This window comes from Ischnura elegans, chromosome 1 (assembly GCF_921293095.1).
Source record: "Ischnura elegans chromosome 1, ioIscEleg1.1, whole genome shotgun sequence".
Lineage (NCBI taxonomy): Eukaryota > Metazoa > Arthropoda > Insecta > Odonata > Coenagrionidae > Ischnura > Ischnura elegans.
This window is the reverse complement of record NC_060246.1, coordinates 21,837,091-21,981,269: the sequence shown is the minus strand read 5'-3', so window position 1 is coordinate 21,981,269 and position 144,179 is coordinate 21,837,091. Positions and strand designations below refer to the sequence as shown.

General features: G+C 38.7%; 5 protein-coding genes across 7 annotated transcripts; 3 read left to right on the top strand and 2 right to left on the bottom strand.

The window, feature by feature from the left end:
* Positions 1-4,555: 4,555 nt before the first annotated feature.
* On the top strand, positions 4,556-21,286 carry LOC124174013. The gene is made up of 3 exons (XM_046553163.1): positions 4,556-4,655; positions 14,200-14,282; positions 21,005-21,286. The coding sequence occupies exons 1-3, from the start codon at positions 4,590-4,592 to the stop codon at positions 21,120-21,122; spliced, it is 267 nt and encodes an 88-aa protein (XP_046409119.1). The 5' UTR covers positions 4,556-4,589; the 3' UTR covers positions 21,123-21,286.
* A 33,588-nt stretch (positions 21,287-54,874) lies between these two features.
* Positions 54,875-92,980, bottom strand: LOC124156870 (TAF5-like RNA polymerase II p300/CBP-associated factor-associated factor 65 kDa subunit 5L). The gene is made up of 14 exons (XM_046531363.1): positions 92,731-92,980; positions 85,178-85,389; positions 84,949-85,106; positions 84,516-84,869; positions 75,158-75,248; positions 74,872-75,036; positions 73,538-73,791; positions 70,726-70,944; positions 70,092-70,265; positions 68,790-68,937; positions 66,368-66,575; positions 56,654-56,767; positions 55,888-56,083; positions 54,875-55,164 (listed from the first exon to the last, which is right to left on the bottom strand). Exons 2-14 carry the CDS (start codon positions 85,250-85,252, stop codon positions 55,023-55,025), a joined length of 2,298 nt encoding a protein of 765 aa, XP_046387319.1. The 5' UTR covers positions 85,253-85,389; positions 92,731-92,980; the 3' UTR covers positions 54,875-55,022.
* Positions 64,267-65,956, top strand: LOC124156880 (jerky protein homolog-like). Its single transcript, XM_046531372.1, has 2 exons — positions 64,267-65,488; positions 65,848-65,956. The coding sequence occupies exon 1, from the start codon at positions 64,312-64,314 to the stop codon at positions 65,467-65,469; it is 1,158 nt and encodes a 385-aa protein (XP_046387328.1). The 5' UTR covers positions 64,267-64,311; the 3' UTR covers positions 65,470-65,488; positions 65,848-65,956.
* Positions 92,981-93,433: 453 nt separating the features above from the next.
* LOC124156892 (transmembrane protein 121B-like) lies at positions 93,434-96,222 on the top strand. 2 transcript variants are annotated; one of them, XM_046531382.1, is made up of 2 exons: positions 93,434-93,531; positions 93,950-96,222. In XM_046531382.1, exons 1-2 carry the CDS (start codon positions 93,505-93,507, stop codon positions 95,066-95,068), a joined length of 1,146 nt encoding a protein of 381 aa, XP_046387338.1. In that variant the 5' UTR covers positions 93,434-93,504; the 3' UTR covers positions 95,069-96,222. The 2 variants fall into 2 exon arrangements, with proteins under 2 accessions (XP_046387338.1, XP_046387344.1); XM_046531388.1 differs by lacking the exon at positions 93,434-93,531 and adding an exon at positions 93,538-93,753.
* Positions 96,223-98,107: 1,885 nt separating this feature from the next.
* Positions 98,108-133,749, bottom strand: LOC124156852 (transcription factor cwo). 2 transcript variants are annotated; one of them, XM_046531346.1, is made up of 7 exons: positions 133,606-133,749; positions 122,161-122,239; positions 113,309-113,588; positions 111,064-111,288; positions 107,502-107,585; positions 102,659-102,769; positions 98,108-99,174 (listed from the first exon to the last, which is right to left on the bottom strand). In XM_046531346.1, exons 1-7 carry the CDS (start codon positions 133,656-133,658, stop codon positions 98,642-98,644), a joined length of 1,365 nt encoding a protein of 454 aa, XP_046387302.1. In that variant the 5' UTR covers positions 133,659-133,749; the 3' UTR covers positions 98,108-98,641. The 2 variants fall into 2 exon arrangements, with proteins under 2 accessions (XP_046387302.1, XP_046387309.1); XM_046531353.1 differs by lacking the exon at positions 107,502-107,585.
* Between the last annotated feature and the right edge of the window lie 10,430 nt (positions 133,750-144,179).

Genomic DNA, 144,179 nt, shown 5'->3' with positions numbered 1-144,179 from the left:
GACGGGCGCTTTTACCCTGGGGTGGTTTCCACCACTATCTCGGGGGTGGACATTTTTAATTATATTTTGACCGCAGGAATAGATAGAAAAAAAATTCTAAGAATAAAATGTTCTATCCATTTTTTGCGTCAAATTAATATTTTTCGAGTTATTCGCGATTTGAAGTAACAGTTTTTTGACGAAAAAATCAACGATTTTAATCGGTTGTAGGCAAATAACTTGAAAAGTATTAATTTTATTAGGAAATTGTCAGTTACAAAACTGTAGCTTGTAAAAAATTAAATAAAAATCTTATTTTATATTTCCTGTATGACCAATTCGGACCGAGCTACAACTTGTTGATGGTTACCTTTTGTTTGTCATACGCTACATTTGAAAGATTCAATACCACATAGCGGGAAAATGTATTTTTCCAGGAAAACTTATGCAATCTGTTTAAAAGTATTTGAAAAAACTTTCTTAAAATGAGAAAAAAAATTTTATCATGAAATTTGAGCGGGTTATGATTAAAAATAAAATCAGTCCCTACTTTTTTCTACGAAAAAAAAACAGTGAAAACAACTCTTTATTACCACACTAGTCAAAATTGATCAATGCCCTTCAGAATTTCTCTTTATTTAAGTATTGTTAATTGATCCTAGAAGTTTGTTTAATTTACAATTAAAATTTGAAAAAATTAGAGGTAAAAGTGAAAAGCCATTTTATACAATTTCGTTAAAAATGGTCTTTTTTTCAAAATAACTAAAAAAACTGGAGATATGAAAAAAATACAAGGGTATTAAATTTTAGCTTCTTCATTTTCAAATATTTTGAAGTGTTTTAATTTTCTGTAGAATAAATATTTGGTGAGATATTGATAATTAAAACCTCTATTTACAACGGAGATCCACCTTATTTAAACCCTTAAATCCCTCCCCTTTCAAAATTAAGGACTCGAAAAAAATTTAATTCACATGACCTCGTAATCAGTAAAAACCCTGCAAAATACTATTTAAATGAACTTTCTGTCAGCAAAAATAAAGGAGCTATGTTTGAAATACCAATCAAATGTTATTTTCGAAAAATTCGAAATCCACAATTCAGAGCATAACATTCCTCATAACCATTATTTACTTTGTGTGCTGTACGTTCGAAGCTAACGGTACACTCAAAGGGATGGTGAAAAGTGCCCCTAGAGCTTTTGAAAAATAAAAAATATTCACCTAAAGTGCATCAAAAATTATGTGTTTCCCCAAAGTTTCAGACCTCAACAATGGAAATTAACCCCAAAAAAAATTTAAACACGATTTTTAGTTTTTTAACCATATCTCCAGTTTTTACATTTGCCAAATCGTCTTTTTGGTTTTAAAATGTATATAATAGTACGTTATACCATCACGATTTTTTTCAAAAATTTTTGAGAAAAAACTACAATTTTACATAAGTTTGAAAATTTCAAAATTAAATTTAAAATTTTATGAAGCAATAGACACGCCGAAAAAAATATATGTTGTTACCCCTGCATTAAAGATATAATCCTAATTTTTTTCAGATTTTTAAAATTGGTGGAACACAGTCAATAACTGCTTTGCGCCATTAGCATCTAAGTATTCCAGGAGGATATTTGATTTTTTAAATGCGACAACACATTAAGAGGTCGACTTGAGGATCCTCTTTTGTAATAATCGTGATCACGTCACTCGCGGCCTACGGTTCCCGTCTCACGTTCGTCTTGATTGTGTCCCAGACGGCATCGATTCCCTTAACGAGTTAATTCTCCCTTAACGAGTAAATAAACTAAATTGTCAATGACGCCACCAACTCATGTAAGGCGGGCGGAAAATTTGGCGTTTTTTTAAATTACGTTAGAGCAGCTGAACAGAGGAAGATTTTCATTCCACTGTAAACTTTCCATCTATTAAATCATTTAAAAGCATTTCAATTTGGATAATATCGATAGCATATCATCGAGTATGATGAAGAGGGACTCTTGAATTCTTCTGGAGATAAAAGATGCTGGTAAAAGGAAGTCAAAAACTGTGAAAGCGGAATTTTATAAACATTAAGAAATCCAATGGGGAGCATGCACAATTTTTTTATAGTACTGGAATAAGAAGGTCTCTACCTCAAATGTGCTCGCCGAAAATTTCGCGTATGAATAATGCTTTTCAGCTGAGTTATGAGTCTTTAAAAATTGATCTCCATCGGCTGCTTGAAAACACGACGTCATCGGAGCGTGACGTCACGGCACGGAATCCACTGATGACAGACTGTAGAAGTGGATAGAAAATCGATCTACTAGGGCTCAAATGCAAATTTGGCGAAAATAATTGCTGTTGTAACGACAAAATGCAGACTGTGAATATTTTGGGTTGCCAAGGCGTTGTTGAAATAAATAAAGGGGATTGTTTGGGGAGATTTGGTAAGAAAAAAAATCAGCCGCCAAAAGGAAATCGAGCTAAAGTTAACTGAGGTGTTTTGCTTTCTTAAATCCCTCTTATTTCAATTTGCCCTTTTAGGAACTACTACAAAGCTCGACGAAGATTTTTACTTCGATATCTTGCATTCAAGGCTCTACCACTCAACTCTCTTTAGCGAAGTGAATGGTGTACCGTGCAATGGCGTCAGAGGCGTTTCAGGTCACGTGACTTCAAGCGATATTCGAGCATTTTTAATTAGCAATTATTGACGTTTGCGGAGTACTAGGAGAGTTTTGTCTTATATATTTGGACTCGTGAGAAACTTTTCTATTCAATGAGACTAACTAGCATGATGAACAAATTTCATGCATGTTCCCCATTAAGAAACCGAGGACCACACGAGTTCAGCGGTAAAAAAATCTATTTTAATTGCCTCAAGAAGATACTCATCTAAATTTCATTTCAGCCAATTAGCAGTTTTACCAAATCCTGTCAAAAACCTCCTGTAGGTATTTTTAAATGCAATTTGAATGATGATACTACACTCGAGTAAGCAATTCTTAGATAGCTCAATTCATTCCCTGATTTCAACATCTAAGTCAAATTTTCACTTAATGTGCGTTAAACGTGTGCCGACAAGGAAACAAATTAATTGCTTTATTGAGCAAATAATAGTGAATAATAAATAATAGTAAAATATCATAAGCGAATAATATACAGCAGTACTCTTTCCTAAGTAAGCGTAGTAAATTCATATCCACCGAATGGGTTGTATACCTGAATTGAGCTTCAGTGGAACTCAAGCATCAACTAGTTATTTTAGAAGTTGCCGTTTTGAATTTGAAATTTTAATGGTTAATTTTAAAAAGTGATTCATTACGATCGAAGTGCAGTGCATTAGTTCTCTTATGTTAAACTATATTTGACGAGGGAGATGTCCTTTTATAATATGCTCCAGCGAATAGAACGGGAATTAGCTAATATTCATGAAATTTCGAAAAAAAATATTCGACCTCATACGCAATACCTCAGAAGATACCCTTTATTTACTTTTAACCCTTGGAATACCTGCAGTTGTATCAATTTCAACATATACAAAGTTATAGTCTGAGGTTTCAGGCGAGATGGAGTGGAAACGTGACATAATGAAAATGAAAAAGCAGGAGCAATTTCCACAATTTTACATTTATTAATACGACCGGTTTCGCTTTTCAGCATCATCAGGTACAAAGATATCAAGTGCGCTGTGCTTAAACCCCCTAGCCTACCACCCCCTCCTACCTTCCTATTTAAGCACAGCGCACTTGATATTTTTGTACCTGATGATGTTGAAAAGCGAAACCGGTCGTATTAATAAATGTAAAATTGTGGAAATTGCTCTTGCTTTTTCATTTTCATATACAAAGTTGCATACGGGTACTATTTATCACGTCGTTAATCAAAATTTGAATGGCGCCCAGCTCTACGCGCTCTAGACTGATAAGTCTAATTTAGTAGCGAGGCATTATATGAGGCATTAAATGCGCGAAAATAATAAATCCCATGTTGTATGGCATTTGATCTCCGTATATATCAAAGTTTGTGGTTAGGCGCGGTTGCTTAGTTGATGGAAGCTATGTTAATGCCTGGAATTGAAGGAAGATCCGAGGGTGCTACCCTGAAAATTTTAGAAAAATAATGTAACTTCCAGAAATAACCGAGAATATTTGAATGTTGAGATTGAAAATGGTGTAAAAACTAAGCGTTTTCGTGCATAATTTTGGCACAAGGCTGAGACAATTTTTTCTCGTCGTACCTAGTCGCAGTTTTTTTTATGGTTCCAGCAAGTAGCTTCTTTATTACTTTCACTGACTCCTCCAGTTCATTCACCTGCCTCCCTCAATTGCGTGCCGCACTTGCTTTGTTTGATGAGCGCTTTCTGTCGCGAGGAGTGGCTGAACAATGTAGGTCCTTCCAGAAAAACGATCTAAGCTCTATGAATGTGGTGAACCCTTATATCTATCTTCCTCCCTCCCTGGAGGTTAGTGGGTCAAGAAGAGGGAAAGTTGGGAGAAACCAGAGACCACGTGACCGCCCCCTCTTAACTTTCCCTCACCCCCCCTCCTCCTACGAACCCTTCGCCCTCCGCCCTCCCGCCGCCCTCAGACTCTCTCCGACCGCTGTCGTAGACTGCAGTGCCCGTCCAACGACATGGCGTCGCTGCCCTCCGCCTCGCCCTTGGCCAGACTCCGATACCCATCTATCCTGCTGCTCTTGGTGAGTGCGAGTCCCGTTCCTTGCGCTGAGCAAGCCCTCTTTCTTCCGCATTTGCTGTCCGCTTCGACTAGGCCATCCCGAAGAAAACGGCGCCAGTATTACGTATTACTTGTATTTTGAGAGTATTCCTACAGGGACTCCGGTTTACTATACAGCAATATTCCTTCCGTATTCATTGGTATTACTCCAGTAATTCCCATATTCCTATCTATTCATTGGCATTCCACCGACAGGGTTATCGGTATTTCTACTGTTATCGTTGTTATTCCAGCGACAGTACTTATTGGTGTTCCAGCGATAATAATTATCGTACTCCTGGTGTATTCATTCAGTTATTATTCTGCAAATAAAAAATTCATCATGCTGTAAATTGAAATTTTCAGAACAAGCCAAAAAAAGAATGACTTATCGATTGCAACCATGAAAGAAAAATTTGAATTTAATGATGAATATAACGTGTCATGCGAGTGCCTGGATTCTAAGCTCAGGAGTGGACTACTTTAGCAATCGGACAGCTGCGGAACATTAGTAGTTTGGTAATTGGGAAGGCACACTCATAAATACTGTTGCATAAATACAGCCCCTTTCAGCAATTGTTATACGAATACGTTCTAGGACTCTTTCCTTCTGTCATCCGTTCGTCCACTTCAGTTCGGCTTGGGTCCCCGTGTTTATCACTTCAAAAACAGACTAGTTCATTCTGAAGGTATCTCGCGAGTTTTACCTCCTTTGATCCCTAAAGCTCATTGCTAAGCAACCGAATTTATACAAAAATTCCAACCTTGTGGCAATTAACTGACGACTGCCTGCGTTACCGACAGAAATCGCAGTGCATAGACCGTGGAGACCAAAATTCCCTCAATGTGTCTAATGTCTACACCCGGATTCCTAGCTTCAGCCGCTGTATTCACTCACGAATCCTTTTTTTTCCTCCGGCATTCTGAACTAACTCTCCTCATCCTATTCCGATCCTCCTCTGCCAGTCATCCGTCATAGCTTAAATGCTTACTGTTGGCTTCTTTCCCAAATGACCATCCAGGAGAAAAAGTTGTATTCGGGGCTCCTTTAGATGATAAGAATTATTATTGCACACGCTAGGGATGCAGCAATGATGCATCCTGGACTCTTGATTCATAAACCCGTTTTTTTACGAGTTTTTCTGGTGACGTGAAGCCTTCATAGCGTCTTTATTTATTGTGAAATTTAGCGTTTTCGAAGGCTCTTTGATTTTGATGGAGCTACAACACGGGGCCTGCCTTTAGAATGAATATTGTGTGAATTTCTCCATATTTCCGGTGCAACCGCGTCGGTTTGTTGGTGATGACAACAGTTTCATCATCATCATCATCATCATCATCATCTTCGACCTGAAGACGCTGGCAGCAGTGCCAGCGAAACTGTTGTCATCACCAACAAACCGACGCGGTTGCACCGGAAATATGGAGAAATTGGAACCTGAACACCGCGGAAATCTACGTAGAATATTGTGTGAGTTGTAAATTGGAAAGGATATTCCGGTGATATCCATGATAATAAAATAAAATGGTAAACTTCCACGCAATTTTATTTACAAAGTACCGACACGGCTTCGACACGTATTGATAATGACACTACGTGTCGAAACTGGGTCGGTACTTTGTAAATAAAATCGTGTGGAAGTTTACCATTTTATTTTATTATCATGGATATAAAACATTTCCACCAGATATCGCCGGACACTGAATTATGTTTCGGTGATAGTTTAGGGTGGTACAATGTTTCTAATAGGCTAATAAAATATCATGCAATGCTAAGTTTGTTTGCTTCTCAGAGATCAAGTTTGGTGCAAACTAATGAATGTAGAGAATCTTAATTCCCGCTTTGGAAGGAAGAGGTATTGACAGCCCATTGGAGGTGCTGAATCGTAACGTCATAATCCAAACGGTATTTCGCTCCGAGATCGGGCGAGTACGGGGCCGCACGTAGGATGCCAGTCATCGGGACATCGAACGGGAATTGGCCGATGGGCATTCCTGGTTAGTCTGCTCATCACCAGTCGTGGCCCCTGGTCGTTGAACGACAGAATTATTTTACGGAGCTTTTAACTTATGTGCTTCTGAATCGACGACTGAGATACTGCTTTTAATCGGTTAATGGTTTCTTTATATTTCAATATACTTAAATGCGAGAGGCCATTGATGTCATCGATATTAGTATTAGTATAACCATTACCTTGAATATGCATGATTTATAAATATGCGTTGCAAACGATATTCATATTAATTTCATGAATTGAATAGCATTTTATTGTTTGCAATTGGGAAAATTTTAGATATGATACGTAGTGACTCCTATTTTAGCTTGACGATTTCTCCTTGAAAGACGAGTTACTTCCTAACAGGAAATGGGTTATTATTGTGGGACGAAAACGCAACTAGCTTAAATAAGAAACAGTTCCCACTATCGAATGAACGATTATGATCATTCGACTCGATGGCGTCAACTTTCTTATGATTATTTTCTCATGTTTGACTTGTGAAATGGTCAAACTAAATTATTCAAGCAACGACTGACTCTTTGTGTGCGATTTCACTTTCAACAAAATCATCCTTTTAACCATCAAATAAGTTTTTCTTTAGTTAATTTGTGAACTGAATAAAAATTATGTGAATAATAAGTTTATTGCTAATTCATAAAGTGATTTTTTAATTGTAATTCAGTCTTTTATCAACTGAGGAAAAAAGGAGGGAGTATTTATGATTCTCTTCTTCCTGGATGAAGAAATTCATACCATTGCAGTATCTGAGAAATTAATCTTCGTCAGTCATAGTTCTACTCACTATTATTGAGTTTTTCCCATCTCCAAAACCAAGAGCAGGTATGTCAACCAGAATTTTCTTGAGAATATTTTTTCAGCCGTGACGAGGTGGTTTCCCCTCACTCTGAAATTTCTCTCTTTCTTTCGAAAGGTGCGCTCATTGTTGCGGAATCGGATTTATTTTCAAATGCTTTCAGCTCGCGCCGTTGGGAATCCCCTGGCGCGGCGATCGCGACGGGTGCGTGACGGGGGGCACGGCGAGCTTCGTGTGATAGACGTGACGTCGCGCTCGTCTTTTGCACTCCCTGCTGCGGGTTTAATTATAAAATAGGAGATCGTCTCTCAAACATTTAATTAGGGGACGAAAGTCACTATGAAAAAAATGACAACTGCCATGTCGTGACAGGATCCGTTGGGACCATGTTATGACCCCAGGCGCTGTCTCCTAGAGATTGAAGAAACAAATATTTCTACCTTGCGGTGTGCAATATTGTTGAAAACTGGAAGATTACGTCGAACTCTGGATGATTTAAAGTGTTAACTGTTTATTTTAGAATGGCTTTTCCCCCAATATTTATTATTTAAACCGCAACAATATAATGGAATAAGTGTCCTCGGGCATTCACTGCGTTGGAGACTTCAACGCCCGACATGATGCGTAACAACTCCGCGCCCTTCGCATTTGGGAGTGAACTCAAGCAATTATACGAGGTGTGCACAGAAGATAGCGGGAATTAAATTTTCAATTCTCTCTCGTGAGTTTTGAGAGTCCGATTATCAAATGTATAAATAAATGAATGCTTTTTTTAAAAAAACTACAATTCCTGTTATTTTTTGAAATGCCTTGTAAACGAGGGCAACTTTCATGAGGTTGGAAAGGCGAAATCTCTGGTAATGTGATCCCCGTTGGTTTTGATCGGATGATTCCGAAGATAGCGTTTGTTTAAATGTGTTTTTCATTCGGAAATTAGAATGTTGAAGTGTGCACGTCTATAGGCTCACCGCACACAAATTGTGCAGTGGATTCTGGGCGTCACGCTCGACTGTAATATGGAGCTCACACTTCGAAGTGCTGATGCTGTATCTTTTAATTGGAAATAGTTGAGAATATGTATGTATCTTACAAACGAGAATAGACCCCTGGTGCCTCCTGATTTCATATAATTAATTTAATCTCTCCTTCAGAGTTTGAGGGCCCCTAAACTTAACATAATGTAAATTTATGTCTAGAGGATTTTAGTGGTGTGTGTTAGCACAGAAAACACTTATGCATTTAGCACTCTCCAGCTTCTCCTTGTCAGGCATATCCTGTTTGCCTGTAAGCAAAGACTGGCTGATAGTCTCTGCTACGGATGACCATGCAAGGCACTAGATCTCTCTCCCTTTCTCTAAAAAAGTTCTTTACTATCTACAGCCTGGTGTGGGCCTTGGTAACCTCTACAATTGAGTCTTAACATTGTGTCCTCCTTTTATCTTCCTCCCTCTCTCTCGAGACTACCATTTCCTTCAAAGTCTTCTTGTACATCCTGTAGAAATTTCTTTTGTAGTCATCCTGGCGTATTCCTTATTGCTATTTATAATTTACTTTGGAGTGCATTTCGATTCCTCTATTTTCTAAATGGCTCAAACATACCAGCCGTAGTGCCATGGAGAATCAAACTATGCCCTTCTCTTCAGGAATATCATTAATATCTATGCTCATGCTAATACTCCATCTCACTCCTTCTTTAATTAGACCTTAGATACTACCTACTATGCTGATTTAAAATTTCTTGAGGGATTTTTCATCATGTTTTGGAGAACCCCTCGTCGGAGCTCCACAAATTACTGATGGTATTGTCATGGTTCCCAAACTATGTAGGTAAATGTCATTTTTGCTCTGAATGCAGTTTATAATGATTTAATGATAGATACTGTTGTATAGCAGGCTATCCATCGATAAGTTAACATTAGAAATTCGTTTTTGTCATGGTTACCAAGCAATGTGATGACAATTTTTGCACTTATTGGAGTTTACAGTGACTCAATGGTAGATATTGTTGTGTCGCACATTATCCATCGATGAGTTAGCAGTAGAAATTTGTTTGATTTATGAAGTGATAGGTGGCTTGGCTACGATGCTCTCCTTTCTCCATCCGCCGAACTTGCCTCGTAGGCGTCTTCCGCTTTCCTCAACTGCTGCCCCGCCCTCCCCTTCCGCCTTGGCGTCCGGGCGCTGTTGCCGCTTGGATCTCTTACGACCAACAGCTGATTGCTGCGGGGGGGGGGGGTGGCTTTAAGAGGGGGATGGGGTGTTAAAGGTGCGTGCATAAGGTTTGGGCGGGCGCATCGCGGTGACGTCACTTCGTTCTTGCGTCATTTCCTTCGCGTCATCTCACACGCCTCCCCAATATCGGAGTCACCCTTGTTTGTCGAGTGGCTTTCGCGAGAGTAAGACTGGGGGGGTGGGCGTGAAGCCCTCTTGAAAGTTGAGTTCATATTGTAGCGGTACGGACCGGAGCCGGCCCGACGCATCATATAAAACATCGCGGCTGGGGGGGGTTACGTCTGCGCGCACACTCACATTTTTAGCATTTTTTTCACGGAGTTCTATCCTGAATTTATGTAAAGGGTTTATTTTGTTTTTTCCATTGTAGTATATTTTTTTTATGGATGTGACATGGTGTGAGAGTGGATTTCCGGGAGAGGCGACGCAGTGGTTCTCTCCCGGAATACGTTTGAAAACCCGCCTTACGGCCGGGGAAAAAAGAGGGCGTTGAGGTGCACCAGAGGTGATTGTGGGTAGTGCAGAGTTTATAAAAGAGGGAGACGAGAAGGATAGCTCTCTCTCTCTTACGGTGTGACACAAAGATAAGTCATAGTGGCGTGCGGTGACAAGCAGCAGCAGCTAAGCTACGGCACGTGGTGGAGGCCGATACGCGGACAGCTCTTCAGGGGTGGCGAGAACATCGGATAAAGGAAGTAAGCTTGGAAATTACCAAAGCCCAAATAGATCCTTTGGTGTCCAGATGATTCCCCCCTTTGAAAGTCCCAAGTGTGCTCCCCACAATAAGGCCCTAGTGAATTTACTGTTGGCTGGTTTTAGTCACGGCCCTGCAAGACTTAAGTGCGGCACGTGGTGAAGTTTGAGCATACTTTCTGAATGTTAGTGTCACTTGGCGGATCATTGAGCCCGAGTTCAAAACGGGTGGCCATTTGAACAGTAACGCCCAATTTATAATTGCTTTGCATGGAAAGTTCTTTTTGTAAGTTTGATGTCACTATTTTTTACGTTGCTTATTCGCTAAAGAGCGTGAGTACATTTTGTTGTTGGAAACATCAATGTTTTATAATCATTGAGAAAGTGCTATTGTAATTTGGGAAGGAGAAGCCGAAGGTGAATATTTCATGTTGGAGGTGACGCCGATGGATTTTGGAACGGGGATTTATTGTGTGTGTTGGGAATGCTTTAGTGTCAGTGTAAATTTTGGAACCTATAGTAGTTCAATTATTAAAATCAATTGTAAAAGGGAAGTCATTGAAGTTATTTGTTTTGCTATTGCCACGATTTCCTTAGATCCTGTTGTAAGTGAGTGTGCGTGCAGGCACGAACAATTGGGGAACTTGATTTTAAGCCCGGATACGGTAAGTCTCCGTAGGGGCAATTTTCTATTTTGGGGGAGTGGAGAGTTAACAATCACATGTACGGGGAGATATCGAACGGGAGGCGAGCGGGCGGCTCTCGCGGTTTGAACCGTTACAATATTTAAGACCGGTTCATAGAAAAAAAATTAACAGAAAATAAAATTACGCTCTTAACCAAAAGTTAGCTCCATGGCTCAACAAAGTTTTTTAACCCTTAACCAGTGACGTGCAATTCTTGTTACAATACCAGTGACGTGCGGTCTGGGAGACCGCAATAAAACAAAAATTCGTAAAACGTTGCAAAGTCATCGTTATTGCGTAGTTTACGGTTTCTTTGACTTCTCAACTATTATAAAATTTATATTTAATATTATGCATTCCAAATACGAACCAACTTTTCGGTAAAAATTGTTATTTGAAACAGGATAAAAAAACTGACATCAAAAACACTTGAGTTATCATTTTTACTATGGTAATTTTTTAAATTAACTACTTAATTATCCACGCTATGCAACTAAAAATGCTTCCTTACAAATTATTTATTATTGTTATTCTACTGGAAAAATTACTAGGAATTGTTTTTAACAACTTTTTGATTCATTTCCACCAGCATTACGTGTATTGGATTTCCAATTTAGAGACGTGAGGTCTCACAGACCGCTATTAAAATTCAGTTGAAATTTTTCATAAATATTAATAATAAGAACGTTGAATTTTAAGAGTGCTATGTTACATACATACATGTCTTATTATACAAAATTATGACTCTCCCGAGGATTGTAGATATTTTGAAATAGCAATTTTGAAAATATTCATAATTTTAGAAACGCAGGGGTCTCTCAGACCGCACGTCACCGGTTAAGGGTTAAAAGAAACATGTACCAGACGCCATATCTAATTTACATCTACATAATACCCTGCGAGCCACGTCTAGAGTGTTTAGCCTGGGGGTGACCAATAACCACAATGAAAGGGGATCCCCAAATGCACACCACATGTGCATAAAATAATTACGCATAATAAAAAAATAACTGCATATTTACACAAAGGCAAAACTAGCCAACGGTTAGTGAATCCTATGATAAATCCATGCAAAGTTAGAACAATGGAAAAATGAAAACATGCAATGAGCCGTCCAAGCGAGTGATGCCAATAATCTAATTAATCTAGACATCGTTTTTATCCCTGATTGCACGAGGAAATGATGAAATTTTAAATCCTTCTGTTTTGCAGTCAATTTCCTTTATTTTCTTCGGTGAACGAAGGATATTTCTTTCGTCAAATGAGAAAAAAATCTCCGAAAAATTCTTCTGAAGAAGTGCCACTAAACTGCTGCAGACGCTTATTCGAAATTGAGTCAAGCCATTTCTTAGCTACCTCGGAGTTTTTTTCGGAGTTTACTTTTCCATTACATGTTATACCTGGGCATTTCTATGAAAATGCCAATTATTTCTCTCAAATTAAAATTTAAACTGGAAATATTCTGTCTTGATAAAGGAATAGGTAAATGGTTGAATTTTATGAAATCAATATTTGAAACACTATTCAGATACTTATTAAAAATTTTCAGATTATACTTCGATTCACAGAGTTATGAAGATGTTTGAAATCATTACACTTAGGAAGTTGACCTGGCAGTAATTCCGTCACATTTTGGCCATAATTATTATTTTTTTTCTCCTCTTCTTTTGTTTTTTTTTAATTTCTATTTTGGGCATATTTAGAAGGTATTTCGATAATTAATTTAGTTTCTGTATATGAGCATCACTTTCATGAATGTTTTTTGAGCATGCGCAGTTAGAAGTTTTGCATTTTTTGTATTTTACAATTTTATCGATGTATCCCATCTCATAATTTCCTCTAAAGGTAATTCCGTCACGAATAGAATTGCCCAACTATGTTATTTTTCATCTCAAGATGTCTTCTTCCATGATCAACGGTTTGGTTTAACAAAAATTGGCTTTTGTCGTATGAAAAAATCGAGCTACTAACCACGGCCCTGCGCGTTCCTAAAATTTCATGCGCTAATTTCACCAGGTTTTGGGATATTGTTTTCTTCGAGCGCTGCCATTCACTTATGGGTACTTGAGTCTCGTGCTAAGTGCTCCCTGAGGATTATTTATTGCTATGTTTCGATATATCGACCTTTATTATAGATTTCTATGCATGTGACCAAGATGGTAATGACAAAACATAAGATCGGTTAATTTTGGTTAATTAACTCCGATTGGCCAATTCCGACGATAGCGTTAGTTGATATATCATTCTTTTGTTTTGTACATTTTATACCCATCGAACTTTATGCTCGCGATGAATGAGATGTATTAGATTTCCATAAAATACATTTTTACCCCTTCACTGCCAACTTTTTCCACGTCATCCTATTTATCACGCATTTCAGTCATGCCTTGGAGTCTCCAAACTATGAAATGTGGTGCTGGATTAAGCTTGCCTTGCCCTTAGTTTAAATTGACGATGGTGAAGGAGGGTTTTTCAATTTTCATTATGTTTGTTAATTTCGGATATTTCGAGTAACTCAATTTCCCGTTACGATTACCTTACAGGTACTTTTCCTTTTGAAAAAATGCAACAATTACTTGTAATCTGCTCATTGATTTCTGAAACTAGTCATTACTTTCCCATTTTGACTGTATCAACTGGCGAATGCCAAGAAGTTTGTGTGAACTGACATATTCCTAAGCACGTAACTCTGCCAAAGTACCAACCAAATGCAATGTGTTTAACTTGCACCTCTATTTTAAAGAAACATTCTGTAAATCCTCCTGCATGAATGTCTTGGACAGTTTTAAAAATGTTTTACGAAAAGTAACTCTAACTATACTTGCAACTGTAAATAGTTCTATTACGCTCTATCATTCAAATTGTAACTGTTACTTGTAACCGATTGCGAATTTTGAGAAGAAGTTTTTACTGAGCCCAGTTTATTTTATTTGGTACCTTAGGAGCCCATCTCTGATTAACGATCACGATGAATGAATCTTTCATTCTTCGTATTGAAGAGATGCCTCTCTCTTAAGGCAAAGCATTTCTGTTGCATGAAAATCATAGCACCAGCGTGATATCCACTGATTTCACGATCTCTCTCTCACTCTCTCCCAACAGTTGGTGATGTTCATGGTTCTGGTCGTCACATACGGCCAAGGCACTTTGACGCCCAAGGCTCCAAACTTCCAGTACTTTGAGAGGTGAGCGGGAATCTTTGAGACTACCACCCGCCATACTCCAATTGCAGACACCCGTGCGGGCAACAGCCAATGGTGGCTCTAGAATCCTCTTCAGTGCCCATGAAACATTTGGATGGTGTATACAATAACTCGCACAAAATCCCAAAGGGGAGCTTTGATTTCAAGTTTTTTATCAGGACTTAAACTCTTTGGTGATGCAAGGGTGGTACAAATGTTTTTTTTTTTTAAGTCGCATTGTGGATGAATTTTTGGTGTAATTTAATTAAGATACGAACCACAAAAGAAAAACAGCGTATTCGTACAGTAAATGAACTGAACTGCTGAACTGCTTTTGAACTGCTTTTGAAAATTTATCGAAATTTAACTACTTTACAGAGGTGGAACACGGGAATTTCCGGTTTCTACGGCAGACATAGCGGTTATCAGTTACACAAAAAAACTTTTTGTGATAAATATTAACGTTCCCAAGGGTTTAATGAAATTTTTATTGGTTTAACATAATTTATGGAAACCTTTACCCTACCTCAACTCACTATTCCTATGCTCGAGAAAAATTAGATCATAAAAGCATAAGCAATTACCGTATATACTCATATTTAGTTTTATTGAGACTGGATAAATTACATACATACGTTATTATTCGAGGCTATTATTTCTGTTACATTTATAAAAAGTTCTGTCCCACCCAAAACTTTGAAAGTTTCCGAGCCTGTATAATATGCAATGCATTATTGAACCACTGAATATACAAAAAAATCAGGCAATGATACTTTTGAAAAATTGTACTAAATATATCCAACCAACTCCTGTATAACTTTCAGTTACATATTATTTTGCCCTTAGCGAGATCTTGAAGGATCGATATGGTAAGCATAGAGGAATGATTATTGGTTAAATAAATATTTACGTTTGATTTTAAATTTTTAAAAATATAAATTTTAACAAATATTTTATTTAGAATGTGTTTTGATGTACATAAATGATTAATTGATACATGAGTGATTTCTATTCAATTTTTGAGCTGTGTTATCATTGTTATATTTTAATACTGAAAATGACTATGAATTGCATTACCTCCAGGCTTGTATTCGGTATTCGAATGTGTAGTTTAATTTATTAACATACTAGCTGACCCGGCGAACTTCGTATCGCCTAACAATCAATGAACTTACAGTTAACTTACACCATTTATAAATCAAGAGCGGCTGTATCGCTTTTTAATCATGTTTAATTTATTATAATAAAATAAGGATACAAATTCAATAAAACTACGTAAATGAGTACCAAAATTGCTTGTCAGAAAGACATTTTCTTTATTGAATCTACATAGGGTGGATCGGAGCACGTATACGTGGATTTTTTTCAACAAATTTTCTTACGTTTTAGCTTAAGAAATTTTGAGCATTGTGGTTTAATAAAGCAGTTCATGAAATAAAAATTATACACATTCAGTTGTTGGCTATTTGCGTTATTAGCTGTAAAAAAATGTTTTTAGGTCCAAGTCTGTTGCATACACTTGGCCCATTCAGGGGGCAGGTTGACACGACCCCAGACCGACGCTTGACTGATGCTCAAAATCGTGCAAGAAAAGCCCCTATGAAGTAGCATTCGTATCAAATGACTTTCGGCGCGCCAGTTTTAGTATCTCTGTTTGGAAAAAATGCACTGCGTAAACGTACTGCATGCGTAAACGTACCACGGTGAGCCCTACACATTCGGGTTTAATGTCTTGCGTCAAGCACCTTCTGAGAAACAACAGTTTTTGTTTTGTTATCAGGCGCAAGATGAAGCGGATGAAGCTAAATAAATATAGCGAAGCAAAGCAGTGACGCAGCGAGGGGAGGTTATGGGGGATAAACCTCCCCCAAGAGCTTAGAGAATTTTTTTATGAAAGATTTTGTTATTAATATTAGGGGGACGGATGACTAACAAACAAAACATATTTAACTATTCACACAGCCACAAAACCCACTATTTTGAACCATTTATCTTAAAAAATGTCTGGGGGAAGTGCCCCCACACTTCCCGCTTACCTTAGCGAGTTTTCTATACCCTACAGACCCGTGGTATTAGCTGCGCCCAAAACCCCCTATCCTAGCTACGCTCTTGAAGCGAAGGAAGAAATACAGAGGATGGTTTATCGACTCGTGAACATAGCACGCTAAATTGACCATGAGAAAATCATGGGTTTTCATTAGCACATGAGCACAAACAACACAAAAACTGAAAGAATGACCATGCGATTTTTTAATCGTTATCACGAATGCAACACGAATTGTAAATTGAATACGTTTAAGCTCAAAAGGGCATATGAGTTGAGATCATGGAATCTACGGAATGAGGACTTCCTAAACTTTGAATTTTCCTTTGAGTAAAGTTGCGTGAATCACATTCATCACCAATTTTTTTAATGATCAAACACGTTCCGTTGGATAGAAAGAAACTACATTTTTCTGTAAATCGTGCCTTGGTAAGCCAGGTACGTCCAAGGACTTAAAATATTCAGATAGATAGTTGGTGATTTCGTCTTCATTTGTTACGCATTTAAAAGATTCGAATCCATGCAGAGTACGAACTATTTGAATTTACCTCGTTTTAGTCATCCACATCTTCGTTCTTGCTCGCTAAATCAACCATCTTTGATTCTTTTGGTGATCAATCATATGCTGGAACTCTTTGTTGATGAGCTCACTGAAACTAATTTGCAATCATTCCAAGGAAATGAGTTAAAACTACTCGATTCCTCGACAGGAACACGGACATTACCGTTTGTCAACAATTGCTTGGAGATTTGTTTACAAACATGGTAGTGAAGTGTCAACTCGAGCTGGGCCACGGCTGGGCTTACAATCAGCTCGAATTAAATTTAAAAAATGTAATTTCAATTTAATTAATATTTTGAATATATTTAGTAATTAAAATGTTATATTGTTACTAAATTCAGTTATTAAAGTGGTAAAAACAAAACAAATTATTTAATTTGTAGTTTTGACCGACTTATCAATTGTTGTGTTACTATAACTCCTAAAAGCATGTCCATAGGAAAGAGATGATTTTTTTTGTGAAATTATCCTTTTTTTAATGGCCTATATGTTAACCCCGCCTGAGACGAATCCAAAGAACCAAATCTCATTGAAATCGGTGCAGCCGTTCTAGAGTTATAAGTGTTCTAACTAACACGATTTTCGACTTTCTTTTATATATATAGAAGAAGATTAAACCAACTGCTATATTTGCGCCTTAAGAAATGATAAATTATAAATAATTACTTATGTATTATTTCCGCATAGTAGATAAGTTGATTGAACTCTTCTCTAGTCAGAGTTTAACTGGGCTTGAAGACGCCCTCGATTAAACGAAGTTTTTTTGTGGATATGCATTATTGAGAAAGAGGCGGTGATTGTTTTCTGTGTTAACCTGGATCCGCCCAATGTAACAAAAATGTCACACCCAGTATCGCTCCACTGTAATGGCTCTTGCATCGTTCGGGCACGGTATATTGTTGTATTTTATACCTTATAAGGAAGAGGAAGCTAAGTGCTTCAATTCAAGGTAAGAATTGTCAAGTGAGAGTGAAGACCTATCCTTTAAGTACCCCTGGTACTTAGGTGCCTTCCCTAGACACTAAAAATGGACGTTCGCTTTGTGTAAATATTTAATTTTTTCATTAACTGTATGCGCTACAGTGACAATTTTTGGTATGTATCAACATAATGATACAAAATTATTAATAATACATTATTATGTTTGGTATTGCTTTCCATTACTGTAATATACTCTGATAAATGTTACTGTGACATAAATGTCACATTGGGCGGATCCCTATGCAAATCTTCAAAGTCTCGAATTTTATGCTATAGTTAGAATTTATTGCATTTTCAACGTTTTTTCCTTCGTATTCCCACCAAAAGATTTATTATTTATCAATTTATCGATAAATTTGCATTTATTAACTTTTATTCCGGTATTAATTACTTTTGAATTAAAATTTTTAATATTAGGGATATCGATAGCTCAGAGATATTACACTGTGTGAAGCCAAATAGCTTCCGGAAAACGAAGACTTTGACGCATTATAATCAATATACCTTGAGCCACCAGAAGCAGCAATTGTCACTGATGAGGACATTGCAGATGACCAGGCTGGTGGACTTATGGAAAATTTAACGGGAAGACAACTTCGGGCAAGAGTGTAGCTTGTTTTGCAGCTTGATAATGATAATACTAATGAATTTCAAGAGAAGTCCGGAAGAATTTCGGTACCAGTTACACGTAAGGAAAAGGATTCGAAGTCAACGAAGCGTACATCACTTCTCCAACAGAAAAAAGCATAAATAGAAGCAGCCAATTGGCGACGGGAGGATCTTTTTGTAAGATATAGGTTATTCCCGAAACCTATATATAAATAGATCTTCCTGAATTGAGGGAAAAATCATGTGTAGACATTTTTGAAATGGTTTTTTTTTTTGGATGACATTTTTTTCTCACAGCAGAATAAGATAACTATACTAAGTTTATTGTTTTTTCATCTCCTAGTATCAGTATAGAGGAGATGAAAATTTTCATAGGAATTTTACTGTTGTGGGGTTGTAACAAGGTTCCATCCAAGCGATGCTCCTGGGAAGATTCTGGGGATGTTTACAACTCAATGCTTGCCGTAGCCAAGCAAAGGAATAGGTTCCTTGTGATAAGTTAATACCTTCACTGTTCAGACAATACGATGCCCGGCATAATAGACAAATTGTGGGAGCTTCGCCGTAGATCACTAAATTGAAAGAACGTTTCAGGGGGATTTTTCCCACTGAGAAAACTCTTTTGGCAGGAGTATGATTGCGGATTTTGGTATCCATCCTTACATACAATTCATTCGGCGGAAGACAATCAGTTTTGGTGGTGGTGGTGGAATATTTTTCCTTGGCTTTTGGATGTAGCTGTTCACAATCTGTTCACAAGCGAAATCTGGTCCTTGCATGTCACAATTAGAGATCAGGCGTGTTACAGTGCAAACATAAATGACCATACATCGATGCGAAGCCAAGTATAGCCGCCGTACTACTTCATTTTCAACAGAGGCAGACAGTGAAATATGTTACGATGCTAATGATCAATTAGTCTCAGTTTAACTATAACAAAAGATTGCGTCGCCGTGCTGGAGAACATTGCGCTTCCGTCAAATGCACAGCATGCGATGCATGTAATATGAACAAATATTGCTTTACTACTTACCACTCAAAATGGTACGTATACGCCGGCATTGAACTCTAAACCAATCTTTAGTTTATATGAAACAAATTGATTCAAATTTCAATCAATTTTATACTGTATTACACTCTTATGTGTTGTGAGAATATTTTTCAAACATGTATATTTATTCTATGTATTTTCCAAAATTGAGAAATGCATTTTCAACTGTTTTACTTATTAGCCATGTAAAAATATCATTTAAATGTACCTTCAACAAATCCATTGATTGTGTCAATTCAAGGTTCTGTAATTTCATAACACCGAAAACTTTACATAAATTTAAAATAATTTTTCTTGAGGTGTATTTGACAAGTTTATAATATAAACATTATAAATATAAATATACCCCACATTTGTGAAATAACATTGAAAAAAATCAAAAAAATTTGTACATCTTAAAAAATCACAATTTACATCGAAAAATTTATGAATCGCGGGCAATGGAACTCTGAAAATTATTGCTAAATTTTTAAACAATTTACTTTAAATTTAAACAAAAGCTTGAAAATAGTGTACGTAAATAATAACATGTGTTACTAGTGTTTTTTATCATTTAAATGGACAGTGCAGCTCAAATGCGAAAAATATTTGCTTTTTCTGGGGAAATATTACCTTGCACCAAAAGACAACAGATCCGCCCAATGTGACATTTATGTCACAGCCTGTATCTCGGAAACTACATAACCGATCAACATAATATTTTCAGAATGTAGTAAAAATGAGACCCTTACCATTCCCCTAGAATATGAATTATAAATCTCAAAAAAAATATTTTGGGCGGATCCAGGTTAAATATCCATTGATATCTATTAATTTAATATGCGTTTCAAAATTGATCATCTAGATCGATTCACAAGCGAAGATAAATGTAAATTAATTTAAGGAAATTGCTGCCATTCTGTTGATGCGCTGCCAGGAGTTATTAGAAAAAAACTTGCATGGCATAACTATTGTGATAAGAACTGAATCCTTGGCAGCTTTTCCATTAGGTTTTAAAAACTAATTCAGTAGACAATTATAGCTTGAGCTAATAAGTTATTTTGTAATAAGGCACCTTAAATTTTTTTTGTCTTTTTCATTTAATTTTTTTCTAATGGTTCATTTTTGAAGAAAGTTTATTAGACTCCAATGTTTACAGCTTTTGTTAACATTAGAACTTATTTTTATATTCATTTAAGATATATTTAACCGACTTTATTCATAATAATGAAGGCGTAGGCTTCTTAAACATTTACTATAATCTCAAAAATAGTTCTATAAGAGTTTAAGGTTCATGGTTTGAATTGGTTAATTAGGCTTGAAAGTCCATTTTGGACAAAAATTAGGAATGTATAAGTGAAATTAATAATTGAAGTAGAGTGATTGAGTAGTATGGATCTTTGGAAAGAAAGAGCCCGAGAGTACGATTGCTTCATTCTACCGGCTGATTTTAATCATCGGTTGAGAGAGTTATGCTGATTGAACCTTTCCCTCCACAGGCCCAAATATCGATACCCATACTACGATGAGAACGGAAAGGGGAAGCTGCTGTACGGCTACGGTGGCGCCGAGCTCTACCAGTACCGCTCGTACACGCCGCTCGAAGGCATCCACTGACCGTGACCACGTGACCTCTTCATCGCATTCACTCTCCAAGCTCGGGCGTCTAACGAGCATTCATCAAAACATCCAAGATCGATCATTTGATCAAATTTGTATTCTAATCATTAATTTGTATCAATTTTATGCTTGTTGTTATGAATAAACATTTTTATTAATTATCAGAGTCTGCAGCCTAGATATTCTGCCCTACGAGTACCAATTAGAGTATTTTTATCGAGTTCATGACGTAATAAAAAATAGAAGACTTGTAATTCATGAGGTTGTAAGAGCCATTTTGTTCCTTTTCAGTTACTTAGTAAGTATCTTCACCTCTTTATTTTCCAAAGCTTTACTCTGGACTTAGTCCCATCGTATTTATTTTATTCTTGATCTCTTGTTTTAATTTTTATAAATATTAATATTGAGTTTCAGGTCCTTTTACATAAAAAAAACTGGTGCCGATGTTTCGGAAATATATTTTCCATTATTATGGCTTATTATATGAAAAGATGAGAGGTACAATAAATAACAAAGATCTTTAAGTATTAAATATTAATTTTACAGTATTAATAAAAATATCCAATGATGATTATCATTTTTTTAAATATTTTTCACAATCAGCTTAAGGCTGGATGGCGATACTTGGTGGAACTTGGTGATGGGAAACATAATGAAAGATACACTGTTGTATGTTCCACAGAAGTTTACTTAACCGACCAAGGTTTCGACATTACACTAGGTATGTCATTTTCAGAGGCTCAATTTTTGCACAATTTTAGTGTTGACGGAAAGCAAAGGAGTTCACCGATGAAGTGCGAATTCAAGAAAGGCAAGGGTTAATTGCAACCATATTGGCCCATAGGCTGTTCGTAGATAAGAGAATGGATGAATCAAACATGTTTAATTGCGTTTGGGCACTTAGATAAGGCTTTTGATGGCGTGGATATGAATGCAATGCTCGTAATCCTGAAAGACAATGGAGTGTTTTATAATGACCGAAGAATTACTCACAATTTATGGTAAAACTAAGTATCTCTGATTAAATCTGAATACAACTGCGAAGAAGCAAGAATGAGGAAAGGAGTGAGACAAAGGTGTGCTCTGACACCAGTAATTTTCAATATGTCCATCGGGAAAGCTACCAACGAAATGAAAGAGAAAGCGCTAGGAGAGAAAATCCACGATCAAAAAATTAGCATGCTGCGATTAGCGCAGTCATGGCAGAGACAGAGAGAGACCTGAAGAAAGTTTTTTTAGCTATGGGAAACATAACGACTAGATATAATGTGAAAAAGAATGCAAATAAAACAGTCTGTCTGTCCATTTGTTTGTTATCAGAAGCGAAGACCAAATTGAAATTAGGAAACCATAAACTTGAGGAGGTGAAGCAGTTCTGCCACTTGGGATGCCGAGTGGCCAAAGATGAACGAAGCAAGGCAAATAGTAGAATATCCCGAGCCAAAAGGGCATTCCTCAAAAAGAGGAGTCTAATTACGGCTGAAAATATTAGCGTTGAAGTTAGGAAGCAATTTATTAAGACTTGCGATTGGAGCATGATTTTTTGGAAGTGACGAAGACCGCAACGGAAAAATCAAGGTTGGAAGCTTTCTGAATGTGGTGTTGTAGAAGAATGATGAAGATAGAATAAATAAATCGTGTGAGAAATGCGCAGGTTCAAAGAAAAGTAGGAGAGAAAAGAAGTTTTTTAAGACCTTTGGTAGAAGACGGAAAAAATTAAATCTGCTAGGTAGGGCACGGATGAAGTAGATGGTGCAAGTGATTAAGGATTTAATGCAGAAGTACTTATGTGAGTGTTAAAAGATAAGTGGATAAAAGGATTTGTGAACGGCTGCGTCAAACCAATCTTAGGCTTGAATACTATTGACGACATCTTTTTGGGCCCTGAGGTATTGCAAACTACTTATTAAATTACATACTACCCAGCTGAGTACGTTTGTATTTAATCCTTAGGGGTATTTAAAAAATGGTTCCTTACATACAAGGGATTTATTTTAAACAAACTTTTAAGTATATTTTGAATGCAAATCATGGAGTATGAAAATTTTGAATTTAGTCTTACTTTAGAATCATATCTATTTTATTCATATTTATTATAAATAAGACGGAAGGTTTCAAACTTCAATGGTGTTCCAAAGTTCATTATAGAATGAACGCGTATATGACCTGATAGGGCCAAAAAAAACCGTAGTTTCGTGAAGCATTTAAACAGCCATCGAATAAGAATCGGATAAATAACCTTGCGGGGTGAGATAGATCCTGTTGATGACGTGTTTAACCAAAATACCCAAACATGAGAAGGAGCATGAATTTAATGGGCGTTATTATAACCTACTATTTATCATTCTCCCCGGGAAACAACAACCAGGTTCAAAGAATACGTCATGGGCTTGATAAAACAACCTAAATTCAGGTTCATTAATTGCCACTTAGTCTCACTTCCAGGTCTCATGGGCTTGATAAAACAACCTAAATTCAGGTTCATTAATTGCCACTTAGTCTCACTTCCAGGTCTCAAGTCAATAATCAAGAGGTTTGTCTCACAGGAAGGAAACTCTTCATATTTGCATTTTATCCTGATGGATAGTTAAAAGAGAGACCTCCCTTCAAATTGATTTCAGCGGGAAAAATGTTACGTAACGTTGTCCTAAAGAGAAAAATATTTTCATTGCATACCTACGTGTACTTAGTATTATTATAATATATATATCGGCGGTATCTCTGATGGTATTTGGGTCACGCCATTGCCCCCGAGTAAATCGAACCCGATGGTGCGGTGACGCAACACTTAAAGGAGATCTGCTTCGTCGCAAGGGGAAAAGGCTGAGTAGTTGGCATTTTCCCATTGTACGGATTCCCACATTACGTGAACCCATTGATTTCTAAACAATGCGCAGCCAGGGTCGGCGGAATATATGAAGGATAGGTACAAATGAAATCCTTGTTACGTAGCATGAATGTACAATGGTCAATCGATGGGCAACCTGCCATTTTAAAGTGATTTTTCTTTCTTGAATTTAACTAAAGTTTGTACCCGTAGCCACATAAAAATAATTTAAAGACGCTCCTGCAAGTAAATCATTGAAAAAAATTGATGATGATGAGAAGCGAATGGTTCAACTCATTTGCGTTTTAGCTTCTATGCTCACCACAGACACGCAACTGATAATTTTTTCAAATCCCGAATGACTCCCTTTAACATTTGGTGCAATGTTTCTGTAAAGTTGAGATTTTTCACGAGTGAAGGGCTTTTTCATAACATGAAGAACATTCTCCATATTGGAAAGCTTACACGATGAGATATATTTTTTGGTGCAAGAATTTTCAGGCTTTTATTCTACATACTTTAAACCCATTTCTACTTCTCACTACGATGCTTAATTTAATGAAATACTCTCTTGATATTCCGTCGGAGTTCTCTTGAAATTCCTTCGGGAATATCTCCGACCGGGCAGTCACGATTTTTTGTGAGTTGCTGCCCAGATGTAATGCTGCAATTCGCTGTGCCACTTCATGTAATGTGACAGGGGCTCCATGTTTCAAGATAAGGAGGGTAGGAACCAAGTGAAGAGTCCAGGGACTTGTGGCTACAGAGGCTCCCTGAAATAGATTCGTAAGAGATTTGTTTAATACTCAGCGTGGGAATTTTCATACAAGTTTTGTTCAAGTTTTAGCTTTTTCTTCCCTCCCAAAATTTTGGGGAAGAAAGGCTTATGAGATGACCATTCAACCTGGTATTTACTATCTCTAACCATGAACGTAATCGAGCATAACAATTGTCTCACCTATTGCGACGGTCCTTTGTTCCTGCCTAGATGGTCGTGGCAATAATTGTAGTAAAAAGGTGGCCGTGTAAAATAACATAGAGGACTTCGTTGTTAGAGAATGTTCATGAGGTAACTGATCCTCTCTATGAGATTGTGGTGGTGTAAGTCCCCTTCGTTTGACTGAGAAAGAGTGAAATATTATCTTGGTAGTTGCGGTGGAGGTAGAAATGCACGCTCTTTGAATATCAACTTTTTAATCGTCAATTTTAGGAGTATTTTTTCAAATAATTTCAAATAATCACTCAGTACTCATTGGCTATTGAAAATCACTATTTTTACTTTCCTCTCAACAGTTGTATCAATCTTTTCCGGCTTTTACGCTGCGTGGTGATCCTTTACGGCGCGGAGTTTCGTTCCTCCCGCCAGCAACGTCGTCAATGGACTGAATGAGACGTGTACGTTCTTATCTAATCGAACCGTTGGATTACTGACTATTGCCGTAATCAGTTTTAAAAATAAATAAAATCGCATTTTAAATAATCCAATGTAACAACGGAAAATGCTGTAATGATTGGTTGTCACGCCCATATTTTGGGTATCTTTTCATACACTGCTTAAGTGATAACCACCATTTCAAATTTATTTGGATATTTCGACAGCCTCTCTAATATGTCGGTGATAATAAACAGATGTACTTGCAATGACTTTGGACTCATCCAGGAGGATATTATGCCATGCTCCCGCAATGATTGGAAGTAGCTGAAGTCGGCCATTTTCTTTATTTTAGCCGTCTTTTATTCTTTTTCTGCTTGGTTTAATCTTCCGTTTGGTTTGTCCAATATTACTGGACCCGGTGACCCGGTTAATGTCGCTCTCGTGGGGATTACCGATGGTCAGTCCTGCTAATGAGGGTTCACCCTCGACTCCGAGCCTAATCCGACCCTTTCCCGAGGACCCGAGCTCGCGAGGGACGGACCCAAAACAATGGGAGGGCCACCACCCATATGGGCCGCATGTAGTACACTTTGCATTTTAAAATTCTTTTAGTGCTATCAACAATTTATTGGCTTTATCGTCTCCTTGTTCACACCAGAAATACGGGCGTTATTTGATCGTATTTCTACGATGATTTTTAAGAATTTTGTCCAATCTGCGATAAAAGTCCCCACGCGAACATGATATCACATATATATCACAACAATATATACGGCAGATGGAGGGAAGCGTTTGATTGATTTATGAGATGGAAGGAAGCCTTATTGTGCCAAACCGGGGCTCAATGTCAGATTTTTCAAAGACGCGAGCAATCAGGTGTGATTTTTCCGGATACATGAGGAAGAACCGCAAAAGCGCATGACTTTACATTGTCCTTCAGAGCCTTGACTTTTCGTAAGGCTCTCCTCACGAATGAGGTAGCATAATCATTTCCTATTAAAATTGAAAATACATCATCAGTTTCTTTTTCCATGCTATCTTAATCGGATACAGCAAAGGCTTTATATTTACAGGCCTTGATTTTGCAGGATCTCTGACGATTTAATGCGTTGCGTACAGAATGTATGAGCAATTAAGAGCAACCTTTCAGAACATCATATCAGAATCGATTGTATTTACAGGTCCAACAGAAACTATAAAATAAGAGAGATATTTTGCTCAACGGAAAAATGTACAAATTAGTTTTTCTCTCGAAAATAAATAACTTTAATGACTGCAATTATCCAAGTTGGAAATGTTCGTAAGAGGACCTCTTAAAAACGCTAACATAATTTTTTTAGTGTTCTCCTACATGTAAACGGCTGGTATCCTAGCTACTCCTCCCACACGCCAATCGCGGCAGCTTTTTAGATAGTATGTAGATGTAGATTAATATATTCATATGAAACAAGGAAGCAGGGCAAGTTCTTTTGTTCATTTCAGGGTCTTCCATATCGTGCCAAAATTTTAACTTTTACTACTTGGAAAGAGCCAAAGTCATGTAGCTGAAATTCCAACACGATTCTTTCATTAAAATGTGTTTCAAAGACAACCTTTTCCGCTTAAAACTTCAAACATTAACAAAATAAGTGTTAATAATTATCGTATACAACTTCAATATGTGCCAGAAATTTTTGAAGCCCCTTAATTTGCGATTAGCAGGACATTCATGGAAAGTCGGCTGTCCTGAAATGATGAATTACAATGAAACCAGGAGTATTTTTGTTTGGTCTCCTAATTACTGGCGTTTTTTCGCCAGTGCTCATTCCTCTTTCGGGATCTTATCTACCGATTCGATCGATAGATTTTTCTTCCTCATAGGAAAATCTACTAGAATTGGTAGAAGAAAAATTGCGTATTCTTGGTTTCGCTAGGTAGGGCCTCCTTCGCTTCTATAGCGCTGGGGTGTTTTATCCCTATTCCCCTCCCTTCCATTCCTATCCTTTTCCCGTAGGCGTCGGCGGGCTACGATCGCGACGGCGCACAGTGGTCCCAAATCAAAAAAAGCTGGCCAAAATTAATTACGCCGTTGTTATTATGTATATATTTGACCTAAAGGTCTATTCTTATTGTTTTTGACCCGCTTATTCTGAATTTATCACTATTTTTTATGTATTTGCAATAATTTTATTGCTATTTCACATTTTGTTTAAACAATTAATTTTTTTAACATTGGAATTTGAGATTATACTGGTGATAGTAAATTAAAATTATACATATCATAAAACTGAATTAGATATTTAAAACATACATAAATGCTTATAAAATGACTGCATTGTTTATTTTTGGACAAATTTTGAACAACTTATTTTGAATGAACCAAGAGAACATTTTCTACTTTCTCATATGTTTGATCGTATTTGATACGAAAAATAAGTTAATATTAATTGGAAATTTATATTATAAGTATATTATTAATATTATTGAACTGCATTAATTGTTTAAAAATTATAATATCTAATTCTAATTAAGTAGACAATTTTATAGTTCCTTGTAACGTGCCAATGGATTTGGAAGCAATTTTAAACGGGGTTCCGTATTTCACAAGTTTCAACGGAGGCATTATTACAATCATTGAAATGTTATAAACAATATTTCATAACTCCTATAACTCAAGTTAAACGCCATATTTATTGATACGCTTGCAATAAGCTCTTTACGAAGTGAGGCATCAATTTAACGAGCACATGATTTGGTACGAAAAATTAAATGAGATTTTCCATTAATTTGGGCTTTTTTAATTATCAAAAAAATAAGTTAACATTTCTCCTTATCTTTCTCAGTCATTGTTACGAAAAAAATTTAAATACATTCATGATCACTATCCGACAAATCCTCATCACAGTCGTCATCCACTCAATTCTTCCAGGATTAATAAACTCTTCTGGTAAACCTCGACTGGTAATTGAAGTAATTTCCTTCTTTGAGCCTTAGAAATACTTGATATCATTACATCTGAAGTTAGGAGTAATCTTTTAAACAGGTCTTCATTCGTTGCTATCCAGGAGAATTTCCTTGCATGGTGCTCCCTGAATCTTCTTATGTCCTTATTCCTCGCCTCCATTGCCTCCTCGGACAAGTGGACAATAGGAAGGGCAGCTTCTTTAGATGTCCGTCTTATTGAGGAGCAAGTACTGATGTTTCGTGAAATTGCCAGAAACGATCATGGAAAGGGCTTCTTCGTGGGAGATTTTACTTTGCCTCACATCCTTGGCTCTCCAATTTGATAACACTCGCCGCGCTCTTGAGAGAGTGGTTGTTGTCACCTCATTTATCTATTATTTTCGCCACGAACTCATCACCTTTGCTTCGATAACTCATGGATGCTCTACTGGCGATGTGCTAGCTCTGAGATCCTCCGTTTTCCTTCTCTAGGCCCTTTCACTGGACTTCTCAAATTGTTTAAATAAAGGCGGAGGAAATTTCAACTTCTCATTTAGGCAGTCAGCGAACTTTCTTCTAAAAATCCTGTCATTTCTTTTTCTTTCCTTCCACCGGCGAAGATAATTTGAGAGAAAAAACACTTCTCCGCAATTTTTTTAGGATAACTTTTGAATTAACGTCCTCATCTAACTATAACTTGTTGCTCCAGCAATCCAATAAGTATTGGTTTTTAAACGATACGGACCCTTTTCCACTTTCAAGAAATTTTTCATGCATCTCAAGGCGCGTGAAAATTTTCAGAGTTATCGAACTAAAACACTATGGGCACTCTTCTTCAACCCCACAAGTCTTCTTTAAAAAGTTCGAGGATACTCGACTTTATCAAGACTCGATCTTCACGCTTGAGGAAACTAACTTTCACGTCTTTCGTTTGGCAAAATCTGAGTAAAACTGAGTTTTAGCGAGAAAATTTCGGGCAAGCGATGTCTAGAAGTAATTTGTGGGTTCCACAGTGTGAGGTTCTCGATGCTATTATCTCCATTTTCGAGGAAATATCACATTTGAAAGGTGAAAAGGCTTACTCCGCTCATCCCCGGTGGCCAAAGTGCAATTCATAACAAGTGTACAGAGAGCGGTGGTTGTGTTTTCCCGATGGGCGCAATCAATAGCCTAGGCCTTTTCGGCCGTCGTTTGCCCTGCATGTGGTTGAGGAGGCCGCTAAGGAGGCGACAAAGGGACAATGTGCCGCGTGAGGGCGAAAACTAACCCGTCTAACGGAAGGAAAGGGTGGAGTAGCATTTGAGGGATTCTTTTTTGTTTTGAATGCATTCATGTTTGACTTACTATACTATAAGCACATCTGCGAACTTTCGTTCCATAAATATATCCTTCCGCTCGAGTCCTTAAGCAATTTTTATGAGAGCATGGGCACGCGTAAGTAAAAGGTAAGGTCAAATGGAAACTATTAATGATAAAACGTTCTACGTATGACAAGAGATGTTTATTCAAAGGTTAAATATTTTTTGTAGAAATAAAATATCCAACAATGTTGAATAACACCCATAAATACTGGATTTCCTCGAGCCCTACCACGCGCCAGCCAGGCCGCCGCCCGCGTCAGCGCATTGCATCATTACAGTTAAATCAATGCTGAGGTCGGAGTAGCAACTAGTAGCAAAAATTTTCTTCACTACTGCGTTGCATATACTTTTCCCTTTGTATTGGTGCAAAAGACACCGTGCATTCACGTGCCTTTCTAAACGATATTGTACATTTTATTTGAAAATTCGGGTAAAAAACACTAAAAGTTACAAAATATATATAAAATAGTAAACATAGTAAAATCCGAATAAAATTTATGTCTCACTATGTAATAATGTTTATATTTGTAGTTAAAAATGTTTTTGGCCAAATATATCGCGTAAAGGTTGTCCTGCATGACGCTGAACTTCCTCAAAATCGACCGATTTCACGCAACTGTGATTTTTACGGTGAATGCTCCATGTTTGACGGATCACTGCAGCCGCTCTGATGAACAAAAATACTAACTTAGTAGTGTATTTTGTAGACCATATCCTGTAGAATCCGAAAATAAGGTTCAAAAATTCCTTGAAAATTTTCGAAAAAACGACTTTTGGCCAGCTTTTTTCGATTTGGGACCACTGTGCGGCGCCTCTATCCTTTTTCCTTCCCATCCAGCCCCTCCCCAGGTGTCCGGGCGTATAAGCCTCGGGCTTGGTTCCTGGCCCCGGTGCGTTGTACCCTTAAGAGGGTTCGCCTTGAACCCTCAGAATTCTTGCTCTTTCGGGAATGGTTGTCGCGAGTGAAAATAAAGTTTTGCAGTGGCGCATGAAACCTTGAAAATCTGACTCTCGTTCAATTTCTCTTTTTTTATTGAAGCTGAGGAGTCTCTTTGTACGGCTTCCGTACACTCGTTCACTCTCATCACCTCTTTCTTGGGTCATTAAATGCACCATTATGTCGTAATGGTTGACGTTTTCAAGGGGAAATTGATCATCTAACAAATCACCGCATATGACGAACTTTTTCACTCGCATTCGTCCTTTTTAGCCTCTTCTTCGACACCATTTCCCCACGGATAGCCTATTTTTACTCAAGAAAATACTTGGGACGAAATCTTCAGGTCACTCGCAATACAAATGTCTTTGAATGTCATATCAGGTTTCTCATGGGACTGCGAAGTTTACGTAACAAACGAGAGTCTAACTGGAATCTGGATGCCAAGCTTGCCGGCTAGCTGCTTATTGGAGACTAAGCAGGCAAAAAACAAGTTATGCAGGTATGTATATTAATTATACGATTGAAATCGGTTAATATAAAAAAAATTATTTATTGAATTTCTTGTGTACAAAAAAAATTACCTAGGATTTTCAACAAAACACGGATTTGTGTTCTTCTTGAGAAAAACAGTTTACCACTATCAGTGATGAAAACGGTCAAACATATTATGTGTTATTTTTTGTATTTAAAAAATATATATATTAACATTAGGCAGTATGGATCTACTAATCGAAACTTAAACTAAAACTCTTTTGCAGTCGCAGCGAAACGATGCAAAAGCTATTCAATGAGTTGAAAACATTCTCATACATTGGACCAAGGATCACCTTGATAATGTTACTCTGCAACGAAACCATGGTCGGTCTCAATAAATTACTATGTGGAAATAGCAAAGTTGTTGATCCTTCTATTCCTGCCACCTTTAATTACTTGACAATTTTAATAATGGCATTGAAATCATTCGAGTATGAGAATATATTCAACGCATTGCATAGCAAATTTATTGATGCTTCTATTCCTGCGATTATGGATTTCCACCAAGTTACGCCCGCTACTATTAATTAATTAAAGGTGTTTAAAAAAACGAAAAAAAAATCCGACCTTCAGTCCCTCCGACCTCTGAAGTAATCTGTGCTCTCAGCCTTTCGTGAAAGACAAGTTGAAATTCCTCCCGACGGAAAGAATGATGCAAAAGAGGAAGTGGAGCGTCGCATCTAGAAATAACAAACAGAATAAATCCCGTCATTACGGCATCACCGTTGCATGCGCAACTCCGCAGGCAGGAAATCCCCTCGAGTAAATATATTATCTTAGAAGGGTGCATCACCGCCTCACGTAGGCACATGCATCGGCACACTGTGAGATCTGCGTCAATATGCAGAGTCTCCCCCGCATCCGCTCCTGAAGGTGCCGCGAACTCGGAGAAGGCGCACTCGCCGAAATTAGCACTTGCTCACACATTATGCCGTCGAGCGCATTTAAATTTTTTTCTTGTGATAGAAAAGGTAAAAAATGCAGAAAATGGGGAAGTTCTAAAGAATTCAGTGGAAAACTTATTATTAGAAGCCATGAAAAATGGACTGATTAGTAAACGGAGATAAAACACGGAAGATGAAAATATCTTAGTATTGGTGAATTAAGCACTACCAGCAAAAGTGATGGACTATAGCATTAGTTTTAAAAAACGAATTAAATTTAACAAAATTTAAATATTTAATTGTAATAATAGTCATTAGTAACAGAGAAGAAAATTATATTCTGAATAGAATTAAAACGGCGTAGGGATGCCACTGGGGCTTAAACAAGCAGCTGGTCATCAAATCACTCAGAGAGAAAACCAAAATCAGGATCAACTGCACAACAACTTTAAGTACTCTACGGCTGAGAAATTTGGTCAGTAGCAAAGTCTTCAGAAAAAAAGCTCATAATCTTTGGAAACATAGTATGTACTAAAAAATATTTGGATCTATTTTTGAATCAGGAGTTTGGAGAGTCAGAAAAAATACAGCATTGAGAGAGATTTTTAGTAAACCGGTTATAATTTCAACCATAAAAATCAAAACGTTTAAGATAGTTGGGCCACGTCAAGAAAAATGGCAACTTAGGTATGACAAAAAGGGTTTTTAACCATTTCTAACCCAGAGCTGTTTCTGGGATGAATGAATTTCAAAACTTCTCATTTTAAAAAATGTGAAAATTTTCTACTCAATCATAATTATTGTGGTAACTACCTAATTCACCATTAAACTATGAAGCACCAAATAAAATAAATCTTTCCTGGATAGAGCTGAAAATGAATACAGTTTTGATGCTGATTAGAAGCAACATTGGGTTATACTTGGTTAATGGCAGACCCAATGGTGGAAGACCTCTAGGAAGACCAAGATTGAGTTTTAGAGACCAAGTACATTGGAAGACTTGGAGCATAAATAAAAATGACATGAGAATAGATAGGTGGGCCGTTGCCGAGGTCAAAAACCATGTTGGGTTTACATGACCACAGAAGTAAGTAAGTAAAAAAAGTAAGCAAACACAGTTACGGCATCTCAGCTTGAGGTTCTCTATCACTTGCGCTCACCATCGCAGGAAGGGGTGAGGGGGTATCTAGGGATGAAGCCCTTGGAGGGCGACGCGGGTGGATCCACGGGAGGCCCCGCAAATGCCCTCTGCTTTGGGGGGCAGGAGGGGGCTTCCGACCCTCTCTCCACCGCGCTCTTCCTCTCCTCAGCGCAGGTATAAGTATGGGTGCCGCATACCGCATCCCTCAAGTCGTCCTCTCCATTGTCACCGAGCCACGACTACGTCAACCCACCTCTCTCTCGCAAACCTCCACCAACTTCTCAAATTTGCACCCGAGCGCCTGCATTGACGCGAGCCGAAAAGGAAAACCCCCACGGTATTTGAAACAGTGCGGCCTGCACCGATGATTTCGAGAAACACGAGAGGAAGTTGACTCGTCCGCCGGAAAGGGAAGACAGTGCTCCGTTTGGTTGAGTCAGCGGGAGACGCGTGTTCAGAAGCCATGACGCTGATCCTCCGTCGACTGGAGCAGTGGTCCTTCGGTCCGGACGGGCCGCGCTGGCGGAGGCCGCAGCGAGCCTCCTACACCCGCCTGCACTCCAGCCTCATCTCCAAGGGCCGGGAGACGATGGGCGGGCGAGGCCTGGTCCGCGACGACCCCACGCCGCAGGACTGGGCCTCCTCGCTGGAGAGGACGGCCGCCGCCGAAGAGGCCCCGCGCAGAGCCCCAGGCCAGTCACAAACCCCCGCCGACGGACAGCTAGCGAGCTGAGCGAGTCGAATTCACTCACATTCGCTAGTTCTGTCTGCTCCGATGTCAACAATTTGTCGCTCGATAGGGAGTTTAAAACGAGCCCAGGGAAGAAGGACTTTTTTTTAAAGGGTTACACGATCAGAGTTGCACACTTATGAGCGTGTGATTACTGTCGTCTTCTAGAAGATCGAAAAGAAAGGAAATGGATATTGGCTGAAATAGCCATTCCGTTTTGAAGCAAATTGTTATTGTTGATTTTTTGTACTTCTATGTGATAATATTTTTACATCACATTGGAAATTATCTACTCCTGTTGAGGCCTTAGTGTTTTGATAGGTCATAGGTGACTAGGGGAGTGAACGATTTTTTGTCTTCGCTGTTTTTTCGGCATCTCGCATTGTTTGGGTGCCAGCAATGTTCCTAAGCCAGTCATTTACGGCATTTTTGGGATGATTTTTCGCTTGCATATTGACGCTATGATACATAACTGTGTGCACAAATATTTTTATAGCACACACTCATTGGTTGCTTCTCTCGTTGAGCAGTCTTCCATGTTTTCTAAATACATTTTTTTCACCTCGGAGAGATACATTTCATGCAATAATGAAACCCGTTTCTTGACGGCATAGAGTTTTTTTTTTGCCCCTTCGAGCCCGAAAAAAGAGACAGTATGTTTCTTCCAAATTGGCCTAGGAGAGGGGTAAACAGAGCTGTTAACATCGTAGCGTACTCAAGAGACCTCATATTTCTCAAGAAAATTTCTCTTGGCATCATAATTGAACGCAAATTAAAACAGGGTTTAAATCACGCCCGATATTCAGGACTTGTATGATTAAATAATTTTAAAACTGTAAAACGAAATACATTCTCTGAAAAAGCACACGAATAAACCTCTCTTATTACAGCGATGACACATTTATCGAAGGAAAGTTTTACCAGGTCAGAATAAAAGCTATTTCACAACCTTCATTAAAAATTCAATAAGTGAAGGTTATTTGGAAACCAAGGAAATTTGTTATTATTGTTATAAATTGCATGCACTACTGCTATCATTTTAATAATTATGAATTGCAATGTAACCAGTAGTTATGCAGGCTTTCCTCTGCGGTAATAACCTCAATTTTCATAATTTTAAAGCCGCGTCATACTATCAAATTCATGATTCACTCAGATTTGATATAAAGTGATTTTAATCCATTCAGACTTTGCTATAAAAATGAGATTTCAGTAATAATTTTCTCTCATGCTGATAGATATAAAGAGATAATTAATTTTAACTGAAAAGAAATCTAAGAAAATTAGGTTGTTTAATCCTCAAGTTTGCTAAATTGGCAAAAATTAAAAATTTTGAAATGCATATAATTATTAAGTCAAAGAAAAGCCCAGAGTTAATCCAGGGAGAGCTGTGAAAATTGTTGATAAAATAATCTTTAGAATATTCTTCATTTTGCCACTGTTTAACAAAATTGCCGAAAGCACGCATAACATCCCTCTAAATAGTTTGAAATTATCCAGCCCGTTTGGCTAAAGGCTCTTATTTAATGCTCAGGGAGCAGCCATAAAAAATTCATCCCAGAATTCTGCCAAGTAAATGCAGCGAAATAAAACTTTCACGCAAATAGAACTCGCCTATTTCCCCATATAGGCAGTATGAAATAAAGTAAAGAAACCTGAAGTGGATACTTAAAGATCAGAACGAAATCACAGGATAAAACGGTAAATTTTCATCAAAGTCTCTTCTCGAAGTACTTGCTGACCTTTCATTTTGTCTGACTCCTCATATGAACACGAATTCACATATCATATTCGCAGTTATCACCCAATTAACTGCATTGAACATGTTTCGATTTTATTTGCATATAAAACTGCAGTCGGATACCCATTAGGGAGAGGCGGCGGCTCCATACTTTAGCGGGATGTTTTGTGGGCGTCACCTCTTGAGGGCTCCCCCATATGCTTTGCCCCAACACTGCTCCCCCGACTAAGATTACATTGCCCGGGGTCCCCAGGTCACGTGACGAGGGACGACCAGAGATCCTACGTAAAGATTGAGGCCCTGCTGGGTCGGGACGAGACGGTCATTCACAGCTGCCTGAGGAGGGCTTGCGGCAGCGACGCCGTGCAGCGCAGCACCGTCTACTACTGGGTGTCCGTGTTCCGCGAAGGAACGACGGCTCCCGCCAGCCAGACAGCCACCAACGGCAGGGAAGGCTCGACCACCACCTACGGCAGGCGAGGCTCGACCAACGCCTACGGCAGGCAAGGCTCGACCACCACCTACAGCCTCCGCATGTGAGGGTCGCCATCGGCGGGGAACGTGACGTCGATGCGCAAGACATTGATTGGTTCGCTGCAATGATGTCTCCAATCATGGCTTTCCATTAATACCTCCACCATGAAGACGTGCTTCTCGAAATCCAGGAAATTAAATGACATATCGCGGTTCCTTCCCTCGCTCTGCCCTGCGGAACACGACGCCGACATTAGTATCTACCGTTTGACACGGAAAAGCATGCACTCAGTCTGAGTGGAACCCAAACCACGTTCCCCGTCGCCAATCCAGGTCCCATTCCACTGTGATTTTTGTTTATTCTGCGGCTGCGATTGGAGAGACTGTCCTCACGTGGATACCGGGAGAGGGGCGTGGAGCAGGAGAGAAGAGGCACGGCCCGCTGGAAAGGCTGAACGACCGCAAGAACATTCCGCCACAAATCCAAGTACGTTCTGAGTCACCTCATACCAAACATTCATCCTCCCTAGCTTCTACCGCGCATAATAACTCAAGGGCAACCGCTACCCCTTGAGAACCACATTCAGTGAAGCCTTCGTCAAAAAAATTAGAGGCCCCGAAGAGCATGGAGAATAGAAAAAAATATGAGCGGATGATTTTGGTGGAAATCATGGTGAAAAACTCCAAATATTCTCTCTACCCGCTCTTAACTGTTGCTCAACCTAATTTCTTTATAAAATTATCTTATGTAACTTACGGCTATGCATGCGATTATTATTAACCTCAGTATAGTGGAGACAATAGGGCTTCATCAAATAATTCATAGTTCTCTTAGTACCACTCTAATCATACTAACAATAAGATTTTTAAAAATGAAAGTCACTTCTCGTAGTTTGACAGCATGGCAGACGATCGTCTTGTCAGATGATGATTTATTTTGATTTCAAATTGATTGTGCTGTAAAATACATTAATACGATTTAGATTCTCAATAGCACATAAAATTTCGATATCCTTGCCCTACACTAAAGCTATCCCAGCAGTTGGACTGAAGCTTTGCATAAATTATAATATTTTTAATTAAATTTTACACTCGCGCAATGCGAACTCCTTTTAGAATGTAGGAATACGTATTTGGAGAACGTGGCACGTGCTAATGCAAGTGGGATTTTGTCATATTCTCTTCTATTCACTCATCTATTGGATTTATAAAGGTAAATAGAACATAAGGCGTGAATTTTCTCTCCGTTGGCCACTTCGGCATGACCATCGAAATGAAATTTTATAGAGCACACAAGTACGAAGAAAGTTTTTCGTAGGTAGTCCTCAAATCACAAATTGCCGCTGGCTGAGCTTAAAAAAGGCGTTAATTGCAGTGATTGTCTTTTCCTTTTGTGGAAAATTTACCAGCATACATGTAACGTGCTAAATTAGATACTGATCAAATCTAAGAGTTCGTGGAATAATTTATGCGGCGGGTGTTTAGAGGCCGTAATGTGTAAAAGGTAGCGGTGAGGAGATGACGTGAATATTGAAGAATACAGCAAATTCACATCGCTGTATTACGTGGGTAAGTCGGCTGTTCAGCGATTATCTGTTACGTGAAATCTCTTGCGAGACCTTACTCTTCAGAAATCCTTATAAGTGATGTTCATTCAAGGCTTACGTCTAGGTCGTTTCTCAAAATGTTTTTTGATGAGTCAGGCCAAAGCCTAGTCGAGTAAAATGACGATAAATTATCTCTGTTTCTACCTGGAAATTTCGAATTTATTTTAGCTAAGTGAGACATTGAAATATTTCCATTTGCCAATATTCCCCTGGAAATATTGCGATGAATTCTTCGCCGGAATATTGTCAGCAAATCCAACCACTATGTTAGTTTTATTGGGATATTATTTTTTGACCAATGAGTAGATTCTCCGCAAAAATAAAGCTGCCGAATATTTTTCGAATGTAAGGGAATATGAGACGCTTATTAAATTGTTAACCCTTCCTAACCCAGAGCTGCTTCTGGGAGAAATCAAATTTCGATATTTCTCATTTTGAAAACTTGAAAATTTTGCACTCAATCACAATTATCGTGGCAGCTAAATATGTCATCATTAAAATTGATACCACAAAATAATACGTAGTTTAGTTATTTCCTAAATAGAGCTGAAAATTTTAACATTTTTTATGTAGCTTAGAAGCAAAATTGATTTATGATGGGTAAACCTCGACGATTTTTTAAGAGTCTTCTTTTATGATTTTTTTTTTAATTTTTTAGGTTCAGATCCTAATTATGACGCTAATATGGAGTTCCACGAATTAATTGCGTCTGTATAGCTCGGAATTTTCCCAATCAGTGATATTTTTACGTTGCGGTAAGTTAATATACTTATGAAATTAACAAATCCCCTGTCGTCATGGAATTTTCCTTTAACGGCAGCGCTACATGCTTCGTATAAGACAAAATGAAAGAAAACAAATTTCTCTCTTCACTCAACTAGGAGAATTGAAATTGAACAGGGTTTCCAGGTGGTGCTTTTTTCCTAGAACGCCTTGCTTTGAAACTATTTTCTCGGAAAAGGCTGTTTCTTATAACGCCGGAGAAGTTATGGCAATGAATTGTTTTAAAAATTAGCCATAGGGATGGAGAAGCTACTTCTTCACTCTCTGATAGGGATGGAGAAGCAGGTATCAGGCCGCGGAAAAACTGATATGATGTTAACGGGGTCAGTAATAAATGTGATAAACTCACCGTTAGTTGCAGGTCAGTCGACAAGATGAGCGGAACATTAACCTTGGACACTTTATTTATAGTTAATATTTCAATGATCAATAGCTACGTGAGGGTAACCTTACTCTTTTCTCGATACTAAAAGGATAAGATGCCTCCTGAGACCAGTCAGTACGCTAGCATAATAAATTGGTGATGAACAAACAGGAAATATATACTCATAATTAATTACGCAGTGATAATATCTTTATGAACAATTTTTTAATGTAAACAATAAATAAAACGAGTTATTAATAAAACTTTCAGATAGATGTAGATATAAGAGACACAAAATAAAGTTAATTAAAAACTTAAATAAATCATTTTTATTGATTATAAAAATTAATTACAATTAATTATACTATCAATAATCGATTGAAGATAATTTTTCTTTAAACTAGCACGCTAAAGACTTGTTTATTTAAATTATAATTCTTAACTAATAATGAAAGGAATTATGTACAAAATAAAGTGTGTTCATGAATATGTGAAGTCCCTCAGAATTAAATTAAATTCTGAGTCCTCACTTATGATATATAATTCTAAATAGCATTGCCCAAAGTCACTACGTGCCAATCTTGCTAATGCGTGTTGCATAAAAATTTCAAAAAATCATAAAATATAAATAAATAAATATTGCCCACTTTATTCACATATCTTAAATGTTGACTGTTGTCGTTATATTTTAGCAGGTTTTGGAAATTTTTAAATGTGAATTTTTTTAGAAATCGGTTCTTCTGTTCATGCAAAAATTTCATTTTTCATAATGCAAAGTGATGTTGAATAAACAATCAATAACATTGCAGGTATTTAAAAATACATTAGCTATTCCTATGAGTAAATGCTTCACAGCAACCTTATATCTGTACTTCTAGCACTTTTCATGCCTGAAAAAATATTATCAAACTTGAACCATTTTGTGGTTTTTCGCAATTTTGAAATATATATTCACATCGTTAAAATTTTTGAAATTTTCTTGCTAATTAATAAAAATAATAAGATATCCCAATGCAGCATTCTAGTTTCATTATTTTCCAATTAATAGACATTTAAAAATTGACTATTTTCCCTCGCTCGCCAGATTGGCTATTTTTTTAAATGGCTGAAACTACATGAATTTTTTTTTAAATTAAGAGGTCAATTTTTAAATCATTCCTATAGGTCTTCAACATTTTTTTAATCAATACCACTGATGAACCCGCACCTTATGCATAAATTTGAATGGAATGAACCTATGTATACCTAAGAATAACATGTTTGAATAAACGGAAGGACAAATAATGATAGGAAACTTGCCAACTAATACTAAAACAGGATTTATTCGTAAGAAAGTAAGGACTGGAATTTCACAAATGATATATCGTCGACTATTTATTATGAAAGGATTTCATGTGTTATTTATTGACTAAAATTTGTGCTTGAGAGGTCATTCTTCTCTTATTCGGAAGAACCGGAAAATGTTCCGCGTTGAACTTTCGCGTCTTGATGCCCGCGGAAATGCAGGGATTCGCCTAAGAGTGTTTGTCTGTGATGAGAAAGGCCACCTCAAGGCGAACGGCCAACCCTTGGCCTCGCGGAGGTTACTGTTTTGAGTTACGCAAGGGGGTGTTATCGCGGTAAACATTAGCTTCCGTAATGCAATACTCCCCCGCCGGTCCAAAACGTTTGGCAGAAACACAAGTCCTTCCCTCCCTCTATTTACTTCTTTTTACGTTGAAATGGCTTCTCCCCTCCCACCATCGTAATAATCCATGCGGGGGGAGGGCGGCGGCCTTCTTTCTCCTCGCCCCCTTCGCCCCCTCCCAACCCCACCTCATCAAACCGCACAACTGTTCTTTCATAACTCTTCTCGTAACGCCGCTCACCTCAACAAGAACGAACTTCGGCTCTGCCCTACATTTCATGGACGTTCCACCACAAAAATGTAAAATTGGCATTTGCACGTATAATACAAAACATTCCCTTTTCATAAACTGAACACCCGCTCAGTTTCTCATAATGAATAGGGTAGTTTCCTTCATCAAAGAAAACGAAAGGCATTGATTTCGATTCGTTACCCACCATTAGTGTATTCATAATATACAAATTATTTGGTTTTAGAAATACCGGTTAAGACGAATGGCAATGGTCCATTTTTATCCTCACTTGAAAAAGGCCAGATTGGCGCCCACGCGATGCCACTCCACGTGACGTCACAGGGACCTAGTTTCTATACGAGTAGATAGGAGTTATACATCGTCTGAGATTACTAATGCATGCATGAGGCGCAGAGCTCAGGGAAACATGACTTAATAATCACTTATTAAAACTGGCTAAGGTCGGAAAGTTTTCTTCGTTTGATAAGGTATTAATAATCCTTATTTAATCCGACCGCTACCAGCTAGCAGGGTACTCAGCTACCCGCTAGCAGCCTGCGTCGTATCAGCGCTCAAGCCTCGCCTCAAGGTCACCTCACAGGGCGGCAGCGGGAACCAGAAATACGTCACACGGAGAGATTTCCCGGCATTCATACTTAGCTGTCGCGTTTTCGCGCGCTTGAAAATTTTCACTTTTCTTTAATCGCGAAAAATAGATATAGTCATTTAAAAATCTAAAAGCGTGAAATACGTACTTCAGGAGTAATAATCTTTCGATTTAGGAAATAAAAAAATTAATAGGAAACCACCCTATAGTGGTTTAGATTTAGGAGTCGATGTAAAGAACATCGATTTTTGGTTGCTGCGCATGTGACCGAGATTAAATCACAAAAGATACTTCGATCCCCAATGGGCGTAGTCGATTGAATCAAACGGCCGCCTTTGTATATATTTTGTTCATTTCCGTTGGATATTTTACATTCATTAGGTATAAGATACAGTTTCCGACGCAATTCTGTGCAGTGGCGGATACAGAAAAAACTCAAGGGGGGGGCGCAACATATCTTGAGTTGTCTTTACTTTTATCGTAATAAAACATGATCAAGTCATAGGCAAAGTATATGAAAATTTTATTTAAAGTGATTATAAACATGTAAATGACAATGCCATCTTATGATATAAAAAAGCTACAATTGTGGTTTTGCAATGTTCGGCAATACAGGCGGACCCGCAAGGGGGGGGCGCGCGCCCCCTGCGCCCCCCATCTGTATCCGCCACTGAATTCTGTGGATATTGTTAGTATTTAATTACATTGAAATCACTTAGTCTTATTTCCACACTCTTTTATTTCGACTGACCTTGGTTTCACAGAATGAGTGGCGTCACCACTTGAGTCTTTCATTTATTTCATATACGTTGCCAAGATAAAAAATATAGATGGATGACTTCCAGTATTTAGAGTGAAAATGTTTCGATCTCTCTAACCTGACTCTGGTGGTAATTGAATATTTGGTAAAAATGATTGAGAAATTATTATGCTTTACCGCGAGACCACAATGTTCTGATGTCAAATTGATTAAAACATCAATTACTTTCCTTTGTGGCGAAAATAAGCTACTTTTATATGTTAAAATTTATTAGTGAATGCTCTACAAGGCGACTGTATTAAGGGTATTGTTATTTCATTGGTAAAATTACGAATACTCCATTTTGGTCCGCGAGACCGTAGTCACCACTTATGACGAAGTTGTTCACGTCACTACTGTAGGGCTAAGGTAAAGGGGAAGGAGGAAAAGTATAAGGGTTTCATAATCAGTATTTCAGTATTCATTAGCTTTTTTCATTGACCACCTCTTTCAAGTCCTATTAGTTATCTTGAATTTCGCGTTTTCATTGTTGACCTCAGTTTTTTGTTATTGTGCAGGTATTTTGTGAGCGCCCTTGTACGTAGCCACTTCGAGGCTTGGATGGAATTCACGCCAGACTAAGTCATAGTCATGAAAATATCACATATTGTAGGCAAAGGGTCATTTCATGTCACTTTTCAATCCATATTTTCAGGAAACTTCGTTTAGAAACCGAGGATTTCTATTGATCCCAATAGCGAAGCGTGTATTTGAACAGAAAGTATATCGATTGCAAATGGAATTTTATCATCGATTTCTTTTATCCAGCTTTGTTGTATCCTTTCTAAAGCCATGGTCAAGAAATATATTTGTTTTACTTTAAAGCAGTGCCAACGTTACGGTTAATTCATTCATTTTCATCAGGGCTTAAACCTTCGTTTTTTTAAGCCAAACAAATTTAATGACTGAGAATAATATAAATTTCCGCTGAAGTGAAAAAATAAGAATGCTTTATCCTGGAGTAAAATATAATTTTCTGGCCAAAACATGGTGTTAACTGGATTATTATTATTGTCGTATGCCAACAATAATACAAGTATAATGTAGCATGAAAATCTCGGTGAAAATGAGATATAAGCACGTAGCTTTGCGAGGTTGCCAATATAAAATATGTTGTGGAATGAATGCTTAGTTTGAAGTAAAAATTTTAGAACTCATACTTTAGCGAGATAATGGTCCCATAATTCATCTGTAAGGCAGCAATGAGAAAGATAGATGCGGTCGGGAACATTTAAAAATAGTTTTGCAGAAGTAACTGGGTGTCAATAAGTCGTATTTTATTTTTAGGGCAGGTAGTAGTGAGGAGAAGAAATTTTAGATTTATGAGAAAATTGGAGATATATGGGCTGATTCATTGAATTGTTCTTTCTTTTTAACACTCGGCTTCGAAAAAAATTTTTGAAAGCTTCCCTTTTTCAGTTATTTTTATTTTTTTAGAAAGCTCAATTTTCATTTAAGCATATATATATCAAGTATAAGCATAGCCATGTTTTGATTGTTTCCCCTTGCTCTGTATTTTCCTGTAGACTCATTTTTTCAAAACATTGCGAGGAATCCTCTTCTCCAGAACACTCGACTCGAAAAGAGCCATCTCGACTCCTTTTCGGTTAATTTCTATGTATTTTTATTACGGATCTCATTACAATGTGATTTGTCGTTTCATAGGGAAGATACTCTAGGGTTTCTAAGTGCTCCCGCTTCTTGTTTTGGTTTCAATAATGTGTTTCGTTCATATGTTTCATTTTTTTCCATGAGATTGTTGAGTATTGTATCTATCTCATTTCTAAGACATATCACTATTGAGCTATTTGTGTTTATCAAATGTTTCCGCATTCAATTCACTATTTTAATACACTGTGCCCACCCGATTGTGACCTCTCTTCTCAATTCACATTTAAAATTTTTTTTTCGTAGGATTCACGGATTTCCATGGAAATGAGGAAATCATCCAATTAATGACTGAATTATTGAGTAAAATGGGAGAATATAGACAGGTGGAGGAACGAGGGAAAGGCGTGTGGACAGCGAAGGTTCTGTTCACTAAGCCTGAATCACACGATCATTTTTACGGATATTTCCAGTGGCCATTTCAGCTATTCTTTTCAATGGCAGGGAAAATTATTGCTTAAGCCATCATTTTCTATATTACGCTGTCATTCGAGACATCCTTGATGTTTAAAACGTTCGTAATCTCAAAGAGTTTAAGTAAAAAGCTCAATGGCGTCGCCACTGTGTGAATTTGTCTCGTTCGCTTATTGGCTGCTGTTGCATCACACTTAACGTGTTCAGTGATGGAGTATGCGACGATAACAAGAGATGGAAATATGGAAGAATGGGATCATGATCCCTATAATTACTGGCATTCGTGAAAACAATGACGCCCGAGAGTCATCAAACGAGCTGTCGTTGACCCGATACCTGAATTTGTACTTGACAAATTATCATGTGAATCGGCTTTATTCGGGATCATGAGCCACGCTGGAGAAGCGGAGGATTCTGTTAGGGTCGAGTGAAAGTTTCAAGGAATGAATGCATCATTAACCCCGGACACGCTTTTTAATGGTGAAAAAGAGAGAGGAACGGGGTGGAGCATCGGTTGAACGTTTATTTTTTTTATTAAAACATTGAGTACAGGGGTATTTTAGTTCCTTTTAACCTTTTGTTTCCGCAGTTTTTCAAACATTCGTTAACCTTTCATCAGAAAAAATGCCATAACTGTGTGTGTGTGCCAAAACATTTGCCAATTAGTTTAGTTGAAACGTGGTTAAAAAGCTTATATTTAAAATAGCTTTACCTAATAAAATATTACGACACGTCCATTCTTAATAACTAACGAGCAAAAACTGAAAACGTACTACAAGATACTTATGTAAACTTTAAAACTGTTTAAGTTGAAGCGCCTATATGACGAGAATCTTCATCATTCATCCGCAACACTTGGATTAAAAATGACGAGAATTCTCACCATCGGCACTCTACGTGTTAATTTATTTCCTGCTTCCCAGTAAACAGCAAATAACAGCCTTTTATTATGGGGGTTCCTACACTAACAATGCACAACACAAACACGCATGCCCTTGATAGGGATCACCTACCAAGGCGAGACTCGAACCCACGACCTACGGTTTGGCTGGTGAGGACTTAGGTCTAACGATCAACAGACAAATAATTACTCCTTTGAATTCAATCGGAAAAATAAATGCAATTGGCCGACCTCGGTGGTAGTGGGGTGAAGTTCTCGCCTGTCAAAACTGAAGGTCGCATTTTCGAGTCCCGCCTGGGTGTGTGGTCACTATCCTGGGAATGGGTGCTTGTTTTCTTTAGGGTTGGAACGCCCGCTTTAAAAGGGGGATCCAACTCATTGTGCTGTGTACGGGGAATCTGAAAATAAATAAACGTTCATCCGTGCTCGCCTCCCCGTATTTTTTCCTCTACAATTTATCTTTTTGAAGAAAAGCATGACATACAAAAATGAGAGTGAAAACTTATGTTTTTACGATACCTCCTATGACTAGCTAGGGTTTCGTATTTTGGATGAATCTAGATAGAAACAAGACTTCTCTTGTCCAATTAATACATTGATAATGTCAGTGGTCTGCGAGGATTTAGAGTCTCCAAAGACTTAGGAATGCAATTTTGTTGGTTTGGAAAACTGAGCAAGAAATCTAAAAGATGTTAAAAGAATGATGTGAAATGAAGTACACAGCTCATTGTAGTAAGAAAAAATGTAAGATTTTTATGGCAGAAAAGGGGGGTAATTATTATGGATCACGCGGTGAATATTAATATCTATCATATTAAACGCTATACAGTAATGAGTCAATATCGACTTCATCGAAAGCGGTTGAGATGAAGGGATCCACGATTTGATTTTTGCTACGCTACTTTTGCGAGATATTGCAATTCTACTACATCTTCATAATACCCTGCAAGTCGCCTAAAAATGCGTGTGGCAGGGGGTGTTAGGACACCAGCCGTCTACATATAAAAAGCAAATACTCAAAAAAATTACAACTAGCATTTATTGAAGTCCTTTATGGTTTGGGGGAAAAACAAATTCCCATATCTATCCGTTCGGTAAAATATCTTTCTTAATTTATCGCTTCTGTCGGACCTCGAAACATAGTGGGGCTCCAAGTTGATGTTCTCCGAGTCGGTAGTGAACATGTCAATACTCTATTGTTCAAGCAATATACGCCTAGCGCTCAGCCTTCGACTCTCTAGCCGCCTGTCTATACGCCAGCAGCAGTTTTTGACGAACCGCGCATTTTTCATTCGTATTTTATTCAGTTCGCGGATTAAATCTTTCTGCACCATATCCCACTAGCTCGCTGCATATAGATGCGGCCGGACGAGTGCGAAATAGCACCTTTCTTTTACTTTCTCATCCGAAACTCTTCCCACAATACGCTTGACGATTCCTAACTTCTTCAGGGCTAAGCCGCAAATATTTCTTATGTAGCCTACATTTCATTGCTTATATTTTTTCCCCACGAGAGGTCGAAGTTGCCGTATTTCCCAGGTACTTCACTTCGTCTGTTACCTTTACGTTAATACCATCCACAGCATAAACATGGTTATAGCTGGACGAACTCCGCAAAATATATACCACCATGCATTTTCTCAGATTAACTTCGAACTCAGATTAACTCTTGGCTCTATAAATGAACGTTGTTTATATCCGATGATAGAATTTCAAAGTCAGAATGATCACTAATTTTACGATAGATGACAGCACCTTCAGCAAATAAACGTATTTACTGCTGATTCGGGAGCAGAGGTCATTAAAAAGTCATTACTATTGCGTATTCCCCTGCCATTACTCATAAAAATTCAGAGGAAGGTGGTAGTATAATCGGTTTTTCGAGGTGGCAACCCGGGAGGTAAATAAATAAGTATGAGTTATGACGTCTATTTTTTTTTATTAAACGTGAATATTCGAAAATTCTCGGAATTTATCGAGCAATCTTCGTTTAAAGGGAACTGACATTCTATTGGATCACTTGTTCACGCGCCTCTTTGAAATGGAAGTCTTTCACGACTGTAATCTTAAAAATCGAAGAAGAAGAATATAAATAATTTTTCACATTTGTTTTTCCCGGAATGGGGTTGCAGTTTTAATATGAAGAAATTTTAGGAAAATACTGTTTCCAATAGATTCCCCACCGCATGTTCAAAGGTTTTGAAAAATGAGGGAGCATATTGAACTCGAAACATTCACCGAATGAATGAAAAAGGGTGACGACATCATAATTGCCTTACATGTGGTAACGATCGGCCGATAATGAAATCCTCCTTTGAATTCAAAATCAGTAAAAAATAATGCAATTTCCCTCATGTCGAGGGTGTTTACCGACTACGGCGACCCCTTCTTAAGGAACGAGCAAAAATTCCCAGTCCGTCTTCCCTTAGCTGTCGTTACAGATTTCCCTGGGGGGGCCGCAAATTGGATTTCAAAGCGCTTCAACCCACTCTCTGGCCTCAAGACGCGTGCAAGAATTACGAAACACTTGGTTCAGGGCGTTGGGAGCTTCTTCAACGAAAGCAGCGAAAAAGAAAAGCGGAGCGCAGACATGTCGCGGAATTCGCGTTGGGATCCAGGGTGCCTGGTCGACCGCAAAGGGGTGGAGGGCGCCATTCCCCCACACCCTAGCTGCTACCCCCTCCTACCTCCTCTCTTAAGATCCATTCTCGGCCATTTTTTTTCCTGCGCCATATTTTCAGGGTGGAAATAATTTTTATTTTCACCTCCGCGGTTCAATATTCTGGAATATGGCTACATTTCGTGATAATTAAAACTTAAATTTAAAATAAAATATTTAAAAATTTATTTTTTGAAATTGCTACTAAAATTTTAATAATTTAAAAAGTTAAAAATTTTGCTAATATGATGTCCGATAATTTAGTATTTTATCATAATTTACTTTTATTTTTAGCCTAATTTATTTTTCTCAGGGAGTGCTGATTGATGGGTCTTGCAAATCAGACTTCAGTAAAAGTGTCCTTTTCTTATTGAGAGAGACTATCGCTTCAACTTATACTTACCATGAATTGACGCCTGAAAAAAATACTATTACCCCAATAATCAGTCATGGTTCAAGCATTTGGTCAAACTTTATGACATATCTGAATAAACTTGTTCCTTATCCAAGCGATCTAAATATGTGCCTGCTTGAAATTTATGGATGGGATTGTGAATTTGTAATGCCCGTAATCAGGGCTGTATTTAAGTTTCGTACTGCCCTCGGCTGAGCAGATGGGTGAGCTTCATTTTCATTATCAGTGAAATGACCACTTTTTGTGCTTAGGTGCCTTATACATAAGCCTTGGTCATTCTTTTTCAGAGAGAGCCCATTTCCAATGAAATTTTAGACTCTTTGGCCGCACCACTTCCGTTTCAACGGGTTCCCATTTTAGTTGATTAAGCGCTCTCTGTAACTTGATTTCAAATGTTTAAGCGCTCTGCAGGTCGTATGGTCCACGGTCCGTGTTTAGGCTGTTTCAGCTGCCGTGCTAAGCCTCAGGAGAACTTGGTGACTTTGAAAATACTCTATGTTCCAACGCCGTGATCCCTTTCTTCCAATGAGAAGAAAATTAAGACAGAGCCGTTAAAACTACAAAAAAATCCTGTCTAGGCACATAGAAAAAACTTGCCCCTTTTTGAGGGTCAGTAAGTGCTGACTTACTATCAGTGTATTGCGAGAGCTTGCTTTATTTACGAATCAAGAATAGTATGACGGACCTAAATTTATTTACCAACGCTAAATTACCTATAGAAAAAATTATAATAACTAATTACACCTAATGATAGTTAAATGAGTAAGAGATAAACACTGAAGTGAGTGAATTATTAATTCCACATGGTATTGCTCATCCTTTTAGTAAATTCGACCTCAGTCGCTAATCGCTTTTTTTATTCTAACAGCCTTCCCATCGGATTATCAGATGATCGATTAAATTCTTTTGAGGCAGTAAAAGAAAGTGACAAGGCCGCTTAATCAGACGGGGATTTTATCCCAGAGTAGGGCAATATTAGGGGGCGTTCTTCCATAAGGGGTTCAGTCAGTTTGAGAGACAAAGAAGACATGGGAAGAGGGGAAAAGGCCACAATATTGAGTATCCTATGGGAGAAATGTGTGGGAGGATAAAAAAAATGGAAGCGGGAAGGGCATTTTATCGCATCTCATTCGCGGCCAATTTAACCGTCACCGCGGCGTGAGGGTGGGCCGGGTGGGCGTACGCCAAAAAAGAAGAAGGCGGACTGCGCGTAGCGAAGTAAAGATGGCGGAGAGCGTGCGCAAGGCCCTGTATTTATAAGGCCCTCGTCCCGAATCTCGATCAGTCATTGCAGTTCTGGAGATCAGAACAACAGGAAGGACTCGGGAGAAAAAATAGAAACAGATCTCATAGCACATCATGCAGGTGAGTGCAAGTTCCGAAATCATTTTCTAACATTTTCGCCATATTTTGTGAAAAAGCTAAACACAATACGAACGGGATGGAAGAACTGCATCGCGGCTTAGTTTTTATTATTTTACCGCTTAGGTAAAAACTCGTGGACGTTGTTTTGATACTTTATAGCATTTACTTGGAAATGTTTTACAGCGGAACATTTTCATAGGGTTGATTTTCCCATCTATCGGCGTCGCCACTTCTTGAATGATGAGGTCAACTTCTCCTTTCCGGCACCTGTAACTTCGTCTACTGCAACGCTGGCACGATACATACTCTTATCAAGACGATTGCTTGTTTCTTTGTTGAGCTTAATTTTATATGGCATCCGTTGGTGTGGGTCTCATTTGTGTAATGAAAGAAGTGAGAAAACTTGTGTTGGTGATAAGGTTTAATTAACTGATTTTTTAAGGTGTTAAATACTTGAATTATCGTATATTTTAGACTATAAATACGAACAAACCTATAGGTTGGCATTAATTTTGTTACATAGATTAACATATGAATGAAATAGGATGGTGTTTGGAACGTGATTTTAGAATAGGATAGTTTCCTTCATCAAAGAAAACGAAAGGCATTGATTGCTATTCGTTATCCTCCATTAGTGTATTCATAATATACAAAATTATTTGGTTATAGAAATCCCAGTTAGACGAGTGTTAATGGTCAATATTAACCTCATTTGAAAAAGGCCAGATTGGCGCCCATGCGATGCCACTCCACGTGACACCACAGCGACCTATGTTCTATACGAGTAGAAAGGAGTTTTACATTGTCTGAGACTACCAATGCATGCATGAGGCACAGAGCTCAGGGAGACATTTATTAATAATCAACTACTAAAATAATCTATTGTGGGAAAATTTTATTCATTTGATGGTGTATTAATAATCCTTATTTAAGCCAAGCACTACCTGCTAGCAGGGTACTCTACGCTACCGCCATGCTCGGCAGCAAGCAGCCTGCATCGTAGCGGCGTTCATAGCCTCACACAGCAGCTGCCAGACATCACACGGGCTTTTCCCAGCATTCATACTTAGCCGTCGCATTATCACGCGATTGAAATTTTTCACTTTTCATTTAATCGATAAATAGATATCGTCATTTAAAAATCTAAAAGCGTGAAATATGTACTCTAGAAGTCATAATCTTTCGAATTTGGCAATAAAATAATAATAGGAAACCACCCTATTGGTGTCAAAAAATTAAATCAGGAGGAGGATATCAGGAGGAGCGTTGATTTTAATAATTCAATAGAAAATTGAGAGTCTGGGTCATCATAATTTTTGTTTGAAAACTTACTTCAAGTCCACTATTTTAATGGTATATCCGCGGCGGGGACTTTGCTTTACGCTTTTCATATTTATGAATTTCAGTAAATTTTACTTAAGGCACCTTGCTATAGTAACAACGTCGATCTAAGTAAGAGAATAAGTCGGTTTATTGTCTTAAAATTACATCTGATTGCTTGTGGACGGCGAAAATTTGACTAAACTCTCCCAATCTGAACTGGTCTTTGATGAGCGTGGCCTAAGTCGGAAGATTGTATGCATGTGTAGATTAGAGAAATAGGCTGGGCCAATGGCATCTCGATTAATCTCAGTTCTATTGATGTGACTGGTGTGTTAAAGGCAGTATGGTATTTTTCGACAAAACTGGGCAATTTTCTTTAATACGCAATGAAAAAGCAAATCCTTTCAGCCCTGATGATAGTGCGTGTAGAAATAATGAAAAGAATCGAGTATGAATTAACTTTTTGAATTCTTGTTGAGATTGATTTTTTACTCGCAGATACTACTGCCATTTTATAAGTAGCTGAATGGTAACATGAGGAAGGGTACATTATATACATTCTAACATATGCTGCCAATTCAGGAAATTTGATACCCAATCATCAGGGCCTAAAAAGTTTTGCTTGTTTCTACAAACTTAGGATAAAAATGGATGTAAATTCTCTGGTTAAATAGCGTATGTTTAGAGTATGAATACCATAAGGAGGATTAATGGCGTAAGGGAGAAATGTGTAATTAATTGTAAGACAATTAATAATCCCGTACATTGTCTCCGTAAAAATAACTGAAATTACCGAATAATTTAAATGAAAGTGTGTTACGGCGTCTGCACATGCAGCCAAGGTTTAACTCTTTTACCTAACTTCTTACAACTTGACATTTTTTGCATCTCAATCTTTCCTGAAGTCTTTCTGCAATTCTTAGACTCAGCAATTTCATTTGCGGGAAATTTTCAATAATGACGATGAAAGAACTCAAAAAAATGTCGTAATTTTCCAAACTTTAATCAAACTTACACTGACCTAGGTTTCAATAGGTAAACGTCATCAAGAGAATGACTGGAATACGTTGAAACCTGGGTCGGTATAACTTTGATTAAAGTTGTAAATTACAAAATTTTGCGTTCTTCTTCACCAATATATTGAAGTTGGGAACTTTTATGCTGGCCTATAAGATTTTTGATTGCAGCAAAGCCACCTGAGGTACTATTGTCTATCTACTTCGAACGAAGATAGGTTAACTTCTAAGTTACGATCTATTGGATTTGCTTGGGATTAACATTTCGCTTTCCTGCCCTTAGGCGGCACCACTGGCGCGTTGGAGGCTGGCGAAGCTGAGGGGCGCAGGGGTCGGCGTGCCCGTCGCCGCACTTCTGCCTCTCGCCCTCCTACTGCTGCTCGGCTTGCCCCAGGGCCGACCAGCTGCGCAGACATCCAGGGGCGGCCTCTCGCTGCTCACACCGCGCCGACAACCCCTGCCACCCTCTCTGGAGGCTGCCGAGGCGGCCCTGGAGGCGGAGGCGCTGGCGGAGGAGGCCCTGGCCGAGGAAGCGGAGGAAGAGGAGGCGAGCCCGCTGGCCCTGGCGGCCAAGAGGCAACAGCACCAGTTCGACGACTACGGCCACATGCGCTTCGGCAAGCGGACCCAGCCCTCGGAGAGCCAGTCGGCCTTGGCTGCGCCGATCAGGGCGGGCCTGCGCCGACACTCGACCGGCCAGGCGCTGCCGCAGCGAGTGCGGAAGTTTGATGACTATGGACACATGCGCTTTGGTCGCAGCAGTGAAAAGTAATTGGTCTGGAGAGAGGGAGCATTAGGAGGGGGGAAGTGGAGTTGTTTCTTCGAAGGGGCGCGGAAGAGGCGTAGAGGGTTTGGGACCTCGCCCGCCCCGCGTCCATCTCCTCAAATTCCGAGCGAATCTCGTCTCTTTTTTTCTATTTCCTTCCTGTATTTCTATACTGTGAAATAAACGCACTTCAAAAATTAGAAACTTTTTCATTTACTCTCACCCCTCTATAATATTATTTCCGAAGAACAAACCGATTTTTTGGAGTCCAACTGTTCGGTGAGTCAAATTTTTATTCTTAGATTTTTTGCGGTATTGTAATTTTCCAATGCAAGGATTTCGACTATTTTTTTGCGAGTCTCTCTCTGCTAGTGAGATATCCTTGGTGCCTACTGATTACTTTTGACTGCTCAACATTGCTACCACATTTATCGAGAGTAAAATTTCTGAGTTATTCTTCTTTATAGAATAATCTTCTAATTCTCTAGGTAGACCAAATTCCGTTTCGTTAATGGTAGCTCACTTTCATGGTAGCGCGGGCGTTGAGATCCTCCCATCTCATTACCTTTCCATCCTTAACCTTACCTTAGAGGACTCAAGTCGCGGCGAAGTGCAATTGATCCAAACTGAAGGAAAAATGGACAAAATTAATGACATTAATCGAAAAAAATGGCTTCTACCTATCGATTTTGATTGTCTGTATCTGATTTTGAAATTACTTTTACTCTATCTTTTCATTTTAACATTTTATTGAGCTGTTATCATTTAATCAGTTTTTAGAAAATCTCTAAATAAATTCATAGTGATTGGCAATAACTAGTTTTGCACGGAGAAATTAAAGCAGGATAATTATGAGGTAAATTGAATTAAAATTATGATGTATAAATTGTAGTCAAAAGCAATAGAAGAACTTACGACATGGAATTGATGAGATTTGAACCCGCGACCATCACTGTTTTTGAAAGCCATTATGTTCCCTATCCAAAAATACCCTATGTATTCCACTAGATGAAACTGCACTGTTGTATGCAGTTCCATTTGAAAGAATTTAGGAATCAAAAACATACAACTTATTTTTTATTATATTTGCAGAAACAATGAATGTCTCCCATTCTTCATGCTACATATATTTCCTGAATGAATTATATTCTATTATCAACAACTCTTATTATACATAAGTAATTATCAGAACCTACCTTTCGTTCCCTTCTTTGGAAATATAATCTGCTAATTTAGTTAGCCAGAGCTTTCTGAATCCCAAAATACTTCCTCATTCAAATCAAATAAAGCGATGCTGCGTAAATTTTGATTTGCGATTTGCTAGAGATTGTAAATTTGAATAAATATTTAACTGAAAAATAAAAAACTTCATTTTACACATTTATAAATGTTTCCAAATTTTCATTCTAGAATATATTTTTGAATGATTATCACTTTCAAGTATTTCTTTTGTGCTCGATACTTTTACTGAACAGCAGCTGATGAAATAATGTAGATTTTTAACTATTTGTTTTTTTTTCAAGTTATCTTAAATAATAGTCATATGACCTTAAAATGGCTTATAGTTAAATCTGTAAATATAGGTACTGAAAAAGATATAGTGGTTTCCCAGCGAACAGATAGCATGAAGAGTTGTTGGGATCGCCACCAGGTCTTGAACTCTTCACCCTGTGAAGACATTATTAAAAACTGTGTGAAACAGTACTGTGTTTCCATTTGTTCCACCAAGAGTATTAATTTTTTGCACCAAGTAACCCCAAAATCATCTGATTTAAAGGAGATTAAATAGTGTTAGCTAGGAAAAATACCACGGCATTGAGACTAAAAAGATATAAGAAACAAAGAAAATCGTCCTGGTACGCAATAAAGGCTGCAATTGCAAAGACCTTAAAGTTGGGTAAATACTGTAAGAGGCCTGAACATCATATTCCCATGATATCACCTTCCACTAAATGATACATAAAATTTCCAATGCATGATGGGAGTCATCTCACCCTCCCTCCAATGTCTACATGCAATGTTAAAGGTACCATTCATGACAGTGCAACGATTGCTTGAACTTTGGCGCCATGTAATAACAGATCTGTACAGTATACTGGTAATTTTTGTGGGAATAAAGAGGCTAAAATTGATGAAGGGGTTATTTATTTGAGCTTGCTCTCCATGGAAATACTTCAGTTATGTCTTCTGAAATATTTTAAATGCAGTTAACCCTCAACTATTAATATTTTACTTTTATCTGCACAGTCATCATCAGTTATTCAAAATAGCAAGGTAAATAAATAGATTTTATTCAATTTCATTCAGGTACAATACATTATAAACAGAGTATTCCTTAGAGATATTAGAATAACATCATTTCTAGCATAGAAATTTTGAAATGCCCCATTAAGATTCAAAACAAGCATCAATAAACATCGCATCACTCCATGGGCTTTGCAGATGCACAGCCTACAGCAACAAGCACACGTTTTTCAATATAAGAAAGGGACGTGAGGGGGTTCATGCCTGTTGAGTACGAGGTGAATCCATCCTGTGGCACTTTCAACGCTGTTCTGCTGGGTCTGAAACAAAAATAAATGAAATGAGGCATCAAAAGGTGTGGTCATTTAAGCACTGCAATGAAGAAATGGGCAGCCCAATTATCCCCTTAAAATAGGCAATTGCACCTCTGCTTTATGTATTTTTTTTTGTACTCGGGATTCTACCAGTCTGAGTCTGTGATCAGGTTTCCATAGGACTAGACAAATGCAACTTGACATAGTCCAGAGGTTATGCCAACTTAAGATGGCTAGACAAACACTTCTAAATGTTAAAAATGCAATCACATGAATGTTCAAAATTTAATTCCAATATTTAATTCTATATAAGGTTTTTCTGATTGAGGAACAAAACTTGATATTTACCATGGTTCTTTGATACGTGAAAACTTGATATTTCATGTAGGGGCATCTCACAAAAGGTGATATCAAGGAACATACCTTCACATAATTTGAGGTTTTACAGTCCACAAGAGGACTCTCCTTTTTACACAATTGATTCCAATTCTGAGTACATGATGCAAGCACCTGGGACACAATCTTTTTTTTAATCCCACAAACTGAGGATAGGGAAAACTAGACAATCTCTGAGAAAAATCCTCCTCTGTTATGCAAACTAGACATTTTCCATGGAGCAAAGTGAACAATACTAAATTTGCAAATTTCTACAGGTTATTAAATCTCTGCATTACTCATAGCAAGTCACTTCTTGATACATTCAAATTTTAAGAAATGAAAAAAACCAACCTCGAGTCATCAGACAGTAGAACATTAGTTGCTGAGGAATTGGTAGGAGGAGCAGCTGAGAACTCAGCCCATCGTCCCTGCTTTGATTCCCACACAGCCACCAGGCCACCACGAAAGGCACAGGCCAAGCGATCACCTCCTGACGACCATGAAAGTTGAGACACGGGACCCCCAACTTGGCTTATGGCAGAAGTAACTGCAAAGAAGAGAGACATTGTATCAAAAACCTGAAGGAGGTTTGCACATTTCATTGCTCGAGTGATGTGATTTTAGTGAAATGGTGGTTCACCCAAATTACAAAAAAACGTTTAAAATGAAGGATCCAAGGTTTTCCCGGTGAATAGACTCAAGGAAGAGTTCTCGGGTTGCCAGCCGGGTCCAAGGGTTTTTCAGCACGGACGTTTCGAGGGCAAAGTCTGCCACCGTCTTCAGGGTGAATGGATTCAATTCACCTTGAAGACAATGGCAGACTTCGCCCTCGAAACGTTAGTGCCGAAAAAACCCTTGGACCCGGCAGGAAACCCGAGAACTCTTCCTCCAACGTTCAAGATGAAAATTTAACGTACGGTCAACTCCCTTACAAATGAAATTCTTCACCTCACTCCATACACCATTTCTATTCTGAGTCACGAAAATTGTTCTATGCATGAACTTATAAAAATATCAGCTGCAATTTTACTCTCATCAAGTGGATGCAGATAAGAAATAGAAATTTTCAGGAAATGTTGTGCAGAGAAAACTGCACACATCAACTCAAACAACTTACTTTCAGCACTGGGTGTTTCATTGCTGGAAACATTTCCCTCAGTGGCAGGTAACACTAATTCCGACAGGAGGGAGCCAGCTGCTAAATCCCAGATACGAATCTTCTGATCATCAGCTAGAATCAAAATAAGAATATTCCATTTCTATCTTTGATACATATTATATGTATATTTTGTGACGGAACGCCTTATTTTGTTTTTTGTTACTAAGTGGTTTATTTTATTTTTTGTGTAATATAAATTTGTATCGCTTGGATTGTATAATTTTTCAAATCATGTGGACTCGGAGAACAAGTGAAAGGGGAAAATGTAGTTCGCTCAGTTCCCCGCTAACGTCGTCACTGTACGTGAGAGGTGCAGACGACGTTAGTGCGGGGGAACGATGTGTATAAGAGATAGGATAAAAGGCCAAGCACGGGCGAGAGACGGGAGAAATACAGACCAAGGTGTACAGTCAGAGCGCACCTGGGAGGAGAGAAATTAAGAGGCACTACGGCGGCGATCGCACCAAAGAGGAGGAAAGGTTGAAGAGGGCCTTAAGTTTTCTGCTACGCATGTTCCTGGGCGCTGAAGGGGTCGAATCTTTGGAGGAAGCACTGGCCACGTTTTGCAGACGCAATCAGCCGGCTGTTGGCCCGAGTGGCTTCTGCCCCAGATCCCCGCCGCAGAATGGAAGCGTAAGCTAACAACGCCCCAATTTCCCTATTTTCCTCTCGTGAAGCTTCATCATCATCACTGGTCAACAATCCTAGGATTGGTTTGACGCAGCTCTCCACTCAGTTCTCCTATCAGCTAATCTTTTCACTCCTACGTATTTCTTCTCTTTCACATCTCTCTTTACTTGTTCCATATATTTTGTTCGAGGTCTTCCTTTTCCATTCTTGCCTTCCACCTGTCCTTCGACGATTGTCTTCATCAGGCCATCATGTCTCAAGATGTGGCCTATAAGGTTGTTCCGTCTTCTTATTAAGGTTTTCATGAGGCTTCTCTTCTCTCCTACCCTTCTTGGGACTTCCTCGTTACTAACTTGGTCGATCCATTTGATTTTCATCATTCTTCTGTAGCACTACATTTCAAAGGCCTCTATCCTTGCTTTCTCCGCTGCGGTCATTGTCCATGCCTCACTTCCGTATAGGAGCATACTCCAGATGTAGGTTCTTATAAATTGTTTCTTTACATCCATATTTAAGTTTCCCGCTGTAAGCAGGTCTCTCTTTTGGTGGAATGCTCTCTTCGCCTGGGCTATTCTGCTGATAATTTCTTTCTTGCTTCTCCCTTCACTAGTTATCTTGCTTCCCAAATAACAGAATTCATCCACTTCTATCAGTTTTTGCCTCCCTATTTTAATGTTGGTCTTGACTTCTTCTCTTCTGCTGCATACTAAGATCTTGGTTTTCTTCGTGCTTATTTTCAGTTGATATCTACTCATTACCCTACCCATATTAACCAGAATATTTTTCAAATCCTTCTCTGTTTCTGCTATAACGGCTATGTCATCGGCAAATCTTAGCATGCTTATTTTTTCTCGATGGATGTTCACTCCCAATGCCTTCTCTTTGATTTCATTAATGGCTTTTTCAATGTAAACGTTGAAAATTACGGGTGACAATGTACAGCCTTGTCACACTCCTTTCTTAATTCTAGCTTCTTCACAGCTGGGCCCTGATTTTATCACGGCTACTTGGTTTTTGTATAAACTGTGGATGATTCTTCTGTCATTATAAAGAACCCCAATTTCCTTTAGGATTCCAAGCATTGTGCTCCAATCCACGTTATCAAATGCTTTCTCTAAGTCCACAAACGCAACGAATGTTGGCTTGTTCTTTTCCATTCTCTTTTCTATGAGCAGTCTTAGGGCCAATATTGCTTCCCTTGTGCCTTTGTTTTTTCTGAATCCAAATTGGTCCTCATCCAAGTACTCTTCTGCTTTTCGTTCTATTCTTCTATAGATGATCCTTGTCAGTATCTTTGATGCATGTGTAGTAAGGCTTATGGTCCTAAAATCTTCGCACTTCTCCGCTCGTTTCTTCTTAGGAATAGGGATTATAATGTTCCTCTCGAAATCCTTTGGTATCTCACCTGTCGTATACATTTCACTTATGATTTTGTATAGCTGGTTCAACGTCTTCTCTCCTGAATTTTTGATTAGTTCTGCAGGAATGTCATCAATGCCAGACGCTTTATTTATCCTGAGGTCTTTTACAGCCGCATCAAATTCCAATCTTAAAATTGGGGCTCCCATGTCATCGGCATCCACTTCCCTCTCGTTTTTGATAGCATTCGTTCTGAGGCGACTTCCTTTGTACAAATCTTCCAGATATTCCTTCCATCTCTTCCCTTTTTCTTCGTTTTCAATCAATAGTTCTCCGTTTTTGTCCCTAAGGGTATTACATCTTACGCCCCTTTCCTTAAAGTGGTTCCTCACTATCCTATAAGCGGCCTCTACTTTTCCATGTTTAAGATTGTTTTGCACGTCTTCGCAAATGCTTTTCATCCACGTTTCTCTAGCCTTCCGCGCTTTACGACATATTTCGTTCCTTATCCTCTTGTAACGATTCTGTCCTTCCTCTGTTTTCGCACCCTTGTATTTTCTTCTTTCTTCAATGAGATCTAATACTTCCTGCGTGATCCATGGTTTTTTCATAACGACTCTTCTTTTACCAAGAACTTCCTCAGCTGCCGCCTGCAGACCACTTCTAATGGTTTTCCAACTCTCTTCCATTGGTTTGTTGGTCGGATAAAATGGTTGGCGTGAAGCTTGTCATAGCTAAAATAGTGTGCCCCCAAAAAAGTGAGTGTTTCGTGCTCTCTCTCTATCTCTCGTCCGAAGAAGAGGAAGGACCAGTGTTTTTGTGTCAATCCCTCATTGTTCTCTGTTTTCTCAAAGTTGCATTGACGATAATTCGTCTTTCTCAAACAAAAACTGACATTGCTAAAGAGTGTTGATCTCACCATTGTAAATGGGTTGCTATTTAAATTGCCTTAAAGATTGATATACTTCTTTTGTTTTCGAAGGCATTACTTAATTGTTCTAAATTTCAATGTTTAATCAATAATGTGTAAAAGGGTTTATTGAGTGTCAGGGTATATTCGTGTTTAAAGGTATAGTATGTGTTTTTTTGGAGGGTATTTCAATGTCTATGGGGTTATTTTTTGTTGTTGTTTTATTAACGGTTCATTAAAAGTGATTTATGGTAAAAGGAAAAGAACCGAAATCTAATTTATTTAAGGGGGGAGTTTGGTAATAGTACGCAGCGATTCCTCTGCCCCCCACAATTTTACTAGCTTTAGTGCAAATCCAACGGCGCTGGCTGCCCGAAACCGGTGTTCCCTAACCCCGGATCGGAGGAGGGGAGTGGTAGACGGAACCAGTGACTCCTCCGACTCGGGGAAAAACAAATACGTACGTGTCGTCTCGTTTGCAAAACCAACTCGTCCTAACGTCTTCGGAGGAAGGGAGGGGGGGTTTGGGCAAAACCATACCAGGGAGGCGGGACCGGCACAATATATATATATATAATATGTACACATTCCTCCAAATTAATGATTTAATTTATTATTACTAGCCATTAAAATTCTTGCATTCATTCCACATATCTTTCTTCGACCATGATTAATCCAAATGCATTTCTCAATTCTTATGACGCGATGAATAATAAAATATGGCCATTTATCAGGAATGTCTGACTATGCAAAACTGCAGCCAATGAGAAGCCCCAATTTTCCTCACCTTCTGTTGCCTCTGGAGTGCCCACTGCGCACAAATTTCACAAGTGGGCAATTGTTGCTATTGCACGAGTTATCATGATGAAGAAATGAGTCTTATCCAATTCCCACTTTATCTAAAGCAGTACTGTACGACGTCAATGCTACGGAGTACGTGTGTATTTGGCTACTGCTGCGGGAGCAGACGATCCATGACGATGGATCTCCACGCGAAGCTTAGCTTAAAAATACTTGATCTCGGCACGAAAGCAGACGACATTAAACAAATTTTAAAAGTAAATTTCAACTGTATAATATAAAATCTTCTTGTAATTACGTCGTAATCTAATAATCTTGCGTGTTATTATTCGATATATCGAGTGCTATAACAATCGATATGGCTTTATTCCAGAAGCGAATGTGTACGGCTTTTGCTGTAATTTAAGGTTAATATAATTTTGTCCAATTTTTATGATGTTTAAAAACAACCCGTTGACATACTCAGGGTTGTTGTTATATTCTCTGAGTATGCTGTGACAAAAAAGAAATGACTTAGCTTTACTTGTCCTATTTCTATAAATACATATAGGATAAATCACGGGAGAAAGACGCAGTTTTCATGTAATTGTCTTTGGGAATTCTATGAAACATTGTGATTTTTTATTCAAATGGTATTGTTCTTCAATGTAGTGCCCATTTTCTTTATTTTAAAGGTGAAAAGAGTTCAGGAAGGCGATCCTACGAGAACTACCGATAGTAATTGTAATTATGACAACTTTTCCACAGATTGCAATTACCCCGACTGCTATTTTTTACTCTCCTCGTTAGCACGTTTTCCTGGTTAGTACGTTCATTTTTTGTGGTCCCTTCAGAAACGTACTAAACAAGTTCCACTGTATATATATACCGTATAAGCTTGTGTAAGAGGCGCACCCCTATTTTGAGCATCGGAGCTATGAAGAAAAAAATTTTGCGGCATTTTCTTAATACTATCGTGCGGTGTTGCAGACATACGCCTGGAATTTCGACAAATATCGAACTTTCCTCTTTCAATATTAATTGAAAGAAGAAATTTTGATAACTGCGGCAGTAATAGCGGCATAAGAGGGAGTAGAAAGAGTTCTGATCCTCTTTTTGCATATGCCGTTGCTCAACGATGCTTGTCCTATTCACGAACAATTTTGTTTAAATGTTCTCGCAGGAGTATTGCAAAAGAATTGCAGCCGTGGAAAATTTTAAGGCAAAACACGACAGGCACATAGCATGAACCTTCCCAAGAGCTTGGACAACAATCTCAGCGCCGGGGCAATCTCAGCGCCGTGGGATAATAACCACGTCGTAGATTTAACATAACCACACTCGGCCCTCCATCAGCCAATGCCTCTACAGTTTTTTTTTCCTTTCGAGACCCCACAGGAAAATAGGAAAACATCAAGTTACAGGGGAACAATGGAAACATGTTTCATCCCTACCCCATCTCACCAACTGACCTTGATCGATCTTCCAGTTTAAGGAGGCCAAATCCAAGTCATCTACTGAGCCCGAAGATATCTCGATAGCTTTCAATAATTGTATGACACGCACGAGGTTCAAAAAAAGAAAGAGATCTTATGCGACGCATATCTGACAGAATTTAAGTTTTTTAAGCTCTAATTGTTTGACACAAAGATTTATAGTTAAAACAAGGCTACTAATATTCAAAATAGTCCAAACAGGACAATTTCGGAAGAAAAAAGCGTAGCATAAGCGCATTCAAACAAGACGAGACGGACTGGAAACTTTAGGCAACACAAACTGCGTATATCACATTGCTGCGCCTTCGCCCCTTCGCTTTGAAGGCAACGACGTCACATGCAAGATCGGACGTGTTCTTCCCGTGCTCCTTCGCTCATAGCCTCGTAGCTTGAATAATGGAGGGGAGGGAGCGCGCTCCTTCCCCTCCGTATTTCGTTGCTTGCTTCGAAGACGGAGGGATCGCGCTCCTTCCCCTGGACCTCTCTTTCCGGGCTCTTCACTTATAAGCATTTCTGATTTCTTCCATCCACAATTTAGTCCAACAATGAATGCACTCGTTCGAATTTTTTAAAGCGCAGGTTTTGACACCAATATAATTTTCAGTTGCAATAATCCTCATATTAGCATCTGAAGATGATTTTTGGAAAATCAGGTCATCAGCGTAATGGAAATCACTCGGCAAGACAGATATAGACTATTGACCAGGTATGTCATCCAAAAATACGCGTTTCTCTACGTTTGATAACTGATTACTGTATGCAGTATAAATGCCGCGGGATGCCCACTCGTGGCAGTAAATTTAGCGCACCCTCCGGAGCGAAAAACCCCCGCGCGATCTTTTCCATGTTCACCTCCGGGGTACCGACGTGACGGCTGGATGCTTACAAGAAAAGCAAACAGGAGCATTTTAAAAATACGTCACTTGGGGAGAAACTCCCCTGCCTGCCGCTTGTTTTTTACCTAGGATTACAGATGACTGACTCACACTGAAAACCAAGGCCACTCAGTTCCCCTTAGACTTGCGACCGGTGAAGGGGAGGGGGGAAGATAAGAAGTTTGTGTAAGAGGCGCACCCTCATTTTCGGCTGCAATTTCTGGGAAAAAAGGTGCGCCTCTTACACGCGCTTATACGGTATATATATATTGTGCTCCTCAATAGGATATCAAAAGCTAGGTCATAAATATCAAGAACACCTCTCAATAGAAGAAGAATAGACACTATTAAAGGACCTAGCAGGATATGATGGTGAATCCGTCCCCAAGACATTTGAATCCAGAACAGAAGCACCACATAATAGAGCATGGATCACAGTAGAGCTGCAGCCCATTTATTTCCCATTGTACAAGATGTATATTGAATAGAACATATTACAGTAGAAGATCGATAATCCGGAAATCTATTTAACGGAATGATCTAAACAACGGAAGGTTTTCCCGGAGTTTTTCAAAATTTCTATTTTTTAAGTTGCATCGCCGAAAATATGGCTATCTAAGTGGTTAAATCGCCGTCTCAGAGCCTGGCTGTCTTCTCGCTAATCCCAAGAGATATAGTCAACTAATTTGCCGTTATTTTCTGTAAAATATTTCATTTCGTGATCCGGGATCCCTAGATGTAGTGATTTCGTGCAAAAGATTTCACGGAATCAACGTACCATGTATATTCCTCGAACTTTCCGGACTTCAGTAGAGGGATGAAAGTGGATTGAAGTTTACATTGTGCGCGCCGCACGCCCAAAATTACTTCAAATTAATCCGAGGAGATTTGCAGTTAAAATAAAACTGTAAGGAACATGAATGATAACTGCTTATTTTCTTATGATTGCCTTCTTTTTCACTCAATGAGCTCCGACCGTCAGGAAGAGGAATTCTATCGACGTCTTTAATCTGCATGCGCTCATTTTGCAGCAGTGAGAATCAACGTATTGCTTAAAACACATTTTTTCAGCTGGCATATTCCCTGGTGAAAGCACTATTTTCCGATCAGAAATTTGCCTTTTTTGAAAATCTACGAGCGAAATTACCAGTTGCTTCAATCGCGGGAGCCCTTTAGTAGTTTTAATATTGGATATGGCAATCCCTTTTCACAAGTAGATGTTCTCAAAACATATTTAACCCTTCCTAATGACCCGCGGTTGAACCTGAGATTGCGATAATTAAATCCAAGAGAAAAATGAAAGGCCACCATGCATTGCATTCTCGAGTTGGTCGTTGGGCGGGCGACCCCCGCCGCGAGGCCCTAAGACTCTCCCTATGAGTCATGCGGACTGGTCGAAAACGTCGACTGCACCACTCCACCCTTCTCCCAAAGACATTGTATTCGCCGCAGGTCAAAAATGACTCACAATGTCCCAATGACACGCCTTGTCGGTCACGTGAAATAGTTCTCGAGCTGGCAAAGTTGGTGGATGAACATAATCTTTCACCGGATCAGATTTACAACATGGACGAGACTGGATTGTTCTGGCGCTGTCTTCCCCGAAATACGTTCGTTTGCCGCGATGAAAAGACTGCGAGCGGAGCGAAAGAATCAATGGAAAGGGTCACCATCGCAGCCTGTTCCAATGCTGCCGGGAGCCATAAATGCAAGCTCATGGTCATCGGTAAAAGTGCAAAACCACGCGTATTTAAGGGTATACACCAGTTTCCTGTGATTTACAGAGCCAATAAGCGAGCTTGGATTACGCAAGAATTATTTAAGGAATGGTTTCATACTAACTTTGTCAAAGAGGTCCGAAAAAATTTCAAGGCTCTTGGACTGCCTGAAAATGCAAAAATTTTATTGTTGTTGGACAACTGCCCTGCTCATCCTCCAGCAGAAACTCTCGTCGAGGAGAATGTTATAGTGTCTTTTTTGCCGCCGAACTGTACTGCTCTAATCCAGCCACTTGATCAGGGGATAATAAATAGCCTTAAGTGTCACTATCGAAGTGAAGTTATGAAAAATATCATCAACCGTGACACTGCTTTCTCCTATGAAGAATTTAAGAAGGAATTTACCCTTAAAAATGCAGTATGGTGTATTGCCGAAGCGTGGGATAAGGTTACTCCCCAGGTTTTGAAAAGATGTTGGAGTAATTTGCTGCCGGATTTTCAAAACCGCTGTGAGGAAACTGACGACATACCAGAATTTGATGGCTTCCAGGGTCCGTCGAATGATCCCGTTTCTCATTTTATAAATTTTGTGAAAGAGCTGGATGCCGACATAAGTGATGAAGATCTAAAAGAATGGAATGCCTGCGACAATAATGCCCCAGTGTACCAAAGCTTGACCGATGGAGAGATAATGGATGCAGTCACGGGTTCGACAGTTGATGAAGACGTGACCGACAGTGACTGCAGCTCTGATGAGGAGAAAATTACTACGTCGGACGCAATCACTTATGCAGAAAAACTCATAAAGTACTTGGAGCAGAGGCCCTCTTCTTCCAACGATATGGAGGTATTACACATGCATAGGTTGAAAAACAATTTAATACAAGAGAGACGCAGCCGCTGGAAACAGGTCAAACTTACCGACCTCATGAAGAACGCACCAACAACCAAGTGCGCGGATGTTGCTGCCACAGATACTGCGTGCCACTCCACCCATGGCAAATAAATATCCAATGGACGTAATGGTAAGCAATTTTTTCAATTTTTCGGGATTCATGCCGCTAGGGAACGCGTTGTTTATGAAGTTAATGCCAAGTAGATTTTCCAAAATACTCGCGTTTTCCGCCCTTAAAAGATTAGCTGCGACTATTAATATTAAATTGAAGAATTAACATTCAAATTCGATTGTTATTTACGGTAACGTACTCGAAGTGGGATTACCTCCGATCGGAGGATTTGATAATTACCGATAAATGTATGCTAGTAGTCGTGAAAACGACATGGAATTTGCGATAGCTGCATGTTGAAAAATACGGAGAGGCAAAATGTTGATATTCCAGTCGGATTGTAAAAATATTATTTGCCATATTTATTTCATTTACAGTTGGCCTTATCAAGAGTACCTCTGCGATTTACGGACGAAGAATATTTTCAAATGTTTTGAACCTTTTTTTAATCACAGATGGCAAATAGATATCCAAGATTCTCACCATAATATATATTCAATAAATATCCAAGATTCTCACGCCTTTCATCATGAATTTTATTGAGTTTTTCTTGATCCCTTACTCAGCAATACATCATTTCTGTTGATGCCAATGCACGTTCCGGAAAAAAATATTTTCCGTATTGCAGTGTTGCCTGCATCCAGGGAACAGATCTATTTACCGGAAATATCTTTAATCCGGAAAGGGTCTGGTCCCACGCATTCCGGATTATCGATCTTCTACTGTATGTACATGAAAATCACATGACTAAATAAGAGCTTCAACAAATTGGCAAGTAAAAGGTCAAGCCTGACAAGGAGCTAGTCAACTGAATGGTTGACAAATGAGGAAATAAAAAACTTGAGAGAAATTTAGCATTCAATGGATTTTCCTCAGCGTCAATGAGGAGATACGTACCACCAGATGCGAGGAATTTGCCATCTGGGGAGAAGGCGAGTGAGGTGACAACGGGGGTGACTGCCGACTTGGTCTGCGATCCAGCCGGGCCTTTGGACGAGTGAGGAAACACCCGTACCAGTTTCCCCTCGGTCACTGACCACAGGCGAACGCTATTGTCGCAGGAACCAGTAGCAAGGTATATGCCATTGGGGTGAAAGCGAATGCACTGAAAGAAATTCACGACTTGGTTAAACAACAGGTTACTTCAAAACTTATCATGAGAGTTCCTTCAATAATACCACATGCTAAAGTGATATTAACATATACATAAAATAAAAACGATGTTAAAGATACCACAAAACCTTGAAGACAAAATTACTCAAAGCACCATGAAATATTCATAACAATGCATCCGCTAATAACAGCCACATCATGCTTAAAATTGACTTTCTGTTTTAAGTCAAAGCACTTAATACCAAAGATTCACTAAAAAAGATGAGCCTGTAAACCTGAATTATACATATAATGGGAGGAAATTCTGATGCCGTCAGATACAGCATTTCATTAATGTTTTGTAGAAGTCAATGGAAAGTAAATTGAACAATAAATGGTTTCCTTCCATAGAATATTATGTACTTCCAAAGAGTTGAATTGACACCAGAGTTGCTAAGAGAAAGAGCTTGTTGATTCTTGTTGGAAATACAGAAAAAAAACGAATTCGTTGTATAGGGAGGATTCAGTACAGGGAGGGATGTGCGGGTTGAGATGTTACAGGATGAGCACAGTTAATCTTAGATTATAGAGGGGAGTCACAAATATTGCACCTGCACTGGACCCTTGTTGGGATGTTTTTTTGAAAGAATGAGGATATTTCACTAGAGAAACAGTTACATCATGCCCATTGCATATTAAGTCCCTTGAATTCCTAGTGTCAATGACTTACTCGCTAGTGGAAACGAATTCCCTACCACTTCCAGAAGAGCTGAAATTTTGTATAGAGTTGGGGGGCTGAAAATGATTTGGAATAAGTTTTTGGAAACTGGCTTTATCAAATTTTCCCCAAAAAAAATTGAAAATTTGAAAGAAATATAAAAAATTGCATGAATTTTGGTTTTTCCACAGACACCTCTAGTCAACTGCCTCCAACACATATTGTATTCTAGGGATCTTAACCTACGACAATTATTTTGGCTGGGAAATAATGGTCCAGAGAAGCACGTCAACCTAACCTTCTACAGGCTACCAAAACATCCAATGAGTGTATGCAACCCGAATGATAAAATTATTTATAGAACTTTGTTCCAGCAACTCCTGATTCCACCACAGATTAAGAAATTTGCTTAAAAACTGAACAATGGATTGGCTCACTAGACAAATATGAAATACCCTCATATGTATTCTTCATCCTCACCCTCGAGAATATTCAAAACGGGAGAAAATTCCAGTTTTTCCGTATATACCTCGGTCATTTTCTTAACTTGAGCCCCATTCAAACTTTATTATACAGTGAAATACCTTTACAACAAACGCTAGTGTAATGAAATATTCAGAATAACCAAATTATTTTCTGTCCCCTTGACATTTCTTATATCCTTTAACACCGAAAATGTTACTAGTTTAACAAAAAGATTTTTTTGGCTGAAATTCGGTATAATAGAAGTCGCAAATAACACTCATGAATGGAAAAATTCCAAATTTTGGTTATCCATTTTCTTTTAATAACCAGTAAAGGCTTTATTCCCGTGAACTGAAAGCATGGCCTGTTCCTTATCCTTCCGTGGAACCAGTCCTGGCTGTGAACAATAAACTCTTTTGGTTATTAATTATTTTGGTAATTGGTTGCTCTTTGAGCAGCAGGGTGCAAGCAGCCAATAAGCTGCTAGGATTCTTAGTTGCCAAAAAATGAAGAGCCTCTCTTCGATCGGCCTGTTTATGTGAGACTCTGGCTGCAATAGTAAACGCAGTGGTAATAGGTTGTTTTGTGAGCCGCGGGATGTAAGAGGCTACAATTGGCCTGTTTGAGTGAGTGAAAGCGGCTTGGCTTGGATAAGCAGCATGGTTCATTTTGTGTTCGATAGTGAAGTGTGATAGACGTGTTGTGTCAGAAATCCATGCTAATTACAAGCAGCATGCAACTCCTAATTACAAAATATACTTGACCCTTAGATTGAAGGAACGTTTATAAACGTTTTGTTTTTCAGAGATGGTCAGGGAGAGTTTAGCAGCATTAGCGATCCCTACAGGGAGGGAAAGCGCACTTTGGCTCTATCTGCGTAGCAATAAAAATTTTGGGAAACTGAATAAGGTAGTCGAGCATTGGTCAAACATTTAAAAACTTTTTTTACGCAGTCCAGGTAGAAAACGTATAAAAACGTTCCAGCAGTCTGAGGGTTAAAAAAAGATGGCATTGTACAAATAAATTAGGTAGCGACAATCTTACATCAACATCCAAACCATGTCCAGCGTACGTGCGCAGAGAGTAGACTCTGTCAGGGCTCCATAGGCGTGCTGTGCGGTCGTGGGAGCCACTGGCCATGTACAGGCCCCAAGCGCATACATCCATACACCACACAGGATACGAGTGGCCCCTGAAACACCAACAATGGTCCATTTAAAGTTCCCCTTCATTAACAAGATACAAAGCAATGTCCGAAGTGATGCAGAAAGATGAAAGATATGCAGACCATATTTAAAAAATTAGAATCATTTCTGATAATTGAAAAAGGGAGATGCCAGAGAGCAAGCAAGGAGCTAACAACATGGCATGCACTTGCACATTCAACAAGGGCACACCTTTTCAACAAAGAAGGTCAATAGGCAGCTATGCTTGATGGTTACCCATAATTTTTTATTCGCAAAATTTTGCACACAAACAGTTTGATACCTCCACTGGATAAACGCTCTACAATCGCCTTCTGAATCAAATCCGCTCATCTAGTGCTATAAAGGCTATGTATCTAGATGAGCAGATTTGATTCGATGGGTGATTGTTGAGCATTTATGCAGTGGAGGTATCCAGCTTTCAAATAGGTTCAATTCACTGACATTTCAGTTCTTTTTGTCCCTTCTCTACTAGAAAGGAACTAATGCTCCACCCCCCTTCCCTGAATGCGTGGACTCCATGACTGTGGCTTAGCCAGGCATGAACTCTACCCTCACCTATTCTACCCCACTTTTGCATTGAACTACTGAATAAAGTCCAAAGTCCCCCTTCATTAACAACATACAAACCAATGTCCCAAGTGCTGCAGATAGATGATTTGACTATAGAATCATAGAAAAGAGAAAACCCAACATTCAAGGATTCAAACATGAAAACAGAAGAGCATTTGATTTGATGGAATTACAACTTGCGTGCCGGGGGTGCAGTAGCCTTGTGGGTAGAGTGCTTGGTTGCTAATTGAGGGGTCCCGGGTTTAAATCCCAGATGAAGCCTTCGAACAACTTCAAATAAAATGACCACTTCGAAGTGCAAGGTGGCCCAGGGATAGGAATTGGTCCCCCAACCCTGATTGTATGAAATTCACATGCCTTTGGCTTAGTCAGAGGTGAGTTCTATGCTCACCTAACCAAACCAACCTTCAGGTTGTAAGCTGAGTGAGAGAGAACTTGCTTCAACCAACAAAGGCCAAAAGATCTTCATGGTAAATAATAAAAGAAGAGTCGGATATCAATATGCAAACCACCAGCAAGGCTAGAAAGATGCACCTCTCAATTCCAAAAATCCGACACACACACACACCTGTATATTGCCATGCAACTGTGGTCAGTGAGATTCCAAGCTCGCAAGGTCGTGTCCGCAGAGCAAGAGAAGAGGGTGTTACCAGAGAAGGCAACATCTTGCACAGCACCACTGTGCCCGCGCAGCACAATAGGCAAAGCTGTCCAATCCTCCTCCTCTTCATCAAATGCGTTCCTGAAAACACAAATGTCATTAACAGTTTCCAGCTGAGCAGCTGTTTCCTTGAAATATGGCCCAAAAAGTTTCATGGATCACCAAAAGAAAAAATATAAATATTTACAATCACAAACAGCAAAAAGGAAAAAAAATATAAGTCCAAAATTCCTGTACATAATACACGCAACATGCACGATAAGCAGAAAATCGAAATTTATGAACTTTGAATATGTTGTGTAATATTGCCTGATTATGCTGAAAATATTTTTTGGACGCTTTTTCATGCATTTCCATGGAAAAATGATGTCCTCACAACTTTCAAACTTTCAGTTTTTGGAAGATTTAACACATCATATAGGTATTTGTGGCATTAAAGATCTGCACAAACTAGCCCATAAATAAAACTTTTTTTCAATTTCAGTTTTAAGATAATTTAGGCTTTGTCCCAAATGATAATAACTGAAATAAAAAGGCTTACCCGCACACGTCCGCTTCAAGAGATGAAGAGGAGAGCATGTCACATGCCAAGCGAGTCGCTCTTCTCCTCTCTTTGCTGCACGATGCAAAACCACTGGATGCAACTTCTCGGATGTCAGCAGGAAGTCCACCTTCAGTGAGGCCCCACACTTTGATTTCAGACGAGCCAAAGCCAGCAGCTAGCATGTCTGCATTGTAGGAGACATTGGTGCACACCACGCTGCGGCAGCAACCGGAAGGTAAAGTTAAAATTGCAGCGCTTCAAGAAACTAATCTAAATGAGAAGCTAAGTATGACACTTAAGATTTGAATAATAAAACAAAAAAAGTCGATAGGACTTCACCAATTACGGTACACTCCCGATTATCTGGCCTAATGATGGGAAGAGACAGCACGAATACAGTGGAACTTGGTTAGTACGTTCCTCCTTAGTACGTTTTCCTCCTTAGTACGACGATTTCTCTCGGTCCCGGTACCATCGGAACAAAATACAGGCAAAAGTATTTGGTTAGTAAGCTTGAAGAAATTGCGCTTTCCCGGTTAGTACGCTCAATTGCAAGCCGTGACGCAACCCGCAATTCGTTCTCCAGTATCTTCTTCAGGGTCGTAAAGCTCCGAATTCATGATTTAATTTATTATTACTAGCCATTAACATTCTTGCATTCATTCTACATATCTTTCTTCGACCGTGATTTATCCAAATGCATTTCTCAATTCTTATGACGTGATGAATTTATCAGGAATGACTGACTATGCAAAACTGCAGCCAATGAGAAGCCCCAATTTTCCCCACCCCGAGCTCCTCACCTTCTGTTGCCTCTGGAGAGCCCACTGCGCACAAATTTCACGAGTGGGCAATTGTTGCTATTGCACGAGTTATCATGATGAAGAAATGAGTCTTATCCAATTCCCACTTTATCTAAAGCAGTACTGCACGACGTCAATGCTACGGAGTACGTGCGTATTTGACTACTGCTGCGGGAGCAGACGATGCTCTGGATCTCCACGCGAAGCTTAGATTAAAAATACTTGATCTCGGCACGAAAGCAAACGACATTAAACAAATTTTGAAGTAAATTTCAACTGTATAATATAAAATCTTCTTGTAATTACGTCGTAATCTAATAATCTTGCGTGTTATTATTCAATATATCGATCGATATAACAATCGATATGGCTTTATTCCAGAAGCGAATGTGTATGGCTGTTGCCGTAATTTAAGGTTAATATAATTTTGTCCAATTTTTATGATGTTTAAAAACAACCCGTTGACATACTCAGGGTTGTTGTTATATTCTCCGAGTATGCTGTGACAAAAAAGAAATGACTTAGCTTTACTTGTCCTCTTTCTATAAATACATATAGGATAAATCACGGGAGAAAGACGCCGTTTTCATGTAATTGTCTTCGGGAAATCTATGAAACATTGTGATTTTATTCACATGGTATTGTTTTTCAATGTAGCGCCCATTTTCTTTATTTTAAAGGTGAAAAGAGTTCAGGAAGGCGATCCTACGAGAACTACCGATAGTAATTGTAATTATGACAACTTTTCCACAGATTGCAATTACCCCGACTGCTATTTTTTACTTTCCTCGTTAGCACGTTTTCCTGGTTAGTGCGTTCATTTTTTGTGGTCCCTTCAGAAACGTACTAAACAAGTTCCACTGTAATCATAAAACACGGATAATCCAAACTCTCACTTAAATGTCTTGCAATGTTCATAATTTACCTAAAACAAACAATATATTACTATTTATACAGTTATTCTGCTTTTTAGAGTGCTTCCCAGACTCAATGAGAGCTTTCTTCGCCAGTTTGTAATCTTTTTAGCGGCGATAACATGGCTGTAATCGTATTATTAATGTTCCATGTAAGGCCTGATTTTGAAAATCACACATCCGTGGCTGCGTGATCATGGATACAGAAAAGTGGTTTGCACAAATGCTTCAAAACCACTGCTCGATGTAGGAAAATACACTATCAGGCACCACACCATAGTGTCGCGTCTCGAACTAGTTGCCCAGGTTGCAACTGCCGCCGGACGTGTATCGGTGATCACGGAGCGAGGTCGCGCACTACGAAGCTTGGAAAATAGAAACACGGTACTCCCGTGAATGCAGCTAGCACGCGATCGCTTCCGTTTTACGAAGGCGATTCTAACGGAGGTAATAAGCCCAGTGTATCCTAGCATTAATGCAGTAATTCCCATAATTTTGCGTTCGATTTTACTTTTTAAATAAAGATCGCAGAGAAAATTGAGCGAGAGTGAAAATCATGCACGGATAATCCGCAACCCGGATAATCGGGAGTGTGCTGTACGTAATTTGTGGCACTGCACACTTTATGCAACAATAACACTTTGTATACACAAAGAAAAATAATTTTACAAGTTTGAACAGGCAATGCTCCTTGAGCCTTTGACTCTTTGACTTTGATAAATAATGGAGCCTTGAAAATAGAGCCATGAAATTTACTTCATTTGGATACATATTTAAAGATCATAAGAGGTTAGACCAGCCATTTACCTAAATTTTTAAGTCTTTTCACCCCTTCCACAACTTCAGTTTTCAGTCTTCTATTGCATTCAATAGCTCTCCCAAAATTCCTCTAAGTCATCAAAGAGCACATGTCATTCATACTCAATCATGACTCCTCAGCTGAACAAGTATAATAAGGTCCACATAGAATAATGGAGTCAAAAGTACTTTTCATTAATTCCTCCACAATTGCATCTTGTCCAACACTGGTCAGCTCCTCATCAAATATGGAAAAGTTGCACAAGATAGGAAAACAATGTTCAATTGACTCACTTGTCATCTGCATTCTGGACTGAGTAGAGGAGGATGGGGTTCTGTGGGCAGGGGCCCTCCTCGACGCCTTGGATTGCCGCCTTTAGCAGCGCCATCTGTTTCTCTTCGTCTCCTGCTGTTGCCTCAGTGGCTGCAGTGCCGCTCATCACAGAGCCCTGAGCACTAGGGCCAGGGAGGCCTTGGATTGTGGCAGCTCTCGGTGATGTCTCCTCCTCACAACCATTGCTCACGGCACCACACGGCTCCTCCGAGGGCTACAAAGCAGTTTACACTTCATTGTAAATGAACTCATTCATGAAGCTATGTAATTCCATTGAGAACAACAGAGTGGTTATTTGGACCAAAAGCGCAACATGTGAAGATGGATGATGTTTTTCTGTCACCAATCATTTATTGTAAGTAAATATTATTTAATATATATTGTTTTGTTTATTTTAAGTTAATTCAAGAGCAGACAAGTTAACTTAATGGATTTGATAAGTGATAGCACTATAATCTTATTGCATGATGTTTAGCCAGCGGCTGAGCGAATTCCTGCAATTTTATATTTTGGCATATTATGACTTTATGTGCTTCATAATGATTCAGGTTGACCTTTGCTTTCCTGAACATATAGAGGCAAAAATTACATAGTATATAGCCTGCTTAATGAGGAGGGATTTTGGCGTTCGTAAGTTATTATTTACACTGCCATTGCCAACCATTATTTATGAGGATGATAAGGTGAATAATGCATTTGCTGATTTAACAGGCAAGGCAAATACAACACTGCAGGACAGACACAACATTCCTAGAGCCACATGAATCTGTTGAACCTCAACAGGTCCCTGATTTTGGGCTAAGGAAGGAGGAATGAGGATGGTAAGTAGGGCAAAGTTGTGTTCATCTCAACCTAAAGGAATGGAATGAAAGACAATGGCTGTGTTTGTCCTCCAGGAGGAATTGGAGCACTGGAGGATGGCAAGATCGGGTGAACACCAAAAGAATAAAGAGGAGCGTTTACACGAAAGATGCACAGTCAATCTCTATTCAGAAAGAATTGGAAATAAATCATCCAGGATAGATTTGACTTGCGGTTACCAGGAAAGCATGTGGTAAAAATACATATTAAGTGTGTCAAATGAAGGTTCTTTTGTATGAGGTTTGCATTTCAAGGAGGCACGAAGGATTCACTAATTCAAAATAAGCTCTGGATAGTTTCTTTAAGACAATGAAATTTTCTAACATGCCCGTATTAGGATGTAAACTGTTACCTACGGGAGTAAAAGAAGTAATTCTCAACAACTAATTTCACATATAAGTTCAAATTTAACATCAATGGGAGCACAACTGACCTTGAAATCACTAGAAATGTTTGTGTGGTTGGTCATCTCTACACCAGCACCATCTTCATCCCATAGTTGGACAACTATTTCATCTTCATCATCTTCTTCACCATTATCTTCATTTACCAAAACACTGTTAGGTACCTCAACAACATCAAACCATGTGCCAATAGCCTGCAAAATTTGTCCAAAAAAGATTGTCATAAAACGATAAAGAATGCACACTTAATTCATATCCTACAAACAATAATAGAAAATGACTCCTCTCCTTCCAATGTACTTAACATCTCCTCACCTGTATAAGGCACAAATGAGCATGGTCAGCGAGATATTTCTGAAGAACAGCAACAGCTCCAGATGTAAGATTCAAGCGATATTTGCATGACCTGAAGGGTAATGAAATTTATTAAGTTCAAAAAAGTTCCTTATTCTTCATTCAGTTTTCTTCATCATAACTTGCATGTAAATTACATTTATTACAAAAAAACTCATTATTCTCAAATGTCAACAACAACCATGCTCATGGTTCAGAGGCATTAAGGCTACTAGCACTATTCAGGATAAAGACAAGGGGGGGGGGGGGTGGTCAGAAAAAATTACTATTCTGTTGTAAATTGGATACCCAAGGGGGAGCTATAGCCCCCTCAGCCCCCACGTAGATCTGCCTCTGGCTGCTAGTCAGGCTTATGAGCTCTGCTTGGTGAGCTTTCCTTGTGAGCCAGACAGGTAAATTTCACCACATTTTTGGCTGGAGGGTTTTTAAGCCAACGTGAACCAACCCAAACATGTTTTAGGAAAGGTTTCATATGAGGTTTGAATTTCAAGGAGGCATGAACGATTCACTAATTAAAAATAGGCTCTGGATAGTTTCTTTAATATAATGAAATTTTCTAACATGCCCCTATTAGGATGTACACTGGCATCTAACGGGGTAAAAGAAGTAATTCTCAACAACTGATTTCACAAATAAGTTCAAATTTAAACATCGTTGGGAGCACAACTGACCTTCAACAAAGTTTTCATTCAGAAGATATCTTGGTTAACAAGCCAACAAGATCAGCCTCAACTGATGGCAAAAAGAAATATTTTTATAGAAGAACTATTTCTGAACGTTGTTCTCCATTTAATTTTAATTACATCCAACAAAGAACTGAATCCCTACGTTTCACATTCCATTTAATGTATGTAAGGTAACAGTAAAACTTCAACATGGAAATGGCTAAAGGGTCATTCCATGTCAGTTCATCCAGGCATGACACCCACCGACTCGGATTTTGATGAAACTTGGCAATTTTCATCCTTCCATGCAGGAATGAAACGGTGTAAAATATTTATTGGCTATCTCTAATAGCTTTTTTTTCACGACCATTTGAAGTTTGGGTGAAACTGCAGTTTTTCAATGAATGCGGTCTCCAGAGGCACTTGTACCTCCAGAGGGAAATAATTTGTCTCAGCCATAGTTTTCATCCGATTCTTATGAAAATTTGCAGGTTTGCTATAGAAGTCATGGGGATTCCAAAAACTAATTGAAAAATATCCTAAGGGATATTGGAAATTCTCTAAACTCATATGTTTCATAAGATTTTAGAACATTTTGCGTCAAAAACATGGTTCTGTAAAACATCAAATTTTGACCCGAGGCAATATCTGAATCAAGCTAAATTATTTTTTCTAATATTCCTTAAGGTATGATCCACCACCTGTAAAAATAAAATTCATGGCTTTTAGCTTGCTTTGTTGTTAAAAAAAATTTTATGTAAAAAAAATCCCTTTTCACGACTCTGGTAGTCAGTGTTGGGTCCTCCTTCGAGTGTGATGAAATGCTTGTGTTAACTGTTTTCTATATCTAGGCAAATATTTACAACATGAATCTAGTGATTGATTGATTGATTTATTAAGTCTCCGTAAGCATTTGCATTATGCATGGCTTTGTCAAGGATGTTACATGTATTACACAATATGAATGGAAAAACAATGCTCAAATAACAAAGCAACATAAAAATATATAAATGAATACAGTTTACAATTTTTTTTTTGTGAACACATTTCAATTACACACTTAAATTTTTTTACATTAAAAAGTCATCCACACTATAGAATAATTTCCTTAAAAGTAGTTTTTTCACGGCACACTTAAATTTAAAGGAACTTTTGATATTTTTTACATAGCTTGGCAATTTATTATACACAAGTATTCCCTGATGGTCTATGCCTTTAATTGTTTTATTTACTCGGTGCTGACTTACATGGATTTCATTTTGGCTTATTGTATTATGACTATGAATGTCACAATTTTTAATAAACATGTCTTAGTTTTTTTTAATAAGAGAGACTGTTTCAAGAATATATATACAAGGGAGTGGTAAGATTTCCAGTTTTTCAAAAATAGGTTTCCTGGGAGCTCTATTATTGGAATTAGTTATTATGCAAATAATCTTTTTTTGCATTTTAAATAATTTTGGTAGGAAGATAGAGGAGCCCCAAAATGGAATACCATAATTAAGAAGTGACTGCACATAGCCAAAATATATCGTTCTCAATACCTGAATACAAGTGATTTCCTTGAGTACAGGCATCCCCCGAGTTACGTATGTCTCGACTTACGTAAATCCGTACTTACGTAAGCGATAACCGTATTTCAAATGATTACGTTAATTTTCGAATGCGAGCGCGAAGAAGTAGATATTCGCTCGTACAACCTATGGTAGAAAAAATATCGAATAGTTATAGAGTTTTTTACGTGCTAAAAATAACAAAGTGACCCATTTTTGTCATTCCTCGAAGGAAATTTCATTAATTTCTGTAGAAAAATCGCTTATAAATCCCAAGTCAGCAATCAACGTGAAAATTTGCAGTTCTAGCGATGGATGTGGTGGCGTATGTGGTTGCGCTCATTCCTGTACGATACAACTTGTTATACAGCAATATCTGAAGCGCCAACGCAAAGGTTCGACTTACGTAAATTTCGACTTACGCATAGTCTGCCGGAACGCATCTCTTACGTAACTCGGGGGATGCCTGTACACGGAATGCATAACAGATTTGTGCCATTTTTTGAGTTAATTTATTGATGTGTTCTTCCCATGAAAGATTAGATAGTACACAATAAGTTCAAAAATTAAAACATTTTTTTATGTGCAGGTTGTTTTTCCCCCGATAAGAAAAATATAATTTTGAAATAGAAAACTTTAAGGAATTCATAGCACTTACCCATCATTGCTGGGGATCACTTGATTGTTGCTTTATAAAACACATCAAAATACAGGATACATGTGAATACAAGTTAACTTTCTCCATTTTGTATTGAAAAAAAACTGCACGAATGTGTTTTACTTCATTAATGTTGCACAACTAATAAATCAACAATCACAATATATTGTCACTTTTGTCTGTGCATCAGTTTGTGGTTAAATAGCATAGTATCCAAGGTCTTCACTTAGGCCTATCTCTGAGAAACGTAATATTTCAGTGGACACTAGAGTTACATATTTTTCCCAGTAGTGATAATTCCAAGTTTTCCTTTTAAATCCAACAGCCGCTGGTTCACACGTTCAATGTCTTTCTCCGAGAAGTAATACATTCGTCCTGAGCCTCTTATTTTAGGAGTTTCCACATTATAAATGACATTATTTACAGGAACATGGCAAATATCTTATTTCTCTTTTGGCCAGTAAAATGATCTTGCAGGCCCATAAGGATGCAAGAATTTCACTTTTATATCACATTGATCAGCATCCTTTGACATAAGTAGCCTAAAAAACCAGTGATTGTCATACAAGCAGGCCACAAAAGAATTAGTAGAAATTTTTGTCATAATTTCTTCCCAACTTGGCTTTATCAAGAAATTGTGGACAGAACTGTGGGTGGTATCAAAGCTAATTTTTTTTGTACGAGTACCTGGGATTGTTTTTGCATGGCACCAGCGATTTTCTAATTGTTACCGAATCATTGATAATTGTTCTTTTTTTTTAAATTAAAGTAAAATTTTATCCACTTTGTACTTGCAGAACCCATACACCTTTTCAATGGAAGTCATTGTGTTACCCAGATCCCGCTGAATGCTTTCTCTTATAAGAATGCGCTTAACTGTTCCGCCTATCCCATCACATGGAGATTTCCCATTACTAGTTGCAAAAAAATGACCAAGAAGCATGCAAGTCAAAGTCCAGGTGATGATGGCACAGGTTTATAAAGTTTTTACAGTGCTTATATTGGCCAGCACAACCATCACTGAAATTTTGCACTTTCTTTACTTCAAGGAACTTTTCCTTTAAAAACTGAGTGACTATTTTTTGCGTTTCAAAAACGAAAGCTACATCATGTTCTAGATCATCAGAAAATTCACACAAACTTGACACAGAGATCTTTCTGCAGCTGTCCACGAGTATAAATTACCGCTGGATGTAGGGAACAACCATCCTGATTCAGTGATGACCCTGAGGCTCATCTTGTCACATAATGGTAGTTTTCACTGAAATCCAGCAAAACAATGGCTTCATCTGGCTGTAGGTTATTTTTTAGTTCTTTTAGGTATCTCGCCTGTGGTTTGGCTATGAAGGAATGTGGGAGAAGTTTTTCCAGGTTGTTCACCAGACTATTGATGTATTCATCCAGAGTCACTGTTAACCTAATTTGTTGGGTTCGATCTGTTGTCAACCATTCACTGTATGTCACGTCATCTTCAGGGTCCCATTCCTCAAATTTACTTTTCAGATGTTCCTTCAGTCGTTTGTCAGACATACATTCTGAACAGTGCCGTAACATGCAATCCCTGTCATCTTTGTAACATACCAAGTAATCAAATAGGTCGTTGTAGGTCTCCTCTATAGAGCATGCGTGGAGAAGAAGTGATGCATACTGATGGATAGTACAGACACATACAGAATGGGTTCCAGAGGAGCCTGCCAACACGCATTATTTAGGTCACAACAGACAGAATTTTGAAAACCCTATTTTCACGTGTGGGAATTCAAATTTAAAAGCTGCATACAGCTCATTTAGGTTTCTTAGAAGTAACCTCTTTTGCTTGTGGACATTTTCGGACACACTCACCTTATCTTTCATTCCTGGCATAAGGCGTGAATACTCGTCATTTTGGTAAAATGACTGAACTAAGTCCACTGCAGTCTTTATCCAGTACTTTGCAAACTTTTTTATTCAAACACATTCGTGAAGTGTTTTGTCAATAAAAAATGGAGTTAATATATATAAGTCAATACAAAATGGAGAAAGTTAACTTGTATTCACATGTATCCTGTATTTTGATGTGTTTTATAAAGCAACAATCAAGTTATCCCCAGCAATGATGGGTAAGTGCTATGAATTCCTTAAAGTTTTCTATTTCAAAATTATTTTTCTTATCGGGAGAAAAACAACCTGCACATAAAAAATGTTTTAATTTTTGAACTTATTGTGTACTAGATTCATGTTGTAAATATTTGCCTAGATATAGAAAACAGTTAACACAAGCATTTCATCACACTCGAAGGAGGACCCAACACTGACTACCAGAGTCGTGAAAAGGGATTTTTTTTACATAAAATTTTTTTTAACAACAAAGCAAGCTAAAAGCCATGAATTTTATTTTTACAGGTGGTGGATCATACCTTAAGGAATATTAGAAAAAATAATTTAGCTTGATTCAGATATTGCCTCGGGTCAAAATTTGATGTTTTACAGAACCATGTTTTTGACGCAAAATGTTCTAAAATCTTATGAAACATATGAGTTTAGAGAATTTCCAATATCCCTTAGGATATTTTTCAATTAGTTTTTGGAATCCCCATGACTTCTATAGCAAACCTGCAAATTTTCATAAGAATCGGATGAAAACTATGGCTGAGACAAATTATTTCCCTCTGGAGGTACAAGTGCCTCTGGAGACCGCATTCATTGAAAAACTGCAGTTTCACCCAAACTTCAAATGGTCGTGAAAAAAAAGCTATTAGAGATAGCCAATAAATATTTTACACCGTTTCATTCCTGCATGGAAGGATGAAAATTGCCAAGTTTCATCAAAATCCGAGTCGGTGGGTGTCATGCCTGGATGAACTGACATGGAATGACCTTAAATTGATGTAATTTTCAAATGTGATGGGTCACCATGGAGAGGTTTTTGAAAGATGGCTCTATTCTTCAATCACAAGTTCTAAACAGCAAAGGAGTGTTCTAGTCTTTTGAATCTCCATACATTATAAGTATTAAAAAAAATTTAAAACTGATGATTTTCTTTAATACAAGCAAAATAACTTGAAACAAAGCAACCATTAATTTAAGCCTATTTTCTTTCGACTAAAATGATCATTTTTGGAGCCATCAGAATCAGTTCAACAAATCAAAATCAATTTTTGTTTGCTTTGTCCATAAAAATATCCAAAGATGCTGACTGCAACCTGCTGATTCCATTATAGAAATCTGTTGCTCACCAAAATATATGTACATGCACACTGAGGCTATATCCAAAAGTTTTACGTGCTCAATCTGTACATTGCTTGCACTCAGTGGGTCAGAAGAAATACAATTAGGACAATTTCAGCATACTGCAACTTCCAGACAAGTAAGCACAGATGTTCTAAATTTTTGGGCATTTCATACAAGGATCACAGCATATTTCACTGGTATTTCCAAATTTTTATAAGGCCCCCACCAAGATACAGACAAAGGGGGCACAAATGCAAAATTCTAAACTTTTTCTAATTTTTGAAGCTTGTAGCAGATACAGACTTAGCCAACACACAAGGTTTTTAATATAAACACAAATTTTATACTGCACACAAATACATATGGACCCCTGATGCACAGGAATCAAAGTGAAATTCTTGGTCAAATAGAGTTAAATCCAGAGTTGAATATCACAGCGAAGGTAGTGACAGATTTTTGTGAGCCCTGCACTTTTGGCAAGTAATGTTGTGCACAGGAGAAAGCCAATGAGAACTTTTACCCTCTGAAGTTATAGGCCCATTTGTCAAATCCTTCAGAAAAAAACCATTTTCTTGCAATGTTCAAGGAGAGCTACACAAATTTTCATCAGGGCTTCCTAAGTAAACAAAAGTCAGGAGTCAAAGTTGTGTTAAAAAGGATTTTAGAATACGCAAGGACACATAGACTTAACATTAAAGAGGTAATCAGCGACAATGGAGGAAAATTTGGCTGCCCAGAGATTAAGTGCATTCCAGAAGAGAGCCGAATCACTTGGTGAAGATGAGACAGATACAGATGAGAAAGAAAACTCCAACCACTCATCTGGAAGAATTCTGAGAAATTGATCAACTTTCAATAGACCAAAACATCTAGAAGATTACAAGTAGAAGAGTTTGTGAATCAAGTGATGCAGGATCCTGACACCTTTGCAGATGTGTTTACAAGAGGAGAGGGGGTTCAGTCGAGTGGAATAAAGCTATGGATCAGACAACTGCTTCTTTGAAAGAGAATCAAACCTGGATATTAACATAGCTTCCACCAGAAGCAAAGGCAATTCCAAGTAAATGGGTCTTCCGACACCAGAAAAATTGAGATGGCAGCATCGACAAAGGGCATTTCATTATCAAGGGGTACAATCAGCATCACGACATTGACTACAGCAGACCCTCAGTCCAGTGGCAAAGATGGGAGCGATCCACTCAATTCTTAGCATTATGGTAAGTAAGGAGATGAACCTCAGGTAATTTTGTGTATTACCATCTGGAGAGCTTGAAAAAAGTTTTCATGAAGCAGCCTCGAGGATATGCAGGTGGAACCAGTGAGGTTTGTAAGATTCAGAGAAGTATTTACAGACTTAGCAAGCACCTACATGCTGAAGTAAACAGCTTTGAGCATTCCTACGACAACATGGGTTCAGGTCCAATGATGCTGATCAATGTTTTTACATTCGAGGTCGGAACCTCATTAGATGATGTCAGAACCTACTTAGATGATGGCTTGGTGACAGCAACGATCTACAAGGGATGAATGTTTTCATTGATGACAGATTTCAAAATCGTTGCAAAGCAAGCAAGCATTTTTCTGGGCCTTGAAATTTTGAGGAAGAGAATTTCATTGAGAAGAGTTGGATATTATAAGCAAATAAAATTATAAAATGCTCCAATTTTTCGGAATATAGACTGTTTTCAACTCACATGCTCAAGAGAGGAGAAATTTCCACATCACAGAAAGATAACGAGGCACCCAAGTCCTCTGTAGACAAGCTGTTGGAGATCTGATCCATTAGATGCTTTGTGCAAGACCAGATCTGGCTTAGTGTTATCACGGTTATTTCAAGGACACTTAAAAATCTAACTCAATAACTTGCGGTGCGAGGCAAGTGTGTCTTCAGATACATTGCATTGAATCTGGAGTCCATCAGAGCTTTGTAAATGAGGGAATTCTGTACATGTACAGCAATGCAGACTTTGGATGATGCTCTATAGCCTGCTAAACCTCTGGAGTCATCGTTACATATGCAGGAAAGATAATTTCATAGATGAGACAACGACAAGCTGTCGTAGGAAATTTATACTACTAAAGATGAAATCATTGCAGCAAACAAAGGGACCAAAAAGGCAATTAGGCTCAGACTGATCAGGGGGATTATACAGCTTAAATACATTCCAGCCATTTATTTAATTTAACAACTCAGCGGCAGAACCCATAATTTCATCACAGGATGAAACATATTTCTATTCTTTCTAAACGTATTTCTTATTATTATTATTATTAAGTACTTTTGCATAAAAGAGAAAGTGACAGAAAGTAAGCTATAAGTTCCACAGATCTCCACAGAACAACAAGGAGGCTTTGCCATGATATCATGACAAAGACACTGTCTAATACATGTCTAAAGATTTTATCTAAAAATTTGAGACTAGTGAGGCAGAACAGACAATGAACAATTAATAGTGTGCTTGTGTGAGTTGTGATATTAATCTCATCTTTATCAGTATTTCATGATTACCTTATGCAGTAAAATTCAACTTCAACTAGCAAGGGAAAGAGTTGAAGCGTAAAATTTTTTTGCGCTTAATGCTTTGATACACGGCAATGCCTTTGTTGAGAGTTAGTTGTTTTTTGAGTATTTATGAAACAAAGGGGGCAACAAAAAGGACCTAAACACAGCCATCAACTGAAAAGAGATGTCAAAAGTTAACAAATAAATTAAGGAAAAATAAATAATCTCAATATGCATGAATGATTTGCATGGATCACAACAGAAAATGTATGATTCCATGAACCAAATTAGAACCAGCTATATTTTCTGTACATGCTATCATACAAATTGGCAGGTTATGTGGTGTGTTTTTTTTTGCATTGATTCATGCATTCATACATTTAGACCTTAACTTGAATGGGTTAATAAACCATGAAAGCAGGCCTTAGCAAGTGCATATAATTTGATTTTTTATAAATTGGTGCTGCAACAAGAATTAGCTGATTTGCATAGGATGATCGATAATGCTAAAACGACGATTTAGCAAACAAAGGGCCAAATGATTAAATCTGTAATAAGAATATTAATAAACAAGGTTATTCTACATTAGTAATCCATTTACAATATCACAGTAAAACATGTTTTATCACAGAAAATGACGAATTATTTCTACATGATACCACAATTACTTAAGATCGTACATACAATGAAGAGAATAACTTCAACAAAACAACAAGGCACTTCTTAATACCTGAAGAGTAGAAGAGGTCTGCTCTTGCATATATCCCAGCAATTTTCCATGTTAGAGAGTTCTTCAAGGAGTCTCCAATACTTGACACCACTGCCGTGATCGTGCACATTATTTTTCTCCTGAACACAGCCATGGCCAAGTGCATCGTCACTGTCCTTAAGAGTTTCTTCCATTATTAAGGAGGAAGCGTGTTTTTTAAGAAAATTAACAGCCGAGGACACTGTGTGAGGGTTTGACTCCATCACTACATTCCATTGTAAAATGTCTATCGTTAAGTGGCACAGAAGAGGTGGCAAGAAAGCATACAGCTCTCTATGGACTGGCCCCTTCAGACATGATATCCACGATTTCAACCTAAAAGAAACCAAAATCACTCAGAAACCGTATCAGACTGAAAAAATGCAATCTAAATATACAATATTTTTATTCTCACTTGGAAAAATGCTGATCGATCACGTTGAAGTCCAAAACAAAACTGTTGAATGAAATAGAATTTTGATTTGCTGCTTCCTTATCAACGGCACCCAATACAGCCAATTGCTGTTTCGTTTGACACAGTTGGTGGTCAGACTTCAACGACACGTCCGAATCCTAGTAAAAAAAACTCTTTAAGTGAACCGCGACACAGGGGAAAAAACATTTTCTAGCAAATGTCTACTCACAGTGTACTGTCGTCTCTTCAAATAAGCGCACACAGTTGACTTAACAACTTCAGCCCTCGACTGCTTCATGCTCATTTTGGTAGGTGCTCGAACTACTGTAAACTGCAAGCCGCTCTATTGCCTATTATACAGCCGCTCTACTTCTCGCAGGTAAATATGATCTATGATTAGTATATTACACTTCATCGAGCTGAAGATCACACCCAACTCAACTTGTGTTACCTTGGCCCACAGTTTTATCCCAACAATCTGCAGTGATGCCAACATTTAGCTTAAAACTCAGGTCACGGTATCACTGTACTATATTTACCATAACTCACAAATGCGTCAATTGACATCGCTGGTTTTTTTATATATGGCAAACAAGACATCATTACTTAGTACTATATACAGATATTCCGCGAATCGTCCCTGATTTAAAAGTTACAAGACCTGCAATACGTAGTAATTTCTCGCCGCGAAGCTGAGACTCGCCGGAAGGTATACCTGTTTAAAAATCATCATTACTCTGTTATGCGTCCATTCATCTCTTTGGTTTTTTAATATATGTCAGAGAAGACATCAATACTTAGTACTACACACAGATATTCTGCGAATCGTCCCTGATTCACAAGTTACAGGACCTACAATACGTAGTAATTTCATGCCGCGAAGCTGAGACTCGCCGGAAGGTATACCTGTTTAAAAATCATCATTACTCTGTAATGCGTCCATTCATCTCTTTGGTTTTTTGATATATGTCAAAGAAGACATCAATACTTAGTACTACTAACAGATATTTCGCGAATCGTCCCTGATTTACAAGTTAGAAGACCTGAAATACGTAGTACTTACTCGCCGCGAAGCTGAGACTCGCCGGAAGGTATACCTGTTTAAAAATCATCATTACTCTGTTACGCGTCCATTCATCTCGCTGTTTTTTTTATATATGGCTGACAAGACATCAATACTTAGTACTATACTCTGATATTCCGCGAATCGTCCCTGATTTACAAGTTAGAGGACCTACAATACTTAATATTTTCTCGCCGCGACGCTTTGACTTGACGGACGGTATGAGTTGATAATATTCATCATTACTCTGTTATGCGTCCATTCATCTCGCTGCTTTTTTGATATGTGGCAGACAAGACATCAATACTTCGTACTATACACAGATATTCTGCGAATCGTCCCTGATTTACAAGTTACAGGACCTACAATACGTAGCAATTTCTCGCCGCGAAGCATAGACTCGCCGGAAAGTATACCTGTTTAAAAATCATCATTACTCTGTTATGCGTCCATTCATCTCCCTGGTTTTTTGATATGTGGCAGACAAGACATCAATACGTAGTACCATAGAAAGATAGTCCGGGAATCGTCCCTGATTTATAAGTTACAAGACCTGCAATACGTAGTATTTTCTCGACGCGAAGCTGAGACTCGCCGGAAGGTATACCTGTTTAAAAATCATCATTACTCTGTTATGCGTCCATTCATCTCTCTGGTATTTTGATATATGTCAGACAAGACATCAATACTTAGTACTATATAAAGATATTCTGCGAATCGTCCCTGATTTACAAGTTAGAGGGCCTGCAATACGTAGTAATTTCTCGCCGTGAAGCTGAGACTCGCCGGAAAGTATACCTGTTTAAAACTCATCATTACTCTGTTATGCGTCCATTCATCTCTTTGGTTTTTTGATATATGTCAGAGAAGACATCAATACTTAGTACTATACTCTGATATTCCGCGAATCGTCCCGGATTCATAAGTTACATGACCTGCAATACATAGTAATTTCTCGCCGCGAAGTTGAGACTCGCCGGAAGGTATACCAGTTTAAAAATCATCATTACTCTGTTATGCGTCCATTCATCTCGCTGCTTTTTTCATATATGGCAGACAAGACATCAATACTTAGTACTATATACAGATATTCTGCAAATCGTCCCTGATTTACAAGTTAGAGGGCCTACAATACTTAATATTTTCTCGCCGCGACGCTTTGACTTGACCGACGGTATGAGTTGATAATATTCATCATTAGTCTGTTATGCGTCCATTCATCTCGCTGCTTTTTTGATATGTGGCAGACAAGACATCAATACGTAGTACCATAGAAAGAATGTCCGCGAATCGTCCCTGATTTATAAGTTACAAGACCTGCAATACGTAGTATTTTCTCGCCGTGAAGCTGAGACTCGCCGGAAAGTATACCTGTTTAAAACTCATCATTACTCTGTTATGCGTCCATTCATATCTCTGGTATTTTGATATATGTCAGACAAGACATTAATACTTAGTACTGTATACAGATATTCCGCGAATCGTCCCTGATTTAAGAGTTACAAGGCCTGCAATACGTAGTAATTTCTCGCCGTGAAGCTGAGACTCACCGGAAAGTATACCTGTTTAAAACTCATCATTACTCTGTTATGCGTCCATTCATCTCTTTGGTTTTTTGATATATGTCAGAGAAGACATCAATACTTAGTACTATACTCTGATATTCCGCGAATCGTCCCTGATTTATAAGTCACATGACCTGCAATACATAGTAATTTCTCGCCGCGAAGTTGAGACTCGCCGGAAGGTATACCAGTTTAAAAATCATCATTACTCTATTATGCGTCCATTCATCTCCTTGCTTTTTTCATATATGGCAGACAAGACATCAGTACTCAGTACTATATACAGATATTCTGCGAATCGTCCCTGATTTACAAGTTAGAGGGCCTACGATACTTAATATTTTCTCGCCGCGACGCTTTGACTTGACCGACGGTATGAGTTGATAATATTCATCATTAGTCTGTTATGCGTCCATTCATCTCGCTGCTTTTTTGATATGTAGCAGACAAGACATCAATACTTCGTACTATTCACAGATATTCTGCGAATCGTCCCTGATTTACAAGTTACAGGACCTACAATACGTAGTAATTTCTCGCCGCGAAGCATAGACTCGCCGGAAAGTATACCTGTTTAAAAATCATCATTACTCTGTTATGCGTCCATTCATCTCTCTGGTATTTTGATATATGTCAGACAAGACATTATTACTTAGTACTGTATACAGATATTCCACGAATCGTCCCTGATTTAAGAGTTACAAGGCCTGCAATACGTAGTAATGTCTCGCCGTGAAGCTGAGACTCGCCGGAAGGTATACCAGTTTAAAAAGTCATCATTACTCTGTTATGCGTCCATTCATCTCCCTGGTTTTTTCATATATGGCAGACAAGACATCAATACTTAGTACTACACACAGATATTCTGCGAATCGTCCCTGATTTACAAGTTGAAGGACCTACAATACTTAATATTTTCTAGCCGCGACGCTTTGATTTGACCGACGGTATGACTTTATAATATTCATCATTACTCTGTTATGCGTCCATTCATCTCGCTGTTTTTTTGATGTATGGCAGACAAGACATCAATACTTAGTACTATATACAGATTTTCTGCGAATCGTCCCTGATTTACAAGTTGAAGGACCTACAATACTTAAAATTTTCTCGCCGCGACGCTTTGATTTGACCGACGGTATGACTTTATAATATTCATCATTACTCTGTTATGCGTCCATTCATCTCGCTCCTTTTGTGATATGTGGCAGACAAGACATTTATACGTAGTACCATAGAAAGATAGTCCGCGAATCGTCCCTGATTTATAAGTTACAAGACCACAATACGTAGTATTTTTTCGCCGCGTAGCCGAGACTCGCCGGAAGGTATACCTGTTTAAAAATCGTCATTACTCTGTTATGCGTCCATTCATCTCGCTGCTTTTTTCATATATGGCAGACAAGACATCAATACTTAGTACTTTACTCTGATATTCCGCGAATCGTCCCTGATTTATAAGTTACAAGTCCTGCAATACGTAGTATTTTTTCGCCGCGAAGCTGAGACTCGCCGGAAGGTATACCTGTTTAAAAATCATCATTACTCTGTTATGCGTCCATTCATCTCGCTGCTTTTTTATATATGGCATACAAGACATTAATACTTAGTACTTTACTCTGATATTCCGCGAATCGTCCCTGATTTATAAGTAACATAACCTGCAATACATAGTAATTTCTCGCCGCGAAGCTGAGACTCGCCGGAAGGTATACCTGTTTAAAAATCATCATTACTCTGTTATACGTCCATTCATCTCGCTGCTTTTTTCATATATGGCAGACAAGACATCAATACTTAGTACTTTACTCTGATATTCCGCGAATCGTCCCTGATATATAAGTTACATGACCTGCAATACATAGTAATTTCTCGCCGCGAAGCTGAGACTCGCCGGAAGGTATACCTGTTTAAAAATCATCATTTCTCTGTTATGCGTCCAATTATCTCGCTGCTTTTTTCATATATGGTAGACAAGACATCAATACTTAGTACTATACTGTGATATTCCGCGAATCGTCCCTGATTTTTATGTTACAAGACCTGCAATACGTAGTATTTTTTCGCCGCGAAGCTGAGACTCTGATGTCTTCTCTGCCATATATGAAAAAAGCAGCGAGATGAATGGACGCATAACAGAGTAATGATGATTTTTAAACAGGTATACCTTCCGGCGAGTCTCAGCTTCGCGGCGAGAAATTACTATGTATTGCAGGTCATGTAACTTATAAATCAGGGACGATTCGCGGAATATCAGAGTATAGTACTAAGTATTGATGTCTTCTCTGCCATATATGAAAAAAGCAGCGAGATGAATGGACGCATAACAGAGTAATGATGATTTTTAAACAGGTATACCTTCCGGCGAGTCTCAGCTTCGCGGCGATAAAATACTACGTATTTCAGGTCTTGTAACTTATAAATCTGGGACGATTTGCGGAATATCAGAAAATAGTACTAAGTATTGATACCTTGTCTACCATATATCAAAAAAGCAGAGAGATAAATGGACGCATAACAGAGTAATGATGATTTTTAAACAGGTATACCTACCGGCGAGTCTCAGCTTCGCGGCGAGAAATTACTATGTATTGCAGGTCATGTAACTTATAAATCAGGTACGATTCGCGGAATATCAGAGTATAGTACTAAGTATTGATGTCTTCTCTGGCATATATCAAAAAACCAAAGAGATGAATGGACGCATAACAGAGTAATGATGAATATTATAAACTCATACCGTCGGTCAAGTCAAAGCGTGGCGGCAAGAAAATATTAAGTATTGTAGGTCCTGTAACTTGTAAATCAGGTACGATTCGCAGAATATCTGTATATAGTACTAAGTATTGATGTCTTGTCTGCCATATTTGAAAAAAGCAGCGAGATGAATGGACGCATAACAGAGTAATGATGATTTTTAAACTGGTATACCTTCCGGCAAGTATCAGCTTCGCGGCGAGAAATTACTATGTATTGCAGGTCATGTAACTTATAAATCAGGGACGATTCGCGGAATATCAGAGTATAGTACTAAGTATTGATGTCTTCTCTGCCATATATGAAAAAAGCAGCGAGATGAATGGACGCATGACAGAGTAATGATGATTTTTAAACAGGTATACCTTCCGGCGAGTCTCAGCTTCGCGGCGATAAAATACTACGTATTTCAGGTCTTGTAACTTATAAATCTGGGACGATTTGCGGAATATCAGAAAATAGTACTAAGTATTGATGTCTTGTCTACCATATATCAAAAAAGCAGAGAGATAAATGGACGCATAACAGAGTAATGATGATTTTTAAACAGGTATACCTACCGGCGAGTCTCAGCTTCGCGGCGAGAAATTACTATGTATTGCAGGTCATGTAACTTATAAATCAGGTACGATTCGCGGAATATCAGAGTATAGTACTAAGTATTGATGTCTTCTCTGGCATATATCAAAAAACCAAAGAGATGAATGGACGCATAACAGAGTAATGATGAATATTATAAAGTCATACCGTCGGTCAAGTCAAAGCGTCGCGGCGAGAAAATTTTAAGTATTGTAGGTCCTTTTACTTGTAAATCAGGGACGATTCGCAGAATATCTGTATATAGTACTAAGTATTGATGTCTTGTCTGCCATATTTGAAAAAAGCAGCGAGATGAATGGACGCAAAACAGAGTAATGATGATTTTTAAACTGGTATACCTTCCGGCAAGTCTCAGCTTCGCGGCAAGAAATTACTATGTATTGCAGGTCATGTAACTTATAAATCAGGGACGATTCGCGGAATATCAGAGTATAGTACTAAGTATTGATTTCTTCTCTGCCATATATGAAAAAAGCAGCGAGATGAATGGACGCATAACAGAGTAATGATGATTTTTAAACAGGTATACCTTCCGGCGAGTCTCAGCTTCGCGGCGATAAAATACTACGTATTTCAGGTCTTGTAACTTATAAATCTGGGACGATTCGCGGAATATCAGATAAAAGTACTAAGTATTGATGTCTTGTCTACCATATTTGAAAAAAGCAGCGAGATGAATGGACGCATAACAGAGTAATGATGATTTTTAAACTGGTATACCTTCCGGCGAGTCTCAACTTCGCGGCGAGAAATTACTATGTATTGCAGGTCATGTGACTTATAAATCAGGGACGATTCGCGGAATATCTTTCTATGGTACAACGTATTGATGTCTTGGCTGCCATATATGGAAATAGCAGCGAAATGAATGGACGCATAACAGAGTAATGATGATTTTTAAACAGGTATACCTTCCGGCGAGTCTCAGCTTCGCGGCGAAAAAATACTACGTATTGCAGGTCTTGTAACTTAAAAATCAGGGACGATTCGCGGAATATCAGAGTAAAGTACTAAGTATTGATGTCATGTCTACCATATATCAAAAAAGCAGCGAAATGAATGGACGCATAACAGAGTAATTATGATTTTTAAGCAGGTATACCTTCCGGCGAGTCTCAGCTTCGCGGCGAGAAAATACGACGTATTGCAGGTCTTGTAACTTATAAATCAGGGATGATTCGCGGACTATCTGTCTACATAGTTACGTATTGATGTCTTGTCTGCCACATATCCAAAAAGGAGCGAGATGAATGGACGCATAACAGAGTAATGATGAATATTATAAAGTCATACCGTCGGTCAAGTCAAAGCGTCGCGGCCAGAAAATATTAAGTATTGTAGGTCCTTCAACTTGTAAATCAGGGACGATTCGCAGAATATCTGTATATAGTACTAAGTATTGATGTCTTGTCTGCCATATATGAAAAAAGCAGCGAGATGAATGGACGCATAACAGAGTAATGATGAATATTATAAACTCATACCGTCGGTCAAGTCAAAGCGTCGCGGCAAGAAAATATTAAGTATTGTAGGTCCTGTAACTTGTAAATTAGGTACGATTCGCAGAATATCTGTATATAGTACTAAGTATTGATGTCTTGTCTGCCATATATCAAAAAAGCAGCGAGATGAATGGACGCATAACAGAGTAATGATAAATATTACAAACTAGTACCGTCTGTCAAAATACCGTCGTTCACGTCACAGGGTCGCGGCGAGAGACTGTGCTCTTGTGGGTTGGTATGAATGCGTGGGTTGGGAAAACTGTGGGCCAAGGTAACGCGACTCCCAACTCACTTGAACAACATACGCACAACCATTGTATCATTAACCACAACCTCAACTTCACTAGCCATTAGTGTCACTATCACATTCAATGCATCAAAATATGTCAAAACCATGATTAATACATTACATTATATATAATGTATTCTCCATGGTCAAAACTGCCGTGCAAAGATTACTGCCGTGCCTGCAGACTTGCCGGCCTTTTACAATAACTCCTGGATAGTAGAAATCGGACAAGCTCCTCTGACTGCACAAGAAAAATGATGCTGGAGTGTTGCCAGATTTTAACACTCTGCATGATGGTAGCGCTGCTATAGTCTGTACCAAACCAAGGTCTTTATGGACTGTTATGGACCTTGTACCAAACAGGTTCTCTGTGTGTAAAATTCCACCCCTATTTATTTTTGGCTGCTTTTACTAATCAATTCATGATCAAATTTTAATTAAATACCCTTGCGTGTTTTAAGTATTTTCCCTAAATTTTGTCTAAGATTTATCGCAAAAAAATTTAGAGGATGAGAAAGTGTTTTTTCTTGCTTGGACTTGAATCTTATGGCTACCTTTCTATGGTACTGTCAAGTCTTGGGAGGAATAAAAGAAGGCGTAGTAGTTTATTAGATTCTGCTGTATTTGGCATTTTTTTTAGAGTTTTTTGAGGCAAGGGTCAGTGAAGTACCCTCGGCCAACACAGTACGATGGTACGATATTGGAAGCGTTGTAATCGCATACGGAGGCGCTGCATGCTGCTGCGCTCTTGCCTAGAGTTTAACATGTCGTCCATCTATGACCGAGATCGTCGAGAAAAATGAAGTAAGAAGCGGGTGGCGAGGGTGATGTAAACATGAGTGAAGTTGCAGTAATTTAGCGTGATAGGCAGAATAGGAGTGCTCAGTCGATGTCAGCGATTCCTTTTGCTCACATTTTTTTATTACTTTTGCTGTGGATTCATTTGACTGTAAAACATAAATTTAAGAGTATTGACCGCGGCCGGTATTTAATAACTTACAGGATTTTGACCGCTTGAAAATCTTGGTGAGTAGTTTTCCTATTTTTACTGAACATTTGTGATGGCTTTTCATGTAAAAAATAACCTTTTAGTTGCGAATTTTGCAAAGAAAGCTCGATTTTATACCATGTTCTGCGTTTTTCAAATGTATCCTGTGTTATCTTATGAAGTGGGTACTATTTTTATTTTGGTTCATATCCTATCTTACCCCATATATTACAGGAATGGTTGTTTTGTACCAAAATGGCATCTGGAAACGCTTGTGAATGCAGCCGAAGATTTGTCCTCCAAATCTTGGACGGCGGTTCGTTGCTCTTTGTTCTTGTCCTGCAAGGAAGTATTCTTAATTTCTACATAATATCACACTACAATAGTTCAGTGAACCCATATTTCTGGTTTATCGCTGACTTTGTATGTCTGTTTGTTTTCGCGGGAACTCTGACAAAGGCATACAGGTACCTTAAATTTGTAAGAGCCAGCAAAGCAGTGAAAATTAGGCATGCAAGGCCTGGGGACAATTCTCCCGGTTTAGCTGGATCGTTCTCTGAAAGTGCAAATAACAGTCAACTCTCTCGGGCCTCCAGCCTTAAAAGATTAGGGCTACCCTCTGACCTAGTTGGGCCACTTCCTCTTAGTTACTCGTCATGGTTATTTTATTCCATCATTTTAACGGCTAAAGTTGGCATAATATTGAAGTCGGAAATTCCTGACAAATTGAATAAGGCTGACTTTTTTGGGCCTCAGGTTTTGAAGTTGACGATTGGTCTTTCAGCGTTGATATATTTCTTGTTAGCCGAGGGACACTCTGAATATAGCCCTGGACCAAAACTCGTTCGCTCTACATGCTCACACTCTGCCGTTGAACTGGTGGATACCATATCATTTTTGTCCATCCTGCTAGTGAAAGAAACGAACATACTTGAAGATTTTGTTGTTGCTCTCACTGCTGTCAATTTCCTTCTCCCCACCCTCCCATTATATGCTCTATCGATTTCTGGGTTTGGTGAGAAGCCCATCCCGCTCATTCTCCTCATCGCGAGAGACTTGCTGCACCTCTGCCTTTTGGATATCCCATATCTTGTTGTGCGTGTCTACTTTTGGATTGCATACCAACAGGATGTTTCTATGTTTTTAATGAAGAATATATTTGGAATAACAGTAGTCGTCCGGAGTGTGTACCCGGACATTGTGAAACTCCTGCGAAAGTGGAGAAGGAACAGGGTGGTGCGAGAGTCGTCGAATCGTGGAGGATTTGAATTGCAGAAGGTTAATGCAAACCAGTCTCAAAATGCAGATGTTGATAACACTGTGGAAAGCGGACAAAATTCATTGCGTAGATGACATGTCTCATCTGATGTCTCGAAATGTGCAACATTTGTAAGGAGTAGGTGGGAAGAATGTAATATGATTAAAGTAACGTTGATCTGATGCAAGCATTTACAAGTGCTCTCTATTAGAATTAATACATCAGGCCTTTCTGATTGATTTCTTATTTTGTGTGTTCATGCCTGCTATTGTGTGTCATTTCAATGCTGGCTTCTTTTCTCTTTTGTTCCCATGTTCAACTTTAATTCATAGCATGGGTTCTCGGTGCAAATAATTGAGTTTAAGCGCCACTAATCCAAAACATTGCTTTAGCTCTCATATCTATCAATTGCAAATCCATACTCCACGTCTCAAAACCAGCATTATCATCGATGGTTACAAACATGTGTTAAACAATAAAGTATAAAATTATGATGGGTAAAACTTCCATGATTATTGTGATATCAATTAGGCCTTAAGAAGAGGTTGCAAGAATGTCACTTGAAATACTCCTTTCAGTCATTAGTCTTTGTTGTAAATTTATTTTCTGCTCTCTAAATTTGATGTGAAGTGCAGAAAATGAGTATTTTTTGAATCTCAGAAGTGCTTTTTCACTCTTCAAACAGTGTTGTGAACTGTGGTGAAAGCCTTTATTTTTTAAGGTGAATATAAGAAAGTCATTTAAACGCCTCCATAGATTCTGGTGGATACAAATTACTCTTGCATTTTATTTTCACTAATTTATTATCCCGAGAAAAGTGATGAAATCTTCCCCACTCATTTTTAATTGTAGTGTTTACGCCCATTTTTTGTTAAAAATCTTAAAATTTTTGGGCGGAAGTGTTGGAATGGAATTATACTCAATTAAACTGTGCTCACTCCAGGGATTGATGTGTTCATGACGATGTTTAAACTTATTATGCCTTTTGCAAAGATATAAGTGTGAACGTAATATTTTACTCATAACAGATATTGTATTTTCATAATGCTACTATTGTATTTTTTCTATTAATGAAATATACATATATATTTAGCTTACTAAAATGTTGATAATGTGGTGTACATGCTTAAATCTTTTGAAAAGAGTTTGTGCCAAGGTATTTTTATTCTCATGAATATTTTTTTCTGAATGTTTAAAAGAATAAACATGCTCTATTTTTTATTTATGTACAATAAAAAAGGTAAAAAGTTGCCGTTTACATTTTATTCTATTGCCTTAAAATTTGCCAAAAAAATCTAGTGAACCCAATCGAAATTCATATGCTACTGAATGCGTATGGCTGGATATGAATATATATATATTGGATATGGTTGTTTTTTTATAGTTTTGTATGTATCAGAGGTGCAATTTCTGAAAGTGTTCCATAATTAACATGACATTTACAATGTATTTCATAGTTTGATCACATGTATATTTTATGCCAGTTTTATTTCACTATCATCAGTGCTCGATCCAGGATCGGGACAACGGAAGGGCTAAGGGACATGGGGGTAAGCTCCCAGCAGTAGTGGGATCCAAACAAAATTACCCTTTTATCTAGCGTAGATTGGATACCCAAGGAGGGGGCTATAGCCTCCCCCCCCCCAGGCATCTCTCTGGATCCACCACTGACTATCATACCAGCCCCTGAGGCTTCTTGAAGGTTTGAATAAGGCGTATTACCTATCCCTATCAATAAATCCTATTGTGTGTGTCCCCCTTACCTACTCACCTAGCATTCTTCCACTCCAATACAGTCGTTATCACTATTGTCTATCTAATCATTTCAAATCACTTTTCCACAAAAGGAATTTTTCCCTACTCCTAAGTCAATAACACTTGAGCTGGTTAGTCTGTGGTTATTGATAACAAAAATAAACTCTTCAACCCCAACACATCTGCTGCAGAGCTGAATCTCACTTCCTGGGTTCAGATTGCCATGGTATCAGTGATGTGACTTAACGCAGTAAAAGAATTTGATTACTGTTAACGATTACATCTTTGGTAATTTTTACTTGTAATCGATTCATTTTTTAAAGTCATTTTACTGTTAATCTCCTCCAAAGTTCATAGCAGTAATTGTAACATTTTAGTAATCATAATTGAAATTTTGAATTCCACACACGCAGATCAAAACGCTATGTTAACCTCATCCGCTGGTGAAAATGTTTGGTACAACAATTTATTAATGCCTAAATCAAAAATTATAATTTTGGAATGACATTAGATTAAAATTTAAATGCTGATTTGCATGTTCATACTCCCTGTTTGAGAAAATATTGACAATGATGGCAATCTGTATGGGGGCAAAAAAAAATTAATTTTAATCCTACTGATGACTTTTTAAAAAAGTAATGTTTAATTGTAATTATGTTGTTTCAAATTTGAAATTGTAACTATAATTGAGCCAGAAGCATGCTGATACCAGCCAAATGTCACTTTTACATCATTAAAATCACTTGTTAGTCATTATGAGGGTATTTGGTCGAAAATGTGTTGCCAAAGCATAAGTGACATGTACTGCAGATTTCAAGGTGAAGTAAATTGGCATAAAAAGGATATCTTTTCCGACTATATAATAAGACACAGAAGTGATATATTGTGGACGTCAATTCATTCCCCATAGTTAGACCAAACAGTGGGTCATGCCTATAGGTAGTGCCAAACTCGACGGCCTCTCACCAACGGGAGTTGGAGGAGGGAAATAAGGAAAGTGTAGGAACATGGAGCTACCACCATTCAGGCGCACTGCAGCTAGGGACTATGATAGAAGTAGTTAGTAATAATATTTTGATCTTGAATTTCCAAAAAAATTACTGAATTTACTTATATTAGGATCCATCTTACCATCTATGAACTAAATTATCATGGAGAAATGACATTCAATGCGAAGCAAGTTACAGTAAAATTTTTGTAAGTGAATCATAACCTTGGATTTCATTTGGATGCAGTAATGGCCTAAAGCTCGATATCAAAATAATACCTTACTCTTCAGCAAATTGTCATCTCATTATGCTTTCTCAAGAAAAATCTCACAAAAATTCATAAAAGCAACCATGGAATTGGAAGCATTCATGAAATCATTTGAATTGACGTCAGCTTCTATATTTTATTAATTTAAATTTATGAAATTACATTATATAAGTACAACCCTTCATTATGACTACAATTATCTGAGCAATGATGAGGAAATTACTCTCCTTTATCTATTTAGTAAGTCTTACAGACATAGATAAAAAATTTTGTGCACAGAAATGAATAAACGCATTCACTGCAACTAAGATGTTAATTATAAAGAAATAGATTTAGACATGATTTTCAACTTTTTCCACGGTCACACATACTCTCTGTGCAGTTCATAGTTCTACAAAAATAGTTGATGAAATGACCCACACAATAAAGTGAAAAGGGATTAAAATGACTGTGATGGGGTCTTGACTGCTGCAGACAAGGACATGAAGGCTCTTCTTTACAGAGTAATAGACCCAAAAATAGACAAAAATAATACTGGATGAAATAAGCATGACCAATCATATGCCAGCTTCCATGCGCCAGCACCACATCTACAAACCTCAGCCAAGATGTAGTATCACATTCAAAGCATAGCTGAACTGGGAGGAAGTATTAAGTCACTGAGATATATAACAGTCGGCAGCTGCCCGCCAATGCCTGTAATTCTGTTGGGATTCGGCCATGGGAGCAATGTCTCTTGTCTGTGGCTCATCACCACAGAAGTTCACTGAGATGGTCACAGGGTGCAGGGCGCTCGTCGAATGTTTTGAAAGCAAGGGTATGTACGGTGCCAATGTCTCGGGGTCGAGCATTAGGGGAACGTAGAACGAGTGGTCAGCATGCAGCGCAAACACAGGGATGCGGGGGGCCACAGCCGCAACATCCTGCGCCAGCTGGCTGGTGCTCCTCTCCTCCTCTCCCTCCTCCTCTTCGCGCTCTTTCCTGCGCTTCTCCAGTCCGGCCGTGAACCTCCTCTTGATGCTGCTCTTGAACTTGTAGGAATGGTGCGGCTGGTCTGGAGGCAGAGCCACATCTTCCTTCTCGCCACCTGACAGCACCTGCCGCGCACTCGACTGGTAAGCATCGCAGTCCTGGCAGCCTGTGTTTGACTGCATCATAGCCGCTGCTTCCATCTCATCCCCCTCAGATGCTGTCAAGGTAAGATTGGATTTTGTGACTACAAGAGAACAATACTTGGCACCTTCTGCCAACATTTTATACTCTAACATACACTCAGAAGGTATTACCCACTTGATATAAAGCAACAAAAAGTTGAAACATCCATTGGCAGAGATATCAACTTCATTACCTTTGTTTAAACCATTCTATGCTAAAGATGACTTCATTTATTGATGACCTTGATTTAAATAAGTCTCCATGGCTACCAGGTTTCACCACAAGGAAATCATTTTGAGACAAAAGTTTTGCTGGTGTTCTAACCAGCATCACCAGGTTCAGAAGTTTATAGAAGGAATAGCATATTTCAACAAAAGTAAGTTCCCCATAATGTCTAGAAGGCATGGAGACATCTGCATTTTTATAGAGCTTAAAATGTGACTCCCACAAAATGAATAAAGTGATTAATTTTCAATATGACCATTTGAAACAAATTGCAGCAACATTTCTAAAATTTTATGGTAAATTGAATCTTTTAGCCTAGTACTATGGTCCTTCCATCTTCAACCTGTCATATGATTGTTTCCCCTGGATTGGAAAAAAACTTATATTTTGCATGTATGAATTAGGATCTGCAGTGAACCTCATTTCATAAAATTGCCTTGATTTCTTCAGCGTTCCCTACTACACAGTCTTTGTTCCTTCTAGATGATCCCATATTCTGTATTAAACCCGAAGGTTGGTTTGGTTAGGTGAGGATAGAGCTCATTTCAGACAGCAATACTCCCCTCTAAAGATTGTATTCCCAAGAGATTACAGGTTTGAACCCCCTACTACTTCCCTCTATTTTTTATTCCAGTAGACTCCACCAGTGAGTGGATTGAAGTTGCTTTCACCCATAAATTCCCCTCTGCGATTACTAGGGGTTGTAATATGTATTTTAATCCTGCAGCATAAACAGCGAAAATTCTCCTGGACTGGAAATCAAAGCATGAACCTTTGACTTTCCGGGGCACTTGTGACCTTGAGGCGAGGCTTGAGCGCTGATACGACGCAGGCTGCTAGCAGGTAGCTGAGTACCCTGCTAGCTGGTAGCGCTTGGCTTAAATAAGGATTATTATTCCCCTATCAAACGAAGGAAACTTTCCGAACTTAGGTATGTTTAATGTGTGATTATTAAGAGATGTTTCCCTGAGCTCTGTGCCTCATGCATGCATTAGTAATCTCAGACAATGTAAAACTCCTATCTACTCGTATAGAAACTAGGTCCCTCTGACGTCACGTGGAGCGGAATCGCATTGGTGCCAATCTGGCCTTTTTCAAATGAGGATAAAATTGACCATTGCCATTCGTCTAAACTGGGATTTCTAAAACAAAATAATTTGTATAATATGAATACACTAATGGTGGGTAAGGAATCGCAATCATTGCATTTCGTTTTCTTTGAGGAAGGAAACTACCCTATTGCACCAATTACCCAACTACCCTATTGCAAGCCTTAAGGCTCATAGTTCTAGATGTTAGGCCCTTGCAGTCCACCCAAGATAGCATCATAGGGGAGAAGGAGAGTCAAAGGTCCATGGTTCGATTCCTGGCCCAGAATAATTTTTTCTCATGGCAATTCAAGTAAATTTCACCATCGTTCATGCGGAAGGATTAAAATATTACACATTATCACCATGCATGGCTTTAGATTTGAGGCTCTCAACAGGTTGCGGCTACACGCGATTTCTTTCTCCCTTGCTTTGCCATCATGGATAGAAAGCAAGGGCCTAACATCTAGTGCCATAAGCCTCGGTACATTTTTTTCTCGGTACAAATCCATGGGAAATCGAGAAACTGGATAGCATAGTGGTCTGCGATTCAATAGTGATACTTGGGTGTCCAAATCTTCAAGGATCTTAAAATCAGCAAATCTTAACGAACACCAAGAGCATCCTACGGATTGCAGAAGGTGGGTCTACCTCCAGGCATAGAGGTTATCTACATTATAAAGGAAGTTTACTCATTGAATAAAAAATCATGGACAAAAAGTGGGGAGAGGGCAGCAGCTCTTCTTCATATTTTTAACAGGGGAGATCACAGTGGTCCACACAGCAGCATTCATATCACTGCTAATGATATGAATATTTACTTCAATAGCAGTAGTATGGCAGCAAATCTCCATGCAAAATTTCAGCTCGTCTGGATGCGGTGGGGAATGCATATCTATGACATTTGCAGAGTCAACCGGTCATGGTAGGGGCTCAGACTTTCTTGTTCCTTCAACAAATGTCCCAACTGGAGTCAACAGCAGCTGCTATATTTGTGGCTCACCTCTTCAATCTACGTGAGCACCTTGCTCATCCTGCCTAAATGCTGAAGAATATTTAAATATACATTGTGTGTCTATTGTTTTGTAGATGCCATCACTGGTTGAGATGTATGTGTTTTCACTAGCGGGAGAGATTGTGCACCATGTTGTAAAGGTACTGTGTTGATTGTGAGTGGTACGTATGATACGAGAGTAATAAAGCATTTACCCAAATGGACTATGTGGTTGTTAATTTGGACCTCTTCTACTCGAGAATACTTCAAACGCAACCCGGAAAATACACTCTGCAAGACCCTTAAGCCCTCACAAAAACGAACTTTCTGTGGCTGCCTCTGTGAGAGTGAGTGAGAAACGCAGAGAGAGAGAGAGGGCATATCCCAAATGTTCCCGTTCTGTATTTCACAAATATTTCCTAAGGTCTCCGACCGCTTCAGAGACCATATGCCAGTGAACTGAGGTAGCCAGCCGGGTGATTGCCAAGCAGTCCATATGCAGAATAGCATTTGCTCTAGGAAAAAGCCCTTTGCGGGACCTTATACCAGCTACTGCTCCATGCTTCTTTCCAAAGGCATTGATTGTGGTAGTTGAGGCAGAGAGCTGAAACACTAAATAGAAATACGAATGTCCACTTCCTTAATCTCCTAGCCTCAGAATGTGAACTCAGACAGCCAAGAGACCTAAACAGGAGAAGAGTTTTGGATTTGAATTCGCTTGCAAGCCTCTTAAATTTGGAACCCTTTATTATGAAGCCTCCATTTTACTGGTCCCTTTGAATCCATTATATGTATGAAGGTATCACTGCATTCACACCTTATAAAAGTAAGAGCAAATTCACTGAGGACATTTCACACTGATTCTTTATTTCTGACCATGGTTTTGACAGCAATATGTCATTATGTATTAAGGTTGGCTACAATAGGGTATTATTGCATCTTGGCTACAATGGGGTATTTTCTTCATAATGGATAAGCAATTGCCGAAACCATGGTAAGGAATAAAATTCACATCAGACTGGAACATACTAAGTGAATTTTCATTTCTTATTTCGTGGTTGCACACATGAACATACAGAAAAGTTGCTAAAGTAGAATGGATTATAGAACTGGAATCCTGCTCTGTTTTCACAGTAAGCTTCCATTGATCCTACTCCAAATGTGATGCCATGCATGTGCTATAAATGATACACCAACTTTGAAGAGCCTACCTGTGATATCAAGGCTTGAATGCTCCAGTGACTTGTTTTGAGACATCTCCAAGTGAAAGGGATCCTCCTCATCCAGTACACATTCTGATTTTGTTGATTCTGTTGTATTAGCTGTAGGATGAGAAAATTACAGAAATTAATTTCCTATGAAATAAATGATAAACGGGCTAATTTGGAGGGAATTTAAACATAAAGAAAGAGAGAAAAATTTTTAGTTTTCCATGCAACAACATGATTCATTAGTCCTCATCTGGTGTGAGCAATTCATTACTATTATCAAGAGATTTATAAACAAGCATCATGAGCCCTCCCATTGTACCAAGTAAGGAGAGGATGGACATACAATGTGTTAATTTGTGTCAATTTCATTGTGTTAAATTTAATCAAAAAATGGTGTCAGTGTTACGAGAAGTCCGGGAAGGAGGAAGTTGTGTGACTCTTGTGGAAAGAAGAGGTGAATTTATGGGAAGCATTTTGCTTAAGGGCAATGTTTAATTTAGGAAAACCAATGGCATCTTCAACTGGACAATATTCTGAAATCTATTCTTATGTGATAATGTAAAAATAATTTTCAGTGAACTTCTCCAATGAAGAAAACATGATATGTAATCACAGATTAACCCTCTCAGCCTTTGAATGACTGTTTTAAAATAAAATGCTGTTCTTTATTGAGGCAAGAGCACATCACTTTAGACAGGTCTTTAAAAATCCTATCACCAGGCATCAAATGAGATGCAAAAAATATGCAACTTTAATTCTTATATGTATTAATTATGTACCTACCAATAAAGTCAATGGCTTTGGTAACACAAATAATTTATTTCTGTGTAAAATAACAGTGGGTTTACACTACTAAATGACTTTATGACTGAGTAAATGGGTGCATAGTATGCTCATAAAAATTATTTTATGCATTGAAATAAATATGACCAATATTAGTCCACCTCTATCACAATCTTGGCCTCATGTACTGGTATATCCTAAATAAAAATTGTTTGCATAATCATTTTGCATCTTTGATTAACTTCCTCTCATTCAAGAGGAATGATTTTAGAATACATATTCTCTATCTTACCCGCCCTGATAAATGTCCTAACATGCCATGTCCCTACATTCATTGCTGCGTTCTTCTTCTCCATCTCTTTGGTCTTCTTTTCATATTTCTTGGATGACAACCATTAGTCTCCTGCAACATCTGACTACAAGCTCTTATATGCAGATATATTTGATGTATTGGTGAGGTTGCTTTTGAAGATATGAAACTTGTTTGAAAAGGATTGCCAAGTTTTTGTTTGTATAGGAAGGGGGCATTGTTTAAAGTGATAGACGTAAATAATTCTGTTGTATTAGGAGGTTGGCTCAAATAATGAAAGTCCTTTGATTTGGTTTATATTTCCAAACCTTTTTCAATCTAATTACTTAAACATAACTACACCAACCCATACTACTTTTTGCATAACTTGTTTTTGAAATTATACACGATTAATTGCAAAATCACCAGCACATGGAAAACACAGTTTAAAAATTCATCGTACCATGTTAATCTAGAGAAAATTTTCAAAAATTACACATCAAATATCAGTTTACACTGACATGTGATGTACAATTTTACAAGAAATAAAATACATAATATATATAAATATACCTCAAGCCATCTTTTCTTAATGTTAACTAATGTCTGCATTTATTGCAAACGAAATTTGTGTTAGTAACAAGTGACACTATGGTTGGTTTTAGATTTGGCAAGCAAGAAAAGTGGATCATCACACAGAATACACCACATTTTATCGCCCATACACCGAATATTCGCAATTGTGAATAAGGATTAATCCTTCTACCATTCCTCTCTGTTTCCTCATCCTCATCAAGGGACTGTGGCTTTCAGTTTCTCAATAGAAGAATGCGGCATGACGATCTCGAGGGTTGATATCTTCCCGAACACAGTCCTCGTTACACACATAGTCCTCGTTATATGAACTAGATGCGTTCCAAAACTTTGTTCGCAAGTTGATAAACCTACAGTCCGGCCGCCAAGAGTTGTCCGATGACAGGCAGAATGGTCTAGGTCAGGGTAGGGGGCAAGGCTTGCCAGGTAAGAAAGGGAAACGCCTACCAAGGGTTCCTTGAAGAAAGGAGCCGGAAGGGACAACGAGCGTGAAGGACCCAGAGGAAGAATCACTTTGTTTTGAAGGATCAGGCTTATTTCGGTGCTCCTTATGCATTTGACAACGTTGTGTGACTAGGCGAGGGTGTGAGGTGCATTTGGGGGACAGCAATTACCTGCAAACCATGCTGGCACAGGGTTTTCCATCCCTCCTATTGTGCTGTTATCGGAAAACTCTTGTCGGCTGGACTGTATGCAAGGAATGGACGAGTACGGTTATCCTGCAGAATGCGACACTGCATCACAATTTTGTGTTAACTCATGATTGTGACGAACTCATCTAGCTGGGCGAACGACGCAGCCGGAGCCGAAAAGATCGTCCTCCGCAGTAAGGAAGAACGGGGGAAACGCTGAACCGTTACTAAATTCACACGGATTCAATGATACTTTGTTCAGATTGTTACCAAAGTGCGAGTTCCTCTATGCCACATCGCGTAGCATCGACCAAATCGAAAGGCGCCAAATTCGAAATGTGAAATTTTTGAATGCTCTTATCACTGAAAGTTCGTAAATCCAATTTGCGTAGGAAGAGGAATAACTGAACGTCCAATTTACAAGTGGTTATGAGTGGGCCATCATGAATCCACAGGAATGAAGCTTATTATATGATGTTGCGTGTACACTGAAGAGAGAACCATCATTGACGCTCTTGGGCACAGTACACGAGAAGAACATAAACGTGGCACGATTATTAGAACTTAGCGTAATGTATATCCACCTAAACGCCGTTGCTTATTCATGGAACTTCATAATAAAGTTCATTTTGTAACCGCCGGGACCGGGACTGAGTTTAGTAATTTCGTAAAAACGAAAATTTCGTAAAAACGAAAATTTCGTAATAACGATTCTTTTACTATTGCTCGGATAGGCCTTTTCATTGGGACCAACGATTTTCTTCGAAATAATGAGAACTTTGTAATAACCTTGTTCGTATTAACGAGTCTACTGTGTACAGTGGCGGATCTTTGGGTGGGGCTAAGGGAACTATCCCTCCCCCATCTTGCGTATTCAATTTACACTGGATAGAATGCTCTTTTTTTCCGACCCTCACTACTGCTGGAATTTTAACTGTCACTTAGGCCCCCCCCCCATTGTCCCTATCCTAGATCCGCCACTGCTTGTATATAAAAATGTGAGTTTCCATGAACAGCTTGACTCAAGCAGTAACTCATCAACCTCCTAAATTAATTGAAATAAATTATGTTGAAAGATAGTTAAATATTGTATATATTACACTCACTGTGGCTCTCGCATGATAAAGACCTCAAGGACCTTGCAGGCCTTGCCATCTATAGTGGCACCTACACATACACAACGAGCCAGGTCCGGTTCATGAGTTCCTGAGGCTCACTTAATCAATTGATTATACTCCATGTTTTCAGGGAAGAGATATTTGGTAGGGTTTCCACGTTTATTTGAAGTTTGCTTCTCCCATGACACCATTACGTGGACAATCTATCAAGTGGAATGTGGGTTATCTGGATCAATCCTGACTTTATAGATGAGTATTTTCTTCCTTTTCCATATCTATTAACTGATACCCTCATCACTAAGAAGTGCCTATCCTTCACTGTTCTAGTAATATTTCCATCACCATGACCCTCATATAATTTTTCCAACACTATGAATTGATTGTACAAGATTGGAAATGGCTTAATACATATAATTCAACTCATTTCATACTAATTTTCTCTTTAGTTAGCCCGTTACTCCCTATTGGAAGCATACTACTATAAAGCAGCATTCACCTTAGGAGACTCTTTCAACTGAACATGAAGGAGAAATGACATGGTCTAAGCGATGCTAACTTTTTAGCGAAACATTAAGCATTAGAGAGGAAAGACTTTTTGGGTATAAAACAGCTAGAAAGTTACCTTCAAATATTCGCAGATTTTCCAAAAATTGAAATCCATGAATTCCATGAGTATGAAATGCTGAAAATATAATCAGTATATTCAGCATTTAATATCTTGAAATTCACATTCAATCAAAGAAAGTCAGGAGTTGTCATAATCCATTTTTCCCTCATTGTACAACTGAACCACCTTAAGATTGATGGAACATACCTAATTTCCACCACCAGAATGCCACTGCTTACCTGCTCTATACATACCTACAACCCTCTCAGTCTGCCATCTACCCGTTTAACTCCAAAGCTATGCATTGTTGACTTTCCTCCCCTTCCCTATTTATCGCCTGTACTCATTACTCCAGCCGTTCCCACTATTGCTTTAACTCAGCTCACACCGCCCCAAAATATACATTCTAACTGTCTCCATCTTCCTCACACATTAACTATCTTACCCACCCTCATTGTTCTCCTAACATTCCACGTCCCTATGCACAGTCCTGTCTTCTTCTCCATCTTCTTTTCCTCTTTCTCGGATGACACTCTCAAGTCTACACATGGTTTTTGCATGATAAAGACCTTGAGGACGTAGCAGGTTTTGCTGCCCTGAATGGCACCTGACTGAAGGGTCTGCGTTTCTGTACGATGAGTTGGCGAGGTTCATTTGACTGTACTCTTGTGTTTCAGGGAAGAAATAGTTAGTAAGGTTTCCTAAATTCATTCCAAGTTCATTTTTCACATGACACCATCATGTAGACTATCTTTCATGCAGCTCTTAAGCTTTCATCTATCTGGAATAGGTGGCCCTGTTGGAAGTAATAGAAAATTACCCCCTCCATTGCAGCCTGAGGGGTCGCTGGAATGCGCAAACCTTTCCACTGCAACATGGCTGTGGCCCAAATGGGTGCGACCATCTGTGAACATCAAAAAGAGATACACTGGGATGACAGCAATCTCAGGTGGAGTGATGTGAACAATGGCATCATGTTCATGGGGGAGGAAACCTCCCAGCACAACTGCTTCATAAAGCCGACAATGCTATTGCATATTATGCTATTTTATAGGGCTGTGCGAGTATTCACTTTTCCAGATTGGAGTAAGATAATAGTATTTCTTGACTTCCACATGATTTTAATCTCAATATACTCCAAAAACATTTCTCAACCTTGCCTCGAGATGGTTTGAGATCTCCAATGTAGTGGGTATAATTTCATGGGGCCTTAAGGCCCCACTCACAATTGTGTTCTTCCTCAATATATGTAATAAAGTAATAGGTATTTCCTTACATTTACAGTGATAATTTTATGATTTCATGCGACAAAATATCATAAAATCTCTAAATCCTGGGTATAGAATCTAGAAGTTAGCAGAGCCTTCGCCTCGGCTAACTTGGAGGTATCAAACTATGTTTCGGTTTTATGAGAAAAATAAAAGAAAGAAAGAGAAAAAAAATGCTAGTCTGATAAACTCCAGCACATCATGTTGCTCATTTGCCTTTAATGTCAAAGAGAGCAATATACTAGAAAGGAGTTCAAAACACCCTCCCTGAGGAATTCAAGTATACCGGGACTAGCCACGGTGATAACTTAACGGGAGTCACCCGCAATGCACAATTGTGCAAAAAATCCACTGAGGAAAAATCATTCGCCTTGACTGGGATTCGAACCAGGATCCCTTGATTTCCGGCCGAGTGCTTTAGCCAGTTAAGCTACCGAGGCGTCATTCTTCCCTGTGGAAATTTGTGGACTATACCGGACATGGTGGTATGGACTGCCGAGCATATTATGCGACGAGCAGTCCAAATCGTGCACATGGCGCCACAGCCGGGGAGTAAGGCCCGAACTTTGAACACATAGAGGTGTTCTCTCTTGACGAATTTAAGTATACCGAGACTAGCCACGGTGATAACTTTACGGGAGTCACCCGCAATGCACAATTGTGCAAAAATTGTGCGCCCCGGCTGTGGCGCCATGCGCACAATTTGGACTGCTCGTCGCATAATATGCTCGGCAGTCCATACCACCATGTCCGGTATAGTCCACAAATTTCCACAGGGATGAATGACGCCTCGGTAGCTTAACTGGCTAAAGCACTCGGCCGGAAATCGAGGGATCCGGGTTCGAATCCCGGTCAAGGCGAATGATTATTTCTCTGTGGAATTTTCACACAACCCTCCCTGAGTATGAAGGAACATTCATTTTCATGCAAATTGCTCAATGCACATGAAGTTAAACTCTTTTTAGTCCAATGCAAGCGTTGATTATTGCTAGAGGTTTAGACAACAGTAGTTCAATATATTTAGGAGCAAATTATTGGACAAATAACTTTATAAAAGAAAATGTGCTCAAGAAAAAAATTTTGATATGAAGATAGAAAGGAATTGACAATCCTGGTAGAGCAAAATCGAACACTAGCACTGCTGATAAAAGCTGATAGGATGAAGTAGATTTTCTTTTCAGGTCAAATTGTGAGAGAGAATAAGGTGTAACTCGTGCTCATGGCAATCATGGATATCTTACTCCAAGTTATTAGAATTTTTACTGCTTGGCAGTAATTCCCAAAGAAAACTCAAAAATGGGCATCTCCTCTGGCTACATAGCTTTAATTCCACACCTTATCATTTGAACCAGGGGCAGATGCAGTGACTGCCTCTTTTCACCTACGAGATGTCGATCTAAGGGTTACCTGAAGGTTACATGATACAATGCATTAGAACACAAGAGTGGAGTGCTGGTATACAGACGAGCAACAGCACAGTACTTTGTAAATCTGAACTTGCTCTAATCCCCGCACATCTGTGTATGTCCCTCAGTGCCACAGGAGATGACAAGCATTAATCTGGCTTGCCTTCAGGTGATACCTCGCTGAGTGGCAAGTGTTGAACTGTCTTTGCAGCACAGACAGACAGCCATAGACGACATCGGGTAAATGCATCATGAAGGGTATTCTGATATATGACTCTAATAAAATCGAAATAATATATTGGTAGGTATTTGACGATCATTAAGTATGTTCAAGCAAATATCAATATCTGCAATGCATGTTAATGCATACCAATAAAATAAGCTAGTTCACAACGAGTAAATAATAGCTACATCATTTGTGTCACTAACACTATTCTCGAGTTTTTGCTGCATATTTGTGTACATATAATAGTTTCGTAGAAGTCTTTTCCATATCTATTAGTCTCTAGGGGCTCCTTTTTAACTGACAGTAAAGCCATGGTACTCCTTGCATGGATCTCTTATAAGCATGTACTCTTTTAAGCATTACAAAAACTCCTCTCCACAGAGGCATTTTGGCCAGTTTCATACAGATAAGCTTAGCTAAGCAGAACATTATGTTATAGGCATTTACTAGATTTATTGCTTCTCTTGCAAAATTGCAATGATGAATACAAAATAATACCAATGCAGAAATATTCAGAAGGACACATCAAAATAAAGCTTTGCAGCTACAACTTCCAAGCATCCTTGTGGTATTTTGCTCCCCTATTCTAACAAGAGCTACCGCCAAGTGTCATCGAAAGAACCCAAATGAGCAGGAATTCGCTAGCCTCAGCAATGACTGCCTAATTAAACACCATAATAGTTTTCAATGGAGGGAAATTGTGGGTAGTTTTCAACCTTCCTATGTCATTTATTTGGCAAAAAACCAAACAACTGCCATTATACCTTGATTTAAATATTTTTCCAACCTTTTTTTAAGCTTTCTTTATATTTTTCATTTTAGTTAAGTCATTGACGAATCCAGAGATTACCAGATGCTTTGCCACAGATTCTAACATTGAATAGTTTGAATTCTTGGCAGAAGTATATTTACACTAAAATATATTTCATACCATTTAATGCTATAAATATCAAATTCTAAATAATGCGACTGTTTACACCCTTATGCTAAAAGAGATCAAATGAAAAACATTTGACGTGGACAAAATATTTTTAGTTGAGAAATAAAAGTGACTAGTACTCCAGAGGAAAAAAATTCTCACTTTGGACTTAAGATTGTTTTAGAATTTTCACTTGATCTCGGTCAATTTAAAAGATCCCTGCTCGCACAGCCCAATAATTTAGAAACATTTTAGAGAGTGACATAATAGCACATTATGCTTTCGCTATTTTAAATGGCACAATCAGAATTGTAATTAAATACAATTTTGAGCCTTTGAAAATTTACGTGTTTGAATATTTATAGAATTTAATGCATTATAGAAATATATTTTGCTGCAACATTCGCGGCCGTGTTGAATGGGACATGCTGCTGACAGCAGAAGGCTGCACACAGCAAAGCACTGCCATTTCACCTTTACATTCCTCTTCTGCCCCAACAGAGGAGGAGGAAGTTTCAGTCTGAGATAGTGGTAATTTGTTCCGCTCTTGATAGGGCGCTTACCTTGGAGGAGCAGGGAGCAGCGCCGTCGAAGGTGAGCATCGAGGGCCATGTAGAGTCCTCCAGTGGCTGGCACTCCTTCCACGTGCTCAAGGAAGAGCAGCGCTTCGGTGAGACACTCTAGGTAGCCTAGGCGGAACTCTTCTGAGGGCAAACTGCAGAGTGGCTCCTGCTTGCTGTGAACAGCAGAGGCGCCACCTCCTCCCTCGTCAGCCATGTCCAACGCCTCTTTAAAGAAATTGCAAATCAAGTTATGTTCCAGAAACTATACAAGGAAAAATTACATGAAACTAACTAATAACAAAAAAATAACTTAAAATGCAAGTCAAATGAGAATATGTATCGGAAATACTTTGACAGCCTCGCTTTTCCTCCAGCTAAAGAGGCAGATCACTCAAATAAATCTGCTGCCAGATTACTTGTTAAATAATCCATGGAAACCTACCTTAATTGGTAGAATAATTTAATAACACTAAAGCTCAAAGAATACCAGCCAAGAATGAGGAGAGCTTTTCATTGCCACATAAAATACTGTGGCAATGAGTATCATATCACCAGCTCAATTTCAAGCTGTCTTTGTAATGACTGCATCTTCAGAATTTTTAAAACAGCAACTTGCATGAATCAGTGAAACAGAATCATCTCAAAGGAAAAATTTTGATCACCAAGAAGTTGGCATTTTCATTCATATCATTGACTTAACAGCAACGGTTTCTCCACTTTGTTTTATATATAAGGTTTATTAATTTTCCCTGAACACATGGAAATTTACCCAAAAACTTATATTTTTCCAAATGAACAGTTAATATGCAAGGTGAGTCAAATGTAACCACAGAAACAAAACTAGATATACCCCGGAAATAACTTTAAGTGACTTCAATGTTGACTTAAATTACCTGCTACTATGCAGCCGGCATGTGCGATCCTCTATTAAGTTTCTGAGTGATATCGCTATACCAATCAAGTCAGAGCCTTTTAATTTGCCTAAATTGCATTTTCCTTGTAATTATACTGTTGGGAAAACTATACATATAATCAGTATAAAAATAAATAAAAGAAGACCTACAAAGTGGAGCAGTCGCTGCTCACAACTGTTTGGCTCATCATTATTGGCAGGCTGTGTTGATGCGTAGGCATCAAGACGTGTACATTTTGCTTTATTTTCAAATTTCTGATTGGAAATTACGAGAAATGGACAATTTGCCAGAAATAAAAATTTCTAATTTACACCATGAATGAGTAACACTTTATTCCCAACTTTCTCATGGTTGTCATGCTTCAATTTTTTTGAGTTTGTTCTAACAGGCTCCTCATCTCATCTCTTCTTTAATGCCTGACGCTATTCATACTTTCGATAAATATGGCATCTGCCAATTTCCATACAAGAGGGCATTTCCTTGGGATGCTCAGCCTGACAATGGCAGACACCTTTTCCATAGTGGAAGCATATGTGACAATTCGACTTGGGATGGAGTAGTGTTGAGAGAGCAACCAAGACGACTCTGATTTGAAGTGTCAGTGCTGCCATAGCAACAATGAAATCTAAAAAATTGGAATTCTAATATCCCCTCATTAACCGAAGCCAAACATTGTGCATAAAATCATATTCAAAATGATCCATAGAATTGCGCTCCATTTAAATGGAACATGAGATATCATGAAGTTCTGAACTTTTTCCTAACTCATATAATTTGATTAAGATTAAGTTTTGGAAGATAAATTACTTGGATCACAAACAATAGTTTTTGCACCTCAAAAATCACAATTCTTGCCAACAAATTTATCACATTTCAAATTTGGTATACATGGAAGTCGCCCCAGTTTGAGGGGCTGAAATGGGATTTTTCCTGGCTCCTTCTACACACCATGGGCTTCAAGTGCTTCTGTGCGCAGTGTATAGTGACCAGCATTCCATTAATTTGAATTCAATGCTTAGCAGTCACTTCTATGCGTAAAGTCACCTTGAAAATTATAAGTCAACCATAAAAAGTCGGTTTCTGATTAAATACCCTCCGCCAATGCATTGAGAGGATTTTTGTACACTCTTTTCCCCAAACACTATTGTAAAAAATTATCAAAAATGTAGAAGTTATGATAAACAAAGTTAAAATATTCAAAGGAAAAGATTAAAGCAGGAATAGCAGGGCATAAAAAAGGAAGGGCTTTAGCATTGAGCAATGAAAAATATTTAGCAGATTTTGATTGCTGGTAGTATCATATTTCGGGAGAGCCAAATGAGTCAGCTCACCTTGATGGGTGCAGGGCAGAGCAGAGGCCGCCGGCGAAGATGAGCACGACGACGAAGATGAGGAGGAAGGGGGTGGGGTGGGGAAGGAGGATGTTGAGGAGGAGGCCTGCTGTTGGAGGTGCCTCATGTGTCGGATGGCCATCTCAATTATCTCCGTCTTCTCAATTCGCCCCCGGCCGCGCTTCAGGTACTCGGATGGTATGAGTCTGGAGAGATCGGCCAGGCAGCTGTTCATGCGATCTCGCCTTCGCTTCTCAATGATACGGTGCGACAGTGGGTCCTGCAAGCAACCACAGGCACACGTGAGGATGCATCTCAAAAGAACTTACCCTTTTGACGGCAGAAATCACCTCATGATTTCATAATACATTGATGAAATTATAGGCCTTTCAAAGGTCACAATTTTTATCATCATTTATCTATTTTCCACACTTTCTCATCTGCTTTGCACCACATAGAAACTTTTCACCAATCCTATGGATGGATAAGGATCATGCTTGGTAGTAGAGGAAGAGATTTCACTCTATCCCAGAATGTTCTGATTTTTAATTGGCCCCACAAATTGGCAAGTTAAGAGTCACACGATTTCTGTCCAAGAATGGTAAATATGTATTGCTTTAATTCTCATCTCCTCAATTCCTTTTTTAAATGCTTGTGGTATTACTCCCTCATCTGAAATTACTACCAGGTGAATGCCAACATAATTTAATTTCCATATATTTTTTATTTCATTTGCTAAACGTTTTATTTGGTTATTTTCTCTCCCTCCAATGACATTATGTTGAGGCTAAATGGCACTGCTACATCAAATGTGTATTTTGTTTTTTTTCTCTTTTATTGATTAATAGAATAGTAGGATATTTGGTCTATTGTGATACATGGTTTTATCAGTGAGTATCGGTCAGTCCCAGTATAGAATATGATTTTTCATTTCTTGTGATGCAGATGGCTGACACTTGTAACAAGTTATTATTTTTATGCATGATTTTACACTTTCCGGTGAACAGAATATTATCTTACCCACACGGAAACCCGAGAAAAGTTTAAATATGTTATCATTTTTTTACTACCATTATTATTGTTACGTTAAAATTAATACCTATCCCCAGATTATTTAATTGAATATGTTAGCAAAGAGACCCAAGGTTAAAAATGGCAAAATGCCCATTATTCTGGCATAAATATAATTGCTTCAATTATTAACAGGCATTCTCCCTCTGCCATCAGTTCCAACCCTCGAAATTTAGTCAAGTGATTCCTATCCGGATTGCACTCATAAATACCCAGGACGAGTCCACAGAGAAATTTATTTGACCACAACTTTGCTTATTGTGTTGCCGAATTTTGAATACTCAAAACTTGAAAGGAAGATGGCAGCCAACATTGCAGCCATTTCCATCATCATCACCCCACCCTTCTCTCCACCCTCATTATTTCCTTGATTTCGCTTCCCCAGAAAAAATAAAAAAATGCACCCTCTTTAACACAGTACATATACAGGTTAACTTATTCCAAAGGAGCTGCGCGCACGCATTTGGCTGCTATTTCTATTACGTTCTACCGCGAGTTAGCATGGTGTCACTCCGTATATAGATTTTAGACATTTCCAGAGAGAATGTGACGAATTATCATATTTTCCCTGTGTGAGCTCACATTCATAGCCGCTGACGAGGTGGTATATAAGTACTGGCAGCTAGTGGCGTAGCCAGGGGGGGTTCGGGGGGTCCGGACCCCCTCCAAAACATAAAAACACTATAATTTTCCTTCATAAAAGAAAACAAAACATTGAAAGCTCATGAATTTATGAAATATATTTTTTAACAAATGAGGTTTTTTCGATTACTAAAAGTGTTAAAATTAGTTTAAAACCATCTACTTAGTACCCTGTTTTTCAAAAATTTTCCTTTGTGGTTTTGGACCCTCACCAAACAAAATTCCCGGCTATGCCACTGCCGGCAGCTGGCCCTTTTCCGTCTATATAAGCAGGGTGAATTTTGAGGGGGGGGAGGGGGAATGTGACGAAAAGGTTAGCTACGGAAATCTCCGATTAGAGATTTACTTGCTCTTATATACGTCATCTTTTGCTGAAAACATGCAAATTTTATTCCCCTAAGACCTCCCTAACGGTTACATTTAATAAATCTTACCCTAGACACAATATTTTAATACAATTGTATTAAAACAATTGTACAAATAAACACCTGCGCATAAATCGTAAGCCACTTCAATTAAAAAAAAAAACAAACAATGATTGTCGCAATCGTGCACAAACATTTATTTCATTATTTATTTCATTCATAGAAAGAAACGATTGGGCCTAATTGACAGCATTACATAACTATATTATTATACATATCGAAACATTTACGGATAATTTGACAAGAATGGGGATAATAATAATAATAAATTTATTAACCTTCAATTTTACAAGGCAAGTCAATAGTATTAATAAATTATTTCAATTTTACATGCAATTTCTCAGTTCTTTTTCACACTTGTGCTGTGACGGTCATCGGCGTGGACATCCTTGCCAGGGGCGCAGCTAGGAATTAAGGCTAGGAGGGGTTTCAGGCGCAACAAATGCTGGAGTGCCTGGAGGTGTGGTATACCCGCCAGGATAAGCGGTAGGTGCGGGGCCCCTCCGCCAGAAAGAAATTCAAGATAAATGGTTCAAAATGTTGAGTTTTATCGCCTTCTGAGGGATATTTTGTTAATCCTCACACTATTCTATATGCAATATTAATCCAATTAAGTAAAATTGATTTAGCTTAAAAATTTCTCTGAGCTCTGGGGGGGGGGGTTTATCCCCAAAACCCCCCCTCGCTGCGCCACTGATCCTTGCTAGTCTCTGGATATCTCCCCTCTCGAATCCAAGGAAGAGCTTGCCTCTGCTTTCCTTCCGCGCCTTTCGTCTGCACTCACAATCCGCCAACTTCCTTCCCTCGCCTGTACTTTTGACTCCCGCCACTTTTTCTCGTCTCGTTGCCATAACTCGTTTCTCTTTTTCGTCTCCCGTTCTGCTTTGACCGCGTCCGCTCACTTTCTCAACCAAACGCTCTGCCCTTACCTTCACGTGTCGCTTTTCCTATTCTTGTCTATCGTTCGGCCGGGTATAGTGCCAAATTTATTGTGTTTAACGCCTACCTGCCTATTGTAACCGGATCCGTATTGTTTCCACAAGTTGCGTCTCTCTCATAATTACTCTGGCTAATACAATTGGTTTATGTGAGTATGAGCTCGAACCAGTGGCGGATACAGAGAAAATTCAAGGGGGGGGCGCAAAAGACATCTTGAGTTACCTTTACTTTTATCGCAATAAAAAATATTCAAGTCACATGCAGAGCTTCAGAAATTTTAACTAAAGTGATTTAACACACATTCAAGACAATGCCATCTTAAGATATAAAAAAGTTAAAATTATGGTTCTGCTATGTTTGGCAATACGGGTGCCCCGCAAAGGGGGGGCGCGCGCCCCCTGCGCCCCCCATCTGTATCCGCCACTGGCTCGAACTACTCTTCAATATGCGTGACCATTGGCAGGAATGCCAACTTAGAAAAAATATTGGGGGGGCCCAAACCCCCGCGAAATCTTGCCCCGGGAAATGTTATAAGTATATAGTGAGTTTTAAGGTTTTAAAGCATTTTAGAAGAGACATATATATATATACGGATTATCTTGTAAATGCAAGAAAGGGTGTCCTAGAGGATACAGCAGTCGCAAAGGAAACTTGAGATGTTCGGCTTTCTGCAGTTTATACAGCGGAAATTAGCGCCACAACTTCTCTTCGTTGGAACACAGACGCATCTGACAGCGATGCCGACGATCCTCGGGTGGAAATAATTACCTTGGTAAGCTATCCGGAAGTAAAGTCTTAGATTTACTGAGTATAAAATAATTACTTATCATCCGATATTACTTTTAAATTGTCAAAAGGCTCTGCCAATCGTTATTTTATGATTTATGATTAATTTTTTTATTGTTATCCTTTGTTAAGATTCGCGTCGAAAACTCTCAGCGGGAGTCATTAAATTAATAAAATATAATGTTTCCATTATACAAATGTTTCATTGGCAATGTGAAATTTGTGAGTTGATTTTTTTACGCGTAGAATAAAACAGCAAAATCATGCATGGCTTAAGCTTAAAAATTTTAACTAAATTTCTACCAACATCACATTTACTGTTTTTATAGTCGCTTCCGAGGTAATTATTTAACCTACCGGTATACTTTATATACTTGAATTAAAGGTTTTATAACATTTAAGAATATGAATTATTACAGTTTTTGCGATTGGAAAAATCTTATGGCTAATATGTTTGCCTTAAACATGACTGAATCATAAATAAAATTCGCGAAAAAATGGCCTATTTTTGTAAAGATGTATATCCGGAAACTTTTGGATAAATATAACTGATGTACTCGTAGGTATCATTTTGTGGGAAATTTGTTCATCTTTAAAAGTTGTAATAACTAATAACCTCAAATAACGTATCGTTATAGGGAAAAAAGCAGGTATCCAAAAGATTGCGAATAATTCGCAGTTTTCCCCCCTCTCCTGGCGTCGCACAGGTTTTTCGTGGTTGCAAAAACTGAACTTCTGAGTTGATATTGAACTTCTTATCATTGAAAATTTTCAACGAGGGAGATTTCACCGATGCAAGGACAATTTATCGCACCAAATTTACAGCATAAACCGGATACAATTTAATACTGAAGTATATGTAAGCTGTCCTGGATCTTTAGTCGCCCCCGCTGACAATAAACCAGCGCGGCATTTCCGATAGTAAATGTACAAAAAACATAACCACGCATACTATACTGTAGGAAATTCAGTATAAATGCGTACTGCTTATATTGGAAAATATAACTTTTTAATGACATCGGAAACAACATTCATGGAAGAGATTGAACTGCTTGATTGATGTCTGTGAACTGAGGGCTACTGACTCCGAGCCAGCGCTCTCCCCTTCCTCTGCCCCTCCTCGCGGGCACTGACTTGAGACTCTAGAGCTGTGTTGTTCATGAATGAATCGCTGATTCAAGAGCATGGAGCGAATGAATTGAATCTACGATTTCCATTCAAATCGTTCAAAATGAACCGCCGAATCCAAATCGTTCAAAATGAACGCCGAATCCAAATCGTTCGAAATGAATCGCCAAATCCAAATCGTTGGAAATGAACCGCCGAATCCAAATCGTTCAAATGAACAATGGAAGATTCAAATCCTCCAAATCCAAATCGTTCAAATTGAACAATGGAAGATTCAAATCCTCCAAATCCAAATCGTTCAATAGGAACGATTTGAATTCGGCTAGACTGCGTTGATGCGCCCTCCAGAAAATAATCCTGGATCCGCTCCTGATTACGCATACATAATGGATACATATTCTCCATGGATACATACATAATCTCCATGGATTCAAGATTCACACAGATTCGATATTCATATGGATTCGATATTCACTTTGATTCGAGATTTCCACGGTTCATTCGGTGACGGTGATGACGTTGAGGTAAACGTGAGAATGTCCCTCCCGAAGAGTACATGAAAAGGGAGTGAATTGGTACCGATGGATTGACTTAGTTAGTGTCGCCATTATTAGGAGTTTATTAAAATGGGTTGATGCAAATGGAGATAAAGGATTCTCGTTTAATATAACTGCAAAAGGTTTTGGGATTCGTCTCTATACACGCCGTATCAGGAATAATTTTGCCGAAATTTGAGTTTTTCGGCATTCAATAATAATATAGCACGAAAAACGGTAAATGAAAAATAACGACACTTAAATTTCGACGTTTTAAATTTCAATGGTTATTTTCGTAAATGAGCATTCGTACCCACGTATTGTTTTACGTGGGTATAGCATATTAGAGGCCTCAGATTTATCCGCACAAACGTCTGTAGGCGTCGTTTTCGGCCGAGCTATCTGGGAGCCCTAATCTGGAATTTCCACGTTGCATAATTGTTCCGTCCTTCGAGCTGAGTAATCCCCGGAACGTCAGACACTGCAATTTTCGACGTAGACGGATGAGGTGTCGTTTCGTCAGCCATGGCAACAAGTCCACACATAGGCGTCCAAATCTCAACTCACGATTTATACTTTTCCTGTGCAATGATCATTTGAACTAAATATTCCACACACTATGGCGTAGTCCTGGGGCCATCACCTGATAGATTATTAGCACATAAGGTGGAATAAAAGTCTTCAAGATACTCGACGAACGAAAGAGTGAAATCGGAATGCGGTCATAATAAATTAGTACAAAAGGAAAAAAATTGAAGAGCACAAGTCGAACAATGACTCCACTAGCCAAAAATAAGGAGCAATGTTACATGGTTTACACTGAAGAAGCAAAATTTTATAACAAACGCAAAGTTCACTTCCTCTGGAAGTTTGCGAATGTATCAACAAATTATTGACAAAATCTTCTCGTATTCTAAATAAATCAATGAAGACTTATCAATGTTGAACCAATCATACGCTATACACCAAGGTTACCATATTTGTTTCGTAACGGTCCCTCCGGTACCTTAACCTACTTCATCCAACCGACACCTAAGGTCTATGACGATTGACAGACTTTTTAACGGGCAAATCTTGATCTACTTCCTCGGTAGGACAATAGTTCGTATATTCTCACGTAGATTCGCACCTACGAGCATGAGGGTATTGGCGTAGCCTCCGAGATGTACAGGCCGGAACATCCGAATTTTGATTGCCATCTGTTTGAAATTAGTAGGCCTATTTTTGTTTGCGTCCTAATTGGGAATACTATGAATATTGTCTCATATGCAGTTATTTGTGCTCCTTATTTTTCGTTAGCACCTTAAAAATGAATATAGGAATAGGGTGGTTTCCTATTTTTTTATTGCCTTAATCGAAAGATTATTACTCCTGGAGAACGTATTACACGCTTTTAGATTTTTAAACGACGATATCATTTTTCGCGATTATTAAAATTTCAAGCGCGCGAAAACGCAACGGCTAAGTATGAATGCTGGGAAAAGCCCGTGTGACATCATTCTCATTCCGGCTGCCGCCGTGTGAGGTCACCTATGGGGCTGTGAGGCTATGAGCGCCGCTACGATTCAGGCTACTTGCAAGTAGCAGAGTACCCTGCTAGCAGATAGCGCATGGCTTAAATAACGATTATTAATACCCTATCAAGCGAAGGAAACTTTCCGACCTTATGCAATTTTAATAGGTGATTATTAAGAAATGTTTCCCTTAGCTCTATTCCTCATACAAGCATTGGTAATCTCAGACGATGTAAAACTCTTGACTACTAGGAAAGCTGAAGACTGAAGCGTTCCAGTCCCCCATCACTACCAGATTTTTCTTACCCGGGGTTTCTCTAATTATTTCCTCGAGCTGTTCTTCACCTCATCTACTTCTTCCTCCCTATGATTGCTAGTGGGCATGTAAACTTGGACCACCACAAGGTTGGTGGGCCGTGCCTCAATTTCTACCACCAGAATCCTATCGCTTACCTGGTCTATACCTACCACACGCTTACCCATCTTCCCGTTTAATACTAAAGCTACCCCTCGCCGGTTTTCCTCCCCACCACTATATATAACCCCATACTCATCACTCCAACAGTCCCCCCCCCCATCCCTTCACCTCACCTCGCATAATCCTAAGATATCTATCCTCCCTTTATCCATTTCCCTTTTGATATTTTCTAACTTCCCCGCCCTCATCATTGTTATAACATTCCACGTCCCTACATTTATAGCCGACTTCTTCTCCATCTTCTTGGTCTTCTTTTCTTCTCTCTTCATTACTGCTGCTGCTGGTGATGATGATAAGTCTCTGCAAGGATTTCGCATGCTGACGACCCCGAGGACCTTGCCGACCTCGCTGCCGTGACCGACACCCGCCCTTTGCGGACGGGTCCCGGGCGTGAGATTCCGAGGCTCATTTGGTTGTACTCCATGTTTTCAGGGAAGAGATAGTTGGTAGGGTTTCCCACTTCCATTCCAACAGTGTTTTTTACGTGACACCATCACGTGGACTACCTTTCGTCTGGCTCCTACCGTTCGACCTATCTGGCATGGGTGGCCCTACCGGGAATAATTTAGAATTAATCCCGCCAGTGCAGCTCTAGGGGTCATAGGAACGCGCAAGCCTTTCCACCGCGACAATATTGTAGCCCAGGGAAAGGCACCTTTGAATAGAAGACGAGAATATTTTTCCATTCTGTTGTGTCCATAGAAGGCTACATGCGCGGTTCGAGAACTTGGAATCCCCATGTGACAGCTATTTACAACGCTGCGGAAACAGACTCAATGATAGTTATTCTGAGGCCGTTTTGCAATAGATGAAGGAAAAAGAACGCAGTGCGGAGCGGCGGCTGCCCAGTGGGAATATGCAAGTCGAAAATTAATAGAGCTAATTAATTAATGATTTTGTGCGGGTCTGATTTATTCGTTTGTTACTCGAACGATTACTGGTTACGGAACTCCGGATTTATATCTCAAAAAACTCCGTGAATACCCCACTTGTGCACTTGAACTCGGAGGTGACACATTCACGCTGTTCGCGAAACTCCAAAACCGTGAGTTTCACAGAGCTTTAAACAATTACTGCACTTAAAAGAGAAGTGTTCAGCAGCTTTTATTATGCTTAAAACACTCCAATTGCTTGGATGTTCTAGACTTTGGTGAATAAATTTCGATTTATACGACACATCCGCCATGGGCGATAACCAGACAAACGAGTTTACAGTAAAAATTATGGTAACTTTTTTCTGCATGCCCAATACAAGGATCATAAACGCATGAAGTGGTGTCGTTTGAGAAATGTCCATGAGTAGAGCAGAACATGAGCGGGGCAAGTCACTTACCCGGGACACTCTCCTCCGGAAACTGTCGTCTGCGTCATCGTCGCAGTGAGGAGGCCCAGCGCCTCCAAAGTTGAGATCCCTGCAAGAGAACAAAAAGGAGTGGAATCAAAGGTGCTGATTTATCACTATCGGATAGGGTGTACCATTGCACCTTCTACGATGAACCGGCCCAACGGAGAGCATGAGCGATTGATTAAAATGTATGGAAGAAAATATTCAAATGAACAAGGCAAATTGCTAAGAAAAATTTTCAGAGGTGAAATTCTTTTTGGCTGAAAAAAAAACAATTTCAAACCTCAACGCCATTGAATGCAATCAAGGTTTTACGCCTTAGAAAAAGTAAACCCCGCTGAGTGGTAAGAGACGGATTCGAATGTGTAAGAGATGATGCATGAGCACACGCCGAGTCGGATTCGATTGAAGCAAAGATGGAATAAAAAGTTAAAGTCATCTTTAGATAAAGCCCAAACTTTGGATGCAACGAGTAATATGAAAGGCAGAAAGACAACTGGAAGTGCGTGAAAACGATTGGAAATTACTAGGGCAAGGGAGAATGTGAAGGAAAATGTCAACTTTCCGCCTCCTTCCCACTTTTAAAATCTTTGTAACCGAAAAAAATATCTACTCGGTGCTCTTCTTTTGAAGATTTTCAGAGAGAGAATCCCTAATTATCTCCGGGAGCTTTTTATGATCAAATCATTAACCACTCAGATGACATCTCGCTAAAAGGACTATTTACGTTATCCTGCTCCACGTACAACTGCCTACCAGAAATCCTTTCTAATTACGGCATCTAAATTTTGGAATTCTCTCCCTGAGGATCTAAAACAGAAGGGCTCCAACCATGAATTCAAATATAAATTAAACATGGCTTGACTCGTATAATTTTTATTTCATTAACTGCTTTTAAAACCACACAGCCCAAAATCTCTTAAGCTAAAACGTAGGAAAATTCATCGAAAAAAATCCGCGTGAACGTGCTCCGATCCACCCTATGTAGATTCAATATAGAAAATGTCTTTCTTACAAGAAATTTTGATACTCATTTACGTAGTCTTTTTGAATTTGTATCCTTATTTTATTATAATAAATTAAACATGATAAAAAACGATACAGCCGCTCTTGATTTATAAATGGTGTAACTAAACTGTAAGTTCATTGATTATTAGGCGGCACGAAGTTCGCCGGGTCAGCTAGTTACCTCATATTTTCATGTGCTTTTTGATAAGCTGATGATTCAGCTTTTTGATGAGCCAATTATTGTAAATTGAGATTTGTTCCAAGGGTATACCCAGAGCATGAATAGATATATATTCTAATCTATTCCCCCAAAAAATTGCTTAAACCCCTATAATTCTGATAAAGTCTTCGGAACTCACCTCCGACCTCTAACGCCGACATCTTGCGGTGTATGCTACCCGGCAACAAAATTGCTACACGTTTTTGATGCGTCTCATTACGCCTAAGATCTGAACTCCGAGTTAACACTGCCCACTATATGTATTTCTCGGGAAAACATCCATTACCCGCCCTCCCTCTCCTTCCTCAAGAATATATTGAAAATCCATTTAGTACGGTTTTTCTGTGCCTAACTACAGTGGACGGTCACCAACGCCGAAAATATGCACGCGATCGACCATCGAAACAATTATTGATTCTTGGGATAGACGAAGAACTAAAGTTTAATTTGGAGTACTTTTTACCCCCTCAGGCCCCTCGAAAATTTATGAAAATATAACCGGAGAAAATTTAACGGAGACTTCAACGGGCGTACGACATATACTGGTACCTACGCAACATGGTTATGAAAACATTTTTCCTACAAATCGTTAATGCGTCGCAGGGCGAAATTCGGTTATCCACCGCCTGGGCTGATGAATGGCTTTTAATTATAGTAAGAGAAGCAGCTAATCAAGGCTCAAAGTTTTAAGCCCATGGAATATGCTTCAAATACCTATGAGATTCGAAAAAATACTAGGGCTGTTTTTTTCAACCTCCGAACGCTCAGCATAAATGCCATTCAAGCGAGAGGAGGGTCAGCGCGCAGATGACCACTGCGCAACCTTCATACCGCAGGCTCAGTTATTTGCGAACAAAATTTCACAGTTTAAGGAGAGTGGCAGTCTAATTAACAAGGTCGCAGTTGATTCTCCCTCCAAGAGTGAGCTACGGAGCGACAACCAAAAGCTCGCCGAGTGGCTGGAGCATCAACATGCCCTGCACCATTATGTCGATAAAAGAGTTTTTAAAAGGTAACTGTGGATACAGAAGATTCGAAACAAAGAAAACTATCACAACAACGGGTGCAGCAAAAATCACTAAGCAAACTAATACAATTCATGAGATATTGCAACAATACTACCGTGGTTACGCAACCTTGTTTTAAGGATCATAGATTTGTTGCTGGTGTATTTCATGCAGCCTAGGACAGCAGAGGCCGTGCAATCCCGACCTAGTGCCGTGTGACCTCCATATTTTCGCTAGAATGAGAATGCGGCTAGGAGGGTAGCGTTTTCAGCTCGACAATGAGCATCAGGAAAACACTAAAATTCACTTCAAGTGTTTAGCGACAACGCACTATGAAGAAGGTATTGTAAATCTTTTCCATAAATACGAATAATGTCTCAGTCGCTGAGACGATTGTGCCGAAAATTAACGTAAGGTGTGCCTAATATTTAGCGATGAAATAATTTTTACTCAATTACCTTTTCTTCTATTCAATCCACGTAAAAACATAATATCGGGTATGAATGACTCTAGGGTATTATACATTTTATTACCGATTCTCTTAGTTAAATTATGACTATTAGATTGGTTATTAGGCCACTGTAGCATTTATCTCTTATTCCATAACCACGAGTCAATAATTTCTTCTCTAGAGTCGTCCGATAATTGTTATAATTATTATATCAATTCTTAATGGATAAAAGCATTGAAGAAAACAAAAAATGTGAAAATAAAGTATGAAAAAATGCTGCTATTAGTGTGAAAGTCCGTGTAAGAAAGATCTCACGATGTTTGAATAAAAATTTTGTGTCCTTTGAAGAAGAAGAATGTTTTATGAAGAATGTTTTAATAACCAAAATAATTACCATAATATATTTTGTTTTTCATAATGCTGCCATAGGAGTTATACTTCTCCCTTGTGGTCTTAAGCACACCTGGGTTTTTAATTTCAATATGATTCTCGGGTTGTGTAGGCAACTCTTCCTTCACCCTTAGGATCGCAATTTTCGTCCGAACAGCACCGCTAGGGCCATTCGAAGATACCCTTTCTGCTGAGACAATATTTCAAACTAGCTCAGAGTCATCCCGACATTAGAAGTGAAGCTCTTGCAGTTCATAACTCAGTTGAGAAGACTCAAATATCAAAATACTTTTTTACGATCAAATTCAAAAAGTTTTAGTATCTCGCTTACTTTTAAACATTCCCGAAAATTAGACATAGGTAACTGTTACAATTATTTGCGAGTTTTTTAATACACAAAGCTTGATTTGAACTCAAAAATAATTTACGATTTTAATTTTTCCTGGTGAATACTTCTGACGAATATTTCTCGGGTTTGCAGCCAGGTTAATGCTTTTATACAATCCTTGGCTTGGCAAGCTTTTTTTTTGCTTGGCAAGCTTTTTTTTGGCTTAGCAAGCTTTGGCTTGTATAAAAGCATTAACCTAGCTGCAAACCCGAGAAATATTCGTTAAAAATAATTTCTATAGATGTCTACCTAATTTAACGGGATTGTCTACATGAGAAGTTGAAAAAATAGAATATGAAAGGATTCAGCCTGGAAACATACTGAAAAAATAATACAGCACTTTTTCATGGATCTTGGCGAGAGAAGTCCTGACGCATGGACAGCTGTGTATCCCTCTTCAAAAGCAATAGCGAGCCGAGGAAATCCTTAACAGATATTTATAAGCACACATTCCAGTTCAGAGAGAAAAATGAAGACGAAGAGTGATAATTACTATTTTCCTCGTATTTAAGACGCTGGAAAAGGGGCAAAAGACGATAAGGTTACTTTTCGACCAATGAGTGATAAACACTTTATTCCTTTCATAGCATAAAAAAAACAAAAAGTTGAAAAAGATATTACAGTAAAAAATAATGCTTAACAGTGTGATTTTGATTGTATGCAAAACTAGTAAACACCCGTGCACTGGTTCAACGGTGCCGGCAACCCGGTGCACCTTCGGGACAAAGTCCGGTGCACCAGTTCGAACTGGTGTACATGTTTTTATTCCAGAAAAAAAATACCTGAAATATATCATCGTTTTTTCGTGGAACACCATATTGGAGATATGCATCGAAATTTTCATTCCTTCGTCGCCAATAGTTCGATATTCCCGAACTCAGCGCAGGTTAACTACAATGAAGGAATATCCACACCAGAGAAAGCTCCCCACAAAAATCCTTCCCATAAGTAAGACCACTAGAGTTCCTGTGCGAAAAATCCACAGAGGAAAAATCATTCGCCTTGACCGGGATACGAATCCGGACCTAATAATAATAATAATAATAATAATTTATCACTCCTACATTTTGTTATTATATCTTTATACAAAAAAACAAGAGAAGGAGCTTTAGGTGATCTCCATGGTCATAGGACCAGAAATGAGCCACCATCAAATACAAAATGTATGCCAATAAGCATAAAATTCAGTAATGATACATGATTGTTTTCGATAAATAACATCAAAATAAATTTTCAACTATTTCTTGAGAGAAGAGCCAGTCTTTAGCAAGTCTTAGAATTACATTTGAGGTTTTATTTTTTTAAATCCTAGCGGGCAGTAAATTATATATCTTTGGCCCCATATAAAGAAAACATCGTTTATATAAAGTTAACTTGGGTCTGTTTGCAACTATACATGACTCAGTCCTTAAATTTTATTTATATTTGTCAAATCCACTCGGCATATTTCCACTTCTGGCAAAAAACAATTTAAACACTTTGAAAAAATACAAATGCCTTAGTGGCAACAAATTTGAGGCCACAAACAACGGCAATGAGTTCTCATAGTAATTTCTCGATTTCTGGCCGAGTGCTTTAGCCAGTTAAGCTACCGAGGCGTCATTCTCCTCAGTGGAAATTTGTGGATTATATACCGGACAAGGTGGTATGGACTGCTGAGCATATTATGCGAATAGCAGTCCAAGTCGTGCGCACGGTGCCACAGGCGGAGAGCAAAGCCCGAACTTTGAACACGAAGAGGTGTTCGCTCTTGACTTGTTTAAGTGTACCGGGACTAGTCACGGTGATAACTTTCACGGAGTCACCCGCAATGCACAAACTGTGCGAAATATCCAGAGGAAAAATCCCGGTCAAGGCGAATGATTTTTCCTCTGTGGATTTTTCGCAAAATTTGTGCATTGCGGGTGACTCCGTAAAAGTTATCACTGTGACTAGTCCTGGCATACTTAAACAAAAATAGAGTTCTTCTCATCTGCATGTAGGGACAATGCCAGAAAATGACGGAGCTAGATCTCGAATTTTTATTGCAAGATGATATTTGCATTCAGGGTAAAAAGTCGGCTTCAATTCTCTGTACACAAGTAGAGAATTGCACTTGGGTCACCGGGGTTGATGGGGGGTCCCCGTGCACACGTGAAATTTCTTGGAAAAAAGAGATGGTAGGATCACGGGCATCTTCCCGCACATAAGCCAGCACATATTATTTATTGACTGTAAGTATTGTTCGTCCGAAAATTTATCTTTAGAATTAAATTTGGCGAAGGAACTCACCGAAGTTAAGTTAAGCAAGAAAAGGTTCGGTGGAAATAATTGGTTCATCATGAAAAAAACCACACGGAATACTGAACTGGTGCATCGAATTTTCTTTTCAGAACCGTGGACCTGTTCGGGATTACCTGAACCGCACAGCCTTAGTTGGAACTATTGTAATTTAGCCGTCGATTGGCCGTGAATCGTTGGGTATAAGATGTTTAAAGGGTATTCTAATCCCTCAAAGGTAGAAATGACGGTTAAATACAGACGTTGCGATCATTAAGGTCTTGTTTTGGGTGGGGAACGGTAAATTAACTTCAGCAGCGCCTTGATGGTATGCAACACCTCGATGCGTTTAAGGTCTGATATGGAATTTGATATTTATAAATAATTTTCGAACATTTTTTTGTTAAGCTGGTGAAATAAAAACTTACATTAGGAGAGCCACCTTAAAAATTACCATTGATTGACTTACATACATTGCACATGATACGCGTGAGAGCTGTCGTGGTGAGAATGAATAAAAACGATGTTATGATTTTCATGAGCGGCCTCACAACGATCCATTTATACGACGCTTTCTTGTCTCTCCTCTTGCCCTTCCAGGCAATACCTTGCCACTCATAACAAACCCAATTTCAGATTAGCTATCTACTTAAAATTTTCAGTACAGATGCGTTCTTACGCTAATTTAGATCTTCAGAGGGAGTAGGAATCGCCATTTTCGACAGTTTATAGTTTTATAAATCACTCGGCTCAATCGCAGCACGAAACTTGAAGATTTACGATAATTCAAAAGAGTTTTTCTCCTTATTGGATACTGAGCGAATTCAAACAATATCGCGGTTAGTAATATTATTACAATGCATGGAAATAAATTGAAAAAACAACTTTTTATTTAAACTGAAAAGAAAAAATATAACTATAAACTTGAAAAATTATTTTAAAACACACGGTTAAATTCGAACCTATTAGAATAAAATAAATCTGTCGAGCAACCCGAACTCCGACGGTTAAAAATATATTAAAACAAAAATAGGCTACACGTTCAATACTAAAAACGAGGTGGGCATCAATTTTAACCTCTTAAATCAAATTCTTTTTCCGTAAATATTCATCACAATGCTTAAAATAAAATCTCAAGTATATGGTACATATTAAACTTATATCACTCTGGTCTCAAATGTAAATCGAATGCGCGCCACGGTTTTTGTATTGAATATCTAGTTTTTTATCCGTGAAATTTGAATGTGGGACGTTGGTCCAAAGGAGAGCGGTTTATTTACTACATTTTTTTTAAATTTCCTATCGTTGCACACGAATATAATTTTCGTGAGCAGTCATTACGGTCTATTTGTTATATACATTGAAAATCGACATATGAAATAAAATTGTGTAATAATTTCCTATTAGAGGGATTTGCCGTGCGGAAATGTTTTAATTCCAAAATTCCTTATTAGCAACTATTTTTTTAATTTTCATATTCACCCTTCATTCATAATACTAAGAAAATTATACCGGGTGCTTTTTACATAATAGCCTGTATTTTCCCGAGTCGTTCGATCACTTTTGTGCCATTCACAATGGACAAACAATTCGCAGCAGGAGAGAAATCTTATATAGCTCACCTCAATTGGGGAAAACCCGTGTAGTGAAAGGTAAAATGATAGGTGAATGTAATCGTTTAGCACGGTCAAATGGCACAGAAGTGCGGAAACCGGTCGGGAAAGTAAAATGTATCGTGGAATTGTAAGAAGTATACTTATATCAGTATGATGGACTTCCACAAACGATCTCCTGGAGTTGTCCATCTGATTCATTTATAACCTCTGAAAGTACCTATATGCTTTTCTTGTAAATTCTCTCGAGAACGAATTCGAAACTTCGGATAGGCAGTACAATTTTTTTCGGCCATTAACATTTCCCACTCTCCTCAGCCTCAAACAAAGTCCACATACTAACAAGTAGGAATGTAAATATGTGTAGTTGGAATTCGCAGGGGCTGGGTCACGTCACCAGGGACAGAATGATGGCGGGAATCCCCACCGGGGCCCCCGGCCCACCGAGGGCCCGGGCCCATAATGAATTTCGGTTGACCTCTCCATGTGCCCGAGTATCCAATGAGCGAAATTTCATTAAATTTAAGATACCAACTTCCGGGTTGCATAGCTTTTGGTACCAAGAAAATTTAGATAAATGTTTATGCGTTGAAAGGCTGTAGGCTCGAAAGGTACACAAGAATATAATTGAATTCCTGAGTGCAAGAATCAGATAATGACCGATTTATGGAAAAATGAGATTTCACAAAACATGAATTCCCTCTTCCCCTTCACTGTCTACAGTTATTTTCAACAATACGATCAGACATTATTGAAAACTTACGAACCACTCTTGAGTGCAAAAACTATAATTTTTTTTCTCATTCTTCTCGAAACTTCACCTTTGGCTATTATATGGTTCTTACTTAAGACATCAGCAGAACTGAATTAAACTATTACTTTAAATTTTAAATTGAACTGTTTCGTTTGAATAATTAAAAAAAACACCCACGGTGTATATTTTTCTTTAACTTTTTAGGGGAGAGGAGATTTGCCGCTTGGGGCCCCTGTACCAAGTCGCCACCGGCGCCCTTGGATAACCAATAAGCTCCAGTAAATTAACCCCTTATGTTGACCTCCGGTACCTACTGCTACAAAATCCCTTCCTTCCTCTCAAAGTCCTTTAGAATTATTCTTGGGGACGTCTGCATACTACACAGCAAGCGGCCTGAATAGGCGGGGGAGGGGAGGATTTGATGGGAATGGTAGTGTATTTTTCACAAATGGCTTGGAAACAAAAATACATTTCTATACATTTTATATCAACTCCGATGTCACATTCGTAATAATTTTTAATTTAAAAATAACAAACTGTACAGAATGTATGCACACAATCAGATACAAGATATATCAATTACACTCAGTTGATGATAAGTGATGATAAATATTATCACGAAAGAGCCGCAAGCATCTTAGACTTGATGGAGTGAACAAAGTGAGGACTCAGTCAGATTTTCAAAAGTTAGTGGTATTAAAAAATTGTTCTACCCAGTGTTGTGCCTACTGAATAACTTAGATACATTTTTAATCGCGGAACCTACCAAAAAAATCAATGATGTCATAATATCACAATACAAGTGTAGCATATCTTCGCCTAAAAATGCTCAACTGTGGTTATGCATGAGGGGATTAATTGCTTACAATGTTTTCCACTGATGAATTAGAAGAGTTGCTGTGAATTAAGAGCACTATCGCCACTATTGACATCATACACAAATCTGTTTGAGATTTTGCATAAATATTCGTGAAAAAATAACAAACGTACCTAAAGGCATTACAACAATGAAGAAGTTGCCTATTAAGCACTTCGAAAAACGGAGTCTTTCCTAATGAAGAAGCATTATTACAAACCTTCTGGATGAATGTTTGAAGCAAATCGTACCATGGACTCATTTTTATCACAAATTAAATAAATAAAGTTCAGTGGAACATAACAAAGCTTTTACACTCGCAATTTAAGCTATAGGTAAAGTAGATAGAGGGGCTAGTACACTGAGGAACTACGTTAATCTAATGCCTGAGCAGGCTAAAGGAATAGATTTCCGTATTCATCCGAGCGGATTGCCATCACCAAACCGCGAATTTAGGACCGCTCCGAAGACTATAAAAACAAAGATAAACTTCCGAAAAAAATGGATTAAATAACCATATTGAAGTTTATAGTGAACACATGCTTCTTTAATCTGTGTTAATTGATGCCTTTGAGTTTTATCTGCAATTTGAAACATATTTATCCAGTCGGCGCATCTTGCGCGTGAACACAGTGCCTTGCCCACGTGCGATAGGAAGCTGAGACGGTGGGTCCAGTGACTCACCCCAACCAGCCTCGGAGACTCGGGAGTCAGCTACGGATACATAAGATGCCTTTTTCCCAAATGAAATTCGACTCCCATGCTATAAGGCGATATTACACACGCGTGACATAGCAGAGCAGTAATGCAACCAGAAGAATTAGATAGTTATTTTTATGGAAGGGGTACATTTAAAACTGAACATCACGAACATTTCCGGAGGGGGGGCGGGGGGTGAACTCCTAGACCTCCCCGCTCGCTTCGTCTATGCTTGGTACCTCATAAAAAACGGTCAACAATCCAAAGATTGGTTCGACGCATGTATCCTCTCAATTCTCCTATCGGCTATAATGTTTTAAAACATTCGAATTTCTTCTTTTTCGCATCCTTCTTCGCCTGCTCAGTATATTTCATTCAGGATTTCCTTTTCCGTTCCTGCCGTCTATATAATTGTGCCTCGATGACTGTCTTTATTACGCTATGATCAGCGGCGTAGCCAGGGGGGGTCCGGACCCCCCAGAAATATAAAAATACAATTATTTTCCTTCATAAAAGAAAATAAAATATTGAAAAATCATGACTATACAAAATATTTCTTTAACGAATGAGTTTTTTTCAATTATGAAAAGTGTTAAAATTAGTTTAAAACCCATTACTTGGTACCCTGTTTTTCAAAAATTTTCCCCCCTGGTTTTGGACGCCCCCCCCCCCCCCCCCCCCCCCCCCCGCACGGAATTCCTGGGAATAGCCGAATATGTTTAGTCTTCTTATCAACGTTTTCACCACGTTTCTCATCTCTCCTACTATATAAGGCCGCTATACACGGCGAATGATTTCATTCTCATGATCATTCAGCATGATCATTCACCGTGTATGACGGAAAAATTCGCGAATTAAGCTTCATTCGCATGATCATTCAGTGAAAATCAGGACATGTTCTAATTTGCTCGCATGATCACGTGAATGATCACGTGATCATTCAGCGTGATCATTCACCGTGTATAGCGGCCTTAAGGACTGCTTCATTTCTTACTCGGTCTATCCATTTGATCCTCATCATTCTTCACAAACACCATATTTCGAAAGTCTCCACCACCATTGTGACCATCTACTTCTGACTCGACGATTGTTTTCATCAGACCATCACGTCTCAAAATGTGTCCGGTTGGGTTATTTAAATCATTCAAAAATTCTAATTTGCAATGGAAATTTACCCGGCTTGGTTTTCGAAGCGCTGGACGGAGAGCGATGCGAAGGCGGTCGGTGTGGTCACTAAACGTGCTCCGGCACGAGCACGCGCACACGATACGAGGCGCCGGAGGGAGGGAGGAGTGGGGTGGGGCGAGTGATCACGTGTGGCGGCACGCGACTCACAGGGACGGCCGATACACGTGACTGTGACTCCCTCCACCCCCTCAAACCACCTGCCTCCGCACATGCTGGCTGACACAGTGAACGGAGTTCAAGAAGGGGGGCGCGCTTCCTCCACAGGACTCCCTATCTAGACTGCTGCTGCGTCACGTAAAAAAATACACCCGGCGCTCAAGACGCCAGCGATCAACAATGCATGCTACGACACGCACCAATGTGTGCACCTCAGAGTAACTGAGGTGTGCACAGACTTAAAATGGGAACAATGCAAATGCGTCCTAGGCCGATTCTACTCGCTCAAGCCAATCCATGAAGGTGACATTGGCGGGGATACAGCGAGATACATTAACACGCAGCGCGCACATCCCGTACGTGATATAAGCCACAACACATGTCAATCGGATCGTAGACAAGGGGCCGACAGAAATTTTAGGGGTCCGTGGAGTGGCGACTCACCTACTGTGCTGTCCGCTCCTATCCGCCTCTTCTTCCCAAGCGCCGACCTCCATCGCCGCTACGGCAACTATAACAACAACAAAACACACGCGCGAAAGTCAAGGTACACGGATCCGTGGCGATCGACAGACTGACTGCATGCAACTGCTCGAGACGGCCGGGAGAGGCGCTGGCCTCCCTCCCCTCTCCCCCCTTCCCCTCCCACCCGCGTAATTTCGTTAGGCGACCACGGGTGGCGGCACGTGAGGCCGCACGTTGTTTACCATCGCCAGGCAACTGAACATAAAGACCGGCCGCGCTACTGCGGGGGTAATAATACATTCTATTTCAATGCGTCCACTCACAAATGTGAGATATCCATTAACACCGATTTCTGAAATCTTTTTCCGTAGCAAATACTAGATTTAGAAAAAAACCCATTGCAAATTTTACGGAAGTTATGCAGATCTTCGACGGTTTGTTGACTTAAATAATTTAGAGAATTCATTAATTCACCCATCTCTTTTCAAAACATGTATTCGTGAATTGTGTAATCGAACCGTTGCAACGCTTGGTTAATGTGGAGGTATTGCGCGTTTTAAACAGTGAACAACAAAAGGGCTCAAGATAAAAAATTGCCATGGACCACCGTGGAGCGTATTTGGACCGCTCAGGCTTCGTTCATTCATTTTATATGATGAGAGAGAGAGAGAGAGAACAAGGGCTCGTTCACGCTCGCTTGAAAATCCTATTCTTTTAAAGAATTCTGTGCATGGAAGGTAGAGAAAAGTTATGACGATGCAAGGCTGTTCATCGATCAGCCATTCCGCATTAACTTTAGCATAAGTAACCCGCGAAAGTTGCCGCCCACTCTATATCAGTTGGTGACGTCATCACAGCTGTGGTACAATGTACCAGTGGTACATATTTCCTCATTTAAGGAGGACCTAAAATTGAGCGGATAAATAGCTCAATGGAAAGAGTTAAAAGCCTGAAACACACGATATTTTTTTCCGTCTCTTACATGCAAGGAGGTTGGTTGTAAATATTTGGAGGCGCTGTATTCGAGTTTTAGGCGTTGTCGGAATTCCACCATCTTGGTATGACAATTTTCAGACTTAGTCTCGAACAGTGTACGTATACATATAATCAAGTATTCTATTCCTTATATAGCCTCTAATTTATAAAATGAAAAATGCAACAATTACTTCTTGATTGTCGTCGGAGTTTTCCGATCGTTCGTCATATTACTGTGTATACTAAACTGTCGATTTAGTCATGTCGTGGTGATAATATATCGTCGTGAACATACTTTCGTACTATTATTGCGACCGGTCCGCTATCGTAAGATTTCCAATGGCTGTAATCTTATTAATTACCGGTAGAAGTGCAGAGGAATGGATATTTTACACTTGTAAAATGTTATTTTTCGGCCAAGCTAGTTGCACAGCGGAACCGTGGTGATTGACAATAATTTATCCTTGGGAAAAGATATTCAAGGCATATTTTCACGAAGCCTTCCCATATTGATAGAAAAAAGGTTCACTGTGTTCGTTTGCGATAATTTATTTTAACGTGACAACGATAACGACTGAATATTTCACCAAATAGTTAGAACTGACTGTTATGGGATTATCAATGGTTTGGTCAAAGTGGGCGTGGCTATCCTACCCATTCCTGCCACACTGCACTCAAAGTTCGGAACCAGTGGTGCCCCCTCCAGTGTATTTACAACCGCCTTGCTTACATGCGATATCTGAAGCAGTCGCTCCAATGATGGCAGAAAAATGATCGTATCACTTGATCATTTTCTGCAATGGCTTCAGGGATGAGAAGTCCTAAAATCCTTTTTCCGTCATTCACCACTTCCTTTTTTTCGTAGCTTAAACCATCGCTGGAACCATATTTCAGCCAATTGGGTAGTTTCCTTCATCAAAGAAAACGAAAGTCATTGATTGCGATTCGTTACCCGCCATTACTGTATTCATAACATACAAATTATTTCGTTTTAGAAATACCGGTTTAGACGAATGGCAATGGTCCATTTTTATCCTCATTTGAAAAGGGCCAGATTGGCGCCCATGCGATGCCACTCCACGTTACGTCACAGGGACCTAGTTTCTATACGAGAAGATAGGAGTTATACGTCGTCTGAGATTACCAATGCATGCATGAGGCGCAGAGCGCTACCAGCTAGCAGGGTACTCAGCTATCCGCTAGCAGCCTGCGTCGAATCAGCGCTCAAGCCTCCCTCAAGGTCACCTCACAGGGCGGCAGCGGGAACCAGAAATACGTCACACGGAGAGATCTCCCGGCATTCATACTTACGCGTCGCGTTTTCGCGCGCTAGAAAATTTTCACTTTTCATTTCATCGCGAAAAATAGATGTCGTCATTTAAAAATCTAAAAGCGTGAAATACGTACTCCAGGAGTAATAATCTTTCGATTCAGGCAATAAAAAAATAATAGGAAACCACCCTATTAGAGCGCATGGCCGCAAGCAGCGATTAAACGCAACGCTTGGCTATTAATAGAATGACAGTTGTAAATATAGAAAGCAACGGAAGAAACGATGGAAACAGGTACCTACTGTGGAGTGACCACGTGATTCGAAAGTTGAAGTGACATAGGAGTAATTGAATGATTGTCATGAAAAAATTACCAATTGTAAACAGGATACTTAATCTATGCTATGCACAAGTTTCAGACATTTCTGACAACATTTGGGTAATCTTACGTCATAATTTGACGGGCTCTTTCGTCAGAAAGAATTTTACGTAACCTAGACAATATAATCCTTACTCGGAGATAGGACACTGAGACATTATGTGTGAGTATAACTACGGATATTTTTAGATCATTAAGTGAAAATATTTCGAAAATATCGCGCAGGTGCGAAAAACAGAAATTTACGGGCTTCTTTATTTTTCACGCCCTATGACAACCGAAAATGAAATTTAGTCGGTGAAAGAACCCATTGGCTTGATTCCCCAAACGATTGACTCTAATCGTCTCGCAATAACTTTTAGGTTAAAAATTTGTACAAGGTCGTATGCAAGTTCGCCTCGCACTGAATACCCGGAGACAAGTTTGCTAAAATATGAATATTCGTCGTAATTCTGCATTAAAAATTTCGCGGTTGGTCGTCATGGCGATTATAAAACTTTTTGGGCTATTTCGCCGCATCAATGGGGAACATGCACAATTTTTTATAACCAGATGAATCGGAAGACCACTATCTAAAATGGATTTGGTGAAAATTTCACAGGTGACCTGCGGTTTTTTTACTGAGATATCACTCTTTAAAAATAATTCTTTCTCGGCAGCCTGAAAACACTGCGTCATGGGGCAATGGACGCGTGACGTCACAGAACGATATCGCTAGAGACCATTGTTTATATTTTGACAAGAAAGTAAGTGGATGAATGATGGAACGGCATTTCGAGTAAATTATTGCTTTTGCTTCTTAATTAGTGATTTTCACTATTCTTAATTGATTATTTCATTCAAGCATAACAAGCATAATGGATGTAAACGAGAAAAAAGAGAGAAAGTTTTACAAATCTTGTGTCGTGCCCTGTTGCTCAAATACCTCAAATTCCACGCCGAAGAAGGTTTTCATTTATGTCCCGAAAGATTCTAAGAAGAGATTAAAATGGTTGAGAGCCTACAGAAGAGAAGTAAATTCTATCTCGAAATTATCAACAGCTTTCTGTTGTGAGGATCATTTCAGCGTACGTGCCAGTAAGGTTGCAAATCTTATTTTTGTGAGTTAAAAAAGATTGAATTGAGCCAAAGGATGTTATTGCCACGTAATATAAATTGAAAAGTTACAAACAATCACATCAAACGAAAAACTTAATTATGAACGGAAAAAGTGTTATTATATATCAAGAAAAGCATTATTATAAGATTTTTCTACCGTGTTGATGGAGACTTTAGCGGGGTGGTGCAGCATGCGCAGTAAGGTTTTCGGGTTGACCTTGCTGAGCATTTTTCTACCGGTTTAAGTACGTGTGCATGGAGCTTTGATACTTGCATTTTTCAATTCATATATATAAATAATTGAGCACAGGTTCCAGTGGCAATGAAGCTGACAATCTATGTGAACTTGAAGCTGAGTCAGAGGATGACCGGGAGAGTAGTTCAGGTATTTCCTCTCAAGTGTCATCAAGTGTTGGGGTTCAAGTACGCACTAAATTCAGGAGCAAACAAACGCAAATAAAGACACGTGTTTCTGATAGGGCGACATCACCAATAAAAATAAAATATGTAAATACCCAGACATCCCCCATTCAAAGTTTGAAGAAAAGGAAAGTCAGTGAAACTTGTGAGGAGTCGAGCTCTGAGGAGGATGTGAGTGAAGAAGATGATTACAGTTTTTCTGATAATTCATCTAATGACTCAGAAGCTTAATTTCTTATTGAAAATGACTCAGTTGAAAGAAAGCAAGTAGCAATTGCACGAATAAATTTATTTAATAGAAACCCTAAGCTATACATGGGTGTACCTGAAAACTGTTGCTTCATTCTGGGCACTCTTCAGAGAAACACAAATTTACATATGTCCATGATCATGCTAACTCTAAAAAAGATTAGACTTAATGAATGCTTTACTATTCTCTCTGATGACTTTAGCATATCATTCAGCACTGCTAGTAGGGTGTTTCATGATGCTGTTCCAAAAATATCCCAATGTATGAAACAGCTCATTATATGGCCAGCCAAGAAAAAGATATTAGAATTACTGCCCATACCATTTCGATCAAGGTATAGCCATGTACAATCAATTATTGATTGCTTAGAAGTAGCTAGAGATAGAAAAACCATCGGACCCTGTAAAACAAGCTCTAACATGGTCGGAATAAAAGTCTGCAAATACTCTGAAGTACTTGGTGTCTAGCTCACCTGATGGATTAATAAATTATATATCTAAGGGCTTTGGAGGTCGGATATCTGATTCACTGCTTCTAGAGCAATGTGATTACTTTAAATACTTGCCTTCTCATTGTGCTGTGATGGCTGATCGGGGTTTCAAACACATTGATAGCTTTCTTGGTACAAAAGGCTGCACATTAATTCCACCCCACAGTGTTAAGTCTGAAGTTAAGAGCACCAAAAAGGAAGTAATAGAGACGAAAATATTGCCAGCTTGAGGATTCATGTCGAGCGTGTTATCAGACGCATTTGGGAATTTAAAATGTTAGTTCCTCATGCCTGTATAGATCACAATCTTATTACCTTGATGGATGATGTGATTATTATATCTTGTGGCTTAATTAATCTTCAGGCTCCATTAATAAAGTAGCATACTTGACAAAATGCCGAAAATGAAAGGGAGTGCAAAATAAATTTATTACAAAAATATAACAAGAAGCATATGGGGCCAGTTCTGGGGTAACTAAAAAAAACTAATCATGTTTACAGGTGTTGAAGAGAATAGGAAAAATATTTTTCTCCCAAAACCTTGTGGCGGCAGCCATAACATTCATTAGAAAATCATGGTCATACTCAATCCATAGACAAGAAATATTCTTTGTCTTCTCAAAATCAGGAGCAGCAGCACAAAGTGCAGCGCCTTTTTTCTTTTTTTCATAGATAGTGTCATATTATGAGACACATTTAGTTTGTTAAATGCCGAATCGTATTTTTGGTGAGGGAAGATGTTGTAATAATTCAGAATTATTAGGCATTAATCATACCTGAAACATATTTGTACATTAGTCTATTATTTCATTACTTATATTCTAACGACTATGGAGCTGATATAAGAGAACCGCATGATAAGTTTGGTATTAAAATTATGGGCAACTAATAATTAATCGCTGATGAAGGATAGTTTATTTTATTTCAAAAATAAGTATTTATAAACAGAAAACAATGTTAAAACTTAAAATTTTTCCTATGCATTAAATAGCTTGCTTACCTGCTTGCTTTCACTCCACGCATCTCGGCGGCGACGAAAGAATCACTGTTTTTAAGGAAGGCGGCCACCATAAAGGAGTCAACCATAGGTAAATTGTCTGACTGCGCCTTCTTAAATCCCACTTCAGTCATTTTGTCGATCAGTTTTCTTTTCACCTCATTCCTACAACAATCCCCTTCTTTTTCCATCAACAACTCCCTAACGACATTAAAGATCTGTATTCATTGAAAAGCAGCAGTATTTTGACATCGAATTTTACGGAGAACTGAGGCCACCGAGACTGAAGATCGTTCGGTGACGTCAAGCCAATGAGAAAGCGTTTCGGGTCACGTGACTTTCGTCAATTATTTTTAGAATTTCATTAGCATTTTACGGCATTTGTGATTGACGTAGACAACTTTGGTTTATATATTCGGATTGGTGAGAAAATTCTCTATAAGATAGGCTACAATAACGGGAGAAACAAAGTTCATGCGTGTTCCCCATTATAGGTTGGCCTGAAAACGTATCCCGGACGAAACTGGTTGCTTTCGGAAGGATAATCTAGTGTTTCACCATCGGTCCGGCGAGTCACCCAAAGTAGACGCTTTGAAGTAGGAAGAAAACTTTAAAACCGCCATGGTTTTTCGTGATTCTTTTGTATTTTAAAATTTACCGCATATCTAACAAAAAACTTGTCTCGAATAATATTATTAATACTTATCCAAGTCCCAAAATTGGATAAAATTTTCCATCTCTGCGCAGGGGCCGTATTCTGTACTTCGTCGGTACCGCACCGATCGGTTTCCCTTTCAAGCCCACAGACTGGACATCATTCCGTACCGACAACGGTTTCCGTACCGACACTTTCAGTGATTCTGTACGGTCGTCGGTTTCAAACCAGTCGGTACGGTTCCCCCTCTTTCCCAAACAGGGAAAAACCGAATATATCGTAAGTTAGAATTCATGTGACGTGTCACCACCAATGAAAGAAAAGTAGAAACAAATGAAGACTCATTGGTACGCACTTTGTTGTCGTTGTTTTAAATCTTTTTATTTGCGGAAATTACGAATTATTGTTGAAGATAATTGATAGTGGGTAACTTATTAACAATGCCTATATAATGTGTGGTAATAGTGCTCTGCCTACAGAAGCGAAGGAAACCATATTAAAACATCGAAATATAGTTTGTATGTGATGGAGGTTGTTGTTGCTGGAATTAATTACTGAATTTATCCTTGAGATCGTATTTTCTTTTTTTTATATTGGTGCCGGATATTGCTATTTATTAATGATTTGTTTATATTGTTGTCATTAAGTAAGGTCTGTCAAAATGTTATCAACGGACGGTTATGCCATTGGCACTGTTGCAAACGAAAATCACATATCATGGAATGTGAACTCAAAAACTACTGTAAATGTTATGTTACAGGAACAAGTAAGGAAATCGTTATGAAAATATGGAGCTGGGAGCAATTAAAAGAAGTGTAATGACGAGGGAGTTAAGAAATTGTGATTGGGTGAAATATGTGAGTTGCGCATTCTAAGTGAGATAAAATGATAGCATTCCGGCAAACGTGATATTTATTTACAAATATCTTCTTTTATCGTCAAGGGAAACAACAGCTGGCGATAAAATGAAATAAAGTTGCCGATTCCAAATGAGAGAAAGCGATAACATATTTGCAGAAAACTTCATAAGTAATTAAAAATACGTATTTTACGCCAAGGGAATCAACAACTGATTGTGCTACAGTAAAATATAGTTGCCTGTTCATAGTTAGAGAATGTGATAACATTAAGGCAAACCTCATATTTAAACAAAAAACCTTTTATTTTTGTGTCGAGGGAATCGCCAAACAATGATTGAGTGAAATATAGTTGCCTATTCAGAGTGAGAGAAAGTGATATCATTGTGGCAAATTTCGTATTTAGTAACAAATGTCTTTTTGTTAATTAGGGAGTAAATAAATGACGATAAAGTGAAATAAAGTTGCCTATTCCAAGTGAGTTAAAGTGATAACATAAATGAGAGAAAGTCATAACATGGTGGCAAACCTCATGTTTATTAACCAATACCTAATATATATATACGTCAAGGTAATCAATAATTTATGACACAGTTGAATATAGTGGCCTATTCAAAGGATGAGAAATATATAATACTGCGGAAAACCTCATATTTACTCGTTGATGAGGGAAAAACAAAATAAAACCTACAATGCGCACGGGGAATTCATGAAACCCACTAGTCGGTGGCCTTACTGGCACCTTTTTGGTGTCGGTACGGCTACCGACGCGTCGGTATCGTCGCGACGATCTCCCGTTTTCTTGTCGGTGCCGCACCGATCGGGTGCATATAGAATCGCACGACGAGTCGGTGTGACGTCCCACCCGACGAATCGGTGCCGCACCGATCCGTTTGGAGATACAGAATACGGTCCCAGAGCCGCACAGTGGTCGGAGATACCCTTTTCCGCAGTTATAGGTCGATTTTTCACATTCGTTCGAATTGTCCCAAAGGCCAAAACCATAATTCAGTGAGCCTAATGTATCATTTAATTGGAAATGGAAAATTTTGTCTTTCTTTACTGCCCATTTTACGATATACAGGTATAATTGTTGGAGAAAGTCGGTTGTGTGAAATTTCTCTCGGTTTTGAGTGGTATTTTATTTCAAAATTACAATGCGTTTTCACCAATTCATATAAACGCTTTCTGGGTAGCAGGACCAAATTTACTGCTCAATGATGCATTTACCACATTTATCATTGTAGCAGGCCATCACAGCTGATAGGACAGCGAATTATAACATTATGATACATATTAAAATTTTTACCAGCAGTCCACCCGGCGTCGCTCATGAAGGGTAGTACCCGGAGAAGTGGGAAACTTGGAATTCATGGTCACTATGGCAGGAATTTTTAGGTAAAGGAACAAAGCAGGTATGATGATGGTATAGATATGTAGCATCAAACAATGAAAAAAAACCGATCTCCGTATACCACGCATGGGATCAGCTTGTACCCATCTCCACAGCATGGATCATAATGTGTGTCCGTAAGTGCTCATGCCAAAAAAGTCGTGTGAACGCATACCCCAGCAAAAAGGGTTGCACCAAGAGGATTAACAGTTACGTGAAGAATCTTTGGAGTAAAATTTTCCCTTCGAGCTTGTTAAGAGGTGCGCCTACCCAGCAGGATGTCCAACCACAAAGTTAAATGACGTGACGTAAGAAACGGTAATGTCAAAATTACGCAAAGAACGCATCGGACGGGCATTACGGGCTTTGGGAGCATCAAATACACCTACGTGCTAACTTTGATAGCAATCCATGCTGCCGAATGCGAATGCACAGCGGAAAGACAAACAGTCATCGTCTTTTATATATAAAAATTGCAAACAATAAGGGATATTAAAAAACAGCCAACCACCGCGCACTCATAGGAAACAATGTAAAGTAAAAAACTATCCCTAAAGCTGTCTCGATAGAATTATCTATCTGCCTTTAGCTGCTGTTTTTTGATTGATAACCCCTAATATGTTAAACTGCCTGGCTTCCGCAACGCCATCTCTTGGCATATCTCTCTAGATGACACAGTCCTCCATCGTGTGACACTGGCAGTCAGTGGCGTAGCAAAGGGTAGGAGTCCGGACTCCCGCGGAACAAAAAAAAACACAAATACTTTGCTCCATCGTAAAAGAAAAGCAAAATAATGAAAAATCATGAATTTACATAAGATTTCTTTGAAAAATGAAGTTTATTCGATTATGAAAAATGTTAAAAATTAGTTGAAAGAGTACCTTAGACTTTGTACCCTGTTTTTCAAAAATTTATCACCGGGCCCCCATGGTTTTGGACCCCCCAGGACCCGAACGGAATTCCTGGCTACGTCACTGCAGGCAGACGCAATCAATCACTAGGTGAGCTTTATAAATTATAATGAAATCTCATCTTTAACCATTAACTATGAATCAGAGGCCCTACCAGCAACGACGATGGCACTCTTCAGATTAAACCTGACCAATCGACCGCCGCAATGCTTGTGTCATTCTTCGACCACACGTGGTGTGACTGTTTTTGTTTTCATTGAAAGTTACTCTATTATCGTTTACTAGTTGGAGTAAATTACATGAGGGCTGAAAAGGACAACATCTATACGATCACTTTTTAAGGCAGGGGTAATTTGATTCGAAGGTGCAACCTACTGTAAAGGCTTTAATTAGCTCAAACCGAATGCGTGCCATAACAATTTTTAGACGTCACTCGAAGGTGAAGTCACATTGACACGGTGGAAAACGACAAAACTTCAAAACTGGATGATTTCTTTGATTTCTCGGGTGCCACTCAAACGAGAAATGAATTGGAGAGCATTGAATAAATTTTTGCTCAATAACGTGGCCAGTGGTTTAAATCTGATATTGTAAAATAAAATAAAAATACTTTTTTCTATTCTGCACTTTATTTTAAATAGTACGACCCGGGTTTCAGCATCTCATTCTATCATCCTGATGACAAGCATGAGATGCAGAAACCCGGGTTGTACTATTTAAAATAAAGTGTGGAATAAACAAAGTATTTTATTTTATTTAATGATGAAGCAGTTCCACAAAGTAACGCCTGAGACCATGTCTTATATTAAATAACTCTGATATTGTTTTTCTGTCGGATAAAATCGATTCGCATAAAT

Coding starts and splice junctions, on each gene's coding strand:
- LOC124174013 (XM_046553163.1), top strand. CDS start 4,590: ATGGCGTCGCTGCCCTCCGCCTCGCCCTTGGCCAGACTCCGATACCCA. Junction 4,656..14,199: donor CATCTATCCTGCTGCTCTTG/GTGAGTGCGAGT, acceptor CTCTCCCAACAG/TTGGTGATGTTCATGGTTCT. Junction 14,283..21,004: donor AACTTCCAGTACTTTGAGAG/GTGAGCGGGAAT, acceptor TTCCCTCCACAG/GCCCAAATATCGATACCCAT.
- LOC124156880 (XM_046531372.1), top strand. CDS start 64,312: ATGGACGAGACTGGATTGTTCTGGCGCTGTCTTCCCCGAAATACGTTC.
- LOC124156870 (XM_046531363.1), bottom strand. CDS start 85,252: ATGAGCATGAAGCAGTCGAGGGCTGAAGTTGTTAAGTCAACTGTGTGC. Junction 84,870..84,948: donor ATCGATCAGCATTTTTCCAA/GTGAGAATAAAA, acceptor GGTTTCTTTTAG/GTTGAAATCGTGGATATCAT. Junction 73,792..74,871: donor ACATTTCTAGTGATTTCAAG/GTCAGTTGTGCT, acceptor ACTGCTTTGTAG/CCCTCGGAGGAGCCGTGTGG.
- LOC124156892 (XM_046531382.1), top strand. CDS start 93,505: ATGACCGAGATCGTCGAGAAAAATGAA. Junction 93,532..93,949: donor AGATCGTCGAGAAAAATGAA/GTAAGAAGCGGG, acceptor CATATATTACAG/GAATGGTTGTTTTGTACCAA.
- LOC124156852 (XM_046531346.1), bottom strand. CDS start 133,658: ATGGAGGTCGGCGCTTGGGAAGAAGAGGCGGATAGGAGCGGACAGCAC. Junction 107,586..111,063: donor CTGCTCCCTGCTCCTCCAAG/GTAAGCGCCCTA, acceptor TGATGTTCACAG/ATGGTCGCACCCATTTGGGC. Junction 102,770..107,501: donor CTCAGGCTGCAATGGAGGGG/GTAATTTTCTAT, acceptor CTCATCCTACAG/CTAATACAACAGAATCAACA.